At 46.1% G+C, this 121,135-nt stretch overlaps 15 protein-coding genes across 15 annotated transcripts; all 15 read right to left on the bottom strand.

Moving 5' to 3' along the window:
• Nucleotides 1-7,841: 7,841 nt before the first annotated feature.
• Nucleotides 7,842-11,442, bottom strand: LOC119949605 (protocadherin gamma-B7-like). The gene is made up of 3 exons (XM_038771472.1): nucleotides 9,019-11,442; nucleotides 8,498-8,552; nucleotides 7,842-8,017 (listed from the first exon to the last, which is right to left on the bottom strand). Exons 1-3 carry the CDS (start codon nucleotides 11,440-11,442, stop codon nucleotides 7,842-7,844), a joined length of 2,655 nt encoding a protein of 884 aa, XP_038627400.1.
• A 3,657-nt stretch (nucleotides 11,443-15,099) lies between these two features.
• LOC119949606 (protocadherin gamma-A12-like) lies at nucleotides 15,100-17,664 on the bottom strand. The gene has a single exon (XM_038771473.1). It carries the CDS (start codon nucleotides 17,536-17,538, stop codon nucleotides 15,100-15,102), a length of 2,439 nt encoding a protein of 812 aa, XP_038627401.1. The 5' UTR covers nucleotides 17,539-17,664.
• Nucleotides 17,665-47,035: 29,371 nt separating this feature from the next.
• LOC119949634 (protocadherin gamma-A10-like) lies at nucleotides 47,036-50,643 on the bottom strand. The gene is made up of 2 exons (XM_038771509.1): nucleotides 48,124-50,643; nucleotides 47,036-47,181 (listed from the first exon to the last, which is right to left on the bottom strand). The coding sequence occupies exons 1-2, from the start codon at nucleotides 50,587-50,589 to the stop codon at nucleotides 47,140-47,142; spliced, it is 2,508 nt and encodes an 835-aa protein (XP_038627437.1). The 5' UTR covers nucleotides 50,590-50,643; the 3' UTR covers nucleotides 47,036-47,139.
• Nucleotides 50,644-53,575: 2,932 nt separating this feature from the next.
• On the bottom strand, nucleotides 53,576-59,533 carry LOC119949392 (protocadherin beta-16-like). The gene has a single exon (XM_038771137.1). It carries the CDS (start codon nucleotides 57,409-57,411, stop codon nucleotides 54,982-54,984), a length of 2,430 nt encoding a protein of 809 aa, XP_038627065.1. The 5' UTR covers nucleotides 57,412-59,533; the 3' UTR covers nucleotides 53,576-54,981.
• A 696-nt stretch (nucleotides 59,534-60,229) lies between these two features.
• Nucleotides 60,230-63,779, bottom strand: LOC119949269 (protocadherin beta-16-like). The gene has a single exon (XM_038770883.1). It carries the CDS (start codon nucleotides 62,923-62,925, stop codon nucleotides 60,499-60,501), a length of 2,427 nt encoding a protein of 808 aa, XP_038626811.1. The 5' UTR covers nucleotides 62,926-63,779; the 3' UTR covers nucleotides 60,230-60,498.
• Nucleotides 63,780-64,075: 296 nt separating this feature from the next.
• Nucleotides 64,076-67,272, bottom strand: LOC119949126 (protocadherin beta-16-like). The gene has a single exon (XM_038770625.1). It carries the CDS (start codon nucleotides 66,630-66,632, stop codon nucleotides 64,242-64,244), a length of 2,391 nt encoding a protein of 796 aa, XP_038626553.1. The 5' UTR covers nucleotides 66,633-67,272; the 3' UTR covers nucleotides 64,076-64,241.
• Nucleotides 67,273-67,358: 86 nt separating this feature from the next.
• LOC119949127 (protocadherin beta-3-like) lies at nucleotides 67,359-70,513 on the bottom strand. The gene has a single exon (XM_038770626.1). The coding sequence runs from the start codon at nucleotides 70,198-70,200 to the stop codon at nucleotides 67,810-67,812; it is 2,391 nt and encodes a 796-aa protein (XP_038626554.1). The 5' UTR covers nucleotides 70,201-70,513; the 3' UTR covers nucleotides 67,359-67,809.
• Nucleotides 70,514-70,827: 314 nt separating this feature from the next.
• LOC119949542 (protocadherin beta-16-like) lies at nucleotides 70,828-73,696 on the bottom strand. The gene has a single exon (XM_038771402.1). The coding sequence runs from the start codon at nucleotides 73,600-73,602 to the stop codon at nucleotides 71,212-71,214; it is 2,391 nt and encodes a 796-aa protein (XP_038627330.1). The 5' UTR covers nucleotides 73,603-73,696; the 3' UTR covers nucleotides 70,828-71,211.
• A 1,547-nt stretch (nucleotides 73,697-75,243) lies between these two features.
• On the bottom strand, nucleotides 75,244-78,238 carry LOC119949488 (protocadherin beta-16-like). Its single transcript, XM_038771295.1, has one exon. The coding sequence runs from the start codon at nucleotides 77,814-77,816 to the stop codon at nucleotides 75,465-75,467; it is 2,352 nt and encodes a 783-aa protein (XP_038627223.1). The 5' UTR covers nucleotides 77,817-78,238; the 3' UTR covers nucleotides 75,244-75,464.
• Nucleotides 78,239-78,526: 288 nt separating this feature from the next.
• On the bottom strand, nucleotides 78,527-81,345 carry LOC119949266 (protocadherin beta-16-like). The gene has a single exon (XM_038770879.1). The coding sequence runs from the start codon at nucleotides 81,322-81,324 to the stop codon at nucleotides 78,760-78,762; it is 2,565 nt and encodes an 854-aa protein (XP_038626807.1). The 5' UTR covers nucleotides 81,325-81,345; the 3' UTR covers nucleotides 78,527-78,759.
• Nucleotides 81,346-81,958: 613 nt separating this feature from the next.
• Nucleotides 81,959-85,507, bottom strand: LOC119949267 (protocadherin beta-16-like). Its single transcript, XM_038770880.1, has one exon. It carries the CDS (start codon nucleotides 84,471-84,473, stop codon nucleotides 82,056-82,058), a length of 2,418 nt encoding a protein of 805 aa, XP_038626808.1. The 5' UTR covers nucleotides 84,474-85,507; the 3' UTR covers nucleotides 81,959-82,055.
• A 5-nt stretch (nucleotides 85,508-85,512) lies between these two features.
• On the bottom strand, nucleotides 85,513-88,081 carry LOC119949268 (protocadherin beta-16-like). Its single transcript, XM_038770882.1, has one exon. The coding sequence runs from the start codon at nucleotides 87,925-87,927 to the stop codon at nucleotides 85,537-85,539; it is 2,391 nt and encodes a 796-aa protein (XP_038626810.1). The 5' UTR covers nucleotides 87,928-88,081; the 3' UTR covers nucleotides 85,513-85,536.
• A 1,002-nt stretch (nucleotides 88,082-89,083) lies between these two features.
• On the bottom strand, nucleotides 89,084-92,196 carry LOC119949491 (protocadherin beta-14-like). The gene has a single exon (XM_038771298.1). The coding sequence runs from the start codon at nucleotides 91,937-91,939 to the stop codon at nucleotides 89,549-89,551; it is 2,391 nt and encodes a 796-aa protein (XP_038627226.1). The 5' UTR covers nucleotides 91,940-92,196; the 3' UTR covers nucleotides 89,084-89,548.
• Nucleotides 92,197-93,632: 1,436 nt separating this feature from the next.
• Nucleotides 93,633-96,120, bottom strand: LOC119949574 (protocadherin beta-14-like). Its single transcript, XM_038771439.1, has one exon. The coding sequence runs from the start codon at nucleotides 96,118-96,120 to the stop codon at nucleotides 93,721-93,723; it is 2,400 nt and encodes a 799-aa protein (XP_038627367.1). The 3' UTR covers nucleotides 93,633-93,720.
• A 2,171-nt stretch (nucleotides 96,121-98,291) lies between these two features.
• PCDHB1 (protocadherin beta 1) lies at nucleotides 98,292-102,373 on the bottom strand. The gene has a single exon (XM_038771220.1). The coding sequence runs from the start codon at nucleotides 102,371-102,373 to the stop codon at nucleotides 99,953-99,955; it is 2,421 nt and encodes an 806-aa protein (XP_038627148.1). The 3' UTR covers nucleotides 98,292-99,952.
• Between the last annotated feature and the right edge of the window lie 18,762 nt (nucleotides 102,374-121,135).

Below are 121,135 nucleotides of genomic sequence, written 5' to 3' on the forward strand. Positions count from 1 at the left end.
GATAATCCAATAGGATTTCCCTGTTCAAAGTTTTTTGGCCATTTGGGCTCAGGAATGTGAATTCTCCTTTGCCCTGGTCCGATGTTAAGCACAGTTGATAAGAATAAGGCAAAGTCCCCTCTTCATAATTGGGTGGGAAAGCGGGTCCCGCAGCCTGGGAGTACAGATCCGACCGCAAACAGCCGAACACTCCGGGTTTCGATGAGCTTCGGCAGCGCATCCCGATGGCCAGGATGACCGTGACAAGGAATAAGACTGAGATTAAGGCCAAAGCCAAAACCAGGTAAAACTGCAAATCGGTCTGACTGACGGTGGGGGAGGAGCGGTCGTTCAGCTCGGGAAGGGCTTCCTGCAGGCTGTCGGCGAAGATCAGGTGGAGAGCCACGGTGGACGAGAGGGGCGGCTGGCCTCCATCCCGCACGGCCACGAGCAGGCGGTGCCGGGCTGGGTCGCCATCGGCCAAGGCCCGCGCTGTCCGGATCTCTCCGGTGCGGAGCCCCAGGCTGAACAGCCCGGGATCGCTGGCCTGCAGCACGTGGTAGGCCAGCCAAGCGTTGGGGCCCGAGTCCGCGTCCACGGCCACCACCTTGCTGACCAGGTAGCCGGGCTCGGCCGAGCGAGGGACCGTGTCGAACAGGGCCGAGCCGTCAGGCCCCAGAGCGGGGTAGAGGATGCGGGGAGCGTTGTCGTTTTGGTCCACGATGAACACGCGCACGGTCACGTTGGCCCGCAGCGGTGGGGAGCCGGAGTCCTGGGCCTGCACCAGCAGCTCGAAGGCGCGGAACTGCTCATAGTCGAAGGAGCGCTGCGCATAGATGTCCCCGCTGTGAGAGTTGATAGACACGAACGAGGACAGCGGCAGTTCGGACTCGGAGCTGTCCAGCAGGGAATAGGAGATGCGGGCGTTGTCGTCCAGGTCTCGGTCGGAGGCGGTGACCCGGAAGATGGAGCCTCCGGGTCGATTGTTTTCTGGGACATAGGCCTCGTAGGTAGTGTGGGGGAACACGGGCGGGTTGTCATTGACATCAGCGATAAGCAGGGAGATGGTTTTGGAGGTGGTGAGAGGGGGGCTTCCCCTGTCGGTAGCTGTGACTGTGATATTGTACTCGGCAGTCTGCTCTCTGTCAAGGACACTGTCCGTCACAAGTTTGTAATAGTTCTTCGAGGAGGAAGCGATTTTGAAAGGAACATTGTTTTGTAACCGACACGTGACCTCCCCGTTGTCTCCTGAATCCCGGTCACGGATTCTGATCAACGCTATCACCGTCCCGGGCTCAGAATCTTCAGGAATGGGACTGGAGACGGATGTGAATGTTATTTCCGGTGCATTGTCATTCTCATCCGAAATGTCTATCTGGATTTTGCAGTGGGAAACAAGCCCTCCTCCATCTTTTGCTGCTGCACCCATCATGTACTTATTTATCTGTTCATAGTCCAAAAAATCCTTCGTAGTTATTTCCCCGCTAACAGGGTCCAGTTTGAAAACCTTTTGGGCGTTTTCTTCGATGCTACTGAAGGAGAAGGTGATCTGTGCATAGACACCCTCATCTCGATCAGTGGCTTCCACTCGCAGGACGGAGGAGCCCAGAGGAAGGTTTTCCCGCAGGTTAACCTTGTATACATCCCGACTGAACACGGGAGGGTTGTCATTGGCATCAGTGACGTTGATCCGGATCTGGGCGGTGCCGCTACGGACCGGATCTCCCCCATCCACAGCCGTCAGAATTAAGTGATGGGAACTCCGCTCCTCCCGGTCCAGGGGTTTATCTAACACTAAACCCGGGTACTTATTGCCATCTGAGTCCTCTTTGACTACCAAGGAGAAAAACGGACTGGAACTGAGCTGATAATTCTGTAGGGAATTAATCCCAACATCTGGATCTCTCGCGGGTTCCAGGTCAAATATAGCTCCGGGGAGGGAAAGTTCATTAATTTCGAAGTCGAAATACTGTATTTTGAATAATGGTGGATTGTCATTTATATCCTGGATCACAACACCAACATGGAAGATATTTAAGGGATTTTCTACTACGGTTTCCAGCTGCAGTTCGCACAGCGCCCTTTCCCCGCATATCTGCTCTCGGTCTATTCGGTCGCTGACAAGCAAATCCCCGCTGTTCGCGCTCACGGCAAAGAGCTGCTTCTCGGTGTTAACCCGCAACTTCCGAGTTGATACGTCTCGGAGACTAAGTCCCAGATCCCCGGCCAAATGCCCCACCACCGATCCTTTAGCCATTTCCTCGGGGATCGAGTATCGAATCTGCTCACCGAACCCCCGGCACAACAAAGACAATAAGGAGAGAAACAGTACTTGCAATCTGTCTGCCCGGCTTCTCTGTCTCCGGCTCGTCCCCATTCCTCTCGCTCTCGGGTCCCCTTCAGCTCCGGAAATCCACGATTCAAATCCCAAAAGAGTGCTAGATTGCCGTGGGAAAGGAGAATTGTTGTTTCCACTTTGTTCGCCTGAGAATCCGTGTGTTTAAGGGCGGACGGGGGTCCGCGAGCTCGAGTGAGAATGTACGCCGGCCCTGCGTCGCTGGGATACTGTGCAGGGAATTTCCTGCAGGAGTTTCCAATGGATCTTCGTTTCCAATTCTAACTCTCCGTGGCCGACAGCGGCCCCTGTGGGCTCAACTTCGGAACTGCATTTTATGCTATTTCTTCTTCTTATATTATATATAATAAATATAGTGAAAAAGAATACTTTTTCTCTTCCTAATAATAAAGCTATCTGTAGAAAATGTCTTTATTCCTTGTTAGTCTTGCCCATAAGCTGAAGCATTAACCTGGTTTTTTCCTACCCATAATTAATGTTGTTTCAATAAAGACTTATAATAGTTTGGGCAACTGGACACTACCCACTGCGATTAATAGAGAATTTATGACATATACAGCCTGGGAGCCTGGGTTCCTCTGAGTTCTGCATTACAGATATGGATGGAAGCCATTTGTGTGAGACCGTCTTCAAAACATTTCCGTTTTTCAAGTTAAATAATAATAGAAATTCCTTAGAATTGCTAAGGCCCGTTTAGAAAGTCGCGTCTTCAGGTCAGTGAGAAATAAGGATAGATTTACATAGGTTAAAAATATACAGATATTTACTGAATCTTAATCAAATGTTCCAATATTGTTGCATTCCTCTACTTTGCATGATGAATTTGTCATGCAGGAATCTCACCTAACTAAAAGTAGACTCTCGGAAGCAGAATTCGCAAAAGCAACAAGTGTCCACAAGACAGAAATGGCTCAATAATCTCTGGAAGAAGATCACATCCCATTGCTTATCGGGGAATTCCTTCAGCTCTATTTGCTTCACTGACCACTTGTGTTCATACTCATGGGACCTATGCTCTGCACACAGTAATCGCTCAATAAATACGATTGAATAAATGAATGAACCTATAACTGTTACTGGAACAGCATCAGATTACCGTGACAGGATCTGATTCTGGTGTCATTCTTATTAGCCCCAAAGGGGGAAAATATCTTCTTACTCATAAATGTCAGAGTCATAGACAACAAAAACTTTGAACCACATAACTACTTAGCACTTTCAGTGAAATGGTGAGTTTACACCGAACTGTAACATAGGCCTAGAGATTAATCAGAATGAAAGTGAAAATACACAGAATTCCCAACTTTATCTCTAAATAAAGGCTGTACTCTTTTCGTTTTTTTTCATTGTATTTGTTAAGTGCTTATTCTGTTTCATGTCCCACATGGGGCTCACAGTGCTAATCCCCATTTTACAAATGAGGTAATTGAGGCACAGAGAAGTTAAGCGATTTGCCCAAGGCCACAAAGCAGACAAGTGGTGGGGTGGGATTAAAAACTAGATTCTTTGACACCCAGAGCTGTGCTCCTTCCACTGCTGCTTCTAGAACTGAAAGGTACAGCTTTCCGATTTGATATACTTCGAAGTGTAGAGGTGAATTAATGAGAAAAAAGACAGACCACGTTTAAAAACCAACAAGTCATTTTCTTTGCCAATTCCCAACCTAATCAACATTCATGTCGAGGTACTGAATATGGCCCTATTGAGATGATTCTGGGATAACTTTCTTTTGTAAGTTTTTCATAGTTGACCCGAGAAGATAAGTTGCAAAATAGCAGCAAATTGTAAGAAATGTACAAAGGGAAAATATACTTCATGGTGAAATCAACCTTTTAGTTCAGAAGGATCTTATTCTTAAAGATGTCTGATTTTAATGCAATACCCTAACCATTCTTTTCTGCTAATGATCAGTGTTTTTCAAAGTTTATGAACTTCATTTCTCAACAAAGCACATTAGATAGAAAGGCGCTACTCTATATTAAGGACCCACAAACTTCAGATTTTAGATATTTGACTCCCAGCCCATCTATTCTGAGAGAAGAGAGTTTGTATTTTTCTCCTGCCCATCTTTGACAAGAGAGTCCTGATTAAATTACATACTATTTCACAATACCCAATTTACGAACTTTCTAGAGAGTTTGGAGTTATTGATATTTCAAATGTAGTCAGTGCATTTTAATTATAAATGATGGAATGCCCTGAACCCTTCAGTGATAGGAAGGCCTTTCAGACATGCCTCCAATCCTTTACTTCATGTTTGATGTAATGTTATGGAGGTTGAGTCTAGCTCCAGCCAAGGTCCATCATTTCTATTTTTAAAAAAAGAAAGATATCAAAACCCCGAACTAGGACATGTTACACATATATATGTATTAACTATTAAACTCAAAGAGGAATAAATACTCTAAGAAATCCAACGTCCTCCAACGACTTTTCCCATTTTACTGTCCAGTCACAACAACCCTTCAGCTACTTGTAGCACTTACATATTTATTTATTTATCCAATTCTCAGTATTTATGTAAATATCTGCATCATAGGTTTAATAGTCAATTTAGTGTAAGCTCTTTATGAGAAGGAAATGGGTCTTGTACTTGAGCTATACTTCGCCTAGAGGTTAGTAGAACACATTGCCCCCAGAGTGTGCCCAATAAATATTTTCAGCAATATTACTAGTAAAGGCTAAATTGACCTTGACTCACGAACCAAGCAATATTTACTTCTTAGAAGTGAGATAATGTTCTCCTGTTTAGAAAGCTGTAGAAAACATGTGAGCCTTCCTTAATTATTTTTTTACTAAATATAGAAAATGTATGAGCGATTGCAAATATCAGAATTGGCTGCTGCTAGCAGCATGCAACAAAGAACAGGAAATAGAAATAGGATGCCTCGCAACGATTTTAAATGAAACTCACTATTGGAAAGTTCATTAAGAAGAAAAAAATTATTTCATCATAAAGGATTATAAATGCTTGCGGAAATGAATAAAATTAAGTAAGCAAATCGGCAGATTTGACCTAGGGAATTAGAGGAGAAAACTCACTTGCAGGACAGACTGGTCATCTTTGACGGCGTTCAAGACCTCAGGCACTAACAGAGGTTCCTTTTTCTCATAGGTCTGCTGGCTAGTCAGAGTGTCAGAGTAATTGGGCTGTGGAAACAGCAACTGGCTTTTCCGGGAGTCTGTGGTCAGGGACACCTCGTGGGAATAAGTCTGGAGGAAAGCTCGGACCCCATCAATGCCCACAAAGTGCGAGGCCGGGACTCCCCCGAGATACCCACTCGACGACTCGAGCAGCCGCGCGGCTCGCCACCTGCGGAGCCTCAGGGCCAACAGCACGATAATGAAGGCCAAGAACAGGCAGGACACGGCGGCCACCGAGACCACCAGGTACAGCGTGAGGCTGGACTCGGGGTCTGGCGGGGTCGAGAGGCTGCTCAGATCCGACAGGATCTCGGGAATGCTGTCGGCCACGGCCACCGTGATAGTGACGGTGGCAGAGAGAGGAGGTTCCCCGTTGTCCCTGACCACCACCACGAGGCTCTGCTTGAGGACATCCTTGTCCAGGAAGCTCCGGACGGTCCTGATCTCGCCCGTGTGCAGTCCCACCGAGAAGAGGCCCGGCTCCGTGGCCTTGAGCAGGCGGTAGGACAGCCAGGCGTTCTGGCCCGAGTCGCCGTCCACTGCCACCACTTTGGTCACCAGGTATCCCGGCTCGGCAGAGCGCGGAGCCAACTCCACCCCGGTGGAGCCGTCGGTGGGCAAGGATGGGTACAGGATCTCCGGAGCATTGTCATTCTCATCCAGGACCAGCAGATTCACCGACACGTTGCTGCTGAGGGCAGGAGTCCCGCTGTCCCTCGCGGTGACCTGCAGCTGCAGCTCCCGAAACTGCTCGTAGTCGAAGGAGCGCAGAGCGTACAGGACCCCGGTCTCCGAGTTAACAGACACGTAGGACGATAGAAGAGGTCCTTGGCCTGACTCTTCGCTGATGGAGTAAGTGACTTGTGCATTCTCCTCACTATCGGGGTCCCGGGCGGTCACGCGGAAGACGGACGCGCCTCTGGGGTTGTTCTCGGAAACGTAGACGGAGTAGGCTCTCTGTTCGAAGACTGGAGGGTTGTCGTTGGTGTCCAAAACTTGCAGGGAGATGTGAATGTGTGCAGACAGGGGTGGGGACCCTCGATCTATGGCCGTCACAGTCACGTTGTAATCCGAGACGAGCTCTCGATCCAGGGCTCCATCGGTCACCAAAGTATAATAGCTATCAACTGATTTTTGCAATACGAAGGGTAGGTTATTAGGGATGGAACACGTGATGAGACCATTGTCAGCGGAGTCTCGGTCATGAACATTTAAAAGGGCAATTACGGTCCCTGAAGGAGAGTCTTCGCTCACCGGATTGAATAGAGAAGTTATGGTCACTTCCGGAGTATTATCATTCACATCCACCACTGTTACCAGGACTTTCGCTTTGGCCTGGAGACCACCCCCGTCCTGAGCTTGAATTTCCATCTTATAGGATCCCGACTCTTCATAGTCCAATGAACGCATAATTGAGATGATCCCCATCTGAGGCTCCAACTGGAAAGTCTGGGCCTCTTTGTCTTCTATGTTATGGAACGAATATGTCACCTCTGCATTGACTCCTTCATCAGGGTCCGTGGTGTTTAAAGTGAGGATCCTGGTCCCCACGGGCGCATCCTCCCGGACCTTCACTTGATATACAGACTGAGTAAATACTGGTGCGTTGTCATTCACATCCAGGACTGTCACACGGATGCGCACAGTGCCCGAACGGACCGGATCTCCCCCGTCCAAGGCCGTGAGGACGAGGTGGTGAACAGCCTCTTCCTCCCGGTCCAGGACCCGCTCCAGCACCAGCTCCGCATTCTTAGTCCCATCAGCTCCGCTTTGCACATCCAGAGAGAAGTGCCGGCTCGGGCTGAGCTGGTAGCTCTGCAGGGAGTTCGCCCCCACGTCCGGGTCCCGAGCGTTTGGAAGAGAAAATCTCGTTGCTGGGGCGGCGTTTTCATTTATTTTTATTTCAATTTCTGTTGCCTGGAATCGGGGTGCATTATCATTAATATCGGCTATTTCCACCTCTACTCCGAACAACTGTACCTTATCCTCAACCAAAATGTTAAAATTCACGATACACGGCGATGTTTGAGCACAAATCTCCTCTCTATCTATTCTGTCTGAAGTCACTAAGCTGCCGCTTCTGTTATTCAAAGCGAAACGGGGCGTCCTACCTCTGGAAACAATGCGGACTCGGCGCTCCGTCAGCTCCCGGGGCTCCAATCCCAGGTCCTTGGCCACATCCCCCACGAAAGAGCCTTTCTCCGTTTCCTCGGGCACCGAATAGCGGATCTGTCCGGACCCAATCTCCCACAGGGTCCCCAGGAGCAGACAAAGCAGGGCTCGCCCTCTGCAGTCCCGGCGCATCTGCGGAGCTGCCATGGCCGCCTCACTGTTTAATTCTCTTCTCGGTCCAGATCGGGCTTTACTTCTCCTCCGTCCACTGTCCGAGGAAATCGGTTTTCGGGGGCAAATTTGGGTCCCTGGAAAGCTGATGGTTCGCGCAGCCCGAGAGCCAGAGCGTTCCTATGAAGGGGCAGTGCTTTATGATGGAAAAACAGTGTCGCCGGGCGGGCTGGTTCTTTTGCTGAATTTCTCTTCCTGATTGGTGAACAGCGACGCTTAGAGTCTGAACGAAATATCGCACTCTCTCAGCTTTCCGAAGTATGTCGGTGTCCATAGATGGAGTTACTTCTATACTGGGCAGTATCTTATATTTTAATTGATTTCTCTCTTCATCATTCATTGTATTTTTCCTAGCAAGCTACTTCTCGCTGGCCCGCCTTTCTCTCTCCCTCTTTCTTTCTCTCTCCCCCTCCTCTCTCCATTTTAGAGCAATGCTATTGACTCCAGAACACCAACTAGTTCACTTCAAGATTCATTAGGAGTTTTGATTTCATTACTTGAAACTAATGAAAAACTAATATCGTGAATTAGATTTATATTTGAGACTCAGCCCCGTAGTTATACAGTTCAGAATATCATTTATTACTTAATTCACAGTGAAGTTGTTGGGAGCTACAGGATGGATTGGATCTATTGCTTTGCCCATTCATAGTGGTTCACGGTTCATTTTTCTACCATTTCCCTCGAGAGATACTCTGAACCAGACGCTATTGGGCGCCTGATTCACCTTCTGTTCATGAAACTTATCAAAGCTTTATAATTTTTTTTAAGATGACAAAATTCACTAAGCTGTTCGTAGCTGATTAACTGAACTCGAAAAACGCTGTTTCTATCTGCCACAAACACACTAGCAGACGATAATCAAAATGAAATGAATTCTAACCAAAGAGTAGGGATAGAGGACTAGGATTCACCAAAAAAGAGACAGATGATATTCGAGTCATTATCAATATGGAATTGTACAAAGTCTGAAAAATTCCTTGCAAGAGAATTGGCAGTGGAAGTCTGATTCATGTAAATCACGTCATTACTTCCTGAAATAAAGAGCCACGTGATTAAGGAAGTAGAATTGGAGAACATTTAGCTAGACTAAAAATTAAATTCCAAATTTCCAAGTAAACAAGATCTCTCATGGATCGCAAGCATCTCAACTCAGAAACAGAAACGGAGGAAAACGAGAGAGAACCCGAACTCACCTCTCTCAGGGTGTCCCCATCCGAGTGTAGGTCGCTGTCTACGATATGGGGGAGCAATACCCCAGATATATCTTGGCGGGAAAGATCCCGAGCAGGGGAGCACGGAACACCAGGTTGAAGAAAGTCAAATCCAGCCTTTCCGGGGTCCGAAGCCACACAAAGATTATAGGAATAAGGCAAAGTCCCTTCATCATAATTCGGAGGGAAGACGGGCCCCGCTGACTGGGAGTACAGATCTGGCCTCAAACAGCCGAACACTCCTGGTTTCGACGAGCGGCGGCAGCGCATCGCGATGGCCAGGATGACCGTAACGAGGAATAAGACTGAGATTAAGGCCAAAGCCAAAACCAGGTAAAACTGCAAATCGGTCTGACTGGCGGTGGGGGAGGAGCGGTCGTTCAGCTCGGGAAGGGCTTCCTGCAGGCTGTCAGCGAAGACCAGGTGGAGAGCCACGGTGGACGAGAGAGGCGGCTGGCCTCCATCCCGCACGGCCACGAGCAGGCGGTGCCGGGCTGGGTCGCCATCGGCCAAGGCCCGCGCTGTCCGGATCTCTCCGGTGCGGAGCCCCAGGCTGAACAGCCCGGGAACGCTGGCCTGCAGCACGTGGTAGGCCAGCCAGGCGTTGGGGCCCGAGTCCGCGTCCACCGCCACCACCTTGCTGACTAGGTAGCCGGGCTCGGCCGAGCGAGGGACCGTGTCGAACAAGGCCGAGCCGTCGTGCCCCAGGGAGGGGTAGAGGATGCGGGGGGCGTTGTCGTTCTGGTCCACGATGAACACGTGCACGGTCACGTTGGCCCGCAGCGGCGGGGAGCCGGAGTCCCGGGCCTGCACCAGCAGCTCGAAGGCGCGGAACTGCTCGTAGTCGAAGGAGCGCTGCGCATAGATGTCCCCACTGTGAGAGTTGATGGACACGGACGAGGACAGCGGCAGTTCGGACTCGGAGCTGTCCAGCAGGGAATAGGAGATGCGGGCGTTGTCGTCCAGGTCTCGGTCGGAGGCGCTGACCCGGTAGATGGAGGCTCCGGGTCGATTGTTCTCCGGGACATAGGCCGCGTAGGTAGTGTGGAGGAACACGGGCGGGTTGTCATTGACATCAGCCACAAGAAGGGAGACGGTTTTGGAGGTGATGAGAGGGGGATTTCCTCTGTCAGTGGCTGTGATTGTGATATTGTATTCAGCCGTTTGCTCTCGGTCCAGGACATTGTCCGTCACTAGCTTGTAGTAATTTTTGGAGGAGGAGACAATTTTGAAAGGAAGAGCGTCTTCTATGTGACACTTGACTTCACCATTATTTCCCGAGTCTTGGTCACGGATTCTTATCAAAGCTATGACAGCCCCAGGTTCAGAATCTTCGGGAATCTCTTTGGATAAAGAAGTAAACATCACTTCCGGGGCGTTATCGTTCTCATCAAGAATTTCTATGACTACTCTGCACTGTGCAGTGAGCCCACCCCCATCCTTTGCTTCAACATCCATCTTGAATCTATTTGTCTCTTCGAAATCAAGCGTCTTTTTGGTTATAATTTCCCCACTAAGGGGGTCCACAGTGAATGAGTTTCGGACAGCCTGAGTCAAGCCGCTAAAGGTGTAGCTGATTTGGGCGTTGGCACCCTGGTCCGGATCGGTGGCTTTCACCTGCAGCACAGGGGAGCCCGGGGGCAGGCTCTCCCTCAGGCTGACCTTGTACACGTCCTGGCTGAACACGGGGGCGTTGTCATTGGAGTCAGTGACGTTGATTCTGATCTGGGCGGTGCCACTGCGGACCGGATCCCCCCCATCCATAGCCGTCAACACTAAGTGGTGGAAACTCTGTTGTTCCCGGTCTAGGGGCTTCTCCAACAATAACTCGGGATATTTACTTCCATCTGGGCTTTCCTTCACAGCCAGCGAGAAATGTTCATTCAGACTGAGCTGGTATTTATCTAGGGCATTAATCCCAACGTCTGGATCTAACGCTGCTTCCATCCCAAATCGCGCTCCCGGAAGCGACCATTCATTGATTTCTAAGTTTATGTTTGTTGCTTGGAAATAAGGCGAATTGTCATTAATATCTTGAATCTCCACAATCGCGTGAAAAACATTTAAGGGGTTTTCTACTACCGTTTCCAGCTGCAGTTCGCATAGCTCCATTTCCCCGCATATCTGTTCTCGGTCTATCCGGTCGCTGACAAGCAAGTCCCCGCTGCCGGAGCTCACAGTAAAGAGCTGCTTCTCGGCACTAACCCGCAGCTTCCGAGCCGACACGTCTCGGATACTGAGCCCCAGATCTCTAGCCAGATGCCCCACCACCGAGCCTTTCGCCATCTCCTCGGGAATCGAATAGCGAATCTGCTCGCCCAGAGCCCGACAAAATAAAGACAACATGAAGGGAAACAGTACTTGCCGCCTGCTTTCCCGGCCCTTCTGTCCATGGCTCGCCTCCATTCTACTCGCTCCCGGCGCTGCTTCGACTCCAATAAACGGCGATTCAAATGGTCACTGCCGTACTAGAGTCCGTGGCGAAGGAGAATTGTTATTCCCTCTTTTTCTGACTGTCAATTTGGACTTTTTCAGGGCGGATGGGGGTCCGCGAGCCCGAATTAGTATGAATGCCAGCTTCTGCGCTTTGAGTCTGTGCAAGGAAGAATTTCCTGCCGGAGTTTCCAATGGATCGCTGACTGGTTCTCTGTGGCAGACAGCGGCCCCTGTGGGCTGAATTCTAGAAATGCATCTTTTCCTGTTTCTTTTGTGAAATTGTATAATTGGAATAAATGTAGTGGGAAAGAAAGTCTTTTTGTTTTCCTACTAATAAAATATCCTGTAGAAAATGTCTCTCTTCCCTGTTAGTGACGTCCAAAAGGCGAAGAAGTATCCTTTTTCAAGCCAGATTCGTTATCATTCCCATTTAAGGCTCCTTAGCATTGTTTCTGTCTTAGGAATTTGGGGTGCTTAGTCACTATCCCTTTAAATTTAGATATCATTTGGGAAATATACACTCTGGGTGCCTCCGAGTTGTTCTTTGTAGGAATGAATAAACAGTCACCTGTGGGGGACTGTGTTCGATATCTTCTTGTTTGTCACTAAATAATAATTGAAATTCCTTACCTCTTCTATTCGGGTCACAAGATCAATAAACAATAAGAAATAAATGTTCAATGAGCCCCGGAAACTGTGATTTCTATTTGAATCCCACTATTATCATCAGTCAATCCATCACATTTATTGAGAGCTTACTGGGTGCAGAGCACTGCACTAAGAGTTTGGGCAAATATAAAATAACAGACTTGCTAGACACATTCCCTGCCCACGAGCTTAGTTTGGAGGGAAACTCACCTAGCCTTCAGAGGAAGGATCAACTTTGGGAACATTCACAAACTGTACACTCATTAAGAATATTTATGTAGTCTTACATTCCTGTAGAGCTTTGACCAAGCACTGGTATCACATCCAATATCCAGATCAATTTCAACTATATCATCAAAGCCAAAACCTAATGCCAACAAGAAATCGGTAAGTATACATTTATTCATCCAGGCTTTAAGTGATGCTTACAGCAAACTTCATTGGATGGTTCATTGTGAAGGACAAATGATATCAGGATACTTAAGTTATTGTTTTATGATGAGCAATCAATCATTCAAGAATGAAGGAAAATTAAAATGCTTCAAAGTCACAAGGAAGTATCTCCTCTACTGATGTATACTAATAGTAGATGTTTTGGAGACAACAGTGATAGACCAGACCAGCAGTAGGTAAATTTCTTGAGCAGACATTTAAGAAAGACAGTGATACCACGTGGAAGAATCAGAAACAGCACAGGTTGCTGTGACGGCCAAATACAATCTCACAAAAAAGAACAATATTTCCAAATAAGCATGGAAAAGGCCTATACTCCAGCAATGGGTGAGGACACCCTGAGGAGAACCCTTTATGAATATAACCGAGATGAAGATGCAAGATAATTCTATGTCATTACAATGGGTGGAATCTTTTTTGGGAAACGACGGGTGGACCTCGCCATGAGACTTTAGGACTGAGAACCTTCTGTTGACTAGACAGATAGCTGGATCGATAGATGGATACAAAGAATAAATAAGAGACAGAATGAAAACAACAACTTTATGTCCCAGCACTGTTGTTTTTCTATATCCCAGACTGGAGTAATTCTAGAAGACTCTTTTTCACTAAGAACAAGTATCAGGGAGGCCACAAGGAAACCAGTTTCAGCAATACAGAAACAAAATATTAAGCAGGCTAAACTCCATCGCAAATTGGGACAGCTTCTCTCCCACCCGCCTCTCTGATGACAGGTGTTCATCCTTAACACATCCCTCATGGATCTCTAACTGTTACCGGAAGAGCATTACACTAATATGATAGGAGCTGATACTGGCTGATATTCTTACATTAGACATAGAATTTTAATTCTTATATCTGGACAAAAGTTGTATTCAGGTGGCAAGAAACAGGTTTTTAGAAAGTAAAGCTAGTTCTCATTTGTTAAGCTTTGAAAGACAGAGATTATTTATTTATCAACCCAACAAGTAGAAAATCAGTTTTCAAATCAACAGATCAGTTTATGAAAGGCAGCATTATTGAGATGATTACTAGGACAATGGTCTTCAGTAAATCTTTCATATAGTCAAGGGGGTGACTCGAGAAAATAGGAGCAAAGTAACTAGATATCACTTGGAAAGTACAATGGACTTGGACTAATCTTAAGAAGGTCCATAGGGTTCAGGAAGACTCATGAAAAGAGCTGCTACTCCTTTATTCTTCCAGTCCTGAGTCTAGAATAAACTACAATTCTGCAATACTCCTTTTCCAGCAATTGCCCTATGTCTTTTTAACTTAAGCAATCTGCCGTTCCCAGTGAATCAAGCTCAATGGATGGTAAGTAGTTTCCCCTACTTTTGATAACAAAACTTCAGGTTTTGGCTCTCAGCCTTCCCAACTGAGAGAAGAGAATTTAGCTTTCTCTCTTGTTTACCTGTGGCAAGATATTTATAACTCAATTACAAACTGTTACTAAACACCCAAATAATGAACATTCTAGAGAGCTCAGAATCAATGCTATTTCAAAGATGTCTTTATTAATCATCCGACTTAATTGTAAATGACAGAACTTCAAGAATCTATCACTTTAATGAGTACTGAGTAGAAATGCCACTGCTCTTCTAACCTGATGTTCTAACCAATATTATGGTGATTCATTCTAGCTTCCGCCAACTTTCATCACTTCTATTTCTGAAGGAAGGATACTTCAGGAAACCATCTGAAGCACAGTTCCCAAACAAAAGTGCTAACAGCTCAACTGCCAAAGCTCTGAAGACCCTAGTAATGTTCTCCACCTACAGCAAGTCTTCTCAATTAATTTCCAACACCTTTAATGAGAGCAAAGCATCTGAATCATCTCATACTAATGCATTTTATTCATTTATTTAACCCATCCCTAGCATTTAGATGTTAATGTATAATGGATTGTGTCTATGTTCTGATGATCCTATTTGTTAATAATGTACTTTTTTATATGTGTCATGCTTGAATGTAAGACCCTAGTGGGCAGAAAATGTCTTATGCATCAGTTGGAATTAACCAAACACTTTGTTACAACAAAACTTTAAAGTGGACATTCAATAGATGCCATTACTACTTCACGGAATGGCTTAATGGATTTTTACTCAAAAAACAAATAACCTCTATTTCCTTGAAATAAGTAGCCTTTTCCTTGTTATAGATGACAATCTAGAAAATGGCTTTGTCGCTTGTTACTATTCTACCTTCTTAGGAAAATGTATAAAAATGTGATTCAAAGATCAGAAACAGCATTTGAAAATGCAGAGAAAATAGGAAATATAAGCTTTATCATTTTTAACTAACTATAGAAACAGCACGGGCAATTGTAAATATCAGAATCGACTTTGCAACTAGAGCATATAGAAAATCATAAGAAATAGAAATATGATGCCATCGAATATAAATGAAATTCGCAATTCATCAGAATAAAAGTGCTTATGCTTAAAAAAAATCACGGGGAAATCTTATAAGTCGAAAAAATCAGGCAAATGGAGCGAATTAAATATGTAAACTGTGTCTAAGGAATTAGAGGATGAAACTTACCTGCAGGACATACTGGTCATCTTTGACCATGTTCAAATCCTCAGGCACTAAAAAAGGCTCCTTTTTCTCACAAGTCCGCTGGCTAGTCAGAGTGTCAGAGTAATTGGGCTGTGGATAGAGCAACTGGCTTTTCCGGGAGTCTGTGGTCAGGGACACCTCTTGGGAATAAGTCTGGAGGAAAGCTCGGACTCCATCGATGCCCACAAAGTGCGAGGCCGGGACGCCCCCGAGATACCCGCTCGACGACTCCAGCAGCCGCGCAGCTCGCCACCTGCGGAGCCTCAGGGCCAACAGCACGATAATGAAGGCCAAGAACAGGCAGGACACGGCGGCCACCGCGACCACCAGGTACAGCGTGAGGCTGGACTCGGGGTCTGGCGGGGTCGAGAGGCTGCTCAGATCCGACAGGATCTCGGGGATGCTGTCGGCCACGGCCACCGTGACTGTGACGGTGGCAGAGAGAGGAGGCTCCCCGTTGTCCCTGACCACCACCACGAGGCTCTGCTTGAGGGCATCCTTGTCCAGAAAGTTCCGGGCCGTCCTGATCTCGCCCGTGTGCAGCCCCACCGAGAAGAGGCCCGGCTCTGTGGCCTTGAGCAGGCGGTAGGACAACCAGGCGTTCTGGCCTGAATCACCATCCACCGCTACCACTTTGGTCACCAGGTATCCCGGCTCAGCCGAGCGCGGAGCCAACTCCACCCCGGTGGAGCCGTCGGTGGGAAAGGACGGGTACAGGATCTCCGGGGCGTTGTCGTTCTCGTCCAGGACCAGCAGAATCACCGACACGTTGCTGCTGAGGGCCGGGATCCCGCCGTCCCGTGCGGTGACCAGCAGCTGCAGCTCCCGGAACTGCTCATAGTCGAAGGAGCGCAGAGCATACAGGACGCCGGTCTCCGAATTAATGGACACGTAGGAGGACAGAAGCGGCCCCTGGCTGGGCCCTTCGCTCATGGAATAAGTGATTTGCGCGTTCTCTTCGCTGTCGGGATCCCAGGCAATCACGCGGAAGACGGACGCGCCTCTGGGGTTGTTCTCGGGAACATAGACGGAATAGGCTGTTTGCTCGAAGGCTGGAGGGTTGTCGTTGGTGTCCGACACATGCAGGGAGATATGAGTGTGCGCGGACAGGGGCGGGGACCCTCGGTCTGTGGCCTTCACAGTCACGTTATATTCCGAGACCAGTTCCCGGTCCAGGGATCTATCGGTCACCAAACTATAATAATTTCCATACGTTTTCTCCAATTTAAAGGGGAGATTATCGGGAATCGAACATGTGACAAGGCCATTGTCCCCGGAATCTAGATCGTGCACGTTTAAAAGGGCAATTGCCGTCCCGGTGGGAGACCCCTCGGGGATTGAATTGGTGAGCGAGGTAACGGTGATTTCCGGAGTGTTGTCATTCACATCCACAACCTTCACCAGCACCTTTGCTCTCGCCGAAAACCCAGCACTGTCCTTAGCTTGAACTTCCATCTCATAGGATCCCGATTCCTCAAAATCTAGATTTTCTGACATTGACACCACTCCGGTTGTGGAGTTTAGCCGGAAAATTCGGGAAGTTTGATCTGTTATTTTCCAGAAAGAATAGATCACTTCGGCATTGGCACCTTCATCCGCGTCTGTAGCGTTTATCGTGACCACCCGAGTTCCCATAGGCGCATCCTCCCTGACCTTCACTTGATACACAGACTGAGTAAACACCGGCGCGTTGTCATTAGCATCCAGAACTATCACTTGGATGCGCGCGGTGCCCGTGCGAACCGGATCTCCCCCGTCCAAGGCCGTGAGGATGAGGTGGTGGACAGCCTTTTCTTCCCTATCCAGAACCCTCTCCAGCACAAGCTCCGCACTCTTGGTCCCGTCCGCTCCGCTCTGCACAACCAGAGTGAAGTGCCCGTTCGGGCTGAGCTGGTAGCTCTGCAGGGAGTTCGCCCCCACGTCCGGGTCATGAGCTTCCGGTAGGGGAAATCTCATCCCTGAAGTTGCACTTTCAATTATTTTTACTCCTATTTCTTCTCCCTTGAAGCGGGGCGCGTTATCATTCACATCGATTATTTCCACTTCTACACCGTAAACCTTCACTTTGTCTTCTACCAGAATCTCCAGAGTCAAAACACATTTGGCAAGCCCGGCACAAATCTCCTCTCTGTCTATTCTGTCTGCTATGACTAAGCTACCATCCCTGACATTTAAAGCGAAATGCTGCGTCCTACCTCTGGAAACAATGCGGACTCGGCGCTCCGACAGCTCCCGGGGCTCCAATCCCAGGTCCTTGGCCACGTCCCCCACGAAAGAGCCTTTCTCCGTTTCCTCAGGCACCGAATAGCGGATCTGCCCGGACCCCGTCTCCCACAGAGACCCCAGAAGCAGACAAAGCAGGGCTCGCCCGCTGCAGCCCCAGTACCTCTGCCGAGTTACCATGGCCCCTTGGCTGGCCGTTTCCTCTCTGTTTTCTGGTTCAAGGCGGGCTTCTGTGATCTACCCTTCAGTGTCCGTGGTATCCGGAGGGATTGGCTTCCAGAGCCGGGGGAAGCGTCCTTGCAAGCCCGGAACCTGGATGCGTTTGGGCTGTGCTTTGTGCTCTGTAACAGCGGGGACGGGTCGACTACAGATCACTCTGCGTCTCTCCCTGACTGGTGAACAGTGGCGCCCAGCGTCAGAAACTCATATTGCACCCGCTTTGATAAAGCCTGTTAAGTCTTACTTTTTATATCTTTTCTAGTATCTTCCGACAGAATATCAAAGAGCCCATAACCAAAAAGCAAACCTTTCTTTCCAACCTTGAGTCTGCTACTCTCTCATCTAGTTAGACCGTAAAGAGGATAAAATAAGGTATTGGGAATCATGGATATCGATTCCAAAGTACATAAGTGCTTACATCTCAGAATCCCATAATCTCACAAATAGATACTCCTCTGTTCTAAATCATCTTACAAAACATTTGGTTTCAATATCTGCAGTGGGAAATTCGATTTGTTAAGATTGACATAAAACGGCGGGTAACTGTGTATTCGTATCTGAGTAAGTGAACTGATTCTAGGGCCCTAATACAACTGTGATGCAAACCTTGTGTTACACATTGTTTTAGATTGGGCTACGAGGTGTTAGGCTTCAATTCTATAATTTCAGCAATCAACATGAATCGCACGTATATGAGGGTAAATGGAAGAAAAGAGGCAAGCCTTGCATCTTAAAACGTATCACCGAAATAAAGAACCTTTTCCTTCAAATAAATACTAGCTGCTGGGCCATAACTCAAAAACCAGCGGAAGGAAGTGTCGATCAATTTTGAAATATTTACGAAATCATAAACAATGAAAACCACTGGAACCGAGATAAAGGTATCCCTGAAAGGACGAAGAAGCTTGGATAGATTTCTGTAAACTCACCTTGGGAAACGTATTGATATCAGATGTGAAATTTCCCTCTAAAATGTTGCTGGGCGATTCGGAAATGATATTGTTGCCGGAAATATCTTGCGAGGCCGGATGGTGAGTGCTTGGATCCAGGAATTTAAATTCCGCCTTCCCAGTGTCTGAGGTCATGCAAAGATTGTAGGAATAAGGCAACGTTCCGTCGTTGTAAATTGCGGGGAAGACAGGCCCAGCTGTCTGGGAATTCAGGCCCGGCCTCAAACAACCCCACAGGCCGGGGTTCGACGAGTGGCGGCAGTGCATCCCGATGGCCAGAATGACCGTGACGAGGAATAAGACTGAGATTAAGGCCAAAGCCAAAACCAGGTAAAACTGCAAATCGGTCTGACTGGCGGTGGGGGAGGAGCGGTCGTTCAGCTCGGGAAGGGCTTCCTGCAGGCTGTCGGCGAAGATCAGGTGGAGAGCCACGGTGGACGAGAGGGGCGGCTGGCCGCCATCCCGCACGGCCACGACCAGGCGGTGCCGGGCTGGGTCGCCATCGGCCAAGGCCCGCGCTGTCCGGATCTCTCCGGTGCGGAGCCCCAGGCTGAACAGCCCGGGATCGCTGGCCTGCAGCACGTGGTAGGCCAGCCAGGCGTTGGGGCCCGAGTCCGCGTCCACGGCCACCACCTTGCTGACCAGGTAGCCGGGCTCGGCCGAGCGAGGGACCGTGTCGAACAGGGCCGAGCCGTCGGGCCCCAGGGTGGGGTAGAGGATGCGGGGGGCGTTGTCGTTCTGGTCCACGATGAACACGTGCACGGTCACGTTGGCCCGCAGCGGCGGGGAGCCGGAGTCCTGGGCCTGCACCAGCAGCTCGAAGGCGCGGAACTGCTCGTAGTCGAAGGAGCGCTGCGCATAGATGTCCCCGCTGTGAGAGTTGATGGACACGGACGAGGACAGCGGCAGCTGGGAATCGGAGCTGTCCAGCAGGGAATAGGAGATGCGGGCGTTGCTGTCCACGTCTTGGTCGGAAGCGCTCACCCGGAAAATGGAGGCTCCAGGCCGGTTGTTTTCTGGGACATAGGCCACATAACTAGTTTGGGGGAATATAGGCGGGTTGTCATTGACATCAGCCACATACAGGGAGATGGTTTTGGAGGTAGTGAGCGAGGGATTTCCTCTATCGGTGGCTGTGATTGTTACATTATATTCTGAGGTCTTCTCTCGGTCCAGGAAACTGTCCGTCACCAGCTTGTAAGAGTTCTTGGAGGACGAAGAGATTTTAAAAGGAACATTATCCGTTAACCGACACGTGACTTCCCCGTTCTCTCCTGAGTCTCGGTCACGTGTTTTTAGCAGGGCTATCACCGTTCCAGGCACCGCATCCTCAGGGATTACATTGGTTAATGATGCCAGTGTCACTTCGGGTGCGTTGTCATTCTCATCCAGAATGTCAATGAGAACTTTGCAGTGGGAAACTAGACCTCCCCCGTCTTTCGCTTGAACACTCATTATATACGTAAATGTGTCTTCAAAATCCAGAGTACCTGAGGTTTTGATTTCCCCGCTACTGGGATCCAGACTGAACATCTGGCGGGCGTTTTTAGCAACATTGCTAAATAAGTAAATAATTTCCCCATTGATTCCCTCGTCGTTATCGATAGCTTGAACTCGTAGCACGGGGGAGCCCGGGGGCAGACTTTCCCTCAAACTGACCTTGTACACGTCCTGGATGAACCCGGGGGGATTGTCATTGGCGTCGGTAACATTGATCCGGATCCGGGCGGTCCCGCTCCGGACGGGATCCCCCCCGTCCATAGCCATCAGTACTAAATGAAGGAATCCCTGCTGCTCTCGGTCCAGAGGCTTCTCCAGCAACAGTTCTGGGTATTTACTGCCATCTGGGTTCTCTTTGACCACTACTGAGAAATGTGGATTGGGATTCAGCTGGTAATTCTGTAAGGAGTTGATCCCAACATCAGGATCGCCGGCCGGCTCAAGGGTAAATTGCGAACCTGGTTGGGCAGACTCACTTATTTCCAAATCAATATCATTTCTGCTGAAATTGGGGGCATTGTCGTTTATATCCTGGATCGACACATGCACATGAAAAAAATTTAAGGGATTTTCAGCGACCGTTTCCAATTCCAAATTACACACGGGTTTGTTACCGCAAATCTGCTCTCGGTCTATCCGGTCGCTGACAAGCAAGTCCCCGCTGTCGGCGCTCACAGTAAAAAGCTGCTTTTCGGCACTAACCCGCAGCTTCCGAGCCGTTACGTCTCGAACATTCAGCCCTAGATCCCCGGCAAGATGCCCCACCACGGAGCCTTTCTCCATCTCCTCGGGGATCGAGTAGCTAATCTGCTCGCCGAGCGCCCCACACAGCAAAGACAACAAGAAGGGAAAAAGTACCTGCCGCCTGCCTGGCTGGCCTTTCTGTCCCCGATTCGTTTTCATTCCTTTCGCTCTCGGCCCTCTGTAGCTCCGACCTTGAAAATCTCGATAAAAACCGCCTTTCTTTGAGGCGGAGCAGGGCCCTTTGTGTTCCGAGAAGATGGGGATCAGCAAGCCCGAATGAGTTTACCGCTGTATTTGCTCCCGGATAGGCTTTATGTGACTGGCAGGAAATACCAGGAGGAAGCTCAAACAGGTCTCCGGCTGCAGCTCTCGCTCCGCATTGGTCGACAGCGGCTCCCAGAGTTCATTTTCCTGAACTGCAGGAAGAATCCTCGACTTTACAGGAATTCTGGATAGAATTGGAATTATTTATCTGAGACAGGACAACGCTCAAAGCTTGCTAGAATAGGTGTTTTGTTTACGTTTGGCTTCGCGGTTATGGGCTGTTCAAGTCTTAGAGAACAATTGTCTCGTTATTCAAGTTCTGGTTTTAAAATCCATGTTTCCTTATTTAGGTCCAAGAGAACCTCAGATGCGAGGGAGCTTAATTATCAGGGTTCCGGCACTCTGAACATAATTTTTCCCCCTACATCGGGGAAAAGAATCTTCCAGACATCTCCATGTTCAGCATTTCCCAGTTTACAGTGAGACAATACCTACTCTTCTGAGCATTGCTCTGAGGGTTTGGGATGTGAATTAGCAAGGAAATACACTCAATATTTTCATTCTAGGGCCACGCATTCCGTGAGGAGTTCCTCAGTGCCACTGTATCTAATTCAAATTTCCAAACACGAACTTCAAAGCTCTATAACAGTCAGTCACCGCTATCTGATCAAGTTTATCTTCCCCAATGGCGAAAGTATCTTCATGACCATTGTCCTTAATTTATTCATTTTAATTAATTCCTCCAGTAACCATTGTTCGTTGTTTTACTGTCCCCAGCTCTTGCGTCTCCCTTAGGTGCTTTTGTTCTGGTAGCAAGTCTAACTTGATCTGCCTTCTGTTTCTGGCCTCATTCAAGTTTCTTTCAATCATGATTAAATTCCCACTATTAGGAATTTTTTTCTATCACTCCCACATTCTCCAGCAAGGCAAAGTCATCCTTCCCTTCCATCACGCCCATATAGACAGTGAATGTTAGAATACACGTACTTGACTATTCACTGTCCCTCTTGCCTCTTTTTATATATCGAAAACTACCTGAAGCTCCTCTTAAGCAACTTTAACTAATCAAATATTAATAAGCTGCATTTATCTACCGGGGGTAAGCGCTCTTTAAAACCGCTAAGTGTAGACTCACAACTGTTGCCAGATCGTTGACTAAAAAAAGAATATTAGTGACTTAAGTGATAAAACCTGTAGAGAATGATTCAGATCATTTCACAACTCCCCTCTTTATTTTGCTTGTGAAGACACTACCTTTACCTTAACCAGGATGATTGCACATGTATCATAAAGTGATAACTTTTTTTTCCTATTGTGAAAGAATGGATACTTTTTGGGGTCATGGAATGGTGAAAAAGTAGCGTCGCCTAGTAGAAAGAACACTGCTCTGGGATTCAGAGGACCAGGGTTCTAATCCCGGCTTCTCCACTTGCCTGCTGCATGACGTTGGACAAATCACTTAAGTTCTCTGTGCTTCAGTTACCTCATCCGAAAATAAGTGGGGTTTAAGACTGCGAGCCCGGTGTGAGGCATGAAATGTGTGCAATCTGATTAGCTTGCATCTACCCCACCGCTTAGTACAATGTCTGGCACATATAAGCACTTAACAAATACCATTAAAAAATTGAGAGATTGAGGCTCTCAGCACATTTCAGAAAAAACAAAATAAGTTTACAGGATCCATCTCTGGCAGAACCTGATCCCCACAGTCCCACTAGTCTTATAAAAAATGTCTTCTAGGTAACAAACAAAAACTCTACAACAAATACCATTGTTTTAAACAGTTGAAGCATGAAACTATGAAAATTCTAAATTTTATATTTGAGATTGAAAAATTATTCAACTTGTGATATAAATCTTTACCCTAATGAAAATGGCAACGCTATTTCATATGCTAAGAAAGTGAAGATGAAAAGGCAAAAGTGAAAATAGCAGCAGGTGATACAAACCAAGGTCATGAGCATAGCAGAGGGCAATATTTGACCTTTTCATCCAGTCCCACGCACATATATACATACATACACACATTTATAAACTTCATTGTTTGATATCCCCACCTAGGAAGGCCAACTATATATATGGAAATTATTAATTAATATTATTCATAGAAAAAGTTGTAAATGGAAATTTACTCAAGGGCAATATGATCACTTTAATGTATCCCATAAGTTTTGCAGAACAATCTCTGTTGCAGGACCAATCGTTTTGAAAATGTTTAAGAGAAAGCCTTACATAGGTAAAGAGGAAAAGAAGTCTATTAGGATGAAAGAAGCTCTTCCTTTGATTCAACATTTTCTCTTCCTAGAGCTTCATGTCAGTGCCCAAGGAAGAATTTTGACCAAAACAGATGTCTAGCACAAAATGACATAAAGAATGCATTTTTTAAAAAACTTCTCATAAAGACTAAAGGAATAGGGAACTCTCAGATCCAGAGAGAATGATATTTGTATTTAAAACTGAAATGAATTTTGTACATAACACCTTTATTAGAAATAGAGAACTGAATTAGATGTATGGCTTCTCACCGCAATTTATCTCAAACTACCTTATGAGTGACACAAATATGTTATCGGTTCTTTCAGATTATGCTCTAATCTTTAAATTGAAAGAACGAGATATAAACCCCGAGCCAAGCTGTAAAGTATATACCTCAGTGCTTATCACAGGCCATGATAAATACCACTATCGTTATTAAGAACTAAGAAAGCAGGATATCTTATTAAATTTCCGTTCATATGTGGATCCTAAGAAATCAACAGACGCTCCAAGTCCCGCCACCGCCCCATATACACGTCACCAGTAAGGTAATTCAAAAGCGTCCAAGGACTATAAGATTGCACATTAGAAGGTGATTTCCTTATTTTATACTCTCACAGAGTGCAGTATGTCACACTGTCACACTCACTAAATGCCACTGATTGAGGAGCTGAGATAAGAAGAGATTAATGGGCCATTTTAGACTCAATTGATATTCCAAAAATGTTTTAACTAGGCAACTAGTGCAATTCCAAATTCGAACATAGTTTACCAAGACATGGAAGAATTTGAGTTTGAATGCCCTCTCCCACTAGCTGTGGATGACCCCACATTACCTAGATCCCAAATTATGAGCGTTCAGTGTTGGGAGGAAGGATGGACATCCGCAGCATCAATTTGCAGTTTATTAGCTAGTTACCATGACTCAGGTAAGCTAATTTAATATCACTAACAACCAACTCTCAAGTGGATGACAAATATGCAGGCTAAGGCTATCTTCTTTGGGAAGACTGGATGTAAGCATTTTCAACTCTATTTTAACTCTCTCTAAAATTGGAAATCTCATTCCAGATGCAGAATTGCTAAAGTAAGACTACTACTGGGGTACCGAGATACGAATCCCCTGGAAAATGTAACTGATTAAAATGCCATCGTCACATATTTCAATTAATATTCTTCATTACTTTGCTGAATCATAGCAAATAACTTTCAGTTCAAAGATTAGGAGAAAAAGCAAAAGTACTTAAGGAAATTTGTATTTTCATATTTAAATAAGGATGCCAAACTAAATGACTGATAAACGTTATCTCACCTGAGAGAGACAGTGGTCATCTTTGACCATGTTCAAATCTTCAGTCATTAACAGAGGTTCCTTTTTTTCAAAGGTTTGTTGGCTGGTCAGCGTGTCAGAGAAGTTGGGTTGAGGAAAGAGCAACTGGCTTTTCCGGGAGTCCGTGGTTAGGGACACCTCGTGGGAATAAGTCTGGAGGAAAGCTCGGACCCCGTCGATGCCCACAAAGTGTGAGGCCGGGACTCCCCCGAGATACCCGCTCGACGACTCCAGCAGCCGTGCAGCCCGCCATCTGCGGAGCCTCAGTGTCAACAGCACGATGATAAAGGCCAAAAACAGGCAGGACACGGCGGCCACCGCGACCACCAGGTACAGCGTGAGGCTGGACTCGGGGTCTGCGGGTGTCGAGAGGCTCCCCAGATCCGATAGGATCTCGGGGATGCTGTCGGCCACGGCCACCGTGACAGTGACGGTGGCAGAAAGGGGTGGCTCCCCATTATCCTTGACAGCGACTACAAGGCTCTGCTTGAGGGCATCCTTTTCCAGGAAGCCTCGGGCCGTCCTGATCTCTCCCGTGTGTAGCCCCACTGAGAAGAGGCCCGGGTCCGTGGCCTTGAGCAGGCGGTAGGACAGCCAGGCGTTCTGGCCCGAGTCGCCATCCACAGCCACTACTTTGGTCACCAGGTAGCCCGGGTCGGCCGAGCGCGGAGCCAACTCCACCCCGGTGGAGCCGTCGGTGGGCAAGGACGGGTACAGGATCTCCGGGGCGTTGTCGTTCTCATCCAGGACCAGCAGAGTCACCGACACGTTGCTGCTGAGGGCCGGGGTCCCGCCGTCCCGCGCCGTGACCAGCAGCTGCAGTTCCCGGAACTGCTCGTAATCGAAGGACCTCAGAGCGTACAGGACTCCGGTCTCCGAATTAATGGACACGTAAGAGGACAGAGGTGGCCCCTGGCCGGGCTCGTCGCTGACGGAATATGAGACTCGGGCGTTCTCCTCGCTGTCGGGGTCCCGGGCAGTCACACGGAAAACAGAAGCACCCTGTGGGTTATTCTCGGTGATGTAGACGGAATAGGCTGTCTGTTCGAAGGCTGGTTTATTGTCGTTCGTGTCGGACACGTGCAGAGTGATATGAATATGCGTGGATAAGGGCGGGGACCCTCGGTCTGAGGCTGTCACAGTCACGTTGTATTCCGAGACAAGCTCTCGGTCTAGTGCTCTGTCTGTTAACAGCCGAAAATACTTTCCATATGATTTTTCCAATTTAAAGGGCAAATTATCAGAGATAGAACACGAGACGAGGCCGTTGTCCCCGGAGTCTCGGTCGTGTACGTTTAAAAGTGAAATTACCGTCCCGGAGGCAACATTCTCGGGGACTGAATTGGTGAGGGAGGTGATCGTCACCTCCGGTGCGTTGTCATTCACATCCACCACCGTCACGAGTACTTTAGCTCTCGCAAGTAGTCCAGCACCATCCTGGCCTTGAATTTCCATCTCATAAAATCCGGACTCTTCGTAATCCAATGATTGAACAATTACAATTTTTCCTGTGGAGGAGTCCATCAAAAAAATCTTCCCAGCTTTGTCTTCAATGTTCCGGAACGAATAAGTCACTTCAGCGTTGACTCCCTCATCCGGGTCCGTGGCGTTTACCGTGAGGATCCCGGTCCCAACGGGCACGTTTTCCCGTACTCTCACTTGATACACAGACTGAGTAAATACAGGAGCGTTGTCATTCACATCCAGGACCCTCACAAGGATGCGCGCGGTGCCCGAGCGGACCGGATCTCCCCCGTCCGAGGCCGTGAGGACGAGGTGGTGAATAGCCTCCTCCTCCCGGTCCAGGGCCCGCTCCAGGACCAGCTCCGCATTCTTGGTTCCATCCGCTCCGCTTTGCACATCCAGAGAGAAGTGCCTGTTCGGACTGAGCTGGTAGCTCTGCAGGGAGTTCGTCCCAACGTCCGGATCACGTGCATTTGCTAGCGGAAAGCGAGTTCCCTTAGCTGCGTTTTCCCCGATTTTTAAATCCAGTATTTCATCCCTGAAGCGGGGAGGGTTATCATTAACATCGGTTATTTCAACCTCTATGGAATAGAGGTCCATGCTGTCTTCAACCAGAACTTCAAATTCCAATACACACGGAGATATTTGAGCACAAATTTCCTCTCTGTCTATTCTGTCTACAGTGACTAAACTGCCGCTTCTAACATTCAAAGAGAAAAGGGGCTTCCTACCTCTGGAAACGATGCGGACTCGGCGCTCTGATAGCTCGCGGGGCTCCAATCCCAGGTCCTTGGCCACGTCTCCCACGAAAGAGCCTTTCTCCATTTCCTCGGGGACCGAATAGCGAATCTGTCCGGACCCCGTCTCCCACAGGGTCCCCAGGAGCAGACAAAGCAGGACTCGCCCGCTGTAGCCGCGGCGACTCTGCCGAGCTGCCATGGCCGCCTCGCTATACGGTTCTCTCAGCTTTCTGAGTCTGTGTAGGCTGTTCTGATCTTCTCTTCGGCTTCTTGTACCTTGAGGGATTGGCCTCCTGAACCGGAGGTTCGGGGCTCGGAGTCCTTGTACCCCAGAACCCGTGTGCTCTGGGAAGCTTTGGGATATGTTACAGCAGGAAAGGGCCGGCTGATCATCTCATTGCCTTTCTATCCCTCATGGGTCAACAGCGGCACCCAGCGACAGTAACAAGAATTGTATCCACTATGACAAGTATTTTAAACCTAATTTTTCAGATCCGTACCTAGATTTTCTCAGAGAAAATATAATGCCCGTTAAAACTCACTCAGCAAAATATCTTTTCTACACCTCCTTCTGTGGCCTTCTAATTTATCTAGGCAACATGTAGGTTGAGATAAGATATAACTCCCGCCCATTCAGTCAATAAGTATCTCATTTAAATCAATCAATCAGTTGCATTTATTGAGCGCTTACTGTGTGTGGAACATTATACTAAGCCCTCTGGAGAAAACAGTACAACAGAGTTGGTAGACGCTTTCCTTGTCCAGTATGAGGATACTGGATTCTACAAAAAGTTGCTCCTTGATTAGATAGAAAGGTAGCATACGCCGGATATCAACAACTTAATCACACTGTAGGGGATGCTTGAATTCTGACCTATGAAACAGAAGTGTTCCTCAGGCGCTGAGAATATCACGAAACGATTAGTAAAACTTTGTGTTACGCATTGCATTCTATGGCATTTCGATTCGAAACACCACTATTGAAGTAACCAAAATGAGTTGCACTTACATGTGACCAAATATGAGAAACGGGGTTTGTCCTGCATCTCAAAACATATCAAAGAAATAAAGGAACATTATCTTCAAATGAAAAGGGATAAAATGCTTTGGCTATTTGGGCAGGAATTATAAACCCAGCAGATAGAAAAGCTTACATGAAAGCAGGTACGGGGAAACGTAAATTATGCAACACTTGAATCGAAATAAAGCCAGTGTTCAAGAGATGAAGAAAAGGGGTTTGATTTCTCCAAACTCACCTTTGACAATGCACTCATGTCGAATTCGAGATTTCCATCTAAAATGTTATTGGGCTGTTTGGACAGGGTATCTCTGCCGGAAACGTCGTTAGAGGAGGCATTGGGAACACCGGAATCCAGGAATTTGAATTCTGCCTTCCCGGAGTCCGAGGCCATGCACAGATTGTAGGAATAAGGCAACGTTCCGTCGTTGTAAATTGCGGGGAAGACAGGCCCAGCTGTCTGGGAATTCAGGCCCGGCCTCAAACAACCCCACAGGCCGGGGTTCGACGAGTGGCGGCAGTGCAGCCCGATGGCCAGAATGACCGTGACGAGGAATAAGACTGAGATTAAGGCCAAAGCCAAAACCAGGTAAAACTGCAAATCGGTCTGACTGGCGGTGGGGGAGGAGCGGTCGTTCAGCTCGGGAAGGGCATCCTGCAGGCTGTCGGCGAAGACCAGGTGGAGAGCCACGGTGGACGAGAGGGGCGGCTGGCCGCCATCCCGCACGGCCACGACCAGGCGGTGCCGGGCTGGGTCGCCATCGGCCAAGGCCCGTGCTGTCCGGATCTCTCCGGTGCGGAGCCCCAGGCTGAACAGCCCGGGATCGCTGGCCTGCAGCACGTGGTAGGCCAGCCAGGCGTTGGGGCCCGAGTCCGCGTCCACGGCCACCACCTTGCTGACCAGGTAGCCGGGCTCGGCCGAGCGAGGAACCGTGTCGAACAGGGCCGAGCCGTCGGGCCCCAGGGCGGGGTAGAGGATGCGGGGGGCGTTGTCGTTCTGGTCCACGATGAACACGCGCACGGTCACGTTGGCCCGCAGCGGCGGGGAGCCGGAGTCCTGGGCCTGCACCAGCAGCTCGAAGGCGCGGAACTGCTCATAGTCGAAGGAGCGCTGCGCATAGATGTCCCCGCTGTGAGAGTTGATGGACACGGACGAGAACAGCGGCAGTTCGGACTCGGAGCTGTCCAGCAGGGAATAGGAGATGCGGGCGTTGTCGTCCAGGTCTCGGTCGGAGGCGCTGACCCGGTAGATGGAGGCTCCGGGCCGGTTGTTCTCGGGAACATAGGCCTCGTAGGTAGTATGGGGGAACACGGGCGGGTTGTCATTGACATCAGCGACAAGCAGAGATATGGTTTTGGAGGTGGTGAGAGGGGGACTTCCCCTGTCGGTAGCTGTGACTGTGATATTGTACTCGGCAGTCTGCTCTCTGTCTAGAACACTGGCCGTTATCAGCTTGTACGAGTTTTTGGAGGAAGCAACTAAGGTGAAGGAGTTATTGTCCTGTAACCGACATGTAAATTCCCCGTTCTTTCCGGAGTCTCGGTCTCGGATTCTCATTAGGGCTATCACTGTCCCTGTTTTGGCGTCTTCAGGTATTGGGGTAAAAACTGTTGTAAAAGTCACTTCGGGGGCGTGATCATTCTCATCAATAATTTCTATTACAACTCTGACCTGGGTCTTCAAACCACCACCATCCTTGGCTTCCACATCCATTTCGTATCTGTTTACCTCTTCATAGTCGAGCTTGTGGAATAATTTGATTTCCCCGCTCCTGGGATCAAGACTGAACACGTGCCGAGCGTTCTCGTCCATACCAAGGAAGGAAAAAATGATTTGTCCATAGGAACCAACGTCCCTGTCTGTAGCTTGCACCCGCAGAACGGGGGAGCCCGGGGCCAAGCTCTCCCTCAGGCTGACCTTGTACACGTCCTGACTGAACACGGGGGGGTTGTCATTGGCATCAGTAACGTTAATCCCAATCCGAACGCTACCGCTGCGGATCGGATCCCCTCCATCTACAGCTGTGAGCACTAAGTGATGGGAAATTTGCTCCTCTCTGTCCAGGGACTTGATTAATACAATTTCTGGAAATTTACTGCCGTCTGGCCTCTCCCTCACTGCCAAAGAAAAGCTCTCATCCGGGCTGAGGAGATATGTATCTATAGAATTCCTTCCAACATCTGGATCTAAAGCAGTTTCCAATCCAAATCGGGCACCCGCCATTTCCAGTTCATTGATCTCTAAGTCAATGTCAGTTTTTTTGAAACGTGGAGAATTATCGTTAATGTCCGTAACCGTCACATGCACAAGGAAAACATTCAAAGGATTTTCAACTACAGTTTCCAGTTCCACCGCACATTCGGGTTTGTTACCGCATATCTGTTCTCTGTCTATTCGGTCGTTGACAAGCAAATCCCCGCTGTTCGAGCTCACAGTAAAGAGGTGCTTCTCGGCACTAACTCGCAGCTTCCGAGCCAACACTTCCCGGTTATTCAAACCCAGATCCCTGGACAGGTGTCCCACCACGGATCCTTTCGGCATTTCCTCAGGAATTGAGTATCGAATCTGCTCGCCGAACGCCCGGCACAATAAAGGCAATAAGAAGAAAAACAATACTTGCCTGGCCCGGCTCCTCTGTGCCCGGATGGTTTCCATTCCACTCGTTCTCGGCACCGTTTTAGCTCCTATAATCGGCGATTCAAATGGCCATTGAAATGTGAAAGTCCGTGGCAAAGGAGAATCAATCGCTTTGTCTGGGTGGGAATTCTTGTGCTCCGAGTCAGTATGGGCGCCGGTTTTGCTACTGTGCAGAAAATTTCCTGCGGGAATTTCCAAAGGATTTCGGGTTCCGCGTCTTTACTCTTTGTGGCCGACAGCGGCCCCTTTGGGCTCAGCTGTGGAATTGCAGTTTATGCACTTTTCTCCCATGAATTTGTGCAATATATAATGGAATATAAAATATAGCCGAAGATAATTCCTGTTTTCCCTCCTATGAATAAGATTATCAGTAGAAGTACCTTTTGTTCTCTGTTATTTTTATCCAAGAGGTGAAGAACTGGATTAAAGTTGTATCAGTAATTGTCATAATTTAATTCCTGAGGATTCTCTTCTTTAAAGTATTTAGTTCCGTAGGGGTTTTGGGTGATTAGGCATGACCTCTTTCGATTTAGAAATTTTCTGGAAAGTATACTCTCTGGGTTTCTTTCAAATGTGCTATTATAAGTACTGATAGAAAGTCTTTTGTGTGAGACTCTCTTTGGCATGTTTCTTGTTTGCTCACAAATAATAATTGAAATTTCTTACCTGTTCAGAAATTGGATCCCAGAGTAAATAATCGATTAGGAAAAAACCTTACAGATGTACTCAAAGCATTGTGAACTCTGATTTCTAATCGAATTTCAGTGTCACTATCCAAGTTCTCCTACTTTTTAATGAAACGGGCTTCTTGTATCTTCAGGAAGACAGTGATGCTCAGAAGAAGATTCATTAACAGCACACCAGATATTGCCAAATGCATATAAAAACTGCCCAGGAAAGGACAATTAAAAAAAATTCACCCTATGGAATAGTTTATTAGTCAGGCATTGGATTTTGCAACCATATATGATAATGGATAAAATTCACCCTATGTAGAAATATCTTTGATCATTAAGGAATAGTAATTGGAGGTTAACGTTTGTGATGGATGGAGTCTCAAGTCAGGGCTTTCTGAGCATATGACAGGTATGGAAAAAAGTTAGATATATGTATCAGTAGATAGAAAAAGATAGATGTGGAAATAGATAAACGTGACAGATAAAGTGCTGTAATACATTTTTTGCATGCCTTCTGGAATCATTTTAGGTAAATCTTATCTGGCTGAGATGAAGGCTCTGTAAGTCCTAATTCTTACAAGTAAAGAATGTTCACAGACAAAAGCAGTCCAGTGCACTACGCCATTCTCCATTACAACTTGGGCTCACCTTCTGAGCTGCTTACAACACTGATCACCCGTGTTTTCCCTTATACGTCTCATTGGAACTATAAGTATAACTGCAAAAGCATCATTACTACAGTGACAGGAACTGATCCTAACACCATCGTTATTGGCCACAAAAGGGGAAAACAAACCTTATTCTACTCGTTGAGCAACCGAGGGCAAAAGAAACTTTAACCACCTAAGTACTTAATTCTTTTGTGAGAAAACTATTGACTTCAAACTGTACATATTCTTCCAGTTTAACTAGAAATGAAAGTATACGAATCCTGATTTCCCGAATACATCACTAAAAAGGGATACTTTTTTCAGACTATAAGATAAATTTTTTAGGTAGTGAGGCAATATCCCTTTCCTGGATTTTGAGGGATGGAGAAAATTTAACAAAACAAAGAAACAAAATTAGGTTTTCAAATCAACACGACGTTTTCTTTGTTAAATCTCAACTGGGTAGAACAGCCGTGTTGAGACGATTCCAGGATAACGTTGCTTAATGAATCTTTCTTTCAGTAAGTGGTGTTGACACAACAATATAGTGGCAAAATAGCTCTGAGTAATTTGAAATATATAGTGGGCATTGAATTATAACAAAATTAACCGTAAGGTTCAAAACATCATGTTTGGAGACCCCGGAGACTTAGTTATATTTATAATACAATTTTCCAGTCCCCCCTTTCCAGCGAATGACCTGTGGCTTTCTCACTTAGGAATTTCCATTTGTCAACCAAGTACATTGCATAGGAAGAATCTTCTCTCTCTTTGTGTTTCCCTAACTTTAAGTTCTAAGCTTTGGCTCCCTGCTTTTCTCCACTTCGAAGAGGGAATTTTTATTTAATTTTTACCATCTGCGTGGAGAAGGTCCTGATTAAATTACAACGATTATACAACACTTAAATTAGGAGCACTTAACAAAGTTGGAAACTATCACTACTTCAAAAATACACTTATTAACTTCGTAGTCATCACCAATCAATTTATAAGCGACAGAAATTACCAAAGTTTTCAGTGACACCAGGGTTGATCAGAGATACCACTGTTCGACCACCCGATGTTCTTCTACCTAATGCTATGGTAATTTACTGCAACTTCAGTCAAAGATCATCACTCCTATTTATGAAGGAAGGATACCAAAGGAAACTATTTAGATCACAGTCCATAAAAGTAAGGGCTAATGGCCTAATTGCCCATAACTCAAAGAACGATTTGCCTCTATTTTCCCGGTGAGGCAATATCCTCATTGTTAGAAAAGAAGATGAGCAAAATCTACGATCTTTCTCTTCTTTATTTCACCATTTATAGAAAGAGTATGAGAAAGTAGAATGTTAGAAATCGGTTTGCTGCTAACAATAGCCAGAAAAGTACGCGATATAGAAATATGACGCAACTCAAACATTTTATACGAAATTCACCATTGATTGGAAACTAACTGAATTAAAAAAAAACAAACTTGTGAAAGCCTTAAAAGTTGGCACTGGTTTCAGAAGGGAAGGGAAATAATTAAATACGCAAATCGGTAGTGACCACGGCTACAGTAAGAGAAACTTACCTGCAGAACGGAATGATCATCTTTGACCAGGTTCAAATCTTCAGGCACTAACAGAGGTTCTTTTTTCTCACAAGTCCGCTGGCTAGTCAGAGTGTCAGAGTAGTTTGGCTGCGGAAAGAGCAACTGGCTTTTTCGGGAATCTGTGGTCAAGGACACCTCGTGGGAATAAGTCTGGAGGAAAGCTCGAACCCCATCGATGCCCACAAAGTGTGAAGCTGGGATCCCCCCGAGATACCCGCTTGATGACTCCAGCAGCCGCGCAGCTCGCCATCTGCGGAGCCTCAGGGCCAACAGCACGATGATGAAGGCTAAGAACAGGCAGGACACGGCGGCCACTGCGACCACTAGGTACAAAGTGAGACTGGACTCGGGGTCTGGCGGCGTCGAGAGGTTGCCCATATCCGACAGGATCTCGGGGATGCTGTCGGCCACAGCCACTGTGACAGTGACGGTGGCAGAGAGAGGAGGCTCCCCGTTGTCCCTGACAGCGACCACGAGGCTCTGTTTGAGGGCATCCTTTTCCAGGAAGGCCCGGGCCGTCCTGATCTCGCCCGTGTGTAGGCCCACTGAGAAGAGGCCCGGGTCCGTGGCCTTGAGCAGACGGTAGGACAGCCAGGCGTTCTGGCCTGAGTCACCGTCCACAGCCACCACTTTGGACACCAGGTAGCCGGGCTCGGCCGAGCGCGGAGCCAACTCCACCCCGGTGGAGCCGTCAGTGGGCAAGGACGGGTACAGGATCTCCGGGGCGTTGTCGTTCTCGTCCAGGACCAGCAGAGTCACCGACACGTTGCTGCTGAGGGCCGGGGTCCCGCTGTCCCGCGCCGTGACCAGCAGCTGCAGCTCCCGGAACTGCTCGTAGTCGAAGGACCTCAGAGCATACAAGACCCCGGTCTCCGAATTAATGGACACGTAGGAGGACAGAGGCGGCCCCTGGGCAGGCCCTTCGCTGACAGAATACGTGACTCGGGCGTTCTCCTCGCTGTCGGGGTCCCGGGCGGTCAGACGAAACACGGACGCGCCTCTGGGGTTGTTCTCTGGAATGAACACTGAGTAGATTGTCTGTTCAAAAGCTGGCGGGTTGTCGTTGGTATCTGACACATGTAGAGAAATGTTAATATGTGCGGACAGGGGCGGGGACCCTCGATCTGTGGCCTTCACAGTCACGTTATATTCCGAGACCAGTTCTCGGTCCAGTTCTCTGTCTGTTACCAAACGGTAAAAGTTATCTATTGATTTTTCCAGTTTGAAGGGCAGATTATTTGGGATGGAGCAAGTGACGAGGCCGTCTTCCCCAGAATCTCTATCATTCACGTGTAAAAGGGCAATTATCGTCCCCGAGGGAGAGTCTTCACTCACTGGATTGAATAAAGAAGTTACAGTCACTTCCGGGGCGTTATCATTCACATCCACAACCTTCACCAACACTTTCGCCCTTGCGACGAGACCAGGACCGTCTTGGGCTTGAACTTCCATTTCATAGGATTCTGATCCTTCGTAATCTAGATTTTTTAAAGTGGATATTTCTCCAGTTACCGGGTTCAGGTGGAATATTAGGGAGGCTTTATCCGTTATTTTCCTGAAGGAATACATCACCTCTGCGTTGACTCCCTCGTCCGTGTCTGTGGCGTTTACTGTGACCACCCGGGTACCCACGGGCGCGTCCTCCCTGATCTTCACCTGATACACAGACTGAGTAAAGACCGGAGCGTTGTCATTCACATCTAGGACTGTCACGCGGACCCGCAGAGTGCCCGAGCGGGCGGGATCTCCCCCGTCCGAGGCCGTGAGGACAAGGTGGTGAACAGCCTCCTCCTCCCGATCCAGGACCCGCTCCAGCACCAGCTCCGCAATCTTGGTCCCGTCAGCTCCGCTTTGCACATCCAGAGAGAAGTGCCGGCTTGGGCTGAGCTGGTAGCTCTGCAGGGAGTTCGTCCCCACATCTGGGTCTTGCGCTTCGGGAAGGGGAAATCGCATCCCTGGAGCTAAGCTTTCACTGATTTTTACTTCATGTTCCTCTTCCGTGAACCCAGGGGCGTTATCATTCACATCCAAAACTTCCACTTCTACCCCGTAGAGCTTAACCTGATCCTCAACCACAATGTTAAAATTCACAAGACACGGAGATATGTGAGCACACATCTCCTCTCTGTCTATTCTATCTGCGGTGACTATGCTTCCGCTTCTTACATTTAAAGCGAAAAGAGGAATCCTACCTCTGGATACAATCCGGACTCGGCGCTCCGACAGTTCCCCGGTCTCCAATCCCAGGTCCTTGGCCACATCTCCCACGAAAGAGCCTTTTTGCATTTCCTCGGGTACCGAATAGCGGATCTGTCCGGATCCCGATTCCCACAGAGCCCCCAGGAGAAGACAAAGCAGGACTCTCCCGCTGTAATTATGGCGCTTCTGCAGAGCTATCATGGCCCCCTCTCTGGTCGTTTTTTTCTGCTTTCCGGTCTAGCGCGGGCTCCACTAACCAGCGACTGGGTGTTTGTAGGGTCTGGAGGGATAGGCCTCCAGGACTGGACGCTGGTAGCTTCAGTGCTGCCCGAAACCTGAGATAACTGAGACTGTGGATTGTGCTGTGTAACGTTGGGGACGGGCCGGCTGGGTCTTTCGCTCCGTTTCCATCCCACATAAGCCAACAGCGGCGCTCAGCGTCCTAAACAAGAATCTCACCCATTTTGACAAACATTTTAAGCCCTACTTTCCATATCTGCACAACGAACTTCTCAGAGAATGTGAAATACCCCCCAAAACTCACGCAACAAAGTATTTTCTACACCTTCCTCTGTGTGGCTGTCACCTATCAAGTCTGTATGCAGACAGAGATAAGAAGATATCAATCCTGTTTACCAATTGCACCTTCAGCCCCTCATTTTGTGTTTAAATCTGATAACACAGTATCCCTCTCTTTCTCACATACACACAAACACAAATGTTCCTCTATTTTGAAAAACGGTATTAGAAACCTGATATCAACGTCCTAATAGATCAACATCTTAAACAGTTTGCCTCTTTGTGCTGTCTACTTTCCACTGTCTACTTTCTACTGCATCTTCCTACTGTGTTGGATTCGGACACAGGTTGTGAAATGATCCTCGTGAATCACTCTTAAATATGTCAGCAAATGGAAATAATGGAATTTTCCCTGTATTTCAAAATGTACCAAGGTAATAAAGAACCGTTCTCCTCAAATTAAAAAGGGGTAAAATGTCTCGCCTGGTGTTATGGTGTTACAGGAATTACAAGCCCCAACCGAAGGAAACTTAAATCAATTTCAAAATATTGGCAGATTGCTGTACAATTTACAATTAAATCGACACTAAATCCAGTCTTCAAAGGACTAAGGAAAGCGATTTGATTTTCGGAAACTCACCTTGAGAAATGCAGTTACTTCAGCGTCTAGATTTTCATCTAAAATCTTGCTGGTTATGGCATTGCTTCCGGGAACATCGTGTGAGGAAGAGTTGTGAACTCCTGGATCCAGAAATTTAAATTCTGCCTTCCCGGAGTCCGAGGCTGTGCACAAATTGAAGGAGTAAGGCAATGTTCCATCGTTGTAATTCGGAGGGAAGGCAGGGCCCGCAGACTGAGAGTACAAATTTGCTCGCAAGCAGCCCCATACGCTGGGGTTCGCCGACCCGCGACAGCACATCCCGATAGCCAGAATGACCGTGACGAGGAATAAAACAGAGATTAAGGCCAAAGATAAAACTAAGTAAAACTGCAAATCGGCCTGGCGGGAGTTGGGGGAGGAGCGGTCAGTCAGCTCAGGAAGGGCGTCCTGCAGGCTGTCTGCGAAGACCAGGTGGAGAGCCACGGTGGACGAGAGGGGCGGCTGGCCGCCATCCCGCACGGCCACGACCAGGCGGTGCCGGGCTGGGTCGCCATCGGCCAAGGCCCGCGCTGTCCGGATCTCTCCGGTGCGGAGCCCCAGGCTGAACAGCCCGGGATCGCTGGCCTGCAGCACGTGGTAGGCCAGCCAGGCGTTGGGGCCCGAGTCCGCGTCCACCGCCACCACCTTGCTGACTAGGTAGCCGGGCTCTGCCGAGCGAGGGACTGTGTCGAACAGGGCCGAGCCGTCGGGCCCCAGGGAGGGGTAGAGGATGCGGGGGGCGTTGTCGTTCTGGTCCACGATGAACACGCGCACGGTCACGTTGGCCCGCAGCGGCGGGGAGCCGAAGTCCTGGGCCTGCACCAGCAGCTCGAAGGCGCGGAACTGCTCGTAGTCGAAGGAGCGCTGCGCATAAATGTCCCCGCTGTGAGAGTTGATAGACACGGACGAGGACAGCGGCAGTTCGGACTCGGAGCTGTCCAGCAGGGAGTAGGAGATGCGGGCGTTGTCGTCCAGGTCTCGGTCGGAGGCCGTGACCCGGAAGATGGAGGCTCCAGGCCGATTGTTTTCTGGGATATAGGCCACGTAAGCAGTTTGGGGGAACACGGGCGGGTTGTCATTGACATCGGTCACGTGCAGGGAGATGGTTTTGGAGGTAGTGAGCGGGGGATCTCCCCTGTCAGTAGCCGTGATTGTGATATTGTACGTGGCAGTCAGCTCTCTGTCCAGGACACTGTCTGTCACTAGCTTGTAGTAATTTTTGGAGGAAGGGACAATTTTGCAAGGAACATTGCCTTTTATTTGACACGTGACTTCCCCATTGTTTCCGGTGTCTTGGTCACTTACTCTGATCAATGCTAAGACCGCCCCTGGTTCAGAATCTTCAGGAATTGCATTAGACACAGATATGAACGTCAATTCCGGGAAGTTGTCATTTTCATCTAAAATATCAATTTCGACTTTACTATGATCAGTTAAATCCCCACCATCCCTTGCTTCCACGACAATTGAGTATCGAGAAGCCTCTTCAAAATCCAAGTCATCTTTGGTTTTGATCTCCCCTGTTACTGGGTTCAAGCTAAATACATTTCTCACACTTTCTGTGATGCCGCTAAAGGCGAAGGTGATCTGTCCATTGACACCCTCGTCCCGGTCGGTGGCTTCCATCCGCAGCACGGGGGAGCCCGGTGGCAAGCTCTCCCTCAGGTTGACCTTGTACACACCTTGGCTGAAGATGGGGGCGTTGTCATTGGCATCAGTGACATTGATCCGGATCTGAACGGTGCTGCTTTGGACAGGATCCCCTCCATCCATAGCGGTCAGCAACAAGTTATGGAAACTTTGTTGCTCCCGATCTAGAGATTTCTCCAAAACCAACTCGGGGTATCTACTGCCATCCTGGCGCTCCTTCATCGCCAGGGAAAAATGAGGGTCGGCGCTTAGCTGGTAACGTTGTAGCGAATTAATTCCAACATCTTCATCACGTGCAGGCTCTAAGGGATATGTCTTTCCAGGAAGTGTGGACTCGATTATCTTTAGAGCGATATTATTCGAACTGAAACTGGGCACGTTGTCATTAATATCCCGTAGCTCCACAATTACATGGAAGACATTTAAAGGATTTTCAACTACTGTTTCCAACTGCAGTTCGCAGAGCGCCCTTTCCCCGCATATCTGCTCTCGGTCTATTCGGTCGCTGACAAGCAACTCCCCGCTCTCCGCCCTCACAACAAAGTGCTGTTTCTCGGCACTAACCCGCAGTTTCCGAGAAGATACTTCTCGGATATTCAAACCCAGATCCCTGGCTAAGTGCCCCACCACCGAGCCTTTCGCCATTTCCTCGGGAATCGAGTATCGAATCTGCTCGCCCAGCGCCCAGCACAACAAAGACAATAAGAAAGAAATCACTACTTGCCACCTGCCTGTCCGGCTCCTCCGTCCCGGGCTTGTCCCCATTTCTCTCCCTCTGGGGTCCGCCTCAGCCCGATAATCGGCGACTCAAATACAGTGAAAGAGTCCGTGGCAGAAGAGAATCAATAACACCGATTTGTGGAGCTGCCTCTCTGCGCGTTCTGCAGATCCCCTAGTCCCAATGTTTGTGCCTGCTCAGATCCCGGTTTTTCGCTGCAAGCTACCGGCCTTCATGAGTCTTGGCCGACAGCGGCGCTCAGAGGCTCGGTTTATGAATCGCAACCTTTTCCTTGGTCGAACAAATGCTCAAACCTCTGTGAGGGGTTTTATTGTGGAATTAGATGCATTCGAAACTAGTCTAGAGCAAGAGCTCCCCGACTAAAATAAATACGGAGGTCACCCCTATATGATTTTTCTACTTGCTCATTAACACTTTCAACAATAGCCTAAGGAATAATCCTTTCCAAATTATATGCCCTAAACAGGAAATCTTCCGATTCCATACCTAAGTTGATCCAGTTAGTTACCTAGTAGATGCAAAATAAACAATTTTCAGCGCTCTCAGTTTTCACCATAGTTTCTTTCGGCTCTGGACATTTTGGTTTCTAAATGTTCCTATTCCACATTTTATTTTATTATTTCCACCCTCTGGGTTTAGCAGCAAATGACACGTATGCCACTATTCAAAAAGTTTAAGAGTTTCAGGACAGAGATCAAATCAAGATTTTCCTTCCTCCTCTAATCTCCAGTTTATAAAACCAGGTCCCTCGCCTTGGGGAAAATCCCATTTCGAATCCACGTTGTTTCAGATGATTCTACCTCTGGACTCATTGACAAGTATTACGGCCACCAGAAGTCTCAGAAACGTACCAACAATTAAGCATGCATTTGTAAAGTTTACTTCTTTAACTGTTAATTGTATTAGTGATGGAAAACACTTTTAGAAAAATGCTCCCTGGTTTTGTATTCTAAGAAATAAATTATCACGACTATGATTTTGGAAACCATTCTAAACCAAATCCCTCAGAGTGACTTAGAGGGAACACATTTTGTAGCAGAAAATCCCAAAAAGTTCGCCATTTAATAAGTATTTACAGGGAGTACACTCACCTGAAGTACTTTCGGATCACCTTTGTCATCAACTAAATCCTGGAAGGGGAAGAAGGATTCATTTTTCCCGAGTGTGTGATTATGAGGCAGGGTGTCTGAAGGGATGGGCTGCGGAAAGAGCAACTGGCTTTTCCGGGAGTCCGTGGTCAGGGACACCTCGTGGGAATAAGTCTGGAGGAAAGCCCGGACCCCGTCGATGCCCACAAAATGCGAGGCTGGGACGCCCCCGAGGTACCCACTCGACGACTCCAGCAGCCGCGCAGCTCGCCATCTGCGGAGCCTCAGGGCCAATAGCACGATGATGAAGGCCAAGAACAGGCAGGACACGGCGGCCACCGCAACCACCAGGTACAGCGTGAGGCTGGACTCGGGGTCTGCGGGCGTCGAAAGGCTGCTCAGATCCGACAGGATCTCGGGGATGCTGTCGGCCACGGCCACCGTGACAGTGACGGTGGCAGAGAGAGGGGGCTCTCCATTGTCCCTGACCGCCACCACGAGGCTCTGCTTGAGGGCATCTTTGTCCAGGAAGCTCCGGGCCGTCCTGATCTCACCCGTGTGCAGTCCCACCGTAAATAGGCCCGTCTCTGTGGCCTTGAGCAGGCGGTAGGACAGCCAAGCGTTCTGGCCCGAGTCGCCGTCCACTGCCACCACTTTGGTCACTAGGTATCCCGGCTCGGCTGAGCGCGGGGCCAACTCCACCCCGGTGGAGCCATCGGTGGGTAAAGAAGGGTACAGGATTTCCGGGGCGTTGTCGTTTTCGTCCAGGACCAGCAAAGTCACCGACACGTTGCTGCTGAGGGCCGGGGTCCCGCCATCCCGCGCGGTGACCAGCAGCCGCAGCTCCCGGAACTGCTCGTAGTCGAAGGATCGCAGAGCGTACAGGACCCCGGTCTCCGAGTTAATTGACAAGTAGGACGACAGAGACGTATCCTGGCCCGGCCCTTCGCTGATGGAGTAAGTGACTCGTGCATTCTCTTCCCAGTCGACATCTGTGGCCGTCACAGTAACAATAGAAACTCCCGGAGGATTATTTTCCCGCAAATTAGCTGAGTATGATTTCTTAAGAAACACGGGTGGGTTGTCATTCCTGTCAGTAATTTCGAGGTGCGTTGTTTTGGTTGATGACAGAGAAGGATTCCCTCTATCTGTTGCTGTTATTGCTATGTGATATTCCTGGACTAATTCTCTGTCTAGGACTTCATATGTCACCAAACTAAAGTAATTATCAAAAGACCCCTCGAGTCTGAAGGGGAGATGCCCTGGGATGGAGCATACAACATAACCATTCTTGCCTGAATCTCGATCTTCGGCATTAAAAAGAGCAATTATGGTTCCGCGTGGAGTGTCTTCCGGTATAGTATTGGAGAAGGACGTGATTTTAATTTCAGGAACATTGTCATTAACATCTACAATTTCCAGGAGGATTTTCGCTGTATCAGCCAGCCCCCCTCCATCAACTGCTTGAATTGCTATTTCATAGAACTGAGTTTCTTCGAAATCGATCCTGCCTGTCACTTTTATGTCCCCAGTTTTCGGATCCACCTGGAACATTTTGTAAATTGAGTCTGAAGTTTGAATGAAAGAATAGGTGATATCCGAATTTGAACCTTCATCCGCATCCGTGGCTTCGGTGGTTAAAATGACGGAACCAGGAGGAAGGTTCTCCTCGATTGTGGTTCTATAGAGAGACTGGGCAAAAATTGGCGAGTTGTCATTGGCATCTAAGACAAATACACGTATCTGTGTTGTCCCGGACTTGACTGGTTCGCCACCATCAGTAGCCGTGAGGGTGAGAACATGGATCTCCAGGTCTTCACGATCAATTGGTTTATCTAAGAGCAGTTCTGCATATCGGCCTCCACCGGGCCTCTTTTGCACATTTAGAGAAAAGTGGCTATCATTACTGAGCCAATAGTCCTGGACAGCGTTAATTCCGACATCAAGATCCCGGGCGTCATCAAGATAAAATCGAGCTCCCGGCGCTGTAGTCTCACTCACATTTATCCGGATTTCTGGCCTGGGGAACCGAGGCGCGTTATCATTTATATCCAAAATTTCCACCTCCACCGGATAAAGATTCATTGGATTTTCAGCAATGATTTGCAAATTCAGTAGGCACTTAAGGGAATCTGCACAAACCTCTTCTCGATCGATCTTCTCATTCATAAATAAATGGCCCTTTTTCATACTAAGAGTGAAATGCTGCGTCCTACCTTTGGAGATAATCCGGACTCGGCGCTCCCACAGTTCCTGAGGCTCCAATCCCAGGTCTTTGGCCACATCCCCCACGAAAGAACCTTTCTCCATTTCCTCCGGCACCGAATAGCGGATTTGTCCGAATCCCGTCTCCCACAGAATCCCCAGGAGCAGACAAAACAGGACTAGCCCGCTGCGGTCCCGGCTCCTCTGCAGAGCGGACATTTCCGCCTCTGTTCCTCAGCCTCAAACTCAGTATGCAATTTTTATGGAAATAGAGCTCTTCCAAAAAAAAAAACCTTAGACGTTTAGTACTGTTATTTAGTCGAAGACAAGGGAAAATTAGTGAGTTTATCCCTCCCGTTCTTTCTGGGACTGGAAAAATGTCTGCCTCACCGTCAGCATTTTTGTTTGCTTCTTGATGGTGAACAGCGACGCTCGGAGTCTAGACTGAAGACTGCCCGAACTGACACCAGCAGTGCCAGTATGAATATTTGAAATGGGACAAAATTTGGAATTTTAACATTTTTATAATTGGCTACTAAGCCTTGACGAGTTACATAAAACACTTGTAATGCCCAACGTGTTTAGAGCTGTGCAGATGCCTCGGGTGTATAAATTCATTGGTAATTTTAACTTTAGAAAACAATTTCCTCAACTATCATTCTTTTCCTCTGAAGCTATTCGAACTTTTTGGACCAAAAAAATTAATGTTTTTCATTTACAGTTTTAAAAAATATTTATTCTAATCCCTTACCCTTAAAAGTGGTATAACGAGAATATTGATGGAAACAATGGATCGAACAAATTGAAGAGCAATGACAGGAGTAGTGAATCAAAGGTGTTTTTTAAAAAAGGTATTTCTGAAAAGTCTTTAAGGCTGCAGATTTAGTAAATATTATTTTCTAATTAGTGTACAGTATCAGAAAAAGAAGTGCCACATGGTGGAAAAAGCATGGGGCAAGGAATCCAGAGACCTGAATTCTAATCCCTACTCGGCCGAGTTGCCATGGGCAAGAGATTTATCATCATCATCATCAATCGTATTTATTGAGCGCTTACTGTGTACAGAGCACTGTACTAAGCGCTTATCCTTTTCTAGGCCCCAATCTCCTTATTTGTGAAATTATTTGTGAAATAAGATTCAGGCTCTTCTTAACTGTTAGATTGGGAATTTGGTGTCGGGCAGGGACTATGTCTGATCTGATTACTTATCCCAGCATGTAGCACAGTGCCTGGTATATATTACCGTTAGAACTCTCCTTATGTATCTGTGGCCAGTCTGCTTTTCCCCTTCTTATTTTTAGATTGTTAACCCCTCAAAGTTCAGGTACTGCGTCTAATTCCCACTGTGTATATTCTTTCCCAGTGCTTAGTACAATGTTTTGCACATAGTAAATGCTTAATAAATGCTATTACAAAGGAATCTAACTAAATAGCACTTCATTTACAAATGCCAAATTTTGGCATCCTTGGCAAATAGGCCTCTCTTTACTTTCAGCAGTATTGTCACCTTGAGGTATGTAGAATGATCCTATGATAACTTCCTTGTGACTTTTTTGTTATATAAGCACATTTAAGCTAATGTCAGTGTTACTTTAGGTTTTGTAAAAATAAAATAAACTGTTTATTTCAGGCGATTTACACATAGTGATGCCTTAAAATAAGTTACTCAGGACACAAAATGCTGGGTATTCAGAAAACATAAAGACTTTTATTGACAGAATCAAATGATGCCAAAACTTTAAATGTCAGTTGGTTTTCAAATAATAAAAAAGTTTGTATTGATGCCAACAAAATACTGTCTTCTAATAAGACATATAAAAATGATTAAAATCATATGACAGCACTCCATCAAAATGATCCCAGAATCCTGATAAGATAATTTTATAGGATTACTTAGATGGGAACCATTTTTCCTTTGGGTTTTCAGTTTGCAGAGACAAAATCCTACATATCCTAGGTCTCTGATAAGACCTTAGAGCCTCAAGACAGGAATGAAAGACACGCCCTCTCAACCCATGCCAAGTGGATCCCCCTGTAGATGGTAAACTCCTTGTGGGCAGGGAACATATCTACCAAGTCTGTTATATTGCACTTTAAAATAGGGCTCTGCACACAGTAAGTGTTCAATAAATGATTGAACACTTATTCAACACAGTAAGTGTTCAATAAATGATTGATTGATTGGTTCTTTTTCAGCTGTTACCTCCTCTAAGCTAAACCCCACTCCATTTTCTCTCCAACCTTTACACTCCTGTCTGTACTCAAAAGAAAAGTTAGTATATATGGTGGACCTGATAATAATGAGAATACACTTGTCTAAACAAAAACAAATAATTCAGTCAAACTTTTTTTCTGAAAAATATTTCTTGGGGCACATGCTTGAGGTGCAGCCAAGGGCTGGGTACAGACTTCCCAAAACCAAATTGCCTCTTTGTGTTTTCCCATATGTAAATCAAACATCATTTGTGGGGTGGGTAAAGGGAGAAGTATGTACACTATTTTCTCTTCTAACTTCCTTTCATATTTTATTTCTCTTTCTATTTCCTCCTAACTTCTGTTCTGTTAGGGCTAGCCATGTCGGGAGGCAGCCGCCATGTCAGAGCCCTGCCACCATGTCAGAGGGGAGGGCACTGTGGTGGGGCTGGATGCCATGTCGGGGGCCAGCCGCCATGTCGAGTGGGTGCCACCATGTCGGGACAGGCCGCCGTGTTGGGGGCTGGTCTCCATTTCAGGGGTCAGCCTCTATGGTGGGGCCACCATGTCGGGGTCGGCCCAAAGCAGCAGGTTCCTCCTCTGTCCCCTCAATCATGTCCTTCCTACAGCTCCCTCCTTCCCTCCCTTCCCAAGCTACCCAAACCATTTGACTTCCATGCTCCTCTGGGTAAATGCATATCACCTGTCCCTCCTCCCCCTTCCACCCAGCAACCAGAGCGGAAGCTCCCAGTGGGCAGTGGATGCATTGCTTTATTTTCTGTTTCCCAGAAAATATTTTCTGTTTCCCAACCACTTAGTAAAGTGCACGGCACCCTATGGGCCCTCAGTCAGCGTTGTTGATACAGCTTGTTGTGGGAAAGGAATTTACCTGTTTGTTGTTCTGTTGTATTCTTCCAAGTGCTTAGTACAGAACTTTGCACATAGAAGCTCTCAATACAGTTGAATGAATGAACATAATATTATCCTTACTGTGTTGCTGCAATTGTTATCATTTTTGTTATTATCATATTTATAATAATAAAATGGCAAGTACTTAGCTAAGTTTTGGGATAGTTACAAGATAATCAAATTACACGGCCTTGTCCCACACGAGGTTCACGTTCTTAAAGGTAGATGAAGAATACAGATCCCTTATCCCCATTTTCCAAATGAGGAATCTGAGGCCCAGAAAAGCTCAGTGACTTGTCCAAGATTATCCAGCAGGCCAGGGGAAGAGCTGGGACTAGAACCTGAGTCTCCTGGCTCCCATGAATATCAGGTTCAGTTAGTGGAGCAGCCAAGGCAATGGGATCAGAGAAATCACAAACATTCCCTAACTATCCATCTTGACTCTGAAATCCTTAATACCATCATCCAACAAGGAGAAAAATGAGGTATACATGAGTATATCTGAAAGGCCTAGTGAAAAAGCCTGGATCTAAGAGTCAGAAGGTCTGGGATCTAGTCCCATTTTTGCAATAGGCCTACCTGGGTAACCTTGTGCAAGTCTCTTAACCACTCTAAGCCTTGTTTTCCTCATCTGCAAAATGGGAGTAAAGCACCTATTCTCCATACCTCTGATACTTTGTTTCATGTGTGGGGATGGGATTTGTCCAATCTGATTATTTTGCATCTACCTCAGCACTTACAGTACTTGGCACATGGAGAAATGTTTATTAATATGATCATTATTTTTTCATGCAAGAAGAACACAACATGGCCTAGTGAAAAGAGACCAGGCCTGAGAGTCAAAAGACCTGAGTTTCAGTGCCAGCTCTACCTCAGGCCTAATCTGGGATAAATTTCCTCTTCTCTAAAATGGGGATAAAATAGACTGATAACCCCATGTGGGAGAGTGACTGTGCTGGGAGAGGGTTTGGCACATAGCAAGTGTTTAATAAACAACATAATAAGGTGTTACAAATGTCATTTCTATTACAGGAGTCCTTTGGTAATGTGTATTAAATAGTCCACAATGAAACAGTGAATTTTAAGGGCTTTGACAAAGTGATAGAAAAATAAGGAGTCTCATGAAGAAGGAAAGATGAAAAATCACAGGAAATGAATGAGAAAAGGAATAGCAATCCCACTAGCTCCCCCAAAATATATACCAGATTCTTCTTCTCTAGACGTTGATTGGTTAGAAATTCCTATGCTACCACAGTTTAATTACATGCACTAAATAACTTCCTTTGGTTACTCTACTTGTAAATATTTTCATGTTTGACTCCCTCATCTCAACATTAGTTACTTTTGGGAGGAAATGTGACATTTCCTTGTAGTTTACCCACTAAGTACTTATAATAGTGCATTATACCCAAGGGAAACTCATTAAATACTATACTACTACTACTATTAGTACTGATACTACTACTACTACTACTACTACTACTACTACTACTACTACTACTACTACTACTACTACTACTACTTTAGCCCTATTATTTGTCCTTCAGGGAAAAAAAACTCTACTCTGGGAACCAGGACAACTAGATTTTTTTCCTTTTGGGACTGTGTCATCAGAGGTGGAGGTTTCTGAGTGAAGAATCAACCAAGGTGTTCTACGAGGTAAATAAGACAAGCAGAAATCAGGAAAAGTAGCTGGCTAACTTGAGCAGTGAACATTGCAGTGGCTACCAAGGCAACGACTTATGGCACAACATTGACACTGTTTTGTAGTCATTTTGGTCGTCAACGGGTCCTGCTCCTTCAAATGCACTGTGCACCTCACCCACCCACCTACTTACTCATTGCCCTCCAGGCCCTAGCAGCAACACAATAGGCATAGTAAAAAGAGTGGGAGTGGTGCATAGAAAACGCTTTGCAAGTCACTAGCAATACAATTAATTCCTCTGCAAACCACTAGCACTATAATAAATTTGTCTGAAGTCTCATGACTGAGGTCCCGTCACTGCAAGCATAAGGCAAACCATAATTTCGGGCCAATGGAAGGGCAATAACCAATTTTAAAGCCACAAATATGGGGATTAAGACTGTGAGCCCCTTGTGGGACCGGGACTTTGTCCAACCCGATTTGCTTTTATCTACTCCAGAGCTTAGTATAGTGCCTGGCACATAGTAGGCGCTTAACAAAAACCACAGTTATTATTATTACAAATATATGTCCCAAAGCGTCTTCTTATATAGTAGGCTTATATAGCTCTATTTTTTCGTGGCCAAAATGTCTTCAGCCAAAATCACTCTGCATTTTAATACATTCTGGACTCGCTATGATTTTTAAGAAAGGCAGTCAGCCAAACTATGTCCTTATGTGAATATAATTAAATATGATTGAAAGATTTGTGAAGTTAATTTTTTTAATAGTTCAGCGTTTGATAGTGCTGAAATAGAAGTCTCACACGCGACACCTTGACCAATACAAAAAGAAAAGCAAACTAAATAACCTCCCAAAACATATAGGATAATGGCATTGACTTTTTCCAAGGAAAATAGGATGTTGCATGAACCCCAAGGCAAAGAATGCATCAAGAGGACACTCTCACCTGAAACAAGGACTCATCCAATTCATTGTTTTTTGAAGCGTCCAGGATAACAGGAACCTCTTTACTCTCTGGACAAGGACTATCCAAGATCACACTTGTATGACTTGATTTTGGGAAGAGCAACTGACTTTTCCGGGAGTCCGTGGTCAGGGACACCTCGTGGGAATAAGTCTGGAGAAAAGCTCGGACCCCGTCGATGCCCACAAAGTGCGAGGCTGGGACGCCTCCGAGGTACCCGCTCGACGACTCCAGCAGCCGAGCAGCTCTCCACCTGCGGAGCCTCAGGGCCAACAGCACGATGATGAAGGCCAAGAAAAGGCAGGACACGGCGACCACAGCGACCACCAGATACAGCGTGAGACTGGACTCGGGGTTTACGGGCGTCGAGAGGCTCCCCAGATCCGCTAGGATCTCGGGGATGCTGTCGGCCACGGCCACCGTGACAGTGACAGTGGCAGAGAGAGGGGGCTCTCCGTTGTCCTTGACAACGATCACGAGGCTCTGCTTGAGGGCATCCTTGTCCAGAAAGCCTCGGGCCGTCCTGATCTCGCCCGTGTGCAGCCCCACCGAGAAGAGGCCCGGCTCCGTGGCCTTGAGTAGGCGGTAGGACAGCCAGGCGTTCTGGCCCGAGTCAGCATCCACCGCCACCACCTTGGTCACCAGGAAGCCTCTTTCGGCCGAGCGTGGGGCCAACTCCACCCCGGTGGAGCCGTCGGTGGGTAAGGATGGGTACAGGATTTCTGGGGCGTTGTCGTTCTTGTCTACCACCAGGAGAGTCACGGACACGTTGCTGCTGAGGGCCGGGGTCCCCCCGTCCCGAGCAGTGACCTGTAGCTGCAGCTCCCGGAATTGCTCGTAGTCGAAAGAGCGCAGAGCGTACAGGACTCCAGTCTCTGAGTTAATGGACACGTAGGAGGACAGAGGCGGTTCCTGGCCAGGCCTTTCACTAACGGAGTAAGTGATTTGCGCGTTTTCTTTCCAGTCCGGATCAGCAGCCTTTACAGCAAATATTGAGGTTCCCACCGGATTGTTTTCCATTAAATACGTGACATAGGATTTCTGGGGGAAAAATGGTGGATTGTCATTTTCATCCAAAAGTATCAGCTCCAGTGATTGAGAAGAGGAAAGTGGGGGGAGCCCCCCGTCCTGAGCTCTGATGGTTATGTTATAACAACACTTTACCTCTCTGTCCAGCACGTCCTCACTCACCAAGCTGTAATAGTTTCCCAGTGACTTCGTTAGCCGGAAAGGCAGATTCTCTTGGATTGAAAGAGTCACCTTCCCATTATCCCCCGAATCCCTGTCGTGAACGTTTAACAGAGCAATCACTGTCCCTGGGGGGCTTTCTTCAGAAAGAGGACTGAAGAGAGAAGTTACTGTAATCTCTGGGGCATTGTCATTCACGTCAACCACCTCTAGCAACACTTTCGATAAAGTGGATAACCCTCCGTTATCTTTAGCCTGGATCTCCAATTCGTAAGACTCCATGGCTTCAAAATCCAGATTTCCTTCTATTTTGATTTCGCCGGTTTGGGGGTCCATGACAAAAAGGTCCGAATCTTTGTCGGATAACTTTACAAGTGAGTAGGTCACTAGTGAATTTGAACCCTCGTCTTTGTCCATCGCTTTAACTCTGACAACAGGCGACCCTCTAGGAATATCTTCTCTAACTTTCCCTTGATAGAGTGTCCGGTCAAAAATCGGCGCGTTATCGTTCGCGTCCAAGACCTTGACATGGATAAGGGTGGTTCCTGACCGGGCCGGATCTCCCCCATCAGTGGCTGTGAGAGTCAGAGTGTGCACAGCCTTGACTTCGCGATCAAGAGGTTTCTCCAGAATCATTTCTGCATACTTCTTGCCTCCAGCCTTGGTTTTCACTTCCAAACTGAAATGTTGGTTGTTACTTAGCGAGTAACTCTGGAGGGAATTCCTACCCACATCGGGATCACGGGCGTCCGGGAGGAAAAAGCGAGTGCCGGGTGCTGTGACTTCGCTGATCTCTAAGACCGTGTCTTGTTCTTGGAAGCTTGGAATGTTGTCGTTTATATCCAATATTTCTATTTCTGCTGCGAAGAGTTTCACTGGACTCTCAACCAGTATCTCAATAGTTAACAGACATTGAGTAATCTGACCGCACAGCTCTTCTCTGTCTATTTTCTCATTGATAGACAAATGGCCGCTTTCCGAATTGAGAGAGAAATATTGCGCCTTACCTCTGGAGACAATGCGGACCCGGCGTTCCGACAACTCCCGGGGCTCCAATCCCAGGTCCTTTGCCAAATCCCCCACAAAAGAGCCTTTTTCTTTTTCCTCTGGGACTGAATAGCGGATCTGTCCGTCTCCCGTCTCCCACAGCGTCCCCAGGAGCAGACAAAACAGGACTCGTCCGCTGCTGTTCCAGATCCTCTGCCTAATTCCCGTGGCCTTACGGCTACTCCTTTCTCTCGACTTCTCTTTGGATGACATTGTGAAAGAATATCATGAAATCACTATAAACTATATAAATGAGACCCACGTTAGCTCACCTCTCCGGTATCCGAGCCCGGTTTCTAAGATTTTCTCTCAAAATTCAGATGAGACTGACTGGGCTGCTCCTCTCTTGCTTTGTGACGTAAAAGTCGGGGGGAGGACCAGGCTGGATCTGTCGCTGCTCCTCTTCCATGTAGGTGAACAGCGACACTCAGAGTCTATTGCCTTAATTGCATTCCTTTTAAAAATTCATACTGTATTCTTATAGTTTTATACAAATTGTTAAAAATTAAAGCTGGATTTTTTTATCCATCGTCACTAATCAGGGTGAAAATGTAAAGGTCATTCATTCTTTGAAGTAGTCTTTTCTCTTTGTAATCGTGTTACCAATTTTGAATTTGAGGGGACCTTTAGATAATTATTTCTCTATATTTATAAATGTAGTCTGTATTTTCCTCTGCTTTTTTTAAAAAAAATTATAACACTATGGTGAGAGGTTTACCTAGGTTTCCCAACTTTTCCCTCGTTTCGTTCGTCCATTTTCAGCGTGGTCTAGTGGTTAAAACACGGGCCCGGAAGTCAGAAAGACCTGGGTTCTAATCCCGGCTCTGCCACTTGTCTGCTGTGTGACCCTTGGGTAAGTCACTTCACTTTTCGGTACCTCAGTTACCTCATCTACAAAATGGAGAATAGTACTGTGAGCCTCTGTGGGACATGGACTGTGCCCAACCTGATTACCTTGTAGCTACCCCAGTGCTTAGAACAGTGCCTGACACAAAGTAAGCACTTAAAAAATATCACTTAAAAAAGTGACAGTGTCCGATTAAACCTTTATTTTTATGTCAACTGTTTGGGTATATGCAGTATAATCAGATTGGACAGAGTCCCTATGCACTATGTGGCTCACAATTTTAAGAGGGAAGGTGAACTGGAATCTCATCGTCATTACACAGATGAGGAAACTGAGGCGTGGAGAGGTCAAGTAACTAGCAAGCCTGTGGAAGAGTCTGAATTTGAATTTGGGTCTCCTGACAATTCCCTGCTCTTACGGTTAGGTCACACTGCCTCTGCTTTATATATAAAAAAAGATTTCATATCTTGTATGCAAAGTGTTGAAATAAATTACCATTAGCATTCATCACTTTTCCACCCTATTAATCAGTTAAAGCAATTATAGAAGCGCTGAAGAGTGTTTTTTAACCTGTAGCCAGATTTTTTATTTTTTGTTAAGCAAAAATAAGTCTTTAAGTGAAGAGGTACAATTACCTTGAATTATTTATAAAGACTTTATTTTTTTGATAGGACCAACACAAATTAAAACTTTATGACCACCCTTAATGATGTTCCTTTTCCCTTTACTGGAATTCCCTATTTTCTTCTTGTTTTATTGGATACCTGACATGAAAAATTGAAACCATCATTGTAAAATTCCAGAAAGCTGAATTCAAAAGCATAGACTTCACCACGCACGCATATAGCAATCATGCTCTCTTCACCCCAATTCCCCAGCTCCTCATAGACAGTCATTGCCTTCCCATGAATACTAGTAATAATGACAATAATAATAATTGGATTTATTAAGCTTTTAGTATGTCCCAAGCACTAGAATAGATAAAAGATAATCCTACTGCAAACTGTCCCTGTCTCTTATAGGGCTCACAGTCTAAGAGGTAGGAGGAAAAGGTATTTTTACCACATTTTACATATGAGGAAACTGAGGTACAGTAAAGTTAAGAGATATGCCTAAAGTCATAGGCAAATGATGGTACCAGGACTAAAACCTGGCTCTCTTGGCACCCAGCTCTGTATTATTTTCATTAGGTCACGTTTACTCTCCTCTTTCTCTACCTCCTTATCTCCCAACTCTGTTCTTCAGGGAAACATCTATCTGATGCAGTGGTAAACCTGGATTGGCTATTCTATCATTACATACAGCTATCACTCTAATATTAGGGTGGTAAAGTGGGTAAAGAGACAACAAGAAGAGTCCTTTATCATTGTGGTTCTTGACCTCCACAGAAAATTGAAGAAGTTTGTGACACCCCAAATGCTGTTATTCCCAATCAGAATAGATGCTCCAGGAAGGTATATTTGTGAATTCATAAAAGTGAAGTAAGGCATAATAATCACCATCATCCCCACGATAGTAATCAATGTTTAGTGAGTAATCACTGCATAAAAGGAACTGTGGCAGTTGACTTGATTTATCTAAGATCACATAGCAGACCAGTTCCAGAAGTGGGATTAGAGCCTGCTAACTCAATTTATTTCGTGCCTCATTGGGAATGTGACTAGCAGAGTGTGAATGACATTTCAGAAAACACTATCACTACAATCAATTCCTAAACATAGGCTCTTATTCTTGAAGTCTCAAGCTCTAGGCTTGTGTGTCATCCCTAATGGGAGACTCCATCCTTAAGCATTTGGGAACATACAATAAAATAGAAGATCTTAATACTGCTCTCGAGGAGTTTTCAGTCTAAGGGAAGAAGACAGACAGATACATTTTAGGAAGAGAATAGAAAGAAAAGTAAAGACATAGACATAAATGGTTGAAACAAAAGTAAAAGTGGATAACTAAATTGGATAAATGAGCAATGAGCAATACACAGGAGTGGTGAAGGGTATGATGGGATAACATGACTAAAATGGTGGGGATTAGTTCAACAATTTATTAGACCATCTTTGGGATAGATACAAGGTTATGAAACTAGACATAGCCCTTGTTCCACATGGGGTTCAGAATCTATTTTAACCCCATTAGCAGATGAGGAAACTGAGCCCCTCAGCAGTTTAGCCAGTTACAGAGCTGGAACTGTAACCCAGGTCTCTTGACTCCCAACTCTTTCCACTAGGCAATTCTGCTTCCCGTGACAGGTTTTCATTTGTATATTTGAAATAAATTTACAGAGTTGGTAAATTAGCCATTAAAGAGTCAAGCTTCCGAAGCATGCCGCAATAGAAATCAAAATTGGACACCAGATTTATTGTGGAAAAATGCTTTATTTTTTCAGGAACGTACAAGGAGTGACACTAAAGGTGTCCAGTTCTCGATCTTTTTTCCATTTGTCAACTACATCATCCATTGGATTAGGTTTGGGTTGTTTATAGGGTTTAAAACCTCTCCGTAGATCATCTTACTGGAGGACTTTAAAAAATCTATCCACAGAGATACACAATTTCTGCTATATTGTTTCACTCATTTTGTCAAGAAGCAACCAGACACCCCGAGAAGAACATGTTACCACACTTCAAAAAGACTTGGAACTCGAAACTTTAAAATACTCCAGCATTATTTAATTTTATCATAAAATGCAACAACTATACTAACTTAATATATAAAATATTTACATACAATAGTGAAATTAAATCTGTTGATTCAGTTTTAGTAGTTTTCAAAATCAGTTGTCAATTTCAACTTGCAGGTTCATTCAAACAAGCATGAATATCTAGTACTTTTAAATATTATGTTCCAAATATTCCAAAGAGGAGTGTACTCTTGACTGAAGCTGAAAGTAGGATTTAATTTTTAAAAAATTAAGAAGAGAAAGATCAAGAAGGCTAATGAATTTTACTTAATCACGAATCAAAACTAAGGACATTCTCTCACTCAACAGACCAGAACTATATATTTTTCTACTGATATTCTTATTGTTGGAATTGCTGATACTACAGATGGGTAAAGGGAGAAAATATACATTTAAGTTCTTAACAATAATGATAGTATTGATTAAGTTCTTGCTATGTGTCAAGCACTGAGCTAAGCTTTAGGATAGTTAAAGGAAACATACTGAAAATGCTGTTTTATTTTGTTTTGTTTATCTGGTTTGGTTCAAATGCCACAAGGACTTCTGAATGCATGAAATTTCTGATTTTTCCCTTTGAGTAAACACTTTTACTTTCTATAATTTTTGTGATTTAATCGTATTATTCTCTCCCCATACATAATTGCTACCTGGTTGAATTATTTAGCAATTAATTTTCCCTGATGATCAATCAAACAATCAATGGTATTTACTGAGCACTTACATTGTGCACAGCACTGTACTAAGTATTTGGGATAGTACAATACAATAGAGTTGGTAGATACCATTTAACATATTTAGGCAAGTCAAAAAATATGAAGGTTAATTTCCATTTTAACTCTTCATTAGCATTCATTTAGGATATAGGTATCCTTTTAGCATACTTAAAAGTGAAACTATTATTTACACACATGTCACTTCAATATATTTAAGAAAATCAAGTGGGAGGCTATAAGAAGAATGGAGAGTAAATAGATTTACTAACTCTGGAAAATTCTTCCTACTCTATATGTTGACAACTGCTGATATGAGGGAAAAGCAAGGATCAAGAAAAAAATTGCAGTTGTTCTGTGATACGTCCAAACTATTTCAATTGAGCCATCCCTTTCCTTGCCTCAACCTGACTGATGTGCTGAAAATCCTGATTTCTGTCCGCACACAGTTCAATATTCCCTTGCTGAACCGGGAGGCTGGGAATAATGGGTTTGAGGAATTTGAATTCGCTGTTCCCAGAGCCAGTTGTCAAACAGACTTCGTACTGATAAGATTGTGAGAGCCTCCCAGTGCCTCCCATGTCTATCAAACTATTTCGAAAATCACTCGGATCATAAAAGTGACCAGAGGCGGGGCTGTATCTTTCCTTCGTTTGCTTTCTTTGACAGGTCTTGATTAATATAAAGATCGTTACAGACACCAAAAAGAGAAATGAAATTAAAGCCAAGGAAATGACTAAATACATCGTCAAAGGGTCGTCCTGCTTTTCTTCCTGAGAAAAGTCTGGGACTTGCAAATGGACGTCCGAGAAACCGTTCACCAAAAGAATGGTCAGTGTGGCGCGAGTGGCCTGGGGTGGCTTGCCATTGTCTCGAACCAGGATGACAACTTGCTGTTTCATGGCATCTCTCTCTGTGACAGGCCTCGTGGTTCTCACTTCTCCATTGTGAGGGACTACGGTGAAGAGGCCAGGGGCTGTTGTCTGAAGAAGTTGGTAGGAGAGCCAAGAATTCTGCCCAGAGTCCCCATCGACGGCGACCACTTTCATTACCAAGTAACCCGCCTCCGCCGTCCTGGGGACCAGGTCACTGTAAGAAGCTGAGAAGTTTTGCAGTGGATATAGTATAACCGGGGCGTTGTCGTTCTCGTCCACGATGCAGACATGAACGGAGACGGTTGAGCTCTTGGCAGGGGAACCAGAGTCAGAAGCTTGCACAGTAACCTGGAAAGCCTTCACTTCTTCATAATCAAAAGTCTTCAGGACATACAAGTTACCATTTTCCGAATTGATGGAGATAAAAGGGGAGGAGTACTCAGACCCCAGCAAAATGGCATATGTCACTTTAGCATTCAGTCCCGAATCTGAATCGACGGCGTTCACACTGCCGATTATCAGAGATGGCCTGTTGTTTTCAGTCACGTGCATTAGGTAGGATGTTTGATTGAACTTGGGAGGGTTATCATTGATATCCGATAATTGCACCCTAATAGTTTCCAGAGTGGTGAGGCTCGGAGAGCCCGAATCCACGGCCGTGATGGTAATATTATAGTTGGAAATGCTCTCCCTGTCCAAGGCTGCGTCTGTTATCAGCTCGAAGTAATTGTTGAAGGTCGGTTTGAGCACAAACGGAATGTCATTCTGGATAGAGCAGCTTGTTTTTCCGAAATCACCCGAGTCTCGATCTCGGACACTAAAAAGGGCCACCACTGTCCCGGGAAGAGCATCCTCTGGTAGTGGGCTGGTCAGGGAGGTCACTACCACCTCCGGCGAGTTGTCATTCACATCCCCGACATCAACCAAGACTTTGCAATGTGAGGAGAGGCCCCCGCCGTCGGTGGAGCGAACGTTAAACTCATACTTCTCGTTCATTTCAAAATCCAGAGGTTTAGCGATTCGGATTTCACCCGTCACGGGGTGAATGTTGAACGTTCGGGACACCTTCCCTGAGCTCTGACTGAATGAGTAGAACACGTCTCCATGACTCCCTTCGTCTAAGTCAGTGGCGGACACTGTGGTCACCAAGGTATCTTCCGAACTGTTTTCTAGAACCCGCGCTCTGTAAAGCGGCTGAGAAAACACGGGGGCGTTGTCATTCGCATCCAGGACAATGATGTGGACTTTAATAGTACCAGACCTGGGCGGGGACCCACCATCCACAGCCGTGAGCAGGAAGTGGAGTTCTGGATGTTCCTCGCGATCCAGAGACTTTGCCAAAACCAATTCCGCATATTTCCTGCCGTCGCTCTGCTCTCCGGTAAGTAAATCAAACTGTTCACTAGTTGGAGCGATCTTATACACCCGGAGGCTATTATTCCCTACGTCTAAATCCTGGGCATTTTCTAAGGGGAAGCGAGTCCCAATGTTCGTCAATTCTGGTATCTTTAAAATTTGCTCCTCCTCTGAGAACACAGGCGAATGATCATTGATATCAGAAACCTCCACTTGAACGCGAAAGAAGTGCAACGGGTTTTGCAGTAGGAGCTCAAAATGAATCACGCACTGCTCCACTTGCCCGCATAGTTCCTCCCGGTCTATATTGTCTTTAATTACCAGAGTCCCACTGTTCAAGTCTAAGAGAAAAGGTTCTCTGCCACCTTCCACCACAATCCGAGCTTTCCGGGAGGACAGCGAAGTCTCATCCAGCCCCAAGTCCTTTGCTATATTGGCCACAAAGGAGCCGGTCGCCATTTCTTCCGCCACGGAATACCGAAGCGTCTCAGACGCCGCACACGCTCCCAGAAAGACAAAAATATAGAGAAAAAGAACTTGCCTTATCGTTCTTTGCGGCACTGGAGCCATTTCCTTCTTCTGTTTCCCTCAGGAACTGCTTACCCAAGCGCCCCCCCACCCCCCTTCTCTTTCTGCAGAGAGGAGCGGTTCCGAATACAAGAAGGTGAGGGAAAGCCTCCTGACTGAACTACTCGGATTCCAGTTGTGGCGGTATTCCTATATACGGCGGAGGATTTAGCCGAGTCCGTAAGAACCCTCCTGCACATCTGCTTCCCCTAGAAGGATTGCGGCAGGGCGGCTCTCGGGCTCAGCAATTTCATTTCGGCATCATCCTGGCCAACAGCTCCACCAAGTGTTGCAATTGAGGAAAGCGGAATAACATGATAATAATAATGCCTAGTATTTAGAAACCATTTTAAAAGTGTTTTTTTTCTAAGGCACTTTCACATCAATTATCTCATTTTATACCCACGAAGAATAAGACTCGGCTCATGGACCACAGGGGGCTCAAAAGGGTGTGTGAATTTTTAAAGGTTCATTTAAAAACCGGGACAAGTTTTCTGGAATTCAGCATATACAGTCAACATCCCTGACACAAAATAAGACCCACCACCGTCTCTGTAAATGAATCCTCAGGGACGAGGCTGTCCAGGAAGGTGGAAGTTATGTGACGAAAGTTGTCATTCCCGTCGAACACCTGGACTAGGACTTCTCAATTTACGGAGATGTCTCCACTTCCCTTAGCCAAAATAGCCAGCTAGTTCATGTAAGATTCAGCATCCTTTGCAGTGCTAACTGCCCTGCGGCTGGATTTATGTGAAACGACTCCAAAGCTTCCTTCACTCATCGGAGAAAATGTGAGCAGGTTGACATTTCAAATTATGTATATCTCCTGGACCTGTTCTGCTTTCAGCTTTCCTATCCAAACTAAAAGGCAGCGTGGAGTCACAGAAGTTTGATTTGTGCTTGTCTCTCTCATTTGTGTCTGTCACAATGTTACAGATTTTTAAAAAATCATTTAGGAATGGTTGGCCCTTGTTGCCTTCTGTTGACTGATTCGTTCCAGGCCTTAAGTTTTTCCTTCTGTCTGATTCACGTTATCAAGCTCACTATAGGTTATACTATAATGGCAGTTCCAAGATAGTCCTGTGGTATCTCCTACTCCACCATTTTAGGGAAAAACATCTTTGATCTTTGGTCCTCCCAAGTTTTCCCTGATCAGTAACTGAATGAGGGGGTGAGCCTAGGTGAAATTGTTACAGACTACTCTTCTTGGCTAGACTTTTTTAGGAAGCTGGGACCCCAGATATCCATTGGCTGAACTGAGTTTGAAATGCTGCTCTATTTTATTGTTCTAAGGCCGTAGAATTATGGGGAAAAGAATAAGCAGGAGAAAAAGTTTGAAAATTTCCAGTTCTAACTAAAGGTGATAATTCATATCACCTGCCTTTTGAATAAGCTACTCTTTGGTTTATTCAAAATTGCCATCTCATCTACTATTTACATGGTCCTTGTCTCAACTTAATAAGTCCTATGCCTTTCACCAAACATCTTATTAAATCTTACCTCCTGAGGGACTTTCCAGACAAAATTAAAGTGGCACTAACTCTCCTCCCTCTCCCAACAACTTTTCGAAAAATCTCCTCTTATTCTGTCTCATATGCTATCAAATAGTTTTGCAATTGCTCCTTTATTCCTTTAATGAACTTGTTGTTCGGGAGGAAGAGCTTTATTCTGGGAATTAGAAGACCAGGGTTGCCGTCCTGATTCTAGCAGGTATTGATTAATGTGGGTGAAGATCGCACACGCACTTTGGAGTGTGCTGCAGCCCTATCCTTTTTCTTGCTCGTTGCACTCCGTGTCTCAACGGGAACATGATAGGCAGGGACAAGATCGTGCGGGTGATGTTGTGTAAGCCATTAGCACAGTCATCAACTCCTTCACATAGGATCTTGGTGCTGACGTCTCAGGACCAATGCTGATCTTCTTTCCTGATGGGAGGCTCCCTCATCGCCTCTTGTTATTCATTTATTAAACGTAGAATTCTGTCCAAATCAGCATAGTCTATTTTAGATCGAAATTATTAGAAAGCAGAAATTCTTAGAAGTGCTATGCATCCATCAGAGAGATGATCATGATGATGGTATTTGATAAGTGCTTACAATGTGTCAAGCACTGTTCTAAGCGTTGGGGAAAATGCAAGCAAATTAGGTTGGACACAGTCCCTATCCCACATGGGGTTTACAGTCTTAAACCCCATTTTACAGAGGAGGTAACTGTGGCACGGAGAAATTAAGTGACTTCCCCTAAGTCACATAGAGAGTACTTATTATGATATTGGTATTGACGATGCATCCCAATTGCTTTTGAAAAAATTGGGGCCATATGAAAATCAATCTATAAAATGTAAATTGGCAATCATTCTCATTTAGCTGATAAAATTCAAGAATTTTTACTTATATTTACCGAGTTACCTTGACTGTAATTTCATTTGCTATAGAAGGTCTTTAACATAAGGATTGGAAAAAAATTATTTACCATGTCTTGGGATGGCAAAATACAGTTAATGCAGAATTCGAAATAAATGAAATAGGTGATAAAGAAGCTGAATAACCAGAAACACAGGGTTTCAAATCATTCTGGAAATACAGTAATGTCCAAGTCCAAACCAAAGACAATCGTTTTTTATGGCGATTCGAAGCAAGTCAACATTTCCTTTCCAAAATCTTAAGGTGGTTTTGTTAAGACAAAAAAAAAAAATCATAAAATGTTAAAACACAGGAAAATTAGAAAAAAGATATAATGATCAAAAGTATACATATCCTGAGTGATCACGAAATATAAGAAAAATTATTTGTGGATGACAAATCACACCTGGGAATTTGTATATAATAGATACACTTTAAGTAGTGTGTTTTATTGAAATGAAAAGATAAGAAGACATTTCAATTTTCCTTGGACACAAACAATAAAAACATTCAATGAACAATGCTATCCAAGTGTTTGGATCCTTCAAAATTTTCTTATGCACTGACAAAAGTAATAGTCCTGATAATGAGTGTTATGAAAATCTATTTTTTAATAGGAAATCAAATTAATAAACTACCTGATTACCCATTTTGTCGCTTTAAAAGAACAAGACGGGGGAAAATTGTGTTAGGGCCAATTTTGCACTGGAAAAGATTCTGGTCCGTTACTCAAAACTAAACTCTGTCGGCAAGGGGAACTATCCTGAACATCCTGGAAGGCGCCCTGAGCCGGGAGGCTGGGAATAACGGGTTTGAGAAACTGGAACTCGTTGTTCCCGGACCCAGTGGTTAAACACACCTCATAGTGGTAACTGTGGGACAGGGTCCCGGTGCCGTTCACATCCACCAAATGTCCCGGGAAATGGCCATCGGTGCCCAGGCTGGGCGCATCAGCGTGCTCTTTTCTCCTGCTCCACAGCTTCACTACAATGAAGACGATCACCGAGAAGAGGAAGAGGAATGAGATGGAGGCCAGAGCAATGACTAAATACATCGTGAGTGAGTCCTCAGGCTCATCTTCCCTAGGTAATTCCGGGAGCCGTAAATAGGGTTCTGAAAAGCCGTCCACAAGAAACACATGCAAAGTCGCCGAGGTGGACAGAGGCGGCTCCCCATGGTCCTTCACCAAGACAATGAGTCTCTGCTTGATGGCGTCTCGATCGGTGATGAGCCTCGTGGTTCGGACTTCCCCATTGTGAGACCACACACTGAAGAGTCCAGGGTCCGTAGCCTTGAGCAGCTGGAAGGAAAGCCAAGAGTTCTGAGCCGAGTCCGCGTCCACCGCCACCACCTTGGTCACCAGGTAGCCGGCCTCCGCCCATCTGGGGACCAGGTCATTGCAGGGAGCGGTGCCGTTCTGCAGAGGATATAGGACGAAGGGACTGTTGTCATTGTCATCCAGAACCACCACCCGAACCATCGCCTGGCTGCTCAGGACTGGAGAGCCGCCGTCAACAGCCCTCACTTCAAACTGGAACTCCCGAATGGCTTCGTAATCCATGGATCTCAGAGCGTAAAGATTGCCATTGTCCAAGTTGATGGAGATGAAAGAGGGCAGGGGAAGTTCACCGGTCTCGGAGGGCAGGAGGGAGTAGGTCACACTGGCGTTCTGTCCAGAATCTCTGTCCATAGCATGTACACTGCCGATAAGCAGAGCGGGGCTGTTGTTTTCCCGCACATAGAACGTGTATGATGTTTGATTGAACACCGGAGGGTTATCATTAACATCGGAAATCAGCACCGTTATATTTTGCTCCGTTTTGAGGCTGGGAGAACCCAAATCCGTGACAGTGATGGTGATGTTGTATTCGGACTGTCCCTCTCTATCCAGAGCTCGGTCCGTCACCAGAGTGTAGAAGTTCTCGAACGTTTGTTTGAGAAGGAAAGGCAGATCGTCCTGAATTGAGCAAACCATTTTACCATTGTCCCCGGAGTCTAAATCTCTAATACTGAAAAGGGCGACCACAGTTTCAGGCGAGTTCTCGGGGATGGGGCTCGTAATTGACGACATACTGATAGTGGGCGAATTGTCGTTCTCATCAATGACCTGAACAAGAAGAGTACATTTTCCAGAGAGGCCCCCACCATCTCTTGCTTCAATTTCGATCTCGTACGACTGCCTAAACTCAAAATCCAATTTTCCTCTTACTCGAATTTCCCCCGATACTGGATTTATTTTAAAACTATTGCGAATTTCTTCAGAGGCATGGAAAAAGGTGTATTTAATTTCCCCATAGTTTCCTGCGTCAAAATCTTGAGCGGAGACAATGGAAACTAGTGATCCCGCGGGACTATTTTCAGGAATCTGAACCTCATATCGCGGTTGAGTGAACTCAGGGGCGTTGTCATTAATGTCCACGACAAGAACGTGAATCTCGGCAGTTCCGGATCTGGGCGGAGACCCGCCATCCAGAGCCGTGATGGTTAGGTGGAATTCAGCCTGCTGCTCCCGATCTAGCGCTTTATCCAATACCAGCTCCGGGAATTTCCTGCCGTCACTGCGACTGCGAGTGTTAATGTGGAAATAGGAAGTGGAGCTGATGCTGTAGGCTTGGAGGCTATTGTTCCCAACATCTATATCCTGGGCACTTTGCATTTTAAATTCCGTTCCTACAGGAGTATTTTCCGGTATATTCAAAGTCACTTCCTTGTCCAGGAACACCGGAGAATTGTCGTTTATATCGCCCACTGATACCTCAGCTCCATAAAATTCTAAAGGATTTTCTAGTAAAATTTGGAAATTCACAACGCAGCGCTCCTTCTGCCCACATAGGACCTCCCGGTCGAGTTTCTCATTTAACAGCAAATCCCCCGTCTGGCGGTTGAGGTGGAAATACGATTTGTCACCTTTGGAAACGATCCGAGCTTCCCGGGCAGAGAGATCCCTGATATTAAGCCCCAGGTCCTTTGCCACGTTAGCCACAAAAGAACCGCTCTCCGATTCCTCCAATACCGAATACCGAACTGAATCCGACACGACTTCCGAAACATTAAAAGAAATAATAAGAAATGCAACTTGCCTTATCAGCCGAATAGTCTCCCCTTTGGCTTCCATTTTTTCTGGTGTAAAAGCCGGCTTATTCTCACAGATATAGAACCTGTTAACGGCAATCCGAGACCAGGTGAAGCTCCTTTCGAGGTTTTCCAATTTTTTAATGTACTGCTAGCAGCCTTTGATGAAGACTCCGACCCTTCCCCGGCACTGAGGACAAATCCGCACTGCTTCTGTCAGTCCCCCCTGCCTCTCTTTCGATGAATAATGGAGTCCGAGGCATCAGCAGTTCTCGTTCTTCTCCTTCTTATCCTGCAGCGCCACCACGCGTCCATACCGAAAATTATTTTCTCTCTGAAAACTCATCAAATTAAGTTTCTCAATTCAAAGTCTCGCTTGATTGTCTATTTTTTTCCTTAGATCTTTACGATGCTAGTAAGCTTGCTTTTCTGACATAAAGTGAGCAAATCCAGGATATATACATTTTGACAAAGCCTAAAATTCCTCTAGTAAGCAAGTGAATTCGGGTTTTGTTAAAAAGAATAAGGAGTCGTGAAGTTGCAGATTTTTCTTAAATCTGGCGATTTTTAGAACTTTCCAAAAGCACTAACCATATCCAGCAGCGATTAACAAAGTTATAAATGGTCGTCATAACTCGACGAGAAAAAATGTTTCAATAGAACAAATCTTTGTTTAAAAAGTAGGTGTTTTTTTCTTAAAACATACCAGGCACTACCCATTAACTGAATTTTCTTCTTGCGATCGAATAATGAGGTTTTTGAAGAGGATATTTTAGTTCCAATAGTCAGAGAAAATGCCAGTTTCAGTCAGAGGGCAGGTGACTCTATGGAATTTATAAAACGTTTACTATGTGCCAGTCACCGAACTAAACGCTGGAGTAGATACAAGCTAATCAGTTTGGTCACGATCCACGTCCCACATGAGGCTCAGTTTTAATCCCCGTTTTACAGATGAAGTAACTGAGGCACATAGAAGTTAAGTGACTTGCCCACAGTCACACAGTAAATAAATGGCAGATGGGATTAGAACTAAGTCCTTCGGACTCCTAGGCTCTTTGTCTATCCACTAGGCCACGCTGCTTCCCTATTTATTCTCCCTAATACATCAAAAATTAAGCATCAGGAGTTTCCAAGTGAGAACAAATAAGTAAGTGTCTGAAAGTTGTTTAATGACCGTTTTCTGGTTGGACTGCAGATATTTGCATTAGAATAGAAATATGCGAGAAAATTTTATAAAGATTTATAAAATTTGTAACCTAAAACAAAACACTACTAACGCTGGAAATAAAAATGATGGAAAAAATGTAGACAAATGAACACAATCATTCCTCCAGAAAGCACTCGTTCTAGGAGTTCTTTCTAATTAAAGCCCAAACTATTGCGAAATGACGGATTTTCTTCCTGATGGTTTCCAGGATCCTGGGCATGGAGGCTGGGAATGACTGGTTTGAGAAATTGGAACTCGCTAGTTCCCGAACCAGTAGACAAACAAACCTCATAGCGGTAACTATGGGACAGAGTCCCGGTACCATTCACATCTACCAAATGCCCTGGAAAAAGGCCTTCAGGACCCAGGCTGGTCGCATCTGCGGCCTCTCTCCTCCTGCTCCACAATCTCATGGTGATAAACACGATCACCGAGAAGAGGAAAAGGAATGAGACAGAGGCCAGAGCAATAACAAGATACACCGTGATAGAGTCCTCCGGTTCACTGTCCATCTGTACCTCTGGGAGCCGTAAGTAGGGTTCTGAAAAGCCGTCCACCAGAAGCACATGAAGAGTGGCTGCAGTGGACAGAGGGGGCTCCCCGTGGTCCTTCACCAGAACAACGAGTCTCTGCCTGACGGGGTCTCTGTCGGTGATGAGCCTCGTGATTCGGACTTCCCCGTTGTGGGGCCACACGCTGAAGAGTCCAGGGTCCGTGGCCTTGAGCAGCTGGAAGGAAAGCCAAGAGTTCTGAGCCGAGTCCGCGTCCACCGCCACCACCTTGGTCACCAGGTAGCCGGCCTCCGCCCATCTGGGGACCAGGTCATTGCAGGGGGCCGTGCCGTTCTGCAGAGGATACAGGACGAAGGGACTGTTGTCATTGTCATCCTGGACCACCACCCGAACCGTCGCCTGGCTGCTCAGGACTGGAGAGCCGCCGTCAACCGCTCTTACTTCAAACTGGAACTCCCGAATGGCTTCGTGATCCATGGATCTCAGGGCGTAGAGATTGCCATTGTCCGAGTTGATGGAGACGTAGGAGGGCAGGGGAAGGTCGCCGGACTCCGGGGGCAACAGCGTGTAGGTCACTCTGGCGTTCTTCCCCGAGTCGCTGTCCACGGCACAGACACTGCCGATATGTAGGGCGGGGCTGTTGTTTTCCCGGATATAAAGGGTATAGGATGTTTGATTGAACACAGGGGGGTTGTCGTTGACATCGGATATCAGGACGATTATATTTTGCTCTGTTTTGAGGCTCGGAGATCCCATATCGGTGACAGTGATTGTAACGTTGTATTGGGACTGGCTCTCTCTGTCCAGGGGTCGGTCCGTCATAAGGGTGTAGAAATTCTCGAACGTCGGTTTGAGAATGAAAGGCAGATCGTCTTGTATGGAGCAAACCATTCTACCGTTGTTTCCGGAGTCGCGATCTGATACGCTGAATATAGCCACCACGGTCTCGGGATCGTTCTCAGGGATGGGGCTGATTACTGATGATATGGTGAGCTCGGGGATGTTGTCGTTTATGTCAACCACCTGAAAACGGACAGTGCACTTGCCAGAAAGTCCCCCTCCATCTTTAGCTTGAACGTGGACCTCATATGATTGTTTAGTCTCAAAATCCAATGGTCCTATTACTCGAATTTCCCCCGAATTTGTATTAATTTGAAAGGTTCTACGAATTTCTTCTGAGGCATGGAAAAACATGTACAATATTTCCCCATTGACGCCTATGTCAAAATCATTGGCGGAGACGGCTGCAGCCACTGAGCCCAGAGGACTGTTTTCGGGAATCTGAACCTCGTATCGCTTTTGAGAGAATTCGGGGGCATTGTCATTAACATCCACAACAAATACGTGAACCTTGGCAGTTCCAGACCTAGGTGGAGACCCGCCATCTAGGGCCGTGATGGTTAAATGGATCTCAGCCTCTTCTTCCCGATCTAGTGCTTTATCCAGCACCAGCTCTGGGAATTTCTGGCCGTCACTTTGATTGCGTGTGGAAATGTGGAAATAGGAGTTGGGGCTGATGGCATATTCTTGGAGGCTGTTCTTTCCTACGTCAAAATCCTGCGCACTTTGAATTTCGAATTCCGATCCCACAGGACTATTCTCTAGTATATTCAGAGTCATATTAATGTCCAGAAAAACAGGAGAATGGTCATTAACGTCATCCACTGATATCTCAGCCTGATAAAGCTCTAAAGGATTTTTCAATAATATTTGGAAACGCACCAGGCAGGACTCGCTTTGACCACACAAACCTTCCCGGTCGAGTTTCTCCTTTAAGAACAAATCCCCTGTCTGACGGTTGAGATGAAAATTCGGTTTGTCAGCTTTGGAAACGATCCGAGGCTCCCGAGCAGACAGATCACCAATATCCAGTCCCAGGTCCTTTGCGACATTAGCCACAAAGGAGCCGCTTTCCATTTCCTCCAATACGGAATACTGGACCAAATCTGACATGATTTCCGAAATATTAAAGGAAATAATAAGAAATGCAACTTGCCTTATCCGCCGAATAATCTCCCCTTTGGCTCCCATTGTTCCTGCTGCGAAAGGGTCCTTAATTTCCACAAATGTGAGATCTCTTCACGGCAATACGGGATCAAAACCTTGTAATATTCCTAACAGGGTTTCCCAATCTTTTCGATGTGTTGCTTGTGGCCCTTGCTGAAGACCCCGACCCTACCCCAGCTCCGTTGACAAATTCACCCCGTTTCTGTCAGCCTCTCTGTTGCTGTCTCGCTGAGTAATGGAGTCCAAGGCATCGGCAGTTCTCTCGTATCCTTCTTATCCTGTGGCGCCACCATGCGTCCTCTCTGAAAATTCATTTATCTCAACAAACTCCTCAAATACATTGCACCATTCACAAGTCCTGCTCGCTATTCTGCTTGTGCTTCCCTCGTATCCCTTCGATTCTTGTAGCCGTGCTTTTCTGAGGTAACATTTAAATCCATTTTAACAATAACTGGCGTTTGTCTAGATTTGGTTTTTCTTAAGAAATAAGAAAGGCAGGGGGACGTGAAATTATAGGTTTTTTGTAGTTAACGAGGAAGAACAAAGTAATGTATCTATGTTACATTTTTAAGAGGACAATATTGTCACGAAAATACACTTAAAGAAACACTATCCATTACAAAAGCCCCATTCACATTTCTAACCTAGAAATCACTTTTATATTTGGTTCTTTTCTTATGACAGAATCAATCAGTCGTATTTATTGAGCACTTACTGTGTGCAGAGCACTGTACTAAGCGCTTGGGAAGTACAAGTTGGCAACATATAGAGACGGTCCCTACCCAACAGTGGGCTCTCAGTCTAGAAGAATAAGATCTTTAGAGTCAACAACATCCGGGGTCCTTTAGGAAGGGAAAATGTCGGTTTAAGTCAGAAGCAAGATTGTTTGATCTCATTCTAATGTTACTTAGAAGCCAGAGGCCATGATTTTTATCGGGAAGCAAATCAATCATTGAGTTAAAGTTGCCAAAAAAAGACCATATCTGGTCACCAAGTCGAAGGATAAGCGCTATAGCCCGTTGGACTAGATATATTTGAGTAACAGGAGAAAGATATCAGCAATATTTGTAATTATAATGTAAATTTAACGTAAAATAAAATGATAGCTACACTACTAATCATTGGAAATTTAAATGGTGAAAAAATCCATCAAAATGAACATAACTGTTCCTTCTGAAAACATTCACCCTAAGAGATCGCCCTAATTAAAGACAAAACTATTGCGAAATGAGGGATTTTCTTCCTGATTATTAATAGCTGCCTGGGCAGGGAGGCTGGGGATGACAGGTTTGAGAAATTTGAACTCGCTGTTCCCGGACCCAGTGGTTAAACACACTTCATAGCGGTAACTGTGGGACAGGGTCCCGGTGCCGTTCACATCCACCAAATGTCCCGGGAAATGGCCATCAGTTCCCAGGACGGCAGCATCAGTGGCGTGTCTTCTCCTGTTCCATAGCCTCACTACGATGAAGGCAATCACCGAGAAGAGGAAAAGAAATGAAATAGAGGCCAGAGCAATTACCAAATACACGGTGATAGAGTCCTCCGGTTCGTTGTCCATGGGAATTTCCGGGAGCCGTAAGTAGGGTTCCGAAAAGCCATCTACCAGAAGCACGTGCAGAGTGGCTGCGGTGGACAGAGGTGGCTCTCCATGGTCCTTTACGAGGACAACAAGCTTCTGCTTGATGGCGTCTCTGTCAGTGATGAGCCTCGTGGTTCGGATTTCCCCGTTGTGGGGCCACACGCTGAAGAGTCCAGGGTCCGTGGCTTTGAGCAATTGGAAGGAAAGCCAAGAGTTCTGAGCCGAGTCCGCGTCCACCGCCACCACCTTGGTCACCAGGTAACCGGCCTCCGCCCACCTGGGGACCAGGTCATTGCAGGGGGCGGTGCCGTTCTGCAGAGGATACAGGACGAAGGGACTGTTGTCATTGTCATCCAGGACCACCACCCGGACCACCGCTTGGCTGCTCAGGGACGGGGAACCACCGTCAACTGCCCTCACTGTGAACTGGAACTCCCGAATGACTTCGTAATCCATGGATCTCAGAGCGTAGAGATTGCCATTATCCGAGTTGATGGAGATGTAAGAGGGCAAGGGAAGGTCTCCGTCCTCAGGGGACAGCAGGCTGTAGGACACCCTGGCGTTCTCTCCCGAATCTCTGTCTATGGCATGGACTTTGCCGATGTGCAGGGCGGGGCTGTTGTTTTCTCTGACATACAGTGTGTAAGATGTTTGATTAAACATCGGGGGGTTGTCATTGACGTCAGATATCAGCACCGTTATGTTTTGCTCCGTTTTGAGACTCGGGGATCCCAGATCCGTGACAGTGATAGTGACATTGTATTCGGACTGGTTCTCTCTGTCCAGGGCTTGAGCCGTCACTAGGGTATAGAAGTTCTCCAACTTCGGTTTGAGGACAAAAGGCAGATCGTCCTGAATGGTGCAAACCATTCTACCGTTTTCTCCAGAGTCCTGGTCTCTGATGCTGAAAACAGCCACCACTGTCTCGGGAGAGTTTTCGGGAATGGGACTGGTTACTGAGGACATGGTTATCTCAGGGGTATTGTCGTTCACATCGATAACCTGAACAAGCACAGTGGATTTGCCAGAAAGGCCCCCGCCATCTTTAGCCTGGATATCCACCTCATATGACTGGTTCTCTTCAAAATCCAATTGTCCGATTATTTTAATTTCCCCCGAGATTGGATTTATTTGAAAGGATTTCCTAATTTCTTCGGAGGCACGGAAAAACATGTATGATATTTCCCCATAGATTCCTGCGTCAAGGTCATTAGCGGTAACCGTGGAAACCAACGAGCCCAAAGGACTGTTTTCGAGGATCTGAACTTCATACTTCACCTGAGTGAACTCAGGGGCGTTGTCGTTAATGTCCACAACAAGAACGTGGACCTCAGCAGTTCCGAAACGGGGAGGAGATCCTCCATCTAGGGCCGTGATTGTTAAACGGACCTCCGCCTCCCTTTCCCTATCCAGGGCTTTATCCAACACCAGCTCCGGGAATTTCCTGCCATCATTGCGACTGCGAGTGTTAATATGGAAATAAGAGTTGGGACTGATGGTATATTTCTGAAGGCAGTTGCTTCCTACATCCAAATCCTGTGCACTTTCCATTGGGAATTCGGTCCCCACAGGACTATTCTCCAGAATATTAAGAATTATTTCCTTGTCTAGAAACACCGGAGAATGGTCATTTATGTCGCCTATTGTTATATCAGCGGGATATAACTCAAAAGGATTTTCTAATAAAATTTGGAAATGCATAATGCAGGGGTCTCTCTGCCCGCATAAACCCTCCCGGTCGAGTTTCTCCTTTATTAGTAAATCTCCCGTTTTACGGTTGAGATGGAAATATTGTTTGTCCTTTTTGGAAATGATCCGAGCCTTCCTGGATGAAAGATTCCCGATATCCAGCCCCAGGTCCTTTGCCACATTAGCCACGAAAGAACCGCTCTCCGTTTCCTCCAGTACCGAATACCGAACCGAATCCGACTCGACTTCCGGAGCATTAAGAAAAATAATAAGAAACAGCACTTGCCTTATCCGCCGGGAGACTTCCCGTTGGTCCACCATTGTTCCTGCTGCAAAAACTCCCTTATGCCTACGAATAGAGAACTTCCTAATGGTAATCGGGTTCCAAGTGAATCTTTTATTGTTGTTGTTGTTGTTTTAGTCTTTCCAATTTGCTGGTCACAGCCCTTGCTGAAGAAACAGACCCTTTCCCAGCTCAAGGGGACAAATTCTCCCCGTTCCCCAGCTTCTCAGCTTCTGTTTCGTGAAATAATGGAGTCCGCAGCATCGACACTTTCCTATCAGCGCTTTCTTATCCTACTGCGCCACCATGTGTCTTCACTGAAAATGCATTTCTCTAAGAAATAGTATAAAGTATAACCATAGCCTTTTATGAGAGACCTTCGTGCGACACAAACAATACTCCATCAAACAATACTTCATTAAGCTTTTCCTTATTTAAAATAATAACAGATTTTTTATGGAGTTGATGGAGGAAAATGATTAGGAAGTAGAGAAATTGCAGACTCTTTCTTAACCCATGGCACTTATGGATAACATAGCAAACTTCTGCTACAACATACAAAGAAGATTTCTTTTAAGGAAGAAGAAGATAAAAAGAAGCAGTCCTCAACTTAAGTGGCCTAGTCATAGAGCAAAACCAAGTACTACTCATTTTCTGTCTTCTTTTATTATGAGGGGATTAAAAAGTTTTGAAATCACTGCAGGGTTGCATTTTGGATTGGCAGAGGGTCGGTTTCAGTCACAGAGCATATGGTATTCTCTTTGAACCAGGCCAAACACCCCAAAACCTGGGACTTTGATGAAGGGGGAATTAGTGTCTGAACGTTGCGAATGAAAATGAGAGTTATTGGTAGTTTAGTCGAGACCCAAGAGCTAGGTAAGGTAGGACTGAAACATGTGGTTTAGAAGAGGAAGATGAGCAATATTTGAAATCATTATGAAAGTCATATCTTAAAATTAAATATGTATAAACTACAAGAAATAGAGAGGGTGGAAAGTATTTATAAAGTACTCAAGCAGTTCGTTAAGAACATTTTTCCTAAGAATACTCTAATTAAAGCCAAGACTATTGCGAAATTGATGGCTTTCTTCAAGGTCTCTACCAGCGCTCTGGGCAGGAAGGCTGGGGATGACTGGTTTGAGGAACTGGAACTCGCTGTTCCCTGACCCAGTGGTTAAACAAACTTCATAGCGGTAACTTTGGGACAGGGTCCCGGTGCCGTTCACATCCACCAAATGTCCCGGGAAATGACCATCGAGGCCCAGGCTAGCAGCATCCGTGGCTTCTCCCCTCCTGCTCCACAGCCTCAGTACGATGAAGACAATCACCGAGAAGAGGAAGAGGAATGAGATGGAGGCCAGAGCAATGACCAGATACACCGTGAGGGAGTCTTCGGGTTCACCGTCCATCACGACTTCTGGAAGCCGTAAGTAGGGTTCTGAAAAGCCATCCACCAGAAACAAATGCAGAGTGGCCGCGGTGGACAGAGAGGGCTCCCCATGATCCTTCACCAGAACAACGAGTTTCTGCTTGACGGGGTCTTTGTCGGTGATGAGCCTTGTCGTTCGGACTTCCCCGTTGTGGGACCACACGCTGAAGAGCCCAGGGTCCGTGGCCTTGAGCAGTTGGAAGGAAAGCCAAGAGTTCTGAGCTGAGTCTGCGTCCACCGCCACCACCTTGGTCACCAGGTAGCCGGCCTCCGCCCATCTGGGGACCAGATCATTGCAGGGGGCGGTGCCGTTCTGCAGAGGATACAGGACGAAGGGACTATTGTCATTGTCATCCAGGACCACTACACGGACCATCGCCTGGCTACTCAGGGCCGGGGAACCGCCATCTGCCGCCCTCACTGCAAATTGGAACTCCTGAATGGTTTCATAATCCATGGATCTCAGAGCGTAAATATTGCCATTTTCTGAGTTGATCGAGACGTAGGAGGGCAAGGAAAGGTCCCCGTCCTCGGATGGCAGCAAGGTGTAAGACACCCTGGCATTCTGCCCTGAGTCTCTATCCACGGCATTGACCCTGCCGATGTGCAGGGCAGGGCTGTTGTTTTCCTTGACATACAGCGTGTAGAATGTTTGATTGAACACCGGGGGGTTGTCGTTGACATCGGATATCAGCACCGTTATGTTCTGCTCCGTTTTGAGGCTAGGGGATCCCAGATCCTTGACAGTGATCGTGATAGTATATTCGGATTGGCTCTCTCTGTCAAGCGCTCGATCCGTTACCAAGGTATAGAAGTTCCTAAATGTGGGTTTTAAATCGAATGGGAGATCGTTCTGGATGGAACAAACCATTCTGCCATTGTCCCCAGAGTCGCGATCTCTAATACTGAAAACGGCTACCACTGCCTCTGGAGCGTTCTCGGAGATGGGGCTAGTAACTGTTGACATGATAAGCTCCGGGGGATTGTCGTTCAGATCGATGACCTGAACATAAACAGTACACTTGCCAGAAAGGCCCCCGCCATCTTTGGCCACCAAGTCGAACTCATAAAACTGACTCTGCTCAAAATCTAATTGTCCTACTAATCGAATCTCCCCCGAAATTGAATGAATCTGAAACGTTCTGCGAATCTCTTCGGAAGCACGGAAAAATGAGTACAATACTTCTCCATTGATTCCTGCATCAAAATCTTTAGCGGTGACCGTGGAAACCAGTGAGCCTTTAGGGCTGTTTTCGGGAATCCGAACCTCATATCGTGTCTGAGTGAAAACAGGGGCATTGTCATTTATGTCCACAATAAGAACATGAACCTCGGCAGTTCCAGATCTTGGCGGGGAACCGCCATCCATGGCCGTGATGGTTAAGTGAATTTCACCTTGCTGTTCCCGATCCAGCGCTTTATCCAACACCAACTCCGGGAATTTCCTGCCGCCACTGTGAACGCGAGTATTAATGTGGAAATAGGGGTTGGGGCTGATGGTATATTCCCGCAGGCTGTTGTTTCCGACATCCAAATCCTGTGCACTTTCCATTTGGAATTCCGTACCCACAGGACTATTTTCCGGGATATTCAGAATCATTTCCTTGTCCAGGAACACTGGAGAATTGTCGTTTATATCGTCCACTGCTATCTCAGACCGATAAAACTTTAATGGATTTTCCAGTAAAATTTGGAAAGGCAAAATGCAGGGTTCACTCCGGGCGCATAGACCCTCCCTGTCGAGTTTCTCCTTTATGAACAAATCCCCTGTCTGAGGATTAAGATTAAAATACTCTTTGTCAACCTCAGAAACGATCCGGGCATTCCTGGAGGACAGATCCTCGCTATCCAGCCCCAGGTCCTTCACCACATTAGCCACCCAAGAGCCCTTCTCCATTTCTTCCAATACCGTGTACCGAACGGTTTCCGAATAGACCCCCGACAAGCACAGGCAAACAAAAAGACGCATAACTTGCCCTCTCCGCTGAATCATCTCCTCCGCTTTCAGCATTCCTTCTTCAGAAACACACGTTCCAACAGATACAGATTTGCGCTGCTACAATCCACACTCCCGGAGCAACAGCTTGATCTTGATTGTTCCCACCGGCTTTAAATATGTAAATCTGTAGTACTTTACAAATACTCCGTCACTATCCCAGCCCCTGGTAATGCAAATCGCCCTTCCTGCTTGCCTCTCCTATTGTGACTAGGTGGATAAATGGAGTCCACTGGATCTGCAGTTTTGTTTCTTCGCATTCTTAGCCTGCATCGCCACCTTGCGTCTGTTCTGAGATTCTAAGATTTCAGGAAAATGTCATATTCGTGGTTGGGTTACAAAGAGTTGGCTAGTTATACCGAGTTTTTTTGTTCGTTTGTTTGCTTACTTCTGTTTTAATGGCATTTGTTAAGCTCCTAGTATGTGTCAGGCATTATACTAAGCACTGGGGAAGATACAAGCTAATCAGGTTGGACACAGTTCATGGTCCCTCACAGTCTTAATGCCCATTTACAGATGAGATAAAGAAAGCACAGAGAACTTGAGTGATTTGCCCAAGGTTACACAGAAGACAAGCGGTGGATCCGGGATTCGAATCAATCAATCAATCAATCGTATTTATTGAGCGCTTACTGTGTGCAGAGCACTGTACTAAGCGCTTGGGAAGTACAAGGTGGCAACATAAAGAGACGGTCCCTACCCAACAGTGGGCTCACAGTTTAGAAGGGTAATAATATGCTGGGGAGGATACAAGATGATCAAGTTGTCCCTTGGGGAGCTCACAATCTTAATCCCCCATTTTACAGATGAGATAACTGAGGCACAGAGAAGTCAAGTGACTTCCCCTAGGTCATACAGCTGACAACCGGTGGAGCCGGGATTTGAACCCACGACCTTTGACTCCAAATCCCGGGCTCTTTCCACTGAGCCATGCTCTGCTGACTCCCAGGCCTGTGTTCTATCCACTAAGCCACACTGCCTCTCTATATTATTTTATGCCATAATACAATATTAAGGAGGGTGATAGGTACACTATAATGCATTTTATTCCTTATACTCAAATCTTTAGAAAATCCGAAGCTTCCTGAAGACTTCATACTCTTGTGTGGTCTAAACCAACTATCTACAATTCCTAAGAGTCTTGAAAAAGCCAGTTGATAGGATAGAATCGTTTCCAATAGAGGTACCACTCCATTATCTTGATCTAGTGCAGAGACACATTCATTTAATCGTAGTTATTGAGAGCTTACGGTGTGCAGAGCACTGAACTAAGGTTTTGGGAGAGTACAAATGCAAAGTTATATTTTGGGAGTTTCAAATCCAATTAAAATTCAAATTAGGTCTAGAAAACATACTAAAGCACAAAATGTCCTCAGAGGCAGCAGTTGCATGTAAATTGGAGTATTCTATATTTGTGTAATAATTCAGAATATTTGGAAATTAAATATTGTTTATATCTTAAATATGTGGAATTTTTATTTGTTCCTTTTAGACTTAGAAAATAACACAATGGCCCACTAAAGAAGGACTGAATATGGTTGCAAATAATGCTACTGCCATAGGTAAACATCAAAAACACTAAAATGATGTTTATTAGGATGGAGTATCATATTAGAGGAGTTTAGAATACTGTAGATAAATGGAAGTAAGTTTCTTTTAAAGTAATTTCATTTAATGAAACAGAAAACAACAGGTGGAAGAATATACAAACATGAAGAGGAACCGTGAATCATTCAGACTAAGAAAAGGGTCACGATATTCAATAAGATATGCAGAATGACGTTCGGGAGAAATACCTATGAAAAAACAACATTGTCATTCCTAATAAATCCTGTTTGGGGAAATTCGTTTCGATTCTGTCTGGAGGACGAAAAGATCTACAGATCTATTCCAGGGCATTGAGCCTGGAGGCTGGGAATGACGGGTTTGAGGAACTGGAACTCGCTGTTACCTGATCCAGTAGTTAAACAAACCTCATAGCGGTAATTGTGAGACAGGGTCCCGGTGCCATTCATATCCACCAAATGTCCCGGGAAATGGCCAACGGGGCCCAGGTTGGCGGCTTCGGCTGGGTCTCTCCTCCTGCTCCACAGCCTCATTACGATGAAGACAATCACCGAGAAGAGGAAGAGGAATGTGATGGAGGCCAGAGCAATGACCAGGTACACCGTGAGGGAGCCCTCCGGCTCACTTTCCCTACGCAGTTCCGGGAGCCGAATGTAGGGGTCCGAAAAGCCGTCCACTAGAAGCACGTACAGAGTGGCCGTAGTGGACAGAGGCGGGTCCCCGTGATCCTTCACCAGGACAACAAGCTTCTGTTTGACAGGGTCTTTGTCGGTGATGAGCCTCATGGTTCGGATTTCACCGTTATGGGGCCACACGCTGAAGAGTCCAGGGTCCGTGGCTTTGAGCAGTTGGAAGGAAAGCCAAGAGTTCTGAGCCGAGTCCGCGTCCACCGCCACCACCTTGGTCACCAGGTAGCCGGCCTCCGCCCATCTGGGGACCAGGTCATTGCAGGGGGCGGTGCCATTCTGCAGAGGGTACAGGACGAAGGGACTGTTGTCGTTGTCATCCAGGACCACAACCCGAACCATCACCTGGCTGCTCAGGGCCGGGGAACCGCCATCTGTCGCCCTCACTGCAAACTGGAGCTCCTGAATGTCTTCGTAGTCCATGGATCTCAGCGCGTAAATATTGCCATTTTCTGAGCTGATGGAGACGAAGTAGGATAGGGAAAGGTTGCTGTCCTCAGGTAGCAGCAGGGTATAAGATACCCTGGCATTCTGCCCTGAGTCTCTGTCCATGGCCTGGACCCTGCCGATGTGCAGGGCGGGGCTGTTGTTTTCCTTGACATACAGTGTGTAGGATGTTTGATTAAACACCGGGGGGTTGTCGTTGACATCGGATATCAGCACCGTTATGTTTTTCTCCACTTGAAGACTCGGGGAGCCCAAATCCGCCACGGTGATGGTTACGTTGTATTCGGACTGGCTTTCTCTGTCTAATAGTCGGTCTGTTACAAGGGTATAGAAGTTCCTAAAAGTGGGTTTTAGGGTAAATGGCAGATCGTTCTGGATGGAGCAAACCATTCTACCGTTTTCCCCAGAGTCGCGGTCCTTGACGCTGAAGACAGCCACCACTGTCTCAGGCAGATTTTCGGGGATGGGGCTGGTAACTGACGACATGATGAGTTCTGGGGGGTTGTCGTTCACATCAATGACTTGGACAAAAACAGTAGATTTGCCAGAAAGACGCCCGCCATCTTTAGCCTGAATATCGAACTCGTATGACTGTTTAGCCTCAAAATCCAATTGTTGTAGAACTCGAATTTCCCCCGATATTGGATGAATTTGAAACGTTCTGCGAATTTCCTCGGTGACAAGGAACAAGGCGTATGAAATTTCCCCGTTGCTTCCTGCATCCAAATCGGCAGCAGAGACTATGGAAACTAGTGATCCCGCAGGACTGTTTTCGGGAATCTGAACCTCATACAGAGACTGAGTGAACTCGGGTGCGTTATCATTAATATCCAAAACATTAACGAGAACCTCGGCAGTCCCGGACCTGGGTGGAGATCCCCCATCCAGGGCCGTGATAGTTAAATGGATCTCAGCCTGCTGTTCTCGATCCAGAACTTTATTCAGCACCAGCTCCGGGTGTTTTCTGCCGTCATTGCGACTGCGCGTTTTAATGTGGAAATAGGAGTTAGGACTGATGCTGTACTCCTGGAGGCTGTTATTCCCCACATCCAAATCCTGTGCACTTTCCATTTGGAATTCTGTACCCTCCGGACTATTTTCCAGGATGTTCAAAACTATTTTCTTCTCCGGGAATACTGGAGAATGGTCGTTTATATCGTCCACTGATATTTCAGATCGATAAAACTTCAATGGGTTCTCCAATAGAATTTGAAAAGACACAATGCAGGGCTCACTCTGGCCACATATACCCTCCCGGTCGAGCTCCTCCTTTATGAACAAATCCCCCGTTTTGGGATTAAGATGAAAATACTCCTTCTCACCCTCAGAAACGATCCTGGCATTCCGGGTGAACAGATCCCCGCTATCCAGCCTCAGATCCTTCGCCACATTAGCTACAAAAGACCCCCTCTCCATTTCTTCCAAAACCGAGTACCGAACGGTTTCCGAGTAGACCCCCGACAAGCACAAGTAAACAAAAAGACGCATCACTTGCCCTCTCCACTGAACCGTCTCCTCCGCTTTCAGCATGGTTTCTTCGGAAACACACGTTCCAAGTGATGCAGATGTGCTCGGCTACAATCCACGTTCCTGAAGCCACGACACTAAATTGATTGCTCTCAACGACTATGTATATGCTGGTGTGTAGCTTTTTCCAAGGGACTCCGACACCATCGCAGCCCCGGGTAATGCTACTCTCCCTTTCTGCTTGTCTTTTCGCTTCTGTCTTGCTGAATAATGGAGCCCACGACCTCTGCAGTTCGGTTTATTCACATTCTTAGCCTGCAGCGCCATCTCGCGTCTGTACTGAGAATACTGATTAGTAAAATCATGTATTCGTAACTGGGTCACATGAGTTGGCAAGTGAGTCTAGTCATATTACTGGGCGTTTCTGATATAAGAAATGTTTATTCCGTATGTTTTGATCCATTGGGAGCCCAATAATATCCGCAGGCTTTTATACGTCTGTACAAATGGTAAATTTCCAGTTTTTCTGGCAATTTACAAATAACATATTATTAAACCTCAAAATGTTAGTAATTTTTCTATTGTACTGTGTAGTTATATCTATCCCTTCTTTCTCATATGATTGTCCCTTACAGAGGTCTTGTCAGTATTGACAAATAATGCTAATATCATATAACAATATCAAAGCCACTAGAAGAAAGGATATATTTTGTTTAAGAAGCCATATTTGAATCCACTGAAATTTTGGTGCATCGGAAAAGAAAAAACCCAACTTATTTTGAACTGTTTTTATTTTAATGAAGCAGAAAACAGGACGAGGTGGCATACACAATAGCACAAAGAGGGTTTCTGAACCATTGAGATGAGAGGCAATATCACAATATTCTATCAGATATCAGCAGGGTTATTTTGGCTTAAATAACGGATAGAAAAACTATCTGAAAACACCTCGATTAAAAACGATATCATTAACCCTAATGAAACCCATTGAGTAAAATTAGCTTTGTTAATACGGAACAAGATTATGTCCGGAAGGCGGAATTCCATGCAGATCCGTCTCAGATCCCTGAGAGGGGAGGTTAGGGATGATGGGTTTGAGGAACTGGAACTCACTGTTGCCGGAACCAGTTGTTAAACACACCTCATAGCGATAACTGTGGGACAGGGTACCCGTGTTGTTTACGTCCACCAAATGTCCCGGGAAATGGCTATCGGGACCCAAGCTGGAGGCATCCACCTGCTCTCTCCTGCTCCACAGCCTCATCATGATGAAGACGATCACCGAGAAGAGAAAAAGGAACGAGATGGAAGCCAGAGCAATGACCAGGTACAGGGTGAGGGAGTCTTCCTGCTCTCCGGTCCTCGGCATTTCCGGGATCCGGATGTAGGGATCCGAAAAGCCGTCCACTAGAAGCACATGCAGAGTGGCCGCAGTGGACAGAGGTGGCTCTCCATGGTCCTTTACGAGAACAACGAGTCTCTGCTTGATGGCGTCTCTGTCGGTGATGAGCCTCGTGGTTCGGACTTCCCCGTTGTGGGGCCACACGCTGAAGAGTCCAGGGTCCGTAGCTTTGAGCAGTTGGAAGGAAAGCCAAGAGTTCTGAGCTGAATCTGCGTCCACCGCCACCACCTTGGTCACCAGGTAGCCGGCATCCGCCCATCTGGGGACCAGGTCATTACAGGGGGCGGTGCCGTTCTGCAGAGGGTACAGGACGAAGGGACTGTTGTCATTGTCATCCAGAACCACCACACGGACCATCGCCTGGCTGCTCAGGGCCGGGGAACCGCCGTCAACTGCCCTGACTGAGAATTGAAACTCCCGAATGGCTTCGTAATCCATAGATCTCAGAACATAGAGATTGCCATTGTCCGAGTTGATGGAGACGAAAGAGGGCAGGGGAAAGTCTCCGACTTCGGGAGGCAACAAGGAGAAAGACACCCTGGCGTTCTGTCCCGAATCTCTGTCCATCGCCTGGACGCTGCCGATGTGCAGGGCGGGGCTGTTGTTTTCCCTGATATACAATGTGTAGACTGTTTGATTAAACACCGGAGGATTGTCATTGACATCGGATACCACCACCGTTATGTTCTGCTCCGTTCTGAGACTTGGGGAGCCCAAATCCAAGACAGTGATGGTTATATTATATTCGGACTGACTCTCTCTATCCAGCGTTCGGTCTGATACCAGAGTGAAGAAGTTCTCTACTGTCGGTTTAAGGACAAAGGGCAGATGGTCCTGGATGGAGCAAATCATTTTACCGTTGTCCCCTGAGTCGCGATCTGATATGCTGAAAACAGCAACAACGGTCTCAGGTGAGTTCTCGGGTATGGGGCTGTTCACTGATGATATGGTGATTTCGGGACGATTGTCGTTCACATCCAGGACTTGAACACGGACAGCGCTTTTTGCCGAAAGGCCCCCACCGTCTGAGGCCTGAATGTCTACCATATATGACTGCCTGGCCTCAAAATCCAATTCTCCTATTAATCGCATTTCCCCGGAAATTTGATTTATTTCAAACATCTTGCGAATGTAATCCGAGACATGGAAAAACGTGTACGATATTTCTCCATTGATTCCTGTGTCAATATCATTAGCAGAGACTGTGGTAATGAGCGATCCTTCAGGACTATTTTCGGGAATCTGAACCTCATACTGCTGTTGCGTGAACTCCGGAGTGTTATCATTAATGTCCACAACAAGGACGTGAACGCTGGCTGTTCCGGATCTAGGTGGGGATCCGCCATCCAGTGCCGTGATAGTTAAATAGATCTCACTCTGCTCCTCCCGATCCAGGGCTTTATCCAGCACCAGTTCTGGGAATTTTCTCCCATCACTGTGATTGCGAGTTTTAATGCGGAAATAGGAGTTGGGGCTGATGGTATATTCCTGGATGTTGTTGCTTCCTACGTCCAAATCCTCTGCACTTGGAATTCGGAATTCTGCCCCTGCAGGACTATTCTCGAAAATATTCAGAATTATTTCCTTATCTAGGAACACGGGAGAATGGTCATTTATGTCGCCAACTGTTATTTCAATCCGATAAAACTCTAAAGGGTTTTCCAATAAAATCTGGAAACGCACTATGCAGGACTCCCTCTGCTCACATAAAAACTCCCGGTCGAGTTTCTCCTTCAGGAGCAAATCCCCCGTGTGACGGTTGAGTTGAAAGTACTGTTTCTCTCCTTTGGAAACGATTCTAGCCTCCCGGGCTGACAGATCCCCGATATCCAGCCCTAGGTCCTTTGCCACATTCGCGACAAAGAAGCCGCTTTCTGTTTCCTCTAGTACCGAATACCGAACCGAATCTGACCCGACTTCCAAAATATTTAAGAAGGTGACCAGAAAAACAACTTGCCTTATCTGCCGGATTGTCTTTTCGTTGGCTCTCATGGTTCTTGCGGTGAAATATCCCTTGTTATCACAAATACGGAAATTCCCAACGACCATCTGGCTCCAGATTAAACTCCAAGAAAAAATTCTTATAGGGTCATTCCCATCTTTTAAATGTAATGCTCGCAATGCTTGCAGAAGAAACCGATCCTTCCCCAGGTCCGCTGACAAAACCATCCGGTTCTTACCAGTCTTTCCCTTGCTGTCTCATTGAGTAATGGAGTCCGCAGAATACGCAGTTCCCTATAGGAGCTTTCTTATCCTACAGCGCCACCTCGCGTTCTTAATGAGAATTCATAGATTTCAGAAAATCCCAATTAAATACATTTTAAAATGATAGAATATCACTATAAACTCTACCAGTTTTTCATCATGTTTTTAGACGCACACTGGTTTTTTTTCTTAGATAACCAAAGCAAGCATCTATTTGTCTATTTGACAATTACTAACACGTTTCTGGTAACAAAGGTCTTTAGATTTTATCAAAGAAAATGAATAGAGAGGCATCAAATAACATAGCTTTTTTCTTTTTTTGATTACTATATTTACAAATATTTTTATATCTGTCTTCTACAATGAAATGTTTGCTTCTAGCAGGCAGGAATCTAGCCCTTTTTTGTTTTGTATTCCCCAAGTGTTTAGTAGAGTGCACTGGGCTCAGAGGGAAATAAAAAAATACTATTACTATGACGACTACTACTACTACTACTACTACGATTACGACTACTACCATCATTACACTGTTAAAGGGATGGAGAGGACAATGGCAAACATGGCAAACATGGCAAACATGGTAAACTAGCCCTAAATACGGAAAACTTCAAGGAGCGAAAAGTCAATGTGTCATCGACGGTAAATGTTAAACGTTAAACCTAAAAGATCATTAAAATTAAGGTCTTTCCTCAGAATCAGATATGTTCAGGGGTACCCGCCCCCCAGTTTAGATTGAAACGACTTTGGGAGGGGAGACCACCCTCCAGATCGCTTCCAGTACCATTAACTGGGAGACTGGGAATGACAGGCTTGAGAAACTTGAACTCACTATTTCCTGACCCAGTAGTTAAACACACCTCATAGCGGTAACTGTGGGACAGGGTCCCGGTGCCGTTGACATCGACTAAATGCCCAGGAAATTGGCCATCGGGGCCTAGGCTGGCAGCATCCATGATGTCTCTCCTCCTGCTCCACAGCCTCACTACGATGAAGACGATCACCGAGAAGAGGAAGAGGAATGAGACGGAGGCCAGAGCAATGACCAGGTACACCGTCAGGGGGTCCTCCTGTTCTTCGTCCCTTGGTACTTCTGAGAGCCTCACGTAGGAGTCCGAAAAACCATCCACTAAAAGCACGTGCAGGGTGACCACGGTGGAGAGAGGGGGCTCCCCGTGATCCTTCACCACGACAACGAGTCTCTGCTTGATGGCGTCTCTGTCGGTGATGAGCCTCGTGGTTCGGATTTCCCCACTGTGGGGCCACACGCTGAAGAGTCCAGGGTCCGTGGCCTTGAGGAGTTGGAAGGAAAGCCAAGAGTTCTGAGCCGAGTCCGCATCCACCGCCACCACCTTGGTCACCATGTAGCCGGCCTCCGCCCATCTGGGGACCAGATCGTTACAGGGGGCGGTGCCGTTCTGCAGAGGATACAGGACGAAAGGACTATTGTCATTGTCATCCAGGACCACCACCCGGACCGTCGCCTGGCTGCTCAGGGCCGGGGAACCACTATCCACCGCCCTGACTGCGAAGTGGAAGTCCCGAATGGCTTCATAATCCATGGATCTCAGAGCATAGAGATTGCCATTGTTCGAGTTGATGGAGATGTAGGAGGCCAGGGGAAAGTCGCCATCTTCCGGAGACAGCAGGGAGTAGGACACCCTGGCGTTATCTCCCGAGTCTTTGTCCAGGGCGTGGACACTGCCGATGTGCAAGGCAGGGCTGTTGTTTTCCCGGAGATACAGCGTGTAGGATGTTTGATTAAACACCGGCGGGTTGTCATTGACATCGGATATCAGCACCGTGATGTTCTTCTCCACTTTGAGCCTCGGGGAGCCCAAATCCGTAACAGCGATGGTGATATTGTATTCGGATTGGCTCTCTCTGTCCAGTTCTCGGTCAGTTAGCAGGGTGAAGAAGTTCTCGAACCTCTGTTTGAGGACGAAAGGCAAATCTTCCTGGATGGAGCAAACCATTCTACCGTTGTCCCCAGAGTCGCGGTCTGATATGCTGAAAACAGCGACCACGGTCTCGGGCGCATTCTCAGAGATTAGGCTGGTGACTGACGACATGGTGATCTCTGGAGGATTATCGTTTACATCAATAACCTGAACTAGGACCGTGGATTTTCCAGATAGACCCCCTCCGTCTTTAGCCTGAATGTCGATCTCATATGCCTGAGTTTCTTCACGGTCCAGTTTTCCTTCGAGTCGAATTTCTCCCGAATCAGAATTTATTTGAAATTTTTGAAGAATTTCTTCCGAAGCTTGAAAAATCGAGTATGATACAGCCCCATAGTTTCCCGCGTCTAAGTCATTAGCAGATACAGAGACAACCAAAAAGCCCAGGGGACTGTTTTCGGGAATCTGAACCTCATATCGTGGGTGAATGAACTCAGGGGCGTTGTCATTTACATCCACTACCAGAATGCGAACCTCAGATTGTCCGGATCTGGGGGGAGACCCGCCATCCAGGGCCATGATGGTTAAGTGGATCTCAGCCTGCTGCTCCCGATCCAGTGCTTTATCCAATACCAGCTCCGGGAATTTTCTGCCGTCACTTCTACTGCGTGTGTTAATGTGGAAGTAGGCGTTAGGACTGATGGTATAAACCTGGAGGCTGTTGTTTCCCACATCCAAATCCACTGCACTTTCCAGGAGAAATATTTTCCCTGGAGCACTACTCTCCGGGATATTCAGAAGTGTTACCTTGTTCAGAAACACTGGAGAATGGTCGTTTACATCTATGACCTTCACTTCAGCCCGATAAAACTCGAAAGGGTTTTCCATTAAAATCTGGAAATACACTACACAGGACTCCCTCTGCCCGCATAAGACCTCCCGATCGAGTTTCTCGTTTAGAGTCAAATCCCCGGTTTGGCGATTGAGGTGGAAATATTGTTGGCCCCCTTTGGAAACGATCTGAGCTTCCCGGGCGGAGAGATCCCCGATATCCAGTCCCAAGTCCTTTGCCACATTAGCGACAAAGGAACCGCTCTCTGTTTCCTCCAGTACCGAATAAAGGACGGAATTAGACCCGACTTGCAAAACATTAAGGGAAATAGCAAGAAACATAACTTGCCTTATCCGCCGGATTTTCTCCCATTTGGTTTTCATTATTCCTGGGTGAAATATCCCTATTTCCACAAAGGTGGGACTTCCACCTTCCAGTGATATCCACGGCCCGGGGCGAAAGTCTTCACGGGTTTTTCCAATATTTTTAATTTGCTCCTCTCAAACCTTGATGAAGACCCCGATCCTTCCTCTGCTTCTGCGATGATACCTCTTCGTTCCTGACAGTCTCTCGCCTTCTATTCTCGTTGAGCAATGGAGTCTGCAGCTTTTATATTTCCCCGTTGGCGCCTTCTTATCCTGCAGCGCCACCTCGCGTCCTTACTAAGATTTCATTTATCTTAGAAACTCGTTAAAAACAGTTTTCAATTACAAAACCCCACTAGACACTCCACTTACTTTTCCTCGTATTTTTCGATGCCCGAAACCACGATTTTATGAGATAAAGGAAAAAATTCCAGTGCATTCATTTTGACAATATCTGAAACTTTTCTGGTTACCAAGTGAATTAGGCTCTTATGAAGAAAAAGAAGATGGACAGTCTTGACTTTAAAGATTTGTCTCAACAAGCGCTGTTACCAAAAAGAGTAGCAACTACGGGCCACAGTCGGCCGAAGGCTATTGTTTATCAGTATAAATGTAAAGAAACACTACCCTTCAGAAAAGGCCTGATCATAGATCAAAGTTAAGCCATGGCTCATTTACGGTGTTCTCTTCTTGAAATAAGGGAATAAGGCTTTTAAATTTTACTTCTGGGATCCTATAGGCAGGGAGAGAGTCAGTCTGAGGCAAAGGTTCAGTCCTTTGCTCTCTCCAGCAGGCCTATGAGACAAAAGCCTGGGTTCTCTAGAGGAACAAATCAGTGTTGCTGAACGAAAATCAAATTAAAAACGAAAATCAAACTTTCTCGTCCTAAATTGAAACCCTCCGTGATTTTTAGGATTATTCAGAAAATATTCGTGCTAGAGGAGAATTTTATGGGCAAAATCCAATTTTAAAAATAACAACCCAAAATTATAACATTAATTGCACCACAAACTTTTGGAAATAATTATGACGGAAAAGATCATGACAATTATTTCGGAAACGCTCTTCTTAGGAGACCTCTCTAGTTAAAGCCCAAACTATTGCGAAATTGAGGGTTTTCTTCAAGATCTCTTTCACAATCCTGGGCCGGAAAGTTGGGCATGATGGGCTTGAGGAACTTGAACTCGCTGTTACCCGAACCAGTGGTTAAACAAACCTCATAGCGATAACTATGGGACAGGGTCCCAGTACTGTTCACATCCACCAAATGTCCAGGGAAATGGCCTTCGGGGCCCAGACTGACGGCATCCGCGGCGTGTCTCCTCCTGCTCCACAGCCTCACTACGATGAAAACAACCACCGAGAAGAGGAATAGGAACGAGATGGAGACCAGAGCAATTACCAGGTATACCGTGAGGGAGTCTTCAGGTTCATCTACTGTCGGTACTTCCGGGAACTGTAAGTAGGGTTCTGAAAATCCGTCAACAAGAAGCACGTACAGAGTGGCCGCGGTGGACAGAGGAGGCTCTCCATGGTCCTTCACGAGGACAACGAGTCTCTGCTTGATGGTGTCTCTGTCGGTGATGAGCCTCGTGGTTCGGACTTCCCCATTGTGGGGCCATACGCTGAAGAGCCCAGGGTCTGTGGCCTTGAGCAGCTGAAAGGAAAGCCACGAGTTCTGAGCTGAGTCTGCATCCACCGCCACCACCTTGGTCACCAGGTAGCCAGCTTCTGCCCATCTGGGAACCAAGTCATTGCAGGGGGCGGTGCCGTTCTGCAGAGGATACAGGACGAAGGGACTGTTGTCATTGTCATCCAGGACCACCACCCGGACCATCGCCTGGCTGCTCAGGACTGGAGAGCCACCGTCAACGGCCCTCACTTCAAACTGGAACTCCCGAATGGCTTCATAATCCATGGATCTCAGAGCGTAGAGATTGCCATTGTCCGAGTTGATGGAGATGTAGGAGGCCAGAGGAAGGTCACTATCCTCGGGAGACAGCAGGGAGTAGGACACCCTGGCGTTCTCTCCCGAGTCTTTGTCCAGGGCGTGGACACTGCCGATGTGCAAGGCAGGGCTGTTGTTTTCCCGGACATATAATGTGTAGGACGTTTGATTGAACACCGGGGGGTTGTCATTGACATCGGATATCAGCACTGTAATGTTTTTCTCCACTTTGAGGTTCGGGGAGCCCAAATCCATGACAGTGATGGTGATATTGTATTCGGACTGGCTCTCTCTATCTAATGCTTGGTCCGTTACCAAGGTATAGAAGTTCTCGATCGTCTGTTTGAGGATGAAAGGCAGATTGTGTTGGATGGTACAAACCATTCTACCGCTGTCCCCAGAATCGCGGTCTGTAATACTGAAAACAGCAACCACAGTCTCGAGTGCGTTCTCGGGGATGGATCCTATTACTGAAGACATGGTGATTTCGGGGGGATTATCATTCACATCAGTGACCTGTACCAGGACGGTGGATTTTCCAGAAAGACCCCCGCCATCTGTGGCTTGAACATTTACTGGATAAGATTTGTGTTCTTCGAAGTCAAGTTGTCCACTTAAACGAATTTCCCCAGTTCTGGGATCTATTAGAAAGGTTTTTCGAATTTCCTCGGATACTTGGAATACGGAATACGTTATTTCACCATAATTTCCTGTGTCTAAATCCTTAGCAGAGACAGTGAGAAGCAGAGAGCCCAGAGGACTGTTTTCGGGAATCCGCGTCTCGTACAGGGGTTGGGTGAAGACGGGGGCGTTGTCATTTATATCCACCACAACAATGTGAACCTGAGCGGTTCCTGACCTCGGGGGAGACCCTCCATCCATGGCTGTGATGATTAAGCTGATCTCAGCCTGCTCCTCCCGATCCAGCGCCCTGTTCAACACTAGCTCAGGGAATTTATTTCCATCCATACCCACACGAATTTGAATGCGGAAATACGTATCGGGACTGATGGTATAGTTCTGGAGGCTGTTTCTTCCCACATCCAAGTCCTGTGCGCTTTCTAGAGAAAATACTGTCCCCGGAGGGCTACTTTCAGGGATTTTAAGAAGCATTTTCTTGTCCAGAAACTCCGGGGAATGGTCGTTAATATCGTTCACCATCAACTCAGCCTGAAAAAACTGTAAAGGATTTTCCAGTAAAATTTGGAAATGCAGCACGCAGGACTCGCTCTGGCCACACAGCTCCTCCCGGTCCAATTTGTCCCTTAAGGTCAAATGTCCGGTCTGACGGTTGAGGTAAAAATGTTGCTTGTTTCCATTAGATACGACCCGAGCCTCACGGACGGACAAATCTCTGATACCCAGCCCTAGGTCCTTTACCATATTGGCTACAAAGGAGCCGCTCTCCAGTTCCTCCTCTACCGAGTACCGGACCGGTCCTGACACCACCCCAGACAGAAACAGGAAAATAAGAACCGGCGCCACTTGCCTTATTCGCTGGGGGTTCTTCCACGATCGCTCCATTGTTTCGTCTGGCAATTTCCACCCTCCTTTTGAAATATTGCTGAGCTCTTCTATTTTCACCCGGTTCTCGAAATCAGTCCTGTTCGTTTCCAGTATCTGAACTAGGTGGCTCTTTCAGATCCTGAGAGCTCAGCTACTGAGAACGAAAGCCTCCCTGATTGCTTCCCCAGTCCTTTTTGTTTGAGTAATGGAGTCGACTTGATATGCAGTTCTGTTTCTGCTTTCTTGGACTGCAGCGCCACCTCGTGCCTTTATTTATGAATTTATTTTCCTCAGAAATACAGTAATAGAGAATATTCATTCATTCATCCAATCGTACTTATTGAGCGCTTACTTTGTGGAGAGCACACGCTGACCACAACCCAGATATATTCCTTGATGCATATAGGATCTCAAATATAGTCTTATAGCCAAATCCTTATGTATTTTTGTTTTGACTGTTTCCTTGTATGCTTGTATAGTGGGAGTTCCGAAGACATCTTAGATTTTTTTCTTAGAGCAACTGGCTAATTTTTTTGGATCTAAGGGATATTTTATTCAGGAAGTTACAATCCTGGGTATCCGAATATGGGAAATTGAGTCTTTTTTTATTTCTGATGTCTTCAGTGAATACTCAAAAGTATAGCTTAGTTCATCCTGCAAGTCTTGCATTTACAATGGAAAATAATCAACATGCAATTAAACTCTATGGCTGTGATAATGTTGTTGACTCATAATTCCGTCTTCCCAACTGCTCTGGGCGATATTCAATATTTGTTATTTTAGAATATGAAAGAGATATCTGAATAGCATTAAAATTATGTAGTCAATTTTTGAAGGTCATATAAATGCTACTGAATTTTGGCGGATTTCCAATCTACTTTGGGACTGTCACCCTACTAGTAAGTTGTTAGTCAATTTTCTTTCTCGATCTTATTAAAAAATTGATTTGGGGGATACGTTTCTGATACTAGTATTCATATCTGGTACTTTCAGAAAAAATAATAGTTCCTTTCGTTTCAACTTTATATTATAAAATAATAATTTAGCCAAGTGAATAAAGTACCTCGTAAGAATGGACAGAGGTGTTTGGGAAAACATAGCTCTCTTCCAACTACTTTAAACAATAATGCACCAAAATCCTTCCAAAGTTTGGGGGAAGAGGTTTAATAGCAAGGAGAATGAATAGAGGAAGTAGCAATGATAAAACATAAATGTAGAATAGCACTAAATATTAGAGTATTCTAAATGTTTCTTCTGCTTAATGACAGTATAGATCAACAATGAGAAATGATTTCCTTAGAAATAAGTTTCAAGCAGTAGAATTTGTGGGGCGAAAGTCGCAGAAGGGCACACGTTCACTTAATTGTCCTGTAAGTGCAATGGAAAGATAGTTGGCCAAATTCTGCAAATTAATCCTGGCCAGATATGAGTTTCATATTCCTCAAATAGGCACAGAAATATGTGCTTTCAAATGGATATCTTTCTTCAGAGGGGACAATGAAAGCAAATGAGTGCGAGATCGGTAACCAACGTAATAATTACATAGCAAGTATTATCAATTTATCGAAACTTTAAACATAGAAAAAAATTAGAAATACTATTTGATCAAATTACATGCATTGGTTCTTTCTATTTCTCCCTAATTCAGAACAAGGCTATTTCGAAAAGTTGGACTCTCTACCACATACTTTTCAGCTCCCTGGGGCGGGAGGCTAGGAACAACGGGTTTGAGAAATTGGAATTCGCTGGTCCCAGATCCAGTGGTTAAACACACCTCATAGCGGTAACTGTGGGACAGTGTCCCGGTCCCATTCACATCCACCAAATGTCCTGGGAAATGGCCATCGGGACCAAGACTGGCAGCATCCGTGGCGTCTCTCCTCCTACTCCACAGCTTCACTATGATGAAGAGGATCATTGAGAAAAGGAAGAGGAATGAGATAGAGGCTAAAGCAATGACCAAGTACACCGTGATAGAGTCCTCTGGTTCAGTGACCATCGGTGTTTCCTGGAGCCGTAAGTAGGGTTCCGAAAAGCCGTCCACTAGAAGCAGGTGCAGAGTGGCCTCCGTGGCCAGAGGGGGCTCCCCGTGGTCCTTCACCAAGACAACGAGTCTCTGCTTGATGGCGTCTCTGTCTGTGATGAGTCTCGTGGTTCGGACTTCCCCATTGTGAGACCACACACTGAAGAGCCCAGGGTCCGTGGCCTTGAGCAGCTGGAAGGAAAGCCAAGAGTTCTGAGCTGAGTCCGCGTCCACTGCCACCACCTTGGTCACCAGGTAGCCGGCCTCCGCCCATCTGGGGACCAGGTCATTGCAGGGGGCGGTGCCGTTCTGCAGAGGATACAGGATGAAGGGACTGTTGTCATTGTCATCCAGGACCACCACCCGAACCACCGTTTGGCTGCTCAGGACTGGAGAGCCGCCGTCAACGGCCCTCACTTCAAACTGGAACTCCCGAATGGCTTCATAATCCATGGATCTCAGAGCGTAGAGATTGCCATTGTCCGAGTTGATGGAGACATAAGTGGCCAGGGGAAGGTCGCCGTCCTCGGGAGACAGCAGAGAGTAGGACACCCTGGCGTTCTCTCCCGAGTCTCTGTCCACAGCTCGGACACTGCCGATGTGTAGAGCGGGGCTGTTGTTTTCCCGAACATACAGTGTGTAGGATGTTTGATTGAACCCCGGGGGGTTATCATTGACATCTGATATCAGCACTGTAATGTTTTTCTCCGCTTTGAGGTTCGGGGAGCCCAAATCTCTGACGGTGATAGTAACGTTGTATTCTGACTGGCTTTCTCGGTCCAATGCTCGGTCAGTTACCAGGGTGTAGAAGTTTTCGAACGTCGGCTTGAGGACAAAAGGGAGCTCGTCCTGGATGGAACAAACCATTCTACCATTGTCTCCGGAGTCACGATCTCTAATGCTAAAAACAGCCACCACCGTCTCAGGAGAATTCTCAGGGATGCGACCAGTAAATGAAGACATAGTGATTTCGGGAGGGTTGTCGTTCAGATCAATTACACGAATACGTACAGTGCACTTGCCAGAAAGGCCCCCACCATCTTTAGCCTGAATATCCACCTCGTACGCCTGGCTCTCCTCAAAATCCAATTGTCCTATCAATCGAATTTCCCCTAATAGAGAGTTAATTTGGAAGACTTTTCGAATTTGTTCGGAGGCACGGAAAAAGGTGTAGACTATCTCCCCATTGATTCCTACGTCAAAATCATTAGCGTAGACTGTGGAAACCAATGAGCCCTCAGGACTATTTTCGAGAATCTGAACCTCATAGAGCGTTTGAGTGAATTTGGGGGCGTTGTCATTTACGTCCATAACGAGAACTTGAACTTCCGCGGTTCCAGACCTTGGTGGATTCCCTCCATCCAGAGCCGTTATGGTTAAGTGGATCTCTTCCTGCTCCTCCCGATCCAGCGCTTTATCTAACACCAGCTCTGGGTGTTTTCTGCCGTCACTGCGACTGCGCGTGTTAATGTGGAAATACGAGTTGGAGCTGATGGTGTAATACTGGAGGCTGTTGTTTTCCACATCCAAATCCTCTGCACTTTCCATTTGGAATTCCGTCCCCACAGGACTATTCTCCGGAATATTGAGAATAATTTCTTTGTCCAGAAACACTGGAGGATGGTCATTTACATCCATAACCTTCACTTCAACCCGGTAAAACTCTAAAGGATTTTCCATTAAGATTCGGAAATGCACAATACAGGGCTCGCTCTGACCGCATAGGACCTCGCGGTCTAGCTTCTCCTTAAGGAGCAAATCCCCCGTTTTACGGTTGAGGAGGAAATACTGTTTATCCTCTTTGGAAACGATCCGAGCTTCCCGAGCGGACAGATTCCCCACATCCAGCCCCAGGTCCTTTGCTACATTAGCCACAAAGGAGCCACTCTCCTTTTCCTCCAGGACCGAAAATTGAATCGAGTCCGACCTGACGTCCGAGGCATTTAAAAGAATAATAAGAAACACAACTTGCCTTATCCGCCGAATTCTGTCCCCCTTGGTTTCCATTGTTCTTGCTACGAAGATCCCCTTATTTCCACAAATATAGCGATCCGTTCTCTATGAAAGGCTGATTAGGATTTTCCAATCCTTTCAATGTGTGCTCCCAACCCTTGCTGAAGACTCCGACTCTTCCCCAGCCCCAGTGACAAAGCCAGCCTATTCCTGCCTGTCTCTCTGCTTCTGTTTCACTGTGTAATGGAGTCTGAGGCTTCTGCAGTTGCCTATACGCACCTTCTTATCCTGCAGCTCCACCTCGTGTTCTGACCAAGAAATAATATCCCCTAGAAATTCCTCGGTAAATATATTCTTCATTGTCTCCCTGGATACCCTCCTTGTTCTTTCTCGGATATTTCCGCTGCGCGTATTCATCCTGTTCTGGGATTACGGGAGCAAATTCCAGATCTGTTAAAATGACAATCACTAATACCTATCTGGCAACCAAGCGAAATGAGTTTTTGTAAAGGAAAAAGAATAGGGAGTTGATAAATCAGCCTGAGGTATCACTAGGTCTCAGTGCGGGGAAAGGGCCAATGAGAGTGAACACTGGGGTCCTGAGAGACGCCCTTAGGACAAGGAGGGGCATAGTTGTAAAACATTTCCGAGGCGACTCGGGAACGGAGGCAAATTTCCGAGGAGTCTTGGGAGCAGGAATGAAGAGTACATTAGTGCTGTAATGCTTTTAGAGAAAACGGTTTGCTTTCGGAAGGAGACGAGGAAGGACTACTTAGAATGAAAGAAGCACCACTGGAAAAAGAGGAAGAGCACGTCTCAGAATTGAGAAGTCACTACTGGAAAAGAGGAAGAAGCCTGCAGCAGTGGATTTCCAGAACCCCCAGGGACCACAGGTGCACCCTATTCCCCGAGGGAAGGTATCTGCTCAGAATTCTTGAGGGAGACCCGGGGCAAAATGGCAGAGGTGCCATCTCCACGACTCCCCGGATATCCTAAATCCTAATGGCCAGAGGATGGATTTATGGAATAGAAGGGGAACAACGCCCTTGGGGAGGGGATGGTCGGGGACAGGGCCAACAATCGAGTTTTCTCTCCTGCTGCTCAGGAGGGAACCCTCCTGCTGCAGTAGGCAAACTAACCAGAGTGGACGGCAAGGAGCAGAGACGAAGTAGATAAGGAGAACAGATGGTGCTTGCAGGCTGACAACACTGCTATCTGTAGTAGAAGGGGAGGCTGGGGTTCGGAACTTGGGTTTCTGGCTGGCGGGAATTCTGATCCTCAGAGGGATCCGGATGGCCTAACTGAGAGCAAATAATATCAGATATTGCCACCCCTGGCCAGAAGAGTTGTTGCCATCAAGGGAAATATCAAGATAAATTTAGACCAGATTCGACCATAGAATAAGTCTAGAAAGGTCTCATTACTGGCTTCACTTCTTGCGATAGGGGAATGAGCTCATTAAAGTCAAATGTCCTGAGTCCTGTAGACAGGGAAATATCAGGTTGAAGTTGAGGGAAGTTGGTTTGCTCTCTAACCAACTAGCTTAATAGCCAGAAACCTAGTTTCTGTCAAATAACGAATCAGCCAGTGTGTCCAAAGTTTGAGACTGGAAATTAATATGTCGGTTCCTCATTTAAAAGCATAAGTGGCATCACAGTCACCTAAAAATATTCGGATCAGAGGAGAATATTATGGAGAAATATTAATCTTTAAAAAACTAACATAAAAAGTAAAATTATACTCCCCACACACTTTTGGAAAACATTATGTTGGGATAACTATTCTCGTAACATCGTAATAGTTACTCACAAAAACTCTTCTGCTAGGATCTATCGCTAATTAAAGCCAAAACTATTGCGAAATGGAGGATTCTCTTCCAGATCCCTTTCACCCTCCTGGGCTGGGAGACTGGGAATGACGGGTTTGAGAAATTTGAATTCGCTGTTCCCCGAGCCAGTGGTTAAGCAAACCTCGTAGCGATAACTGTGGGAGAGGGTCCCAGTGCCGCTCACATCCACCAGATGTCCCGGGAAAAGACCATCGGGGCCTAAAGTGGTAGCATCCGTGGCGTGTCTCCTCCTGCTCCACAACCTAAGTATGATGAAGACAATCATCGAGAAGAGGAAGAGGAATGAGATGGAGGCCAGAGCAATTACCAGGTACACCGTGAGGGAGTCCTCCTGTTCTTCGACCCTCGGCACTTCGGAGATTCGGATATAGGGGTCCGAAAAGCCGTCTACCAGAAGTACGTGCAGAGTGGCCTCGGTGGACAGAGGGGGTTCCCCGTGGTCCTTTACAAGGACAACGAGTCTTTGCTTGATGATGTCTCTGTCGGTGATAAGCCTTGTGGTTCGGATTTCTCCGTTGTGGGACCACACGCTGAAGAGCCCAGGGTCCGTGGCCTTGAGGAGTTGGAAGGAAAGCCAAGAGTTCTGAGCCGAGTCCGCATCCACCGCCACCACCTTGGCCACCAGGTAGCCGGCCTCCGCCCATCTGGGGACCAGATCATTGCAGGGGGCGGTGCCATTCTGCAGAGGGTACAGGACGAAGGGACTGTTGTCATTGTCATCCAGGACCAACACACGAACCATCGCCTGGCTGCTCAGGACCGGGGAACCGCCGTCAATCGCTCTCACTGCAAATTGGAACTCCGGAATGGCTTCGTAATCCATGGATCTCAGAGCATAAAGATTGCCATTGTCCGAGTTGATGGAGATGTAAGAGGAGAGGGGAAGGTCGCCGGCCTCGGGAGGCAGCAAAGAATAGGACACCCTGGCGTTCTCTCTCGCGTCCCTATCCACGGCTCGGACACTGCCGATGTGCAGGGCGGGGCTGTTGTTTTCCCGGACATACAGTGTGTAGGATGTTTGATTGAACACAGGGGGGTTGTCGTTGACATCGGATATCAGCACCGTGATGTTCTTCTCCGCTTTGAGGTTTGGGGAGCCTAAATCCGTGACAGTGATAGTAACGTTGTATTCTGACTGGCTTTCTCGGTCCAGCGCTCGGTCTGTTACCAAGGTGTAGAAGTTCTCAAACGTCGGTTTGAGGGCGAAAGGCACATTTTCCTGGATGGAACACACCATTCTACCGTTGTCCCCAGAGTCGCGATCTCTAACGCTGAAAACAGCGACCACGGTTTCAGGGGAGTTCTCGGGAATGGGGCTCGTGATTGATGACATGGTGAGTTCGGGGGGGTTGTCGTTCACGTCAGTGACCCGAACAAGAACAGTGGATATTGCTGAAAGACTTCCCCCGTCCGTGGCCTGAACATTGACTGTATAGGACTGTATTTCTTCGAAATCTAATTTTTCCCGGACTCGGATTTCTCCCGATATGTTATTTATCTGAAACTGTTTCCGAATTTCCTCCGATGCTTGGAAAAAAGAGTAAGATACATCACCGTAGTTTCCTGCATCTAAGTCATTAGCAGAGACAGTGACAAGCAGAGAGCCCACGGGACTGTTTTCGGGAACCCGAGTCTCGTATAGCGGCTGAGAAAACACAGGTGCGTTGTCATTTATGTCTACTACAGCGATGCGTATTTGGGCGGTTCCTGATCTCGGAGGAGATCCTCCGTCCACAGCCGTGATAGCTAACCGAACTTCAGGCTGTTTCTCGCGATCCAGGGCTTTATCCAGCACCAGTTCCGGGAACTTTATTCCGTCGCCGCCCTCTCGAACTTTAACGTGGAAATAGGAGTTTGGACTGATTGCATAGTCCTGGAGACTATTGCTTCCTATATCCAAATCCTGAGCCCGTTCCAACAGAAAAACCATTCCAGGAGTACCGCTTTCCGGGATTTTCAGAAACATTTCCTTTCCCGGAAACACAGGAGAGTGGTCATTTACATCGCTCACTCTAATCTCAACTGGAAAAAAACGTACGGGATTTTCCAATAAAATTTGGAAATGTAGCAAGCAGGGCTCGCTCTGGCCGCAAAGCTCCTCGCGGTCTAGTTTCTGCTTTAAATACAAGTCCCCTGTCTGACGGTTGAGGTGAAAATGCGGCTCGTCATCTTTGGAAACGATCCGAGCCTCCCGAGCAGACAGCTTTCCAACATCCAGTCCTAAATCTCTTGCCACATTAGCTATGAAGGACCCACTCTCAGTTTCTTCCACTACTGAATACCGAAGTGATTCCGAGTCCACCCCCAGCCCCCCGAGGACAATGAGAAGGGACACCACTTGCCTTATCCGCTGAATTTTCTTGCCTTTGTTTTCCATCAACTCCATCTTAAACAAAAAGCTCGTTTCACGAATTCTTTTCTGCCCGAGGACCAATAAGGTCTTGGCAAATAAAAACTACTGGTTCCTAGAACTAAATCCCTTTTGATTGTCGAATTTTTCGTAGGTTCCGATCCTTTTCTAGCTGACAAAGCTTCTTCTCTCCCGTTTGTACCTCCGATTCTGAGCGGCTGAAAAATGGAGCCTATAGCGTCTGTATTGCCATGGTTCCGTTTATTAAAGCTTGCAGCGCCACCTCGCGTCTATTCAGAGTTTTTAACGTTCTCATTTTAGAGAGTAAAAATCACAATGCTGCTGCCTAGATCTTTAATAGGGCAGCTATTTTGTTCTTTACATTAGAAAGTATATTGTGCCCATGCAGTCACATGGATAGTTAAATAAGAAAGGTAACTCTTGCACATTTTTCAGACCAATTATTTTGTCAAAATATCGATCAATCCATGGTATTTATTGAACCCTTACTACGTGCAGAACACCGCCATAAGCTCTTTGGAGAGTGAGATACAACAGACTTAGAAGACACGTTCCCTGTCCATAACGATCTTACAGACTAGAGGGGGCGACGGACACTAATACAAATAAATAATTTATAATATATACTTTAAAGATATGTACATAAGTGCTGTGGGGTTGGGGCGGGGGTGAATATCAAATGACCAGAAGTCACAGATCCAAGTGTATAGAAGACACAGTAGGGAGGGCGAGCCGGGAAAAGGGGGGCTTAATCGGGAAAGGCCTCTTGGAGGAACCTTAATGCTTTGAAGGCGGGAAGCATGCTGGTCTGGTGTAAATGGCGGGAAAAGGAGTTCCAGACTAGGGGGAGGACTTTTAATAAGCACTATTTGATTGATTGATGCTTTACAGCAGACAAGTTCTGATGAAATGTGACTGGAATGTATCACACACCTGGGGAGTGGAATGGGACAGTGTCTGGTAGAAATCAATTCTAACTACCTATTCCCTTTTTTTGTTTTATTACTCTGTTTAATTTCAGTTCTTTTCAGAAGACAGAATGACCTGGTGGAAAGAGTATTAGCCCAAGTGTACTTTACTCTATTTAAGCAATTTATTTAATTTAAGTTATTTTGCTGTTTGTTTTTTCTGGTTTCTAACTGCCTCCTCTTACAGTTTAGAATCAAATGTGGGACTACCACTCCCCAACAATTACATCTTCTCTGGCTCTATTTCATCATCATCCTCCTCATCCTCCTCACCATCATCAACAAGAGCACCTACTGTGTATAAAGCACTGTAATATGTGCTTGGGAGCATACACTAGAAAAAGAAGAGACAATCTCTGTCCTCAAGGAACTTGAAATCTACAGAACCACCAAATGTTCTACTGAGGGACTCCATGCCTGCCATTTTATGACTTTAGTAGACAGTGAGGCCTTTAGGACTGGGTGCTATTCAAAAAGAGGGTTTCCCGGAGAAATTCAGTAACTTCTGCCCATTAATTGATAACCATCCCCAATATGGGACGGATTCATCTCTAGGAAACACTCCTTTCTCTCAGCCCTCTTGCTTCAGGCTGTCTTTGAGTGTGAGTTACTTCTACATCTGGGTTTGATGTCACAATTGGGAAGATTGACAGAAAATATTCGCTTCCCATTTTCATTGGATTGAAATGAGATTTGGTCTGCAGCACTGGAAAAAAGATATAATGTTCTCTGATTGACCTGCTGTAGTTGTAAACATTATGTATGTAGGATGGAGAGAGTTTAAAGGACTAGGATTTATGTTGAAAGATGAATGTTTTATTGAATAAATTGGCTAAAAATAAGCAAATAAATTTAAAAAGCCATTTTCACTGGGTCCATTACTATGAAGAAACCCCTTAGGAATGTGAGTGAGACAAATCCATCTTTTGACATTAGTTTTTGTTTGCTTTTGTTTTTTAAATGGAAATAATCTCATTAGACCTGTGATTGCTGAGTTAAACTTTTTATTTTGAAGAGAATAGCATAAAAGGCAGATTTTGTATTTTTGTGTCTATATTTAACATATTGCAATATAGAGCTCTATTAAAAATAATAAATAATTATAAATATATAGCTTGTCTATGATATATAGCTTATCTATTACAAATGTATAACATGTCTATGGTATATAGCATATATGTCACAAATATATAGCATGTCTATGAAATATAGCACAACTTTAATAAATACGGCATGTCTACTATAAATATATAGCATGTCTATGAAATATAGCATATCTTTTACAAATATAGCATGTCAACTATAAATATAAAGCATGTTCATCATATTAAACAATTCTATACTATCTAGTACATATATTAAATATATAGCATTTATAGCTATTTGATATCTCTCACAAATAGTCATTAATATTAGTAAATATTGCTAAAATCCTTAAATGATTACAATTTTGACTTTGGAACTGGGTTGAAATTAATTTGAAAGGCACCATTACAGTGTAAACCCTTCTTGGGCAATGATTCACTGCTTTATTTTGGACTTTCTGAGCCCTTAGAATAGTGCATTACGCCCAGCGGGTTCTCAATAAATGCAATTACTGCTCCTTCCTCACATGTCGTTACACTTCCATTTTCCTTGCCCTTGCCTTGTCTTCGGGAAAACTTTCCCTGCTCCTACGTTATTTCCCGCTGCTGGACCCAACCTACTTCTTCCTGACACTCAAGAGAGCAGTCTCCGAGGAAGGGAGTTTTGGGAGCAGAGGTCTGCCGGACTTCTCAAAATGTCCCTGCTGCTGCCACCCCTGTTCAGGCTTGCACTAGGGAGCTTCTAGTTGAGAGCGGCCGTGCCATCTGACCATCTCGCCGGGCTGACGTGGTAAGTACTGGAGGCTCCCTCCTGTCCCGTTTCTTCCCTTCAACCCTTGACTGGAGCTCAGAGTTTGGATCCTGGTGAGAGAATAGATTGAAGATCTTCGGAGATGATCCAAGGTCTGGCTTTTCCCTTGGGGGTTGGGGGGGTGCAGATTCTGCATCCCGGGAGCTTCCAATTCCCTACAGGGGCTCCTCGCCTCACAGCGAAGAAAGGAGAAAGGGAACCAGAACTATCAAAGACAGGAGAAAGCCCTGGCATGTGTAAACTGATGTATCCGGATTCACGAATGTTCCCACAATTAAGTCCAGGCACGAAAGAGAGACGCTCCTATCCTGGGGAATGACTTCACATTCCTATTTCAGCTATCTCCCCTAACTTTTCTGGTTATTATATCATGCTTAGAGGGCTGGGGGGAAGCCCTTAGACACACTAAAGCAGCATATATGTCTTTCGATTATATTCCACTGAAGTGAAAATAATACGTGAGCAATTCACTGGAAAGTGAAATTCCCACTTTATCACTCACTGCCAGCTTGAAACTCCTTCCTGCTAACCTTTTTTCTTCCTCTTGCTTTCACTATTATAAATAATTTGGATCTGTCATTAGATGGTAAACTCCTTGAGGCTGGTAATGGATGGCTTACTTCTGTTGTACCCACCCAAGTGGACCAGGACTTTCCACTCTGTTAGTGCTTAATAAAAACTACCGATTGAAAAGGGAGGAGGGGAAAGGATTGAATAGCACCTATCTTAACCTGAAAAGAAGGGAGAAGCCGTGGGTGCAGTAGCCGAAGGAATTGGGGGATTTTATTTGGGGGCGAGGCCCTGAGTTCAGAAATAACTGCGTTGGTATCCTGAACCTTCCCTCACTGAAAATAACAAAACTATTCCTAAATCCCTTCTAAAAGTGGGGTAGATGAAACTAGTACCGAGAGGAAAATCAATGGCGAATTCAACATTAAACCACATATCGACGTTCGGGTGTCTGGAGGCGCTGAATACATAGATTAATCAGACAACTCGGGCTGGCTGCTCCCATCCGCGTTGGGGGACAAGCGGGAAATCGCTCCTGCCTTTCTCGGGACCCCGCCGGGCGACAAGGGGAAATTGGGCATGAAGCGCTTGAGAAAGCGGAACTCACTGGAGGCGGTTCCGTTAGCTAAGGAAGCCTGATAGGGACCAGACTGGGGAATGGTCCCTCTGGGGAAGTCACTAGGGAAATGGCAGTCATCGTAGAGTTGGTCGGAATCAGCCAAGTGCTTCTCTCTGTGCCTGACCTTTTGGTAGATGTGGATAATGAAGATCACAGTTACGGAAAGCAGAAAGGCAAATGAAAGCCCCGTCAGAGAAATAACCAAATATTTCGTGGATGGGTTCACCCTTCTCTGGCCCTTTGACTGGTCACTCAACTGCAAATAAGGTTGCGAAAAACCATCAACCAGGAGAAGACTCAGTGTGGCCGTGGTGGAAAGGGGAGGCTGGCCGTGGTCCTGAACCAAGATAATTATTTTCTGCTTCGAGGGGTCTCTCTCGGATATCGGCCGCAGGGTTCGAATCTCACCATTCTGTCGCTCCACGGAGAACAGGTTAGGATCCGTCGCCTTGAGCAGTTTGTAAGAAAGCCAAGAGTTCTGGGCCGAGTCGGCGTCCACCGCCACCACCTTGGTCACCAGGTAGCCGGCCTCCGCCCACCTAGGGATTAGGTCATTGGAGCGGGAGGTACCGTTTTGCAGCGGGTATAAGACCATCGGGCAGTTGTCGTTGTCATCCAGAATGACCACTCGGACGGTCGCTTGACTGCTCAAGGACAAGGAGCCGCCGTCCGTCGCCCTCACGATAAACTGGAACTCTTGGATAGCTTCGTAGTCCATGGATCTCAAAGCGTATAGTTTCCCGTTGTCCGAGTTGATGGAGATGTAGGAAAACACAGATAAGTCGCCACTGGACGGGGGCAGTAGGGAATACTTCACATCAGCGTTATCATCCGAATCTAGGTCTTCGGCACTGACTTTCCCAATGTACATAGCGGGGCTGTTATTCTCTCGAACGGACAGCGTGTATGAGGGCTCAGTAAAAACCGGAGCGTTGTCATTGACGTCAGATATCAGCACGGCGATGACGGTTTCGGAAGATAGGTTGGGAGTCCCCGAATCTATTGCGACAATAGTTATATTATAGCTCGGAAATGTCTCTCGATCTAGGGAGCTGCCTGTCACGAGAGAATAGGAATTCCTGAAAGTTGGTTTGATCATAAATGGAAGACTATCTTGGATGAAGCAACGGATTTTATTCCCGACACGGGAGTCCCGGTCTCGTACACTGAAAAGGGCCACCACGGTCTCCCTCGAGGAGTCCTCGGGAATCGGGCTATAGACGGAGGTGACCGTCACGTCCGGGGCGTTGTCGTTCACGTCCACCACTTCGACCAGGACTTTGCTGTGTGCAGATAGCCCCCCACCGTCTGTGGCTTGAACATCAATATCGTAATTCTCGACGGCTTCGAAATCAAGAGGCCCTCGGAGCTGAACCTCCCCAGTGGCTGGGTCGATCTGAAACGTTCTCATAACACCTTCTGGGTTTTCAGTCAAAGAGTACGTGATCTCCCCATTAACGCCCGCGTCCAAGTCCGTGGCCGATACTATGGCCACGGAAGAGCCGGCGGGGCTGCTCTCCAAAATCTGAACGCGATAAATCTGTCGAGAGAACTGGGGGACGTTGTCATTTACGTCGAGAACGACGATGCGGATCTGGGCCGTCCCGGATTTGGCGGGAGAGCCGCCGTCAAGGGCCGTGATGGTCAAGGTGACTTCGGGCTGGTCCTCTCGGTCCAGCGGATGATCGAGAACCAGCTCGGCGTATTTGGGGCCATGGCTCCGGAAGCGGGTGTGCAGGTGGAAGTAATGGTTAGCGTTCAGGGTGTAGTTCTGAAGGCCGTTGAGTCCCACATCTAAATCCTGGGCGCTCTGCAGAGGGAAGCGAGACCCCAAAGGGGTACTTTCGGGAATCCTCAGTTCCGCTTCACCCTTCGAAAATACCGGGGCGTGGTCATTGATGTCAAAAACCCGGACCTCCGCTCGGTAGGACTGCAGCGGGTCTCCCAGGACTATTTCAAAGCGCAGCACGCATGGGTCAATTTTCCCGCACAGTTCCTCCCGGTCCAGTTTCTCTTTGACAAAAAGATCCCCGGTCTTGCGCTGAAGGCGAAATGGCTGCTTGTGGCTGTCAGAGACGATCCGAGCCTCCCGGACGGACAGAGCCCTGACATCCAGCCCCAGGTCCTTAGCCACATTTGCCACAAAGGAGCCTTTCTCCATTTCCTCCGCTACCGAATACCGGACCGAATCTGAGCCCGACCCCGACCCCAAGAGAAAAATGAGAAGAGACACGACTTGCCTTATCCGCTGGGGCTCCTCTCGAGGACCTGCCATCAGCAATTTTCGGCTGCCTCTGTCCCGATAGAACCTACTTTCGGTATCCCTGCCTGAGGAATAATGGCGACTGCAGAAACTGTTTTTCTCTTTGTTTAGCTGGTGCAAAAGCTCCATCTGGTGCTTCTCCCGAGCTCTGCAACATGTTTTCCTTACCGGAGAAGAATATTTTCACTGAGCTTCCCAAAGTCCTTTGTGCAAGATCGAAAAATATACCACTGGGTAGGTTAAAGGAACCTGGAAAACTCGGTGTTTATTTCAAAGCTCTGGCCAAACCAGCGTATGGTGATGTATTTACATTAAAAAGAGATGACGATGGGCTTACTGAGTCCAATAAAAATGTTATTTCACGCTGGGAAAAATATGCTGCAAAAATCCTTTGAGACACCAGATGACACTGCTGAATAAAATGAACGATGAGAAAAGCGACCCCTACTGAGAGACACAAAACTGAAATTTGATCTTCCTAGTTCAGAGACAGTCGCCTGTGAGTTGGCAGGAAGGGAAAGGAATGGGGGTGATGACAGTGTATTTATTTTCTGGTATCAGAGTTCTATTTAGTGTATTGGAGCAGTAATTTATTCTAGTGGCCTAAAAAATAAAAATTACTTCCTTAAATCCCTAACACAATTTAGGAACATCAACCAATCAGCCAGCCCCAAAAACTGAGCAAACTGGTTGCACTCCGATTCTTGTGCTAGACGAAAAAGTATAGTCTCACTTCTGGCTCTCGAGATCAAGTTCCTTCTTCCAACCTTCCTATCAGATTACCAGACCTGTGTTCTTCCCTGTCCATTTTTCTTTAACACTTTGGAAAGATATTTCTGAGATCCGAGAGTGGTTAGATAGGTGGATCTGATGCTTTCATAAACCCTTTGGGAAAACACTATCGGACTCTTGTCTCCCTGATTAAGTGAATGGTGTTGAGAACCTATACAATGAAGTGTAGGATCAATCAATCAGTAGAATTGATAAAGCACCGATTAAACGTCACCGTTATGTGACTCTATGGGTTTCAGTTTCCTTATCTGAAACATGTGGATGAGATGACTGAGTCTAATCTGACAACCTTGTGTCTAGCTTGTGTCTGTGTGATATGATTGCAATGATCCCAGCTCTTAGCACAGTGTTTGATGTGTAGTAAGACCTTAATAAATGCTATTATATGATAATTATTATTATTATCAATATATTCTCTCCTGCAGACATCAATCATTTTGAAGACAACTCTACTGAACACTGAACAGTAAAGGATTTAGATTATTCTAGCCAAAGGATGGGTCATAGAATGGACTCAATAGAGACTCAAGTTGAGCTCTAATGCTTCCCTGACCATCCAGTAAGACCCCTGCTGCTACTGGGGGTACAATTGTGGGTACCTCCATTGGACCCTTCCTTAGTGGTCTGCACAAAATAGGTGCTCAATAAGTACAAGGGATCCATTAGTTGATTAACGTAGGGGTGCCTGTTGGTTGACAGCAAATATCAGGAAATCTGAGATATGGGGAGGGGTGGTTGGGAAGGCATTGGCAACAAGAGGCTGGAGTTGCTTGGGTGAGCCACTCGTATTTCAGTTATGAGAACTTTATTTCCCCAGTTCACGGGGACCAAGGTTCCAACCTCTCCATTTTCACTGTGGCAAGAATTTTCCTTAATGCAGAGCCTTATAAGAAATCTAAGGGATCTTAGCCTGTGTACTTTTTGTTGGTTCCATATATCTATTCTTCAAACAGTCTTCAATTGTCAGGCCCTCAGCCTATCCAGAATGATCAGATGTCAGAAGCTAGTGGGCTAATGCCTTAATATTTGGAAAGTCGACTTGGTTGCCTAAGTTCTAAGTATTCCAAACCATTCCTTATCAGTGAATCCCTCCCAAAAGTCAGATAAAAACATAATAATAATAATAACAATAATCTTTGTTAGCACTATGTGTCAAGCACTGTTTTAAGTGCTGAGGAAGAAACCAAAGAATTAGGTCGGGCACAGTCCAAACGGAGCTCGTAGTCTAAGTAGGAGGGAGAACAAGATTTGAATTTCCATTTTCTAGTTGAGGAAACTGAGGCACAGAGAAGTTAAGTGACTTTCCCAAGGTCACACAACAAAAAACAGAACCAGGATTAGAAACCTGATCCTCTGACTCCCAGGTCCACTCATTTTCCACTAGGGCATGCTGCGCCCCATGTTGCTTCTCATGCCGATCCAGAAAAAAAATCCGCATCATAAAACAACATTTCCTAAGCTTTTACTGAGTGGAAAACTCTGTCCTTGGTGCCTAATGGATACAGAACACTGCGCTGAATGATTATTGCATGCAAAGTAGTGTCTTAAGTGCCCACTGAGCTTAGATCATTGTATAAGAGCTTGGGAACATAAAATAGAAGCAGAAGACACAGTTCTGCCCCTCAAGGAGCTTGAAGTATAATGGAGGGACAAGTGGCACATATTTTTAGACATCCTGAAGCTCCCCTCCTCCAACATCCCTTCGCTGATTAATTCCCAGAATTCTAAATAATACAAACCCATCAGCCATCTCCAGCATTTATGTACCTACTCATACTCAGCCGCAACACTTGGGAATATTTGTTTATTCTATTCAGTTGTACATTCAATTATTTATTTTGATTGTTCTGTTTGTAAACATGTTTTATGTCTATCTACTCTGTTGGAGTGTAAACTTGTGTGCAGGAAATGTTACTTGCTTTGTTTTCTATGTTCCAAACGTTTAGTACAATGCAGTGCTCCCAGTGGGAGCTCAATACTACTACTACTATTATCACTATAATTACCAAAAAAGAGCATTCACAAAAAGTATGAAGACAAAAGTCAGCAGTTAAATAAATCAGTAATAATATGTGACAACTAAGGGGTCCTATGGGGTTACATGATCTGGAGGATAGGAGGAATATCTTCCATCCTCTAGAAAAATACTAAGCTTCTTTCCCTAAGTATTATTTACATTGAAACAGACAGTAAACACCATTTTTCTAAACAGGTACAGGCCATTTTCAGCATACTATTATTATTATTACACAAAATCAAGTTCTCAATTGGGGGTTATTAAGTTTTGCAATAAAATTCACAAAGTCAATGATAAAGCAAAAGAAGTACCACAAAGTTAATCCTCACTGGCTCATTAGAGTTTAAGCTCCTTGAGGACAGGTAGAATGCCTCTAGTCTGGTTTTACTCTTTCAAATGCTTAGCACAATGTGTAGCACACAATAGGTGCTCAATCTTTGTCTTTGATGGACTGACTCCTAATTGATTTTCCTCACTATTGTTAAATGGTATTTATTGGGTGTCTACTGTGTGAAGAGCACTGTATCAAACGCTTGGGAGAGTACAATACAAAAGAGATGGCAGAGATGTTCCCTGCCTACAATAAGTTTATTATCTAGAGTTTACAGTCAGTATCTACATTATCCACCCGGAACACTCAGTGCCATAATTTAAGAATTCTGAAAGAGTTTCTTTACTCTTGAGTAATAACCTTTTCTACAGTATTAACAGTTAGAGAGATATATAGATTGATTGTAGCACAGTGCTTGGCACATAGTGTTTGGTTTGGGAAGTAGCATGGCGTAGTACTGAGGGCACGGGCCTCGGAGTCAGAAGGTCAAGTATTCTAGTCTCGGCTTCACCATTTGTCTCCTGTGTGACCTTGGACAAGTCGCTTTACTTCTCCGTGCCTCAGTTACCTCATCTGTAATATGGAAATTGAGACTGTGAGTCCCCTTTGGGACAGGGACTGTGTCTAACCCAATTTGCTTGTATCCACCCCAGCACTTAGTATTCATTCAATCGTATTTATTGAGCGCTTCCTGTGTGCAGATCACTGTGCCTGGCACACAGTAAGCGCTTAAAATGCCATAATTATCATCATTAGTAGTAGTAGTAAGCGCTTAACAAGTACCATTATTATTGTTATAGAGAGAGCACTTTCATATAAGTGAGCAGCGAGGCTCAGTGGAAAGAGCCCGGGTTTGGGAGTCAGAGGTCATGGGTTCTAATCCCGGCTCCGCCACATGTCTGCTGTGTGACCTTGGGCAAGTCACTTAACTTCTGTGAGCCTTAGTTACCTCATCTGTAAAATGGGGATGAAGACTGTCAGCCCCACGTGGGACAACCTGATCACCCTGTATTCCCTCCAGCGCTTAGAACAGTGCTTCTCACATAGTAAGTGCTTAACAAATGCTATTATTATTATTATTATTATTATTATTCATATATACTAAGACTGTGAGCCCCACGTGGGACAACCTGATCACCTTGTGAACCTCCCTAGCGCTTAGAACAGTGTTTTGAACATAGTAAGCGCTTAAGAAACAGCATGGCTCAGTGGAAAGAGCATGGGTTTTAGAGTCAGAGGTCATGGGTTCAAATCTTGCCTCTGCCACTTGGCAGCTGTGTGACTTTGGGCAAGTCACTTCACTTCTCTGTGCCTCAGTTCCCTCATCTGTAAAATGGGGATGAAGACTGTGAGCCCCCCGTGGGACAACCTGATCACCTTGTAACCTCCCCAGCGCTTAGAACAGTGCTTTGCACATGGTAAGCGCTCATTGAATACCATTATTATCACCTTGTAACCCCCCAGCGCTTAGAACAGTGCTTTGCACATAGTAAGCGCTTAACAAATGCCATTATTATTATTTATTGTTATTACTGCAATTTTGTTTGCATCAAAAGCATTCCCCTCTCCCACCGCCAGATGGCATCAATTCTCCTTTTCCCGGCGAGTCCCAGCGAGGCTGCGCACTGGGGCGGCCTGACGCACAGCCGCCGTGGACGGCGACCCCGCCCCTCTGGCCCCGTGACTCGCCCATCAAAGTCCCCGGATGAAAGGGAGGCGTGGGGGGGAGGATCCGGCCAATCCGGTCCCGCCTCGGAGCCCACGTGACCGGTTTCCAACTTTCGCCTTGCTGCTACTGCAGCGTTTCCAGATCGCCGCCCCTTTTAGCCAATTCCTGAGCTGGTTAGGGAAACGTTTTTAGACTGGAAAACGCTCAGGGAATACCCCTTTAGGGTTGGTTCTCTATCTGTCCTCATCCACTCCTAACGGAAAAATTTCCTTCTCGTTCAAAAAAAAAAATAGCCCGCATTAAACAGTCCTGGAAACGTAGCTTGTCACCACATTGTGACAGATGGCGGGCAACTGTGGATGAAAAGTGTGCGCCCGTTGTTGGGTAAGGACCGTCTGTATATGTTGCCGACTTGTACTTCCCAAGCGCTTAGTACAGCGCTCAATAAATACGATTGAATGAATGAATGAAGGAGAGACGGCGGCGCTTTGCCTGCCATAAATCGGATGTCCACCAGGCGGCGGTCTTGCTTCAGGTTCCCACGCTCGCCCGCCGGAAAACTGGGGAAACCCTTAAATGCTTTTAAACGTTTACATGTTTGGGGTCCGACTAGTTTTGCTGCTTTTAAAAAGTCCTTATCACTTGGAAAATAACCGGGTTAACTCGATTCCCACTTACAGGTGATTGGGATCAAAGGAAAGAGGGTCGATTTGGTTAAATAGAAGAAGGAGAAGCAGCATAGCTCAGTGGAAGGAGCCCGGGTTTGGGAGCCAGAGGTTGTGTGTTCTAATCCCTCCTCCGCCACTTGTCAGCTGTGTGACTTTGGGCAAGTCGATTCACTTCTCTGTGCATCAGTTGCCTCACCTGTAAAATGGGAATGAAGACTGTGAACCCCGCGTGGGACAACCTGATGACCTTGTATCTACCCCAGTGCTTAGAACAGGGCTTGGCACATAGTAAGCGCTTAACAAATACCAACATTGTTATTGTTATTATTAAATTTTCATTCATTCAATCATATTGAGCGTTTACTGTGTGCAGAGCACTGTACTAAGCGCTTGAATTTGGGGTAGTAGCGTGGCTTAGTGGAAAGAGCACGGGCTTGGGAGTCAGAGATCCTGGGTTCTAATCAATCAATCGTATTTATTGAGCGCTTACTATGTGCAGAGCACTGTACTAAGCGCTTGGGAAGTACAAATTGGCATCACATAGAGACAGTCCCTACCCAACAGTGGGCTCACAGTCTAAAAGGGGGAGACAGAGAACAGAACCAAACATACCAACAAAATAAAATAAGTAGGATAGAAATGTACAAGTAAAATAAATAAATAAATAAATAAATAGAGTAATAAATATGTACAACCATATATACATATATACAGGTGCTGTGGGGAAGGGAAGGAGGTAAGACGGGGGGATGGAGAGGGGGACGAGGGGGAGAGGAAAGAAGGGGCTCAGTCTGGGAAGGCCTCCTGGAGGAGGTGAGCTCTCAGCAGGGCCTTGAAGAGAGGAAGAGAGCTAGCTTGGCGGATGGGCAGAGGGAGGGCATTCCAGGCCCGGGGGATGACGTGGGCCGGGGGTCGATGGCGGGACAGGCGAGAGCGAGGTACAGTGAGGAGATTAGTGGTGGAGGAGCGGAGGGTGCGGGCTGGGCAGTAGAAGGAGAGAAGGGAGGTGAGGTTCTAATCCTGCCTCCACCACTTAGCTGTGTGACCTTGGGCAAATCACTTAACTTCTCTGTGCCTCATTTACCTCAGCTGTAAAGTGGGGATGAAGGCTGTGAGCCCCACATGGGACAACCTGATTACCTTGTATCTACTCCAGCGCTTAGAACAGTGCTTGGCACGTAGTAAATGCTTAACAAATACCAACATTATTATTATTAAATCCCCAGATGTTGCCTTCTAGAAGAGCAGGATGGGTTGGGATTCACTGCCCAGCTGTCTAATATTTAATGGAATAGAGCCACTCTTTGCGGGGGTATTCATTTTGCCATATGGCAGTAAAATCAAGGATAGGGTAATTGGAGATCAGCAAAGTCTCATCTGATCCTCAGCGAGGCAAAAGAGATCATAGCTAATTATTGTTAATAGATCTGGATCATCCCCAGTGTTTTGAATTTATCCTCATCGACTGGGTAGTTTTGTTTATGAAATTATCCTCCTGGCTCCAGCATTCCTAAGTCTCCCTTCTCATCAGCAGGAGGAGAGTCGACAGGACTGTTCCCCCTTCACGTCCCCCGTGACAAATCGAATTCGCTCCGGTTCTTCAAACAGACTGACCCAAGGAAATAAGGACAGTGTGCTGGAGCTGTTGACTTGGACTCGGCGTGGAGAGCAAATCTTCCTCCTTTTTACCCTGTGAAACATAATTTCTCACTCTGGGCTGCAAGAGAGGAAGGCAGCAGTTAAGGTGGCTCACCTACGTCGCAGGGATCTGAGGCTAAAAGGAAGAGAAGGTACCACCCAAAGGAGAGAGAAGAAGAGGTAAAGGCAAGAAGAGGAGGGGGGTGGGAAATGCGGGGAGTATTCGAGGGGGTTCAGGGACATTAGCATCAACCTGCGTCACTGAAACATCACCCTACCCCGATGCAGGTCCGAAGCTACTAATCTCTGGAGAATCAAAGACGATAAGAGGAATAGAGACAGCTAGTTTTGACTGAATTCCATTTCAGCCCAGGAGTCAGAGGGAGCTGGGGTGGGGAGAGAGGAAATAGCCTCTTTAGGTGGGGGGCAGGCCGGACGTTCAGGTCGCAAAGGTGGGGAGTAGGGTGAACTCAAAGCCTCACTGAGGAGAAGCAGCATGACTTGGTTGAAAGAGCACGGGCTTGGGAGTCAGAGGTCGTGGGTTCTAATCCCGCTCTGCCACTTAATAATGATGGCGTTTGTTGAGCGCTTACTGTGTGCAAAGCACTGTTCTAAGCGCTGGGGAGGATACAAGGTGATCAGGTTGTCCTACATGGGGCTCACAGTTTTCATGCCCATTTTACAGATGAGGTAACTGATGCACAGAGAAGTTAAGTGACTTGCCCAAAGTCACATAGCTGACAAGTGGTGGAGCTGGGATTTGAACCCATGACCTCTGACTCCCAAGCCCATGCTCTTTGTCTGCTGTGTGACCTTGGGTAATTCACTTAACTTCTCTGTGCCTCAGTTACCTCATCTGTAAAATGGGGACTAAAGAAGTATGAGCCCCATATGGGGCAACCTGATTACCCTGTATCTCCCCCAGTTCTTAGAACAGTGCTTGGCACATAGTAAATGCTTATCAAATGCCATGATGTTGATGATGATGATGATGATTATATGGAAAATGAATGAGTTTGTAGGTGTGTCTGTTCCAGGCCAAGCACCCTCTCAGTGACTGAAATTTTGTCTTTTTGTTGGACTATTTTACAGAATAAATCTGGACTGTCAAGTAGGTGGGCAAGCAGCCGAAATTCCCATTAACAGGGCCCTCTCCCCGGCCTCCCCCACCACTTCCCTCTTTATTCAGGATTAGCCTAACCCTGTTTTCTGCATGATTGGATTGTCAAACTCCTGCCACTGTTTAACTAAATGTCATCATGCTGACAATCTACTAATTCCCACTCTTCCCCCTAGAAATTTAAATTCCTGTCCCCAACTGTACCCCAATGATAACCAGCTCAAAACTGCTTTTGTGCCCTTTGCTATAAGGACACGTAAGTGTGTGTATGAATACACAAAAGAAGATAAAATGCCAATAAAGAGGCAATGGTAACTGACTTCAGGCAATAGCATTTATTGAGCACCTACTAAGCTAAACCCTTGGGAGAGTCCAATAGAGTGAGCTGACATGATGTCTGGACTCATGAAGCCTATTGGGTCAGAAAGGAAGATGGCAACTGGTGCAAGGAAAGAGCAAGGGCTTGGGAGTCAGAGGTCATGGATTCAAATCCTGGCTCTGCCACTTGTCAGGTGTGTGACTTTGGGCAAGTCACTCAACTTCTCTGTGCCTCAGTTACCTCATCTGTAATATGGGGATTAAACCTGTGAGCCCCCTGTGGTTCAACCTGATCACCTTGTAACCTCCCCAGTGCCTAGAACAGTGCTTTGCACATAGTAAGCACTTAATAAATGCCATTATTATTATTATTACTACTAATCACTTGGAAAAGTCCAATAATTAGTCGATAGAATCCCGGCCCTCAGAAACTTGGTCTCCTGGGTGCAGGTTACTGAATTGAGCACTTTGGAGAGTACAATAGAGATAATAGACACTATCCCTGCCCTCAATAAACTTATAGTCTAGTAGGACTTCACTTCAGACTCCAAACTGTCCCTCTCTGGGTCAAGACCTGACTTCTCCTCTCTCCCTGTTTGAGAAAGTCCTGCAGAAAGGCTGCCCTTTGGGGGAAAACCCTCCATTCTAGAATATCTTCCCATTCCCTCTGGATCTAGGAAAACTTGGCCCCAAGGCATCTGACCTCTCCTACTGCCAGTGATGGAAATTAACATGGTGATTAATCAAATATGGGAATGAAATAACAAATTTATTCAGTGCTTTTCATGTGCAAGCAATGGGGAAGATACAGTATCAGGTCATAAACAATCTCTGTTCCATATTGGGCTCACAGTCTGTAGAAGGGAGAGCAGGGAATCATTATCATTATTATTATTATTATTATGTTTGTTAAACATTATGTGCCAAGCATTGGGACAGATATAAGATTATTCATTCATTCAATCGTAGGTATTGAGCGGTTACTGTGTGGAGAGCACTGTACTAAATGCTTGGGAAGTACAAGTTGGCAACATATAGAGACGGTCCCTACCCAACAACGGGTTCACACTCTAGAAGGGGGAGGTAGACAACAAAACGAAACATGTGGACAGGTTTCAAGTCATCAGAACAAATAGAATTAAAGCTAAATGCACATCATTAACAAAATAAATAGAATAGTAAATATGTAATAAATAATATACTCAATATACGTAATATTGTAATATGTAGAGTAGTAAATATGTACAAATCATCAGGTCCCACAGTCAGAGGGAGAGGCAGCATTGGGTCCTTCATATGTGGAAGAGGGAACTGAGGCCCAGAGAACTATAGTGACTTACCCAAGGTCACACGGTAGGTACATACAGAGCCAGGATTAGAATGCAGGACCTCTGACTCCCAGGCCCATGCTCTTTCCACTAGGCCATTTTCAAATGAGGAAATTGAGGCCCAGAGAGATCAAGTAACTTCACTGATTTCACCTAGCAGGCTGTGACTGGACCCTGGTTGTTTTGTGGATTTGGGGTTTTTTTGATGGGGGGATTTGGGGGTACTTGTTAAGCACTTACTATGTGCCAAACGCTGTTCTAAACCCTGGGGTAGATACAAGGTAGTCAGTCCCTGTCCCACATAGGGTTCACACTCTTAATCCCCATTTTACAGATGAGGTAACTGAGGCCCAGAGAAGTGAAGTGACTTGCCCAGGGTCACACAGCAGACATATGGCACAGGCAGGATTAGAACCCATGACCTCCTGACTCTCGGCCCTGCTCTCTTACTACCAGACCACACTGCCTCAGTTGGAGCCAAAACTGTTGCCTGCCTTTCCCAAGAACAAATCTAGTCTTCTAGTCAGAGCCAGGATTAGGTTTTGAGAACAAAAACTCCCATGTTTGGAGGTGAAAATCTCCCTACTGATTCTGATGCTAGTCCTATATTCAGCCCTGCAGCTAAGCTGACTTCAGGGAGCATTTTTTTAAATGGCATTGGTTAATCACTTACTATGTGCCAGGCCCTGTACTAAGCACTACAATAGATACAAACTTAGCAGGTTGGACACAGTCCCTGTCTCACTTGGCCTGCACCGTCTTAATCCTCATTTTACAGATGAAAAAACTGAGGCCCAGAGAAGTAAAGAGGCTTGCCCGAAGTCACACAGCAGACATGAGGTGGAGCTGTGATTAGAACCCAGGTCCTTCTGACTCACAGGCCCATGCTCTTTCTATTGAACCACACTACTGCTTCTTTCTTCTGTGACACCTTCCTTTTGCCCAGAGGTGTGCGTGGAGTTTTGTTTTGTTTTCTGAGAACAGGCAGTCTGTCAATCAGTCTCATTTATTGAGCAATTCCTGTGTGCAGAGTGCTTGGGAAGTACAAGTTGGCAACATATGGAGATGGTCCCTACCCAACAACGGGCTCACAGTCTAGAAGGGGGAGACAGACAACAAAACAAAACATGTGGACAGGTGTCAAGTCGTCAGAACAAATAGAATTAGAGCTAAATGCATATCATTAACCAAATAAATAGAATAGTAAATATGTAATATGTAATATACATGATATACATAATAACAATGTAATATGTAAAATAGTAAATATGTACAAATCATCAGGTCCCACAGTCAGAGGGAGAAGAAGCATTGAGTCCTGCATATGTAGAAGAGGGAACTGAGGCCCAGAGAACTAAAGTGACTTATCCAAGGTCATACAGTAGGTACATAGAGAACCAGGATTAGAATGCAGGCCCTCTGACTCCCAGGCCCATGCTCTTTCCACTAGGCCATTTTCAAATGAGGAAATTGAGGCCCAGAGAGATTAAGTAACTTTACTGATTTCACCTAGCAGGCTGTGACTGGACCCTGGTTGTTCTGTGGGTTTGGGTTTTTTTTGAGGGGGGGATTTGGGGGGTACTTGTTAAGCACTTACTATGTGCCAAGTACTGTTCTAAACCCTGGGGTAGATACAAGGTAGTCAGTCCCTGTCCCACATAGGGCTCACATTCTTAATCCCCATTTTACAGATGAGGTAAGTGAGGCCCAGAGAAGAGAAGTGATTTGCCCAGGGTCACACAGCAGACAGGATTAGAACCCATAACCTTCTGACTCTCAGCCCTGCTTTCTTACTACCAGATGACACTGCCTCAGTTGGAGCCAAAACTGTTGCCTAACTTTGAGAGCAAATCTACTCTTCTAGTCAGAGCGAGGATTGGGTTTTGAGAACAAAAACTCCCATGTTTGGAGGTGAAAATCTCCCTAGTGATTCTGATGCTAGTCCTATATTCAGCCCTGCAGCTAAGCTGACTTCAGGGAGCATTTTTTTTAAAATGGCATTTGTTAATCACTTACTATGTGCCAGGCCCTGTACTAAGCACTACAGTAAATACAAACTAATCAGGTTGGACACAATCCCTGTCTCACTTGGCCTGCACAGTCTTAATCCTCATTTAACAGATGAAGTAACTGAGGCCCAGAGAAGTAAAGAGGCTTGCCCAAAGTCACACAGCAGACAAGAGGTGGAGCTGTGATTAGAACCCAGGTCCTTCTGACTCACAGGCCCATGCTCTTTCTATTAAGCCACGCTGCTGCTTCTTTCTTCTGTGACACCTTCCTTTTGCCCAGAGGTGTGTGTGGAGTTTTGTTTTGTTTTCTGAGAACAGTCAGTCTGTCAATCAGTCTCATTTATTGAGCACTTACTGTGTGCAGAGCACTGTACTAAGTGCTTGGGAAGTACAAGTTGGCAACATATGGAGACGGTCCCTACCCAACAACGGGTTCATAGTCTAGAAGGGGGAGATGGACAACAAAACAAAACATGTGGACAGGTGTCAAGTCATCAGAACAAATAGAATTAAAGCTAAATGCACATCATTAACAAAATAAATAGAATAGTAAATATGTAATATACATAATATATGTAATAATAATGTAATATGTAAAATAGTAAATATGTACAAATCATCAGGTCCCACAGTCAGAGGGAGAAGAAGCATTGAGTCCTCCATCTGTAGAAGAGGGAACTGAGGCCCAGAGAACTAAAGTAACTTACCCAAGGTCACACAGTAGGTACCTAGAGAGGCAGGATTAGAATGCAGGCCCTCTGACTCCCAGGCCCATGCTCTTTCCACTAGGCCATTTTCAAATGAGGAAATTGAGGCCCAGAGAGATTAAGTAACTTTACTGATTTCACTTAGCAAGCTGTGACTGGACCCTGTTTTTTTTGAGGGGGGGATTGGGGGGTACTTGTTAAGCACTTACTATGTGCCAAGCACTGTTCTAAGCCCTGAAGTAGATACAAGGTAGTCAGTCCCTATCCCACATAGGGCTCACACTCTTAATCTCCATTTTACGGATGAGGTAACAGGCCCAGAGAAGTGAAGTGATTTGCCCTGGGTCACACAGCAGACATATGGTGCAGTCAGGATTAGAACCCATGACCTTCTGACTCTCAGCCCTGCTCTCTTACTTCCAGACCACACTGCCTCAGTTGGAGCCAAAACTGTTGCCTGCGTCTCTGAAAGCAAATCTACTCTTCTAGTCAGAGCCAGAATTAGGATTTGAGAACAAAAACTCCCATGTTTGGAGGTGAAAATCTCCCTACTGATTCTGATGCTAGTCCTATATTCAGCCCTGCAGCTAAGCTGACTTCAGGGAGCATTTTCTTTTAAATGGCATTTGTTAATCACTTACTATGTGCCAGGCCCTGTACTAAGCACTACAATAGATACAAACTTATTAGGTTGGACACAGTCCCTGTCTTACTTGGCCTGCACAGTCTTAATCCTCATTTTACAGATGAAGTAACTGAGGCCCAGAGAAGTAAAGAGGCTTACCCAAAATCACACAGCAGACAAGAGGTGGAGCTATGATTAGAGCCCAGGTCTTTCTGACTCACAGGCCCATGCTCTTTCTATTAAGCCATGCTGCTGCTTCTTTCTTCTGTGACACCTTCCTTTTGCCCAGAGGTTTGTGTGGAGTTTTGTTTTCTGAGAACAGGCAGTCTGTCAATGAGTCTCATTTATTGAGCAATTACTGTATGCAGAGCACTGTACTAAGTGCTTGGGAAGTACAAGTTGGCAACATATGGAGACAGTCCCTACCCAACAACGGGTTCACAGTCTAGATGGGGGAGACAGACAACAAAACAAAACATGTGGACAGGTGTCAAGTCGTCAGAACAAATAGAATTAGAGCTAAATGCATATCATTAACCAAATAAATAGAATAGTAAATATGTAATATGTAATATGCATGATATACATAATAACAATGTAATATGTAAAATAGTAGATATGTACAAATCATCAGGTCCCACAGTCAGAGGGAGAAGAAGCATTGAGTCCTGCATATGTAGAAGAGGGAACTGAGGCCCAGAGAACTAAAGTGACTTATCCAAGGTCACACAATAGGTACCTAGAGAGCCAGGATTAGAATGCAGTCCCTCTGACTCCCAGGCCCATGCTCTTTCCACTAGGCCATTTTCAAATGAGGAAATTGAGGCCCAGAGAGATTAAGTAACTTTACTGATTTCACCTAGCAGGCTGTGACTGGACCCTGGTTGTTCTGTGGGTTTGGGTTCTTTTTGAGGGGGGGATTTGGGGGGTACTTGTTAAGCACTTACTATGTGCCAAGTACTGTTCTAAACCCTGGGGTAGATACAAGGTAGTCAGTCCCTGTCCCACATAGGGCTCACACTCTTAATCCCCATTTTACAGATGAGGTAAGTGAGGCCCAGAGAAGTGAAGTGACTTGCCCAGGGTCACACAGCAGACAGGATTAGAACCCATACCCTTCTGACTCTCAGCCCTGCTTTCTTACTACCAGATGACACTGCCTCAGTTGGAGCCAAAACTGTTGCCTAACTTTAAGAGAGCAAATCTACTCTTCTAGTCAGAGCAAGGATTAGGTTTTGAGAACAAAAACTCCGATGTTTGGAGGTGAAAATCTCCCTAGTGATTCTGATGCTAGTCCTGTATTCAGCCCTGCAGCTAAGCTGACTTCAGGGAGCATTTTTTTTAAATGGCATTTGTTAATCACTTACTGTGTGCCAGGCCCTGTACTAAGCACTACAATAGATACAAACTAATCAGGTTGGACACAGTCCCTGTCTCACTTGGCCTGCATAGTCTTAATCGTCATTTTACAGATGAAGTAACTGAGGCCCAGAGAAGTAAAGAGGCTTGCCCAAAGTTACACGGCAGACAAGAGGTGGAGCTGTGATTAGAACCCAGGTCCTTCTGACTCACAGGCCCATGCTCTTTCTATTAAGCCATGCTGCTGCTTCTTTCTTCTGTGACACCTTCCTTTTGCCCAGAGGTGTGTGTGGAGTTTTGTTTTGTTTTCTGAGAACAGTCAGTCTGTCAATCAGTCTCATTTATTGAGCACTTACTGTGTGCACAGCTCTGTACTAAGCACTTGGGAAGTACAAGTTGGCAACATATGGAGACGGTCCCTACCCAACAACAGGTTCACAGTCTAGATGGGGGAGACAGACAACAAAACAAAACATGTGGACAGGTGTCAAGTCATCAGAACAAATAGAATTAGAGCTAAATGCATATCATTAACCAAATAAATAGAATAGTAAATATGTAATATGTATAATATACATAATAATAATGTAATATGTAAAATAGTAAATATGTACAAATCATCAGGTCCCACAGTCAGAGGGAGAAGAAGCATTGAGTCCTGCATATGTAGAAGAGGGAACTGAGGCCCAGAGAACTAAAGTGACTTATCCAAGGTCACACAGTAGGTACATAGAGAGCCAGGATTAGAATGCAGGACCTCTGACTCCCAGGCCCATGCTCTTTCCACTAGGCCATTTTCAGATGAGGAAATTGAGGCCCAGAGAGATTAAGTAACTTTACTGATTTCACCTAGCAGGCTGTGACTGGACCCTGGTTGTTTTGTGGGTTTGGGTTTTTTTTGATGGGGGGATTTGGGGGGTACTTGTTAAGCACTTACTATGTGCCAAGTACTGTTCTAAACCCTGGGGTAGATACAAGGTAGTCAGTCCCTGTCCCACATAGGGCTCACATTCTGAATCCCCATTTTACAGATGAGGTAAGTGAGGCCCAGAGAAGTGAAGTGATTTGCCCAGGGTCACACAGCAGACAGGATTAGAACCCATACCCTTCTGACTCTCAGCCCTGCTTTCTTACTACCAGATGACACTGCCTCAGTTGGAGCCAAAACTGTTGCCTAACTTTAAGAGAGCAAATCTACTCTTCTAGTCAGAGCCAGGATTAGGTTTTGAGAACAAAAACTCCGATGTTTGGAGGTGAAAATCTCCCTAGTGATTCTGATGCTAGTCCTATATTCAGCCCTGCAGCTAAGCTGACTTCAGGGAGCATTTTCTTTTAAATGGCATTTGTTAATCACTTACTATGTGCCAGGCCCTGTACTAAGCACTACAATAGATACAAACTAATCAGGTTGGACACAGTCCCTGTCTCACTTGGCCTGCACAGTCTTAATCCTCATTTTACAGATGAAGTAACTGAGGCCCAGAGAAGTAAAGAGGCTTGCCCAAAGTCACACAGCAGACATGAGGTGGAGCTGTGATTAGAACCCAGGTCCTTCTGACTCACAGGCCCATGCTCTTTCTATTAAGCCATGCTGCTGCTTCTTTCTTCTGTGACACCTTCCTTTTGCCCAGAGGTGTGCGTGGAGTTTTGTTTTGTTTTCTGAGAACAGTCAATCTGTCGATCAGTCTCATTTATTGAGCACTTACTGTGTGCAGAGCACTGTACTAAGCGCTTGGGAAGTACAAGTTGGCAACATATGGAGACGGTCCCTACCCAACAACAGGTTCATAGTCTAGAAGGGGGAGACGGACAACAAAACAAAACGTGGACAGGTGTCAAGTCATCAGAACAAATAGAATTAAAGCTGAATGCACATCATTAACAAAATAAATAGAATAGTAAATATGTAATATACATAATATATGTAATAATAATGTAATATGTAAAATAGTAAATATGTGCAAATCATCCCCACAGTCAGAGGGAGAAGCAGCATTGAGTCCTCCATCTGTAGAAGAGGGAACTGAGGCCCAGAGAACTAAAGTGACTTACCCAAGGTCACACAGTAGGTACCTAGAGAGGCAGGATTAGAATGCAGGCCCTCTGACTCCCAGGCCCATGCTCTTTCCACTAGGCCATTTTCAAATGAGGAAATGGAGGCCCAGAGAGATTAAGTAACTTTACTGATTTCACTTAGCAAGCTGTGACTGGACCCTGGTTTTTTTGAGGGGGGGATTTGGGGGGTACTTGTTAAGCACTTACTATGTGCCAAGCACTGTTCTAAGCCCTGAGGTAGATACAAGGTAGTCAGTCCCTATCCCACATAGGGCTCACACTCTTAATCTCCATTTTACGGATGAGGTAACAGGCCCAGAGAAGTGAAGTGATTTGCCCAGGGTCACACAGCAGACATATGGCGCAGCCAGGATTAGAACCCATGACCTTCTGACTCTCAGCCCTGCTCTCTTACTGCCAGACCACACTGCCTCAGTTGGAGCCAAAATTGTTGCCTGTGTTTCTGAAAGCAAATCTACTCTTCTAGTCAGAGCCAGAATTAGGTTTTGAGAACAAAAACTCCGATGTTTGGAGGTGAAAATCTCCCTAGTGATTCTGATGCTAGTCCTATATTCAGCCCTGCAGCTAAACTGACTTCAGGGAGCATTTTCTTTTAAATGGCATTTGTTAATCACTTACTATGTGCCAGGCCCTGTACTAAGCACTACAATAGATACAAACTAATCAGGTTGGACACAGTCCCTGTCTCACTTGGCCTGCACAGTCTTAATCCTCATTTTACAGATGAAGTAACTGAGGCCCAGAGAAGTAAAGAGGCTTGCCCAAAGTCACACAGCAGACATGAGGTGGAGCTGTGATTAGAACCCAGGTCCTTCTGACTCACAGGCCCATGCTCTTTCTATTAAGCCATGCTGCTGCTTCTTTCTTCTGTGACACCTTCCTTTTGCCCAGAGGTGTGCGTGGAGTTTTGTTTTGTTTTCTGAGAACAGTCAATCTGTCGATCAGTCTCATTTATTGAGCACTTACTGTGTGCAGAGCACTGTACTAAGCGCTTGGGAAGTACAAGTTGGCAACATATGGAGACGGTCCCTACCCAACAACAGGTTCATAGTCTAGAAGGGGGAGACGGACAACAAAACAAAACGTGGACAGGTGTCAAGTCATCAGAACAAATAGAATTAAAACTGAATGCACATCATTAACAAAATAAATAGAATAGTAAATATGTAATATACGTAATATATGTAATAATAATGTAATATGTAAAATAGTAAATATGTGCAAATCATCCCCACAGTCAGAGGGAGAAGCAGCATTGAGTCCTCCATCTGTAGAAGAGGGAACTGAGGCCCAGAGAACTAAAGTGACTTACCCAAGGTCACACAGTAGGTACCTAGAGAGGCAGGATTAGAATGCAGGCCCTCTGACTCCCAGGCCCATGCTCTTTCCACTAGGCCATTTTCAAATGAGGAAATGGAGGCCCAGAGAGATTAAGTAACTTTACTGATTTCACTTAGCAAGCTGTGACTGGACCCTGGTTTTTTTGAGGGGGGGATTTGGGGGGTACTTGTTAAGCACTTACTATGTGCCAAGCACTGTTCTAAGCCCTGAGGTAGATACAAGGTAGTCAGTCCCTATCCCACATAGGGCTCACACTCTTAATCTCCATTTTACGGATGAGGTAACAGGCCCAGAGAAGTGAAGTGATTTGCCCAGGGTCACACAGCAGACATATGGCGCAGCCAGGATTAGAACCCATGACCTTCTGACTCTCAGCCCTGCTCTCTTACTGCCAGACCACACTGCCTCAGTTGGAGCCAAAATTGTTGCCTGTGTTTCTGAAAGCAAATCTACTCTTCTAGTCAGAGCCAGAATTAGGTTTTGAGAAAAAAAAACTCCAATGTTTGGAGGTGAAAATCTCCCTAGTGATTCTGATGCTAGTCTTATATTCAGCCCTGCAGCTAAGCTGACTTCAGGGAGCATTTTTTTTTAAATGGCATTTGTTAATCACTTACTATGTGCCAGTCCCTGTACTAAGCACTACAATAGATACAAACTAATCAGGTTGGACACAGTCCCTGTCTCACTTGGCCAGCACAGTCTTAATCCTCATTTAACAGATGAAGTAACTGAGGCCCAGAGAAGTAAAGAGGCTTATGCAAAATCACACAGCAGAC

Source organism: Tachyglossus aculeatus, chromosome X2 (genome assembly GCF_015852505.1).
Source record: "Tachyglossus aculeatus isolate mTacAcu1 chromosome X2, mTacAcu1.pri, whole genome shotgun sequence".
Classification (NCBI taxonomy): Eukaryota; Metazoa; Chordata; class Mammalia; order Monotremata; family Tachyglossidae; genus Tachyglossus; species Tachyglossus aculeatus.

What these genes read in the sequence shown, in the direction of transcription:
- LOC119949605 (XM_038771472.1), bottom strand. Translation starts at nt 11,442, where the DNA reads ATGGAGGCGAGCCATGGACAGAAGGGCCGGGAAAGCAGGCGGCAAGTA. An exon ending in ATGGGGACACCCTGAGAGAG is followed by an intron (nt 8,553 to 9,018) that starts GTGAGTTCGGGT and finishes TTTCATGAACAG; the next exon opens with AAGGTGAATCAGGCGCCCAA. An exon ending in AGTATCTCTCGAGGGAAATG is followed by an intron (nt 8,018 to 8,497) that starts GTAGAAAAATGA and finishes TTCACCAATCAG; the next exon opens with GAAGAGAAATTCAGCAAAAG.
- LOC119949606 (XM_038771473.1), bottom strand. Translation starts at nt 17,538, where the DNA reads ATGGTAACTCGGCAGAGGTACTGGGGCTGCAGCGGGCGAGCCCTGCTT.
- LOC119949634 (XM_038771509.1), bottom strand. Translation starts at nt 50,589, where the DNA reads ATGTCATCCAAAGAGAAGTCGAGAGAAAGGAGTAGCCGTAAGGCCACG. An exon ending in TGGATGAGTCCTTGTTTCAG is followed by an intron (nt 47,182 to 48,123) that starts GTGAGAGTGTCC and finishes TTTACCTCGTAG; the next exon opens with AACACCTTGGTTGATTCTTC.
- LOC119949392 (XM_038771137.1), bottom strand. Translation starts at nt 57,411, where the DNA reads ATGGCTCCAGTGCCGCAAAGAACGATAAGGCAAGTTCTTTTTCTCTAT.
- LOC119949269 (XM_038770883.1), bottom strand. Translation starts at nt 62,925, where the DNA reads ATGGAAGCCAAAGGGGAGACTATTCGGCTGATAAGGCAAGTTGCATTT.
- LOC119949126 (XM_038770625.1), bottom strand. Translation starts at nt 66,632, where the DNA reads ATGGGAGCCAAAGGGGAGATTATTCGGCGGATAAGGCAAGTTGCATTT.
- LOC119949127 (XM_038770626.1), bottom strand. Translation starts at nt 70,200, where the DNA reads ATGGTGGACCAACGGGAAGTCTCCCGGCGGATAAGGCAAGTGCTGTTT.
- LOC119949542 (XM_038771402.1), bottom strand. Translation starts at nt 73,602, where the DNA reads ATGCTGAAAGCGGAGGAGATGATTCAGCGGAGAGGGCAAGTTATGCGT.
- LOC119949488 (XM_038771295.1), bottom strand. Translation starts at nt 77,816, where the DNA reads ATGCTGAAAGCGGAGGAGACGGTTCAGTGGAGAGGGCAAGTGATGCGT.
- LOC119949266 (XM_038770879.1), bottom strand. Translation starts at nt 81,324, where the DNA reads ATGGTTTTGTCAGCGGACCTGGGGAAGGATCGGTTTCTTCTGCAAGCA.
- LOC119949267 (XM_038770880.1), bottom strand. Translation starts at nt 84,473, where the DNA reads ATGAAAACCAAATGGGAGAAAATCCGGCGGATAAGGCAAGTTATGTTT.
- LOC119949268 (XM_038770882.1), bottom strand. Translation starts at nt 87,927, where the DNA reads ATGGAGCGATCGTGGAAGAACCCCCAGCGAATAAGGCAAGTGGCGCCG.
- LOC119949491 (XM_038771298.1), bottom strand. Translation starts at nt 91,939, where the DNA reads ATGGAAACCAAGGGGGACAGAATTCGGCGGATAAGGCAAGTTGTGTTT.
- LOC119949574 (XM_038771439.1), bottom strand. Translation starts at nt 96,120, where the DNA reads ATGGAGTTGATGGAAAACAAAGGCAAGAAAATTCAGCGGATAAGGCAA.
- PCDHB1 (XM_038771220.1), bottom strand. Translation starts at nt 102,373, where the DNA reads ATGGCAGGTCCTCGAGAGGAGCCCCAGCGGATAAGGCAAGTCGTGTCT.